General features: G+C 43.9%; 1 long non-coding RNA gene across 1 annotated transcript; it reads right to left on the bottom strand.

Annotated features, from left to right (window-relative positions):
• Positions 1-37,134: 37,134 nt before the first annotated feature.
• Positions 37,135-98,312, bottom strand: LOC119521485. Its single transcript, XR_005214362.1, has 5 exons — positions 98,195-98,312; positions 95,441-95,546; positions 85,598-85,747; positions 42,464-42,554; positions 37,135-37,614 (listed from the first exon to the last, which is right to left on the bottom strand). It is a non-coding gene; the product is annotated as an uncharacterized LOC119521485 (long non-coding RNA).
• Between the last annotated feature and the right edge of the window lie 45,867 nt (positions 98,313-144,179).

The following is a 144,179-nucleotide window of genomic DNA, read 5'->3' as shown; positions in this document are numbered from 1 at the left end:
GGCTTTCTCAAGTCATGGGGATCGGCTTACATATTGAATTGTCAGGAAGAATTTTGCTGTCAGAAACTAATAAATTTGTAAAAAAAAAAAAAAAATAATCTTCCATTCACCCACTTCCCAGAAGGAGTAAGAAGAAGATACCTGGGTGTAAGGAAAGGAAGGGAAGGTAGGTGGAAGGAGGGAGGGTGGAGAGTGTTTACGAGGGAGGTGACTGAGGCTCCTGCTACTCAACCAGGATCCCTCTCTGCTGGGCCAGTCCCTGTTTTTCATTTATTCAGCAAATATATATTGAGTGACAAAAATGTTAGACAATTTGCCAGGTACTAGAAATAGTGCATTAAAAAAGCAGATAAGATGATGTGTGGGAAATGAGGTAATCCTTGCCACCCTCCCCTGGCCAGCAGTGTCCTCCCTTCCCCGGCATTCCTTAGCACCCGGTGCTCTGAGAGCTGCAATGGAGAAATGACAATAGTATTAACTTTTTAAAAATTGCTTTAATAAACTACGAATTAATAAGAGAGAAGAGGAAGCCACAGGAAATTACCTGGCTGTGCTTAAAATAAAATTAAAGGGGGAGGGGAATTTTTTTTTCTCTTTGTTTCTCCAAAAACACAAGGATCATGCTCTCATAGTCCGTGTGATTTTCACATGGTAGTTTTACACGATTTTAGTTGTGATTTCCAGAATCAAATCTTCCCGAGACACAATCTCTACTCCATGCTACCACGTACTCATATGTTATAAAATTAATTCTGCCTAAAAGTGGAGTAGTATCCTAGGTTTAGTAAATGATTGCAATAAACTACAATTAAAAGACAAAGCAAAATAAAAAATCAGCAACTCAAAATACCAGCCAGTGGCGATACCAGTTTTAATTGTGTTACTGATGTTTTTTTGTTTGGTTTTTTTTTTTTTTTAAAGACAACAGTGGTCTTATTAAACTATAGGTTTCCTTTTGTTGAAATAAATTCCTCTTTTTAAAATCTTTCAAATTGGTTGTAACCAAAGCCAACCGATTTTTACAATTCTGCAACAGTGTTCCTTGCTCCCCTCTGGAGGCTGGCACCGTGGCACTGGAGTTGCTCATAGAGCAGTTTTACATGGAGCCATCTCTGAAAATGCGGCTATCACGTCATATATGTGACGGCAGGATATGTGTGTCTGCTCAAGGTAAACATATTTAAGGCATTCTAGAAAATATGTAGAATTTTATATAGTGCTAGTGGCTTTTTATGCATAATTTAGGAAAACCAATGCAGTCTTTTAAAAAAAAATAACATTCCCAGTAAGCATAAAACCTCAGTCAAATGAAACATTATGAAATTAGCAGTGACCATATGAAATTGCAACCAGAAATCCCAGGGCTCCGGCTGCCTTTGGGGATGAGGGTTTCAACAAAGGGAGGGAAAGAGGCAGAGGAGGCGGGGCAGGTGAAGGGGCAGCACACGTCCAGGGGCGAGAACAAATTTGTGGCATGAAATTTCATCTCTTGAGAGCTATACGTCCAGTCGTATTTGTTTAATGAGGTTGGCACCAGAAAGATGTATAGAACATGTCAGACACCCAGTACCAAGGCGCGGTGGGAAAAGATAGCATCTCAGACTCTGACCACTCACTTAGTCTTCCAGAGCCTTCTCTATCTGCTGGTTCTTTGGGGAATAATAAATGAGAGGGCAGAAGGAACAAGGAGCCAAATAATGAAAAAACACACACACAAAAAGAAAAATTATAACATTGGGCAGCAAAGCAGAGCCAGATTTACTGACCTCACAACCACATAATCAAGAGAAAGTTATCACTGAAGAAACTTTTCCTAAGCGGAGCGATCTTAAATAACAAGGAGTCCTGTGGAATTTACAGCACTTTTAAGATATGCAAATTGAATGCAAGGTATAGACATAAGGGTAATTAATTGTAAATCTAAGAATAATGTTTCTTTGTCAGGCTGTCTCCATGTTGTAGAATACATTCTAATGTGCCTTAACTTGGAATATTTTTTAAAGGCTGGTCTAATTATAAGACGTTCAGAATTTCAAAATACTGGTTATTCTTATCATTTAATTTAGCAGCTGTAACATTTAATAACAGGATTTACTGATTGCATGAAAATATTTTAATCTTTCAAGGTTAAAGCACTTGTTCTCAAGTCCAGATAGTCAGGATTTGTGTGCAGAGAGGATGTGATGGGGAGAAATCACTTTCCACAGGACCTGCCTGCAGAGGGGTGGGGGGTGGAGGTTGGCAGGACCCCGGCAGCGGTCTACCGTGGCTTCACTGCTTCTCTTCACCATTTAGCACACACTTCTGGATCTTATTGCGATCTCCTTACGAGGCTGGAAACAATGGAACTGATTTGCATGCTTAATGTTTAGCTCTCTTCTTCTACCTGCTAATGAAAACCTCTCACATCTTGTTAATGAAAGTGGTGGGCAGATTCTGTATATAATGGATTCTTAGAAACTCATAAGTGGGAAGACATGGGGAGAAGTTTTCACATCAAGGAATCTGACACTTTGCTCTCACCAAGAAAGCTCTTAATCAAGAAGGGCTTCGGGAGATGGCCTGTGAAGGGGGGCGGGAGAAGGGAGGTTGGTGAGGGGCTTTAGCAAAGGAAATGAGGAGTGAGGGCCACACTGTCAAGTGTCCATCTCAGCTCAGTGACCACGGAAGGGATGGAATGTGGTTGCCTCTTCCTCTGAGGTTGAAAACAAATGAGCTCTCTGGAGTCCTATCTCGCATTCCTCAGAGAGCACTGGACCGAGAGTGGGCCACATAACTGAGAAGGTCTGGGGCTGGGAACGTGGCGGTGGGACTGGGCCGAAGGAAAGAGCCCTGAAAGTAAGACCCTACTCCTGGGTTCAGCACACATGCACAGGGCACCCAGGCGTACATCTCCTTCTAAAGTGCTGAGTTCGTACCTGGGTGCAACATTTACTACCATGTCAATGATCACACCTGTATTTCCTCCTGCTTCCCTGGCTCCTCTTTTCTACCTCCTTTACTTGCTCCATGTCTGTTCAAGCTCTTTTGAAAAAAAAGGCTGATGTTCTTCAGGGCTCTGTCCACTGTCTTTTACTCCTTTCTTCTGAACACTTTTTGTCTAGGATGGCATCCAGTCCAAGGACACCAAATACAAGCTCTGTGCTGGTGATTCTTAAACTGAAGCCCCCAGTCCAGGCTTCTACCTTCTACCAGACTTAGACATTTAACAGCTTAAATGATGTCTACTCTTGAATGACCGAAGGCTATTTCTACCCCACTGCATCCCTAATGCAGCACCCTCTGCCTGGAAGTCTCTGCTCCCAGCTGAGATCATTCTCAGGCTTTGAATCATGGCTCAGAAGTCAATCTTCCCTGACCACCCTATTTTACGTAGAGTGCCTCTTGTTTCTCTGTATCTCATTCGCCTTACTCATTTCCTTCAGGGATACTTACATGATTTATACTCATTTCAATAAATCATCTATTTTTCCACTGCCTGTGTGATCCGCTAAAGCAGAAGCTGGGTTGAGGGGTGGCAGAGATCCTCATCGCCTCCCTCTGCTTGCTGCCTCTGGGCCTTTGCTTGACATCTGTGAGTGCTCAGTGGATAAATGTCAAGCAAGGGAAGTTGCTGACCTGCTCAGAAATGGAGAGTTATCTGTGCCTCCTCCAAGGGGACTCACAACACCACACAGTGAAGCTCATGGACCCAGGGTATTTTACTCATCTCTGATCACTCTCCCGAGAAAATGGAGCTGGACCAGGAAAGGGCAATGAGAACAGCAAGGGGTCTGAAAGACAGGCCATCCAAGACTGGTTTAAGTGACTAAGAATATTGACCTTGGAGGACAAAGATGACTTAATGGTATCACGGCAATTATTTGTAAGATGGTCTGAAGGGAGAGGGATTTAAATTGCTTTGTGCAGCTGCAGAGAGCACATTTAGGACACAAGGCATGGAAGTGGGGAGGCAGTGCAGCATGGTAGAAACAGCTGGGCCCCAGAGCACAACAGCTGTGGGCTCAACCCCAGCTCCACCATTTGCTACCTTGCGGGATTCTGGGCAACTTACATCGTTTTGCTGTGCCTCCGTTCAGTCTCCTGCTGAGAAGATTTAGTGAAATATTTGCAAAACCCTAGCCTTCAAGCAACAGAAAGAGAGATGCTTATGAAAACAAACATGCCCAATGACTTAAGTTTGTGGGAAGCAGTGAGGTGCCATTGATTTTAATTGCAGAATATCTCAATTGTTAATTCTTCAACTCAGGCAGTAATTCCAGTCTCTTGCAAAGTTGAAACCTCCCTCCTCTACCCTCTCAAATATTTCTGGGATCCACCAAGGATCTATCTTACCTGTCCTGAAGAATCATCAGCCTTCCAACACTGGCTTCAGCCACTTTGAGTCCACTCAGCCCCAGGCCTCAATTCCAATAAAGTGGAAATCCAAGACACTCATCCCAATTACTGAAGTTCTCAATACTGATGCTGCAGGAAAAACTCTTATAAGATAAAGAATCAAAATTTCCCTATCAAAAAGTCAGCATTAATAAAATTAAAACATAAACCATGGCTCAGATGGAAACATGCACAGTGCATATATGTTAAAAGGATTTGATTCCAGAATATGTAAAAAAGACTCCTACAAATCAATGATAATTTAAAAAACCCAAGTTACAAAAATGGGCAAAGAACTGGAATGGACATATCACAGAGAAAATATATGGATAACCAATAAGCACATGAAAAGATGTTCAACATCACTCATCATTAGAGAAATGCAAATTAAAACCACAATGGGATGCTATTTCATACCTAGAAGAATGGCTAAAATCGAAAAAACTGACAATCCCAAATGTAGACAAGGATATGTAGAACACTCATACATTGCCAGCGGGAATGTAAAATGGAACAGCCACTTTGGAACATTTCTTGGCATTTTCTTCTGAAGGCAAACAAACACAACTTGGCCCGGAAAATTGAACTCCAAGCTATTCATCCAAAATAAATGATAACACTCGTCTACAAAAAAAGGCTTGTATACAAACATTCACAGAATCATCATTCCCATAATAGCCAAAATCTGGAAACAACCCAAAGTCCACCAACTGAGGAATGGATAAACAAGTTGTATTGTAGTAACACAAGACACTATTTGGAAATAAAAATGAAAGAAAAAAAACCTACAAATGCATGCAACAATATGGGACAATCTCAAGAATACGTTGAGCCAGACACAAAAGAGTGCATACTACGTGATTCCATTCGTATGCAGGGCTGGAACAGATAAAACTAAGCTATGGTGACAGAAATCAGATCAGTGGTTGCCTTAAGGAGGAGTACAGAGAGGACCATGGTGGAAACTTCAAGTGTGGAAGAAATGGTCCATGTCTAGATTGGGATGTTGGCTACTTGATTAGTACATTTGTCAAAACTCATCAAATCGTACATTTAAATTCTATGTATTTTATTGTGCATAAATTTATTGTAATAAAGTTAATTTTAGAAGTGAGAGAGAAAGAGAAAAAAGAAAAAACAGTAACCAGAAATATCCCTCCTCTTTATATTATGCTCCGTTGGAGAAGGGGTATCCCATGGCAGGCTGGGCCCAGAGTGTGAAAAACTCTTTAAGCTCAAACATGTTGCCCCTTCTGTCCCCTAGGCACAAGGGAGCCAAGACACAACTAGCCACCAAGCAGTCATGTCTACTTCAGCTTTGTTACCTGGGGGCTCCCCAACCCCAGGAAAATTGATCAAAGCAGAGGGGGAGCCCCCTGCAGAGACCCCCCAAAAGGCTATGTCCTGTCTTACCAAGCAGTGATTCCTCCCCTTCATTCTCCCTGCTTGTATTTGGGGGAGATGAGTGAGGTAGCACCTATGACTCTGTTACTTCATCTGGGGACCTGTGCATCCCCAAAATACGCCTTCAGAAAGAAGCAACAGTTACATTCCCTACCGCAAGGGGTGCCTGCCCAGAACAGCAGGGAGCAAGAAGCAGTGAACCTCCAGAGGTACTGTCTAGGGCCCCGACATCTTCCAGTCCGGGGACAGCAGAGGCCACAGAGGTTAAGAGTGTTGCTCAGAGATCAGACAGACCTGGGTTCAAGTCCTGGCTCCACCCCCTTACTAGCTGTGTGGGCCTTGAGCAAGTTCCTTAACTTCTCTGTGCCTCAGTTAACTCATCGGCATCGTGGATATGGTCAGAGTGGCTACCCCACAAGGTTACTGTTAGAAGCAAAATAGGAGGAAAGTGCTTAGAACTCTACTAACTTTACTAAGTGTATTAGTTAGGGTTCTCTAGGGAAACGGAATCAATGAGAGATATCTATGAATATAAGATTTATAAAAGTGTCTCACGCAACTGTGGGTATACATGAGTCCAAATTCCATAGGGCAAGCAGCAAACTGGCAACTCCAATGAAGATGTTTGATGAACTCCTCAGGAAACGAACTGGCAACTTTGACAAACTCCTCAGGAAACACTTCGCTGGGCAGCCGAAGAAGAAGGGAAGGTCCTCTGTCTCGCTTAAACGTCTTCAACTGATTGATTGGATTAAATCCAGCCAATTGCATTCTCTCATTGTGGAAGATACGCCCTTCATTGACATCATCAGTCATAGCTGCAGCCAGTTGACTGATGATTTATTAAACCAGCTTGTTGGTTTATTAACCAGCCACAAACATCCTCACAGCAATGGTTAGGCCAGTGCTTGCTTGACCAGATAGCTGGGTACCATCACCTGGCCAAGTTGACACATGAACCTAATCATCATACTAAGTATTTGGTACAATAACAGTTGAGGGAAGTAAGAGATTCAGAGGAAAATAGAGAGAAAGGGAAGCAAGACAGAGAGAAAAAAGAGAGAGAGAGAGAGAAAAATGAATCAGAGAAAAAGATTAAGGTGAGAGTGAAATAAAGGTATAAGAGGAAAACGTAGAAACAGAAGAAGGATGAACCCAAATTAAACTTTTCTGCCCAGAGCTTACCCAAGCGTTTCCCCACAGCTTGCAGCGCATAATTTGGACTTGGTTATTTAAAGGGCTCTGGGATAATACAGTGGGAAGACAGGTCTGTACTGTAACTCACACAATTTATCACCCAGGGAAGAGCCACTAATCTTTTTAGGATACAAGGTATTCACAGTTATTTAAGGCTAATATTTATGCATCACCACACATTGTGGGCCCAGCCCAATCTCCATCCGCATGCCGCCAAGATCTGGGAAGGTCTTTAGCAGCAATGTTCCATATTTTAAACCCCTTATAGAAGTCTCGCCCAGTAGTCTGAACCGGCTCTGTTATTAACTGCATCCACACACTCGATATATTCATGCACACTGCTAATTAAAAGAGCAGATTTTCTTCTGAGGAGGGTGAATCCTAAGTTAAGTTGGGTGGATACACTCTTGCCTGAATCTTTACCAAAGTGGCACTATTGTTTTGCAAAGCATAATCAATTATTCAAACAGTTTGAATAAATATAATCCCTGCACAGCCAGCTGGTCCACTTCAAAAATTCACATTTTACAAGGTGCTGAGAACAAAAGCTTGAGTGTGGCAATGCTGGTGACCCTGAGCAGTGACTAGAAAGATCCCTGGCCTCTGTCCATCCTACAACAGACCTGATCTTATCAACAATTGACCAGAATATGGCTGCCGTGTACACTTTTCTCCGGGGTCGCCTTCCATCATTGCAGAGGCTGTCTCCATGTCCTCTTTTTTTGGAAGGCCCCTTCCTAGTCTCCTCTCCTTGTCTCTTTTCTATTTCTCTCCCTCAAGGGGCCCAGCTTTGTCCAGCCCCAGCCCTTGCTGGATCATATCATTGCCTCTTGACATTAATTAGTACATCCCAGGTGTCATTTTAGGCCATTGCCACTATAATCTGGTCTACTCGTCTTCCTGAACCCTGAATCCTCAGCATGAAGTCTCTACAGGTTAAAAAAGCTTCTTACTTGTCTGTGTTCATATCCTCTCATTGAACAACCTCAAGGTGTCATTATCTCAAAAGACCCTTATTCTCTCCACCAGGGGTGAGAATACGGCAGGGCAAAAAAATAAAGAAGAAAGGATCTTAGGTTGTGGCAAAATAAAGGAGGTTAAGAGAACAGAAAATCATGACCTACCATGTCTGCCCAAGAATAGAATTTCTGACATAAAATTCCAGTTTCCTGATTCTGTACCAGTGAAGAGAAGCACAGAATATGGACTGCACCTTTGCCAGGTTTCTGGAAAGAAATTATTTCTTTATGGTTCAGGATGCCAGGTGAGATGCCAGCCCTTTCTGGAGTCCACATGGCCACCTGTGTCCCAATGCTCAATGCATCACCCTCTGAAGGCCTCCATCCCTTCCCTTATGCCTCCATGCCCCTAAGTATCCACTGCCTGCTTTTCTGATTCTTTGGTTTATATCCAGAAGCACACGGAGGGCTGTCAATCTCACAGCATCTGCCACATGGAAAGGGGCCTGGGAAAGGACTTGCTGATGTATACCTGTAGGAAGCTGTGGGGGGACTGCACTGATTGTTTCCAAACATGGCTGGATATGGAAATCACCTGCAAAGCTCAAAACAAAAACACAAAGGTGCCTGGACCTCACCTTAAGTGTCTAGGATTGGGACCTGTTGCAGGTCGGGTTCCCCGGGGAGCAGACACTAAGATGGGTTTTAGCGTGGGGAGGTTTATTAGGGGGTTCCCTGAGGCTCAACACCTGGAAAAAGAGGCAGAGGGAGAAGTTGATATGCAATGATGGCCAAGGCTGACTCCACACCGAACTCGGGAGCTAGAGTGGCCCTACAGAGTTGTTCCAAGTTGGCCAGGCCTTTAGAGTCCTGAATGGAGCAGTGGTGGATGTGGGCCACCCTGGGAAAGGGCGTGACATTGGCTGAGGAAGCTGTCTTCAGCAGAAGCAATGGCTGCCTGCCGACTGCACTCCCAGTAGGTGAGGCAATGTGTTCTTAGCCAAAGGGGATCTGGGCAGCACATCACAGTATCCACAACAGTCCATCTATTGCTGTAATGACAACTCTTCTTGCCTGCTAGTCCTTTGGCAAAAGAGCCCAAAGCGTTCGGGAGGCAGTTACAGCTTATTCTTGCCCTGTCCGCTGGCAGAAGTGTTTCCTCTTTGGGAAGCAGTACCTCTAAACCGAAAGAACCCACAGTTATGGGCTCAGAGACAGGAAGCACAAATTCCCCAAGTGGGTCAAGGTGTGTGATGGTTAGTGAAGACGCTCACAAATCCACCCTTTGGTACCCAGGTACATGCATGCATTTTATCTGTGTGGGGACAAAGCATCAAACAGACACATTTAAGTCAAAGTATATTTGCACTGGGGAGGATGATAGGTATCCTGTCCTTCTAAATTATCAACTCTGAGTTTGTGTTTCAGCTCTGCCTTTTGCAGGCTTCAATATTCTATTAGGCAGGCAACTTCCGGAAACTACTGTATGATATGACCGGTAGATCCATGGGCATCGGCCCACTCCCGTACCTCTTTTGCTGTAAAGTGGGTCTCCTGGTCCAATGTGATATTATATGGAATCCTACCCTGGTAGACCAAGCACTTTGGAATCCCTCAGATAGTGGCTGAGGCTGAAGATCTGTGGGAAGTAAATGCAAATTGACACCTGTCATGTGAGTCGGAATTAACCACTGGCCCTTGCAGGGGGGTAAAGGGCCCAATGCAATCCACTTGCCAGCAAGCGTTCACAAGGTTTTCTTGTGGGTAATGCCACTGGTCTCTGGTGCTGACACGTTGGATGTTCAGTGGCAGAAGGAGCTAAATTGGCCATGCTGAGTGGGAGCCCATGCCATTGGGCCCGTGCACGGCTGCCACACCTGTCATCAGAGCCACTCTGTGCATGTTCCCATCACGTTAGCACCGGGTGGGAGATTCAAGACAGTCATTTCTCCCTTACTTTGGATGGAATTTGCAACATGCCTCTGACTGCTGAACCCCTAAAATTTTTACTGACATGGCAGGCCCCCAAATCTTCACAAGTTTAATCTCCCAACCTCTGGCCCACATTTGTCTTAGCAAGGCCTCCAATATGCTGGATTCTTCTTGCTCATCAGGTCTGATTAGCATATACTCGATATAATGGGTCAGAGTGATGTTCTGTGGGATGGATGGTGCAGATTACTTTGTATCATATCATAACATAGGGCAGGAAAGTTATCATAACCCTGGGGCAAAACCGTATACTGTTGTCTGTTCCATGTGAATGAAAACTATTTCTGATCATTTTTGAATAGAAATGGAAGAGAATACATCTTCCAAATCAATGGCTGCGTACCATGTACTTGAGGCCATGTTAATCTGCTCTGGCAGCGATACCGTATCTGGATTGTGGCTTCTACGTGGTTGAGTTCATGGTAGTCTACTGTCATTTTCCAGGATCCATCTGGTTTTAACAGGGGTTTACAACTTATGAACTAAATGAAGATATCCCATAAACCATCACCCTTGCAACATCCTTTAGATCTTTAAGAGCAGAACTAATTTCCACAATCCCCTTCCCCATGGGATATAATATTGTTTTTACGATCTTAAGGTATGGATAGAAAGTCTCCCCCTTGGCTTTCTCCAGTATAATTGCTCTTATCCTCCAGTCCAAGAGCCTAGCATGGACGTTATGCTAAGTACCAAATAGGTCTATTCGGATTTTACAATAAAGGTCACGGAAACAACCACTGGGTCGATGTCTTTGGACTCCATGTAGTACCTAGTTCTATATATTCCCACTCACATAGAAAAGCCATGCTGACACTTAAGACCTGCAAGTAGTAATGCCACCTCAGACCTTGTATGCAAAATTACTTGAGACATTTGGCTATTCCTCTTTTCCCAGGATACAGTTAGCCAAGTAAAGGCAAAAATTCTCTTTGAGGAAGGACTGGGGGACTGATAACGATATACACTTGCCATAGTGCTGCAGGGTCCTTCTTCCTGAGTATCTTCCCTTTTCTTCAGTCCAAGGGTTCCTGGCTCAAAAAAATAGCTCAGGTCCAAAACCTGGACAGAGGATCACGTCATTTTATTGGAGCAGTTTCCTTCAGTCTCCTGATTTTTCTTTTTTTTTTTTTTTTTTTTTTGATGGTACAAACTGAGTAGTACTCTTGTGGACTGCCCTTAGGGACAGCCAAGATCTAGTAACCGCATCCAAATCTCTCCATGAGGCAGGCCAACCTAGCTGCCCCTCCATGATGACTACTCATCACAGTAATTTCATCTACTGGGCTACTGATGGTTAAGCACTTCCATCGGGCCTCTGTTGTTTTGAGGGATCCCATCATCCCCATAGCTGTCAATGCTCCTAGTTTTATAACACCTTCCCTACAGCCATCCCTGGCCTACAGAGGAGAGCTGCCACGGGACATCTCAGTGAGACTGGCAGGCTTCCCACCAGCAGATTCCTAATGGCCTTGGTAAACTGTGTGTCTTCTGGGTTCTCCAATGCAACATAATCTTCTGGAGGGTTTACCAGTCTTACATGGTGTATATACTCAGTGTGCCCGTGTCTTTGAGTTTTTAATCCTTTCTTCCACCATTTTCCATGAAAACTCTAGCATTTCAACATGACAAAGTGAGCAATTGTTTTTTCACCTCCTGGGGGCTTTGTCAGGATGTTAAATTCTGTGTCTTGGAACAATGACCCAAAATTGAAAAACTCCCCTCTCTAACGTTCTACTCTGGCTGCTTGATCAACAACCTTCAGAATCCAAGCCCTCCCATACTCCCTGAGCTCCCATGCAAGCATGCTGGCTAGGCGATGGCAATCTATTCCCTTTCTTCCCTTCATCCGGCATATCCCCTGCTGGGTTATTCACACCAGGGCTCACAGGAGTGAGCAGCAAAGCCCAGCACAGAATCTAGGTGCCTGATTTCCCTGTACTTTCTAATACATCATTGCTGTTCAGAAAAAATTGTGTCCTAATTTACCACTTGTAGGCATCTCATTTGCCTCTGATGGTTTGGAAGGCATTAGTGGGTTAAAAGGGCTATTCACATTTAAAACATCAATTAATTCGTCAACATTTTATCTTCCATATAAGCATAAAGGATGTTCCTGGTATCTCTGAAGACATAGGCTGAACCCATTCAAGAGGTTTTCAAACCAATGTTTTTAAAGCATTATTCTACCTTCTCCTATATTTCTAGTCGAGCCATATTTACTTTAATGGGGATGCTTTTTAACTCCAAAGAGCCACTCTGCAACAAGTCCCTGGGGAGAAGGAAAGGGCATCCCTGCTCAAGCTTCCCTGGGGAAGATACTCTAATACGCATGGAATTTTAGCCTTTAGGTAACAGTCCAGCAGTTCCCAATCCTCAGTGTAAAATGTCTCAGCAATTGGTTTGTGGAAGTCTCCTCATGTACGAAGTGAGCAAAAGTCATAGAAATAAGAATGTGCTGATAGTTCTTTATTGAGCACCTACTATGTACAGGCATCATGCTAGGCACCGGGGAAGCAGACAGGATTGTGCGGCAGAGTGGGAAGAAAACACATGGGTATGTAGGTCATATTCCTGAGTCTGAATCCTTGTTGTAAGGTTCCAGCAAATCATAAATAGAGAGAAACTTTCTAAGTCATAAAGCACCTTCTGTAGAATAAGGGTGGCCCCTGAAGAAAAGTACAGGCTGAGCTTCCAGGGAAATTAATTACAGGGAAAGTAATTGACTATTGAATAATTAAGGAAAATGCAAGGGAAAAGATGAGCTGACACCCAAAAAAGGACAAATAGAAAACATCTACCTTTGCCAGGGACAATGGGGTGGACTCCATAGCAGGATAGCCTTGTGGGATGATCGGTATTTACACATTCTAGCATAGTGGCATAGCAAAGGGGGGTGGGGTGAGAGGTGGAAGAGGACGAGAAAGCTAGGTTGGAGCTGATTCATGGACATGAAGTTTGTATGTTAGTCTACAGAGCAGTATTTCCCAAATTTCAGTCATTTTTACTCTATCCCATTATCTTTGCCAAATCCATATGATATCAACTTAATAGTTTCTTTAAATTTTTATGTGGAGTTGCTTTTTTCTCAAAGCCTTATTGTAAGCAATAATATCAGTCAAGGCACAAATTCAATACACAAGTTAATTATTTTTCTAATGCCCATGAAAATTAATTCATAACTATCAAAAAGTTCATTTGTGTCCTAAAATGAACAACATAATATTCTATTGTGTGCCACCATGTTAAGTGGTCCCCAAGGGGCAAGGGGAATTACTCAGAAGGGTTTCAAGAGGAGGAATGATCTCACTAGAATGTCCTCTTTTGTGGTAGTCAATCTAAGATGTCAGTTAGGAGGCTATTTCAGTTGTTCTGGTGTCCCCCCTAACCCGAGGACAGAGGAGTAGAAATGGAAACAAGAAGGTAGATTCAAAGAACAACTTGGCTATGGAATGAAACACAGGGCAGGGAGTCCAATGGGACGTGTAGAGCCAGGGAGGGGCCCAGGAGGAAACCAAAGACTTGAAGGTCAGTTGCCAAAACCCCTTGAAATTCGGGAAATCCCCTCAGCTTTCATAAATTAAATGAAAAGCTGAATTTAACATAAATAAACTCCTAATCTGAAGTTAGAATTAATTCTGGGCCACTTCCAGGGGAAAATAGAGGTAAATTAATAGGGTAATTTACATATGTAGGTTTAAACATATCTGCAGAAAATTGGCTTTTGAGACACCATGTGTTTTCATTCATCAAAGACCTATTTAGGGATGTCACTACATCAGGAAACCATTTGTGAAACGCATTAAGATATCACAGATAAATGAGCTGAGGACAGAACAAACAAGTTACAAAAGAGTAGGTACAACCGGCCAAGGAAATATGAAGAAATACTTAAACTCCCAGGAAAACTAATGTCAAAAAAAGCAACAATGGGCTAGTATTTTCAGCTCTCAAATTATCAACTTTTATGAGTGTGTTCTAGGTATTTCCAGCTCTCTCTTCTGGAGGAAAACATGAAGGTCTGTACTTCCTGATTCTGCATGGGGGGAGTTGGGGGGGGTGGGCAGGTGGCCAACGTTGGCCAATGAATTACAAGCAGAAGTGACATTTGTCACTCCCGGGCCGACTTAGCTGCCAATGGGAGACACTCAGCCTTCTCTTTCTGATTCCAACAGTGAACCAGCAACATTCCAGATTGTGTCTGCTCAGTCAGTGGGCCCAGAAGGAGGACACCTGGAACAGTGGACACACAAGCAAGAAGTAAATTTGGATGGTCCACAAACATGAAGAATTGGGGTTTTGTCAATAACCCTCCCAACTGATTCAATGATAAGACTCAATGCTGGCAACGGAACGATACAAGAGGAATGGAATATAAATTCCTCTCATTTTAAAAATTGTTACCCCCTTTGACCCAATAATTCCATGTATGGGAGAATATTTTTTAAAAAATACTGCAGGTAATGTTTTATAGTCAAAGTATAGACTAATGGCTAAAAGCATGGCCTTTATCACATTGGTATCAGTTCAAATTCTGGCTTTGCCTCTTGCCAGTGTGTAACCTTGAGTGATTTATTTGTCTAAACCTCAGTTGCTTTGTCTGTAAAATAGAGGAATATTTCCTTACCTCATAGGGTCACCACAAGAATAAATTAGAAACTTTCTGTAAAAACTTTAACATGAGCCTGGGTGTGTAGTTAAGTATCACACACATAGAAATACTCACACACATGCAACACATCATAATATTACTTAATTAGAGTAGGCAAAAATTGGATACAAACCAATGGGCAATAAAAGGGGAATACTAAAATAAAGGATAGTAAACCCACAAAATGGAATATTAAACAATCACGAGAAAATGTTTGTATGATAATATTAATTTTAAAGGAATAATACAGAACCGATTTCACAACATAATCACAATTATGTAACAATAATGACGAGAAAAATAATGAAATATATCAAGAGAGCGATGACTTGCGTTTCAAAAGTAAAGCTGTTGTTAATTATTTTTCCTAGTTTTCTGTTTTCCAAATTTCCTAAAATGAGGCACATGTGTGGGCCGTGGAAGCAGACTTCTCAACTTTTGAATCCCGGCTCCCCACTCGCTAGCCGTGTGACGCTGGACAAGTTTTGCAATCTCTCTGCACAAGTCTTCCTTACCTGCAGGGTGGAGATCAGGATGCCCATCTCCTGATGGGGTCTCGGGAATAAATCAGATGATTCTTTTAACATTATAAGTACAATGCCCGGAATAGAGTAACTAGTCAACGAATGTTATCTATTCTTGTTACAGTTATCCTTTTACATTACTTTTATCATGTAAGAAATAACTTTATTTTAAAATCTGAAGTAAAGCTTTTTTTAGTAGGTTGCCTGTGCCTTCCACACTGCCCCTTCCCTTAGGAAGCTCACGGTCCAGGACAGATTCAGGGCAGTGGACAAGCAGGTCAGGGCCACAGAACAAAGCTCAAAGACAGCACCCCCAGGTTAAGAGAAAAGAGATGGCCCAAATGCCCTCCCAGGAAAGGCACTTGGCTTTCCCCAAGCTCAGGGCCAGTGTGTCAGGTTGCCGCAGAGCCCTCTCCCTGACAGGGCCTCTGCAGCAGCTGGCTGGCTCCCATGATGGATGGGAACTGCAGCCGTTTTCAAGGGACCGGCAGAAGGCAGGCTGTGTCCTGATAAGCTATAACAACAGCAGTAAAGTTCTAAGGGGACCAGAGGGTCTCCACAACCACATCCTTCCCTGGGCCGTGGCTGCGGTGGTTATGACAGTGACAGCTGGGCAGCTGAGGGACATGACTGGAATAAGCTGAGGCATGGACATATGGTGCTGCAGGCAGGCCGGCCCAGCCCACCCCGCCTTCCCCCTGCTGCCCAGCTCCTGATGCCTGACTGTCAGAAGGCCATTCAAGAGGTCACCAGTGCGCCAGGGGTGAGGGCACAGGGAGGGAGGGCTGGCCCCACGAAGGCCTCACGGTGCCACGGTGGGAGCTCCGCAATTGCCAGCTCTGACTGGGTAAACGGCAGCGACACGTTCCAGAACCTACTCCTCCTTGGTGTGTTTTGACTCCAAGGCCTTCCATGCTGGGCCCCTGCTAACCGAACACCCTCTAGTCATCCTTCTGGACCTTCTGGACTTGACTTGTCATGTTTGAAAATGTTCCAGAATCACCTGCGCTCAGTGCAAATCCATCGATCACCCCTCCCCTCTTGTGGCTGTCCCTCGAATGCATGTCTGTTCAAGGCTGTCACTGAATGCTCATTCACAGGTTTGCCTCCCCTATAAGTTTCTTGCAAAGAGAGGCGGTGACTTCCTCATTTTACATTCAGTCATCCATTCAATCATTTGTTCAACAAGTTGACGATATGCCAGAGACCAGATGAGGTACTGGCCAAGACAGCCTTGCCCTCACAGGACTAACAGTCGATTAAGAGAAAGAGACAACTAAATAAGAAATTCCAAAGCAAAATCTTGGGGTTTAGGCTATGAGAAGGCACCATAACACCGGCAAGGAGAGCTAATCAAGTCTGAAGCAATCAAGGAAGCTTTCCTGAAGGAAAAATGAGGGAACGTTAAACAAGCTCATGAAAATGAATTGGGAGCGGGAGACAGTGGGGGCAGAATTAGACCTGCAGGAGAGACAAACCTGAGTGGATTATGAGGAGCTTCCAGAACTTTTATCTCAAAGGCAATAGGAAGTCCCTGGAGGTTTTAAGCCAGAGGGTTGCCACGGTCAGGCCTGCATTTTAAAAAGAAATGGTGTCTTTGGAGGGAAGGGACAGGAGCAGAGTAGGATTGGAATCAGGACTCAAGGGCTGGGTGTGCCCAATTTTATCACAGAACCTGCGATGTCGCCATCGCTCCCTATGTTTGTTGACCTGAACTATTGGTAGATGGAAGCAGAGTGGACGACTGCCAGTGTGGCACATTCCAGCAGTTTACTCACCCTGTCAGCTGAAACCTGCCTGTTCAGCTCTGCAGGCACCTGTCGTGGGTGCTGCCTCCCTGGAGAGTGTTTGAAGGGAATCCTTTCCCTCCACTTTCCTAGCCCTCGGAGGTAGTAACACCCACTGGCAGAAAGGGCTGTGCTGGACACCATGCCTTCTGTCCAGAGCAGATCACCAGGGTACGTGGGCCTGGCTGTCATGGAGGGTGGAGCAAGGGGGTCTCCTGCAGGTGTGGGAGCTGAGCCAGATGTTCCCCAAGGAGCCTTCCAGCTTGGAGTCTGAGGCTCTATATTTAATTCCTGATCTATTGGCTACGCATTAGGGTGCTGCCACTCCAGCCCTGTGTTTATACAGCGAAATGCCCCTGCTCCTATTGACACGATGCTGATGAAGAGGGATGCTTCGGGCTCCCCACCACGAAGCAGTCGTTCCCCGGATCGATTAGGTGTCCTGAGCCTCTGGACAGCTGAATGGCTCCTGCCACTCTGCAAAGCAAGCCACTTTCCATCACCTCTGTTCAACAGGGCTGTCATGGGGGGAGGTTCCACGGCCAGTCCTAACCTGCCCCAAATCTCAACCCTCAAATTCCCAGGACTCTTCTTCTGAAAATTGAAAAGTAATTTTTACCAGGAAGTTTTTATCTTTCTGCCTCAAAATTGCTAGTGCTCATTAGAAAAAGTGTTGAAAATATGCACACCCACACACACAGACACACACAAAATAAAAATAATCCATGATCCCATCATTCAGGGGTAAACTGATGACTTTTAAATGCTTATGTGTGTTTCTTCCATGAACATATATGCTTTATATGCTTGAACCATAATATCCATTTTCACCTAATAGACTGGGACTGAGTTCATGTCAGTAAATTGTTTTCTATATCACTGTTAATTGCCACATAACTTTCTGCCATGGGATGTTCTGCACTTTAACCGATCGCCTGTTGTGCCCAATTTAATGATAACTACTGTAATCAATACTGTAATGAACATCCTGGAAATAAATTATTGAGGAGACTCATAATGATTTTGTTAGAATTAATATCTGAATGAGAACAACCCATCAAAAGGAATTTGCTTTTTTAGTCTTTTGGTCATATATTGCAAAATCATAGTTTTGGAATGTATTGATTTATTCTGCCACCAACAGAATAATCTCCAAGCTATATTTCCCATGCCAATAGTAGGTATTATCATTTGAAAGGAAACACCATCATCATCTCCAGCAGCACTCCCCTCAAGATGATGTTACAAAGAGCTAATATTTATCCAGAAATTTCTATCTTTCAGGCATTGAGCTAAACACATTAAATATTTTTATTATTCATTATTTTTATTCCTTTCAATAGTAACTTCTCAATTTTTTATTAGGTTGAACTTTTTTTCCTACATTCATTGGCCATTTATGATTCATTGTTTATAAAACTGTTCTACTAATTTTCTTGGCCCATTTTCTCCAGGTATATTTGTCATTTAATTACTGATTGGCAAGCACTCATATAATAATAATATTAAACACTTATCTTTTGTTATCTTTTGTTGCAAACCCAATCTGTGATCTAACAAATACTTTTTTGTTTAGGATCATTTTTGATATAGAGTATTTTGTCATTTGGGGTTAGTCAAATCTATTATTTTATTTTATGGATTATCCCTTTCCATATATTCTTAGAAAGTACTCCCACACCATGACATCAGATAAATATTCATGTATTTTTCTTAAAATATTTCTTTGGCTTCAAATTCCACATTTAAATATTTTGTCAATTGGAATTTGTTAGTGCATGTTGTGATGTAAAGCTCTACTTTTTTCAAATGATCAGAAAATTGACCCAATTTGACTAACTGAATTCTTCTTTTCCCAACTGATTTGAAATGCCACATTTATCTTATATGAAATTTATATTTACATGGGCCTGCTTCTGCTCTCTTTGTACTGTTCCATTGATTTACCTGTCTAATCCTGCAATGAAACTAGACTGTTTAAAATATACACAAAGTTCCAAATGCATCACTGTGCATTAATTACCCTGGAGTAAATGCCCCCCTCATGCTCCTATTTTTTAAAAAATTATTCTCAGCAATGCTGGATGAGTTTTAAAATAATTTCACAAATCACTACTTCTTCCAAAATCCTACTGATATTTTGATTTGGTTTGCATTAAACTTCTAGATACATTTAGAGAGATTCACTAATTTTATACAGTTTTTATTTTTTAATTCAAGAACATGGTATAGTTTTCCACTTACTGTCCTTGTACCTTTTACATCACATTCCTACACATTTCTTGTGAACTTCATCCTAGGTATTTTCTGTTTCTGTTGCTACTGTAAATGGGGTTTTTAATGTAATTATATCACTGGGATGTAGAAAAACTACAACTTTTTATTTGTGTGTTTATTTTGACCAAGCTTTGTTTCCGAATTCACTTAACAGTGTAGTAATTTTTTGGTATATACACCTGGATTCTCCAAGTAAACAATCTCGTGACATGTAAATAACAATAAGTTTGCCATCTACTTTCACATAGTCAGAGCTCATATTTTTTATTCTTGTTTTATTCCATTGGCCAGAATTATAGAACCGTGTTATATACGGCAGGGATTGTGAGAATCCTTTCTTATTTAAATAGGAATGACTTTAGTTTTTCATTCTAATATGTGATACAGTTGCTGATTTGGAAGTGCAAGCCTCTTTCTTGATTAGGAGGCTCTTTCTTGATTTCTATCATACTAATTGGTATTAGGTTTTAGATTTGTTTCTTAGGAATGGGTGCTGAATTTTATCAGAAACAATTTCAATAGGAGATGTGTGCAAATTTTTTGCATATTAATATATGTAAATATATTCATAAATATTCTAATATTAAATTATCCTTGAATTCCTAATGGCAAAAATCTTGTGTAGTCAGATAACATTATCCTTTTATTGTGCTGCCAGATTTGGTTTTATCATACTTTATTATTTTCACATTTTCAAAAGTGAGTTTCCTTTTTTTGAACTATCCTTATCTGGTCTTGGTATGAACTGGGTAGTGTTTTGAGGGATTACTCTGCTCTCAAACCATTTATGTAAAAAAAGACAACTTACCCATAAAAATATTTTGTGTTTGCTAATTTGTTGGAAGTAAACTTTGATAATGTTTAAATATTTCTATCATTGCTTTCTATTATGCTACAAGTTCTATAGCCTTGGGTTGTTTTTTGTAATAAAGTTTTTTCTTAAAATCCATCCATTTCATAAATACATTCTCTTGTTGCAAAAATAATATTTAAGAAAGATTTGATTACTCCCAGATTTTTCATAACTTGCTTTATGTTTTTAAGAGCAAATTAATTTTTCCTCATTTTCTTGATAAATATATCAGAAAGTTATCTATAGTTTTACAGAAACATGTCTTACATTTATTTATTAACCCTGCTGTTTATTTATTTTTATCCCAAATGTTATTTATTTCACTTTGGTTAATTCAATATTTAAAAGAGAAGGATTAGTAATGTTGACTGGTGGGTTTTTTGTATCCTTTGCTTAATTCTCTAAATCCATGATAGATAGATAGATAGATGATAGATAGATGATAGATAGATAAAGAGATAGAGAAATATACACATATATATACATACACATACACAGACAAATACATACATATATACCTCTATATATAAAGGTCATAACAGATATTTAGTATATCATATAATGATTAATGTGTTAAATGTTCAATATTTATTCAACCTATTACCTTCATTATTTCCTTTCTTTTGTACTTGTGATTCGTAGGTTCTTCTCTAATATCTTACAGTTAATACTTAGTTCCTTTACATTTACACTTTTAGATTTAATGATTAAAGTATATGAACTACAAATTTCCTAAGTTCAGGCTTTGATCCCATCCCCTGAGTTTTGCCTCTTAGTGGCCTCATTGGCTTGATTTCCTATTCCATTTACTGTCATTGTGATCCATGTCTACTAAAAAATATAGATAAACCAAAAAAGAAATTAAACCATCAGTAATCACATCACCAAATTTAACAGATAATTGATAAAAAAATTTTCCTATTTTAATTATTTTTCTAAATAATAGTAATGAATGGATGTTGTAAGTTCAATTTGTAAAAAATACATAAAATTAAAATTAGCAAATCATTAAATAATGAATAAGTTTTGACCACATAAAAAATCAAAATTTTTCTACATCAAATGATACCATAAATCAAGATTTTAAAATGACAGATTATGAAAAGTTTGCAACATATGCCAAAGAGCTTTCTTATATGATTAATAAGAAAATAATAGACACAGATTTAGAAAAATAAGCACAGAATCTAAGCAGACTACCAGTCAATATGCCTAATCCTATGCTTTTAAACATTGTCTTAATCAAAGCAAATTAAAAAAAAAAAAGCGATTGAAGATAATTCAGTGCAACCTGTTTATGCTCTTGGCCCATTTTTGTGTTAGTGTCATATTTTTGTAACTGATTAAAAATATTTATAGAGTAAGATTATTACTGCTATTGGATATTGTGAAAAAATTTTTCATGATTTGTCACTTACCTTTAAATTTGTTGAAATGCAGTTAATTTTTTAAAACATGATTTTTTTTAAAATACAGGTAGTCAAGTTTTATCAGTCTTAACCATATAAAATATTTATATACTTTTGCCCTATGGTTTAGCTCACTATTGTTTTTCACACAATTATTGGAGTTGAAGAACCCCCATAAGAATCCAGTGATTTCTTGAAAATGCTGTCTGTTCACTAATCCGTGTTGACACTAACATGGCAAGAGATATGGGTAAGTTTTTTACAAGAATTATGACTGTTCCTCAGCAATTATTTACTTAGAATTTTTTAACAAATTCTGCAATTTCTACAGCATGTATGATTAAGCATGCATCACCAATTTTTATCTTAAAACAATACATAATAGTATTCATGAGAATTATATATTCTTCTGGGGACAGTTTCCTTTACAAAATCTATTCACACCTCCCGAAACTCAGAGCTGAAACTCAAATTGCTCCGTGTTGTTCATTCAAGGGTTTGATCGCTGGATTCATTAAGCACAGTACCTGAGAAGTATGCAATTGCCAATTGTACATAAAATGAAACATATTAATACAGAAAATGTGCTAATATTTTATTAATATTTTTAGAAATGCTGCATTGGCACAGAGTATGTTATACCTGTCACAGCTAATACACTGTTTTTTTAATATATGCAGATCATTTTTAAACTGGGATCTTCTATTCAATTTCATTGATTTCACTTTGTGTTTCCGGAGATAACACCACACCATTGTGGTATTTGTCATTTAAGAACACAACATATAATATAATCCATTTACTTCCATCCCTGCCTACCCCTAGTACTCTTTATTCAAAATTTTGATTCTACGTTTCCATATTTATCTTTCCAGATAAACCATAAGGTTATTTTGTACATTTCAAAAAATGAACAAAGGAAAGAAAGGAGGGGAAAGAATAGAATTGTATCAGGGCTTTATTTGGCGATTGTGTTGATGTCGAAAGTAATTCAGAGGAGAGGTGGCCTATTTCCACTACTGGTTCTTGCCTTCCACGATGTTGTAAGGGGAACTGTTTTATCAACTCCCCCAGTAAACTGAAGAATACTTCCTCATAGAGGTCCTGTGTATTTCTTGTTCATTTTAATCCTCGTTTGTTACTTTTTGCTCATAGTGAACACAAAATTCAATTATATTTCCATCAGTTCGGTATACAGGAAATCTATTACTGCCTCTCCTCCAGCAGTGAGAGGTGCCTTTTAAAACATAAAAGAGATCAGGACCTTCCCCTGCTCTCCACCCACAAGTGGTCTCACCCACCTCCCTGAATAAAAACCACAGCCCCCCCACTATGCCCCAGACCTCTCCACTTGACCTCCAAACTAGCAGCACCTGACCTTGATCTCATTTCCGGGGCCCTGCCCCCACCCCTCCTCCATATCCTGGACCCGCTCTGGGCTCCCAGCCTCCTTGTTACTCTGCAAACGCTCCTTGCTACTTTGTAAACTGTCCTTCCACCTGCTATTCCCTCGCTAGCACGCCCGTCCCCCAGGTATTCCCGGGACTACTGGAAGACCCCTCGTCCCTTAGAGAGGGCTCCCCTGCCCTCTTAGCAAGAGCAGTAAACCCCAGCCTCTCGATGATGTTCTTCCCCTCTTGGGTTTTTCTTTGTAGTCTCTGTCAACACCTGGCATGTAACACCAGGAGGTTTATCTGTGGCTGGCTGTCTCCCCAGCTGGCATTTAAGCTCCATGAGGACAGGGACTGTGCCGGCTCATTGCTGTATCTCCAGCGCCAGGCACAAAGGAAGTGCTCAACAAACATGTCTTAATCCAGTGATTAGTGCTCACAGTTTTTGAGTCAAGTCTCTTAGGTTTTCCAGGTAGATAATCATATCCTCTGCAAATTGTGATGTATACCTCTTCCTTTCCAGTATTTATTCTCATGTCATTTCCCCATCTAATTACATGGCCTAACAATTCCAGAATTATATTAGATAATAGCAGTGATTGAGCACATACGTATCTTGTTACCTACTTTAAAGATTTTTTTTAAGTATCTCAGCATGAAGCCTGGTGTTGCCTGACATTTGAGATAGATAGATTTGTTAATCGTGTTAAGGAAGGATACTTCTATATCTAGTTTACTGAGAGAATTTAGGAGTATTTTAAATTTTTTAAATGTTAAATAACAGCAGTGATAGCAGGCTCCCTTGTTCTAGTTACTAGTTTTATTGTAACTGCTTTGATTGCTTTGCCGGTAAGACCACTGCCAACAACTGTTTTTGATACATGTATTTATTTTCCTTGTGTTCTGTGAATACTCATTTCAAAGACATTCCTTGACAGTTTGAAAGAACTGGAGGGGGTTCCCGAGCCTACAATGGTTTGAGAGTGGTCCTTTAACAAATTTTTCCGTTTGTACCACAATTAATTGTCTATTTGGTTTTTCTTTTTTAATCATGATTGATCTTCCCTATAAAATTATCCATTCCATCCATGTTGTCAAAGTTACTATATCAGAATTTTACAAAGTGGCCTTTTATAAGTCTTTCAATTCTCTGTGTTTATGATTCCTTTCCTTTTCCTTATTAAGTTTGTGCTTTAGTAGTTTTTTCCTTATTTAGGCTTTCTAGACATTTATCTTGTTATTTTTTAATCTAGCTCTTAGTTTCATTTTATTCCTCAGTTGTTTTCCTGGCTTTTCCAATTCGAATTATCAAAAGTTTCATCTTCTATCATTATTATGCCCTTTTCCTTTTTCTTTGGGTTTAACTTGTTGCTTTTTTATCAACGTTTATACCTGAATCCTTAACTTATATTGCCTTTTTTTTCATATTTAAAAGGTAAAAGCTGAATTTTCCTCTCAGTATTGTAAAAACTATTTTATAATTGTAGTTTTGATTTTTATCTTCAGCCCAAGGGTCTTTGGTCACTTTCATTTCTCAAAATGGTTAGAATGGAGAGAAGGCAATTTTACCTTGCTCTCTGCTGCTATTCTTAAAACAAAGAATGTGGCCCCATTTGTGTGCCTTGAGAAGAAGGTGCACCCCCCCATGGGGGTCAAGGTGCTGATGTGGGTCCTGGAGCTCAGACTGCCCACTCGTTGGGGCCAAGGTTTGTGAACTGTGCACCAGGTTCCATCACCATGATGTGCTTTTGTTCATTTCTCCGGAATATTCCATTATAGAATTTAGCGCTTTGTAATTCCATGAATAACCATCCAAGGTAGCTACTCGGTTTTTTTTTTGTATTGCTACTTGCATCATTCTGGGACACTACTAAAACCATTTCTTTTAAAAAAACTTATGCAACAACCCTTGTAGAGTGCCAACTATGCCAAGCCCTTTCCAGAAATTGTCATTTAATCACCACTACAACCCTATTAGTTAGGTGTTATTATCTCCATTTTATGGATAAGAAAACAAGGTACAGAGAGGTTCAGTAGCATGCAGTAGGCTATGCAGAAATAAATGGCAGAAGCATTCTTTAGCCCAGGTTCCAGGGTCTGTGTTTTTGTTTTTAATTTTTTATTGAGATATAATTCACATAAACATAAAATTTTACCACTTTAAGTGTATAAAAGCCACTTTTAGCATATTTACTATGTTGTATAGTCATCGCCACTAATTCCAGAACCTTTCCACCACCACTACCCAAGTGCAGTGAGTCCCAATTCTCCCCTCCCCACTCCCTGGCAGACACTAATCGACTTCCTGTCTATAGATTTGCCTATTCTAGACATTTCGCATAAATGTCCTTTATGTGGTAGCACATATCAGAACTTCATTTTGTCTTAGGACTGAGTAATATTCCATTGTATAGACATACCATGTTTTGTTTATCCATCTTCTGATGGTGAACATTTGGGTTGTTTCCACTTTTTGCCTATTATGAAAAATGCTGCTTTGAATGTTCATGTACAATTTTTTTTGTCAGAACATATTTTCAATTCTCCTGGGTCTATGTCTAGGAGAGGAATTTCTGGGTCATATTGAGACTCTATGTTTAATCGTTCTGAGGCTGCACTTCATTGGCTCCCCCATTTTATGTTCCCACCAGCAGTGTATGAGGCAGAATCTATGATTTTAAGCTCTGTACTTTATTGCAACTCAGCATCTCACATGAATTTAGCTCAGATATCATGGCTGAGCCAGATATCATGGCTACTTTATTTCTGCTTGCATGTTTATGGGATCTCTCTACCCAAACTTTTACCTTCCCCCTGGGTCATTCTGAGGTGTGTCTCTTGAACATAGCACATGCAAAACTTGTGGTCTGAGGCCAAACATAGGAGTATTTATCTATTAAATTGCACCCTATATTTATTCCTAGAAGAGATACATTTACTCTTACTTCTGTCATATTTATTTTATGCTTTCTGTTTTAATGTTTTCTATTTTTTTCTCTTTTGCAATATATAAGATGTTATATTTTAATATATTTCTAATGGTGGCAATGTTTTAAATCTAAATAATGCCCTTAAACCTGTATTTCTCAATATATCTACTTCAGATTTTTTAACACTTTCTACTAAAGATAAAAGCTCTGCATTCTTACACCTTTATGTGATGGCTGCACCCTCAACACAACCATTCCCCAAGTGAGATTTTTTTACCCTGTTTATTCAGTTTATTATAGTTAATGTATAATTATATACAGTTTTTTCTTTCTATAATAAGAATATTTTGATATTGTTTTATAATATTAATTATCAGTACTATTTGGTTTGACTCAATGGTCAGTCCTTTTATAAAACAGCTTACTCTTTTGTACATCCTTATTTGATTCCTTTTTTGGTGAGCTAAATGCATTTTTGAGGGCTTTTCTATAAATTTTACAAAAAACAAACAAGTGAACAATTTTAGGGTCACATCTTTTTCCATCAAAATCCTTGACCTGTTTACTCAGGCATTCTGGATCTAATGTTGAAGAAATTCTGATGAAGCCTCAATTTTTAGCTTTCTTTGTGATTTGCTTTTCTGACCTGGATGTTTGCATGATTCATCCTCGAATTTCATTAATTTCACCACAGCATTGTTGCATGTATTCTCTATACAGGTAGCTCAGTCACTTTGCCAATTTACTTCTTCCTTTATTTCAGGATACTGTTGCATAATGCATTTTATTGTAGTTTTTCAGTTTATTTACTTACTTTAGAACCTCAGAACTTAGCTCACATATATATTCTCTTCTTCCTCATTCTCCCCCCTGTATTTTATAATTATATTAATGTTGGTTCTTCTGTTGGTTACCTTTAGAAATTAGAATGTAATAAAACTTCTGCATTCATCAATGTTTGATAGGGTGTCTTGGTTCCCCACTTTGTAATGTCAGGATGTTTGTGTCCTAACTCTTCCTTTTACAACTCTCTCATACATACACACAAGCGAACACACACACACCCCAATACCACCAAATCCTGCATTTGGTAAGCTACATTGTAACTTCTACATTTTTATGGTAGTTGATACTTAGATTTTGATCCTGCAATCAGAGTCTTCCATAATTTATCTTTAGGTTGACTCTAAAACATGAAAACATTATTCAGTCCTATCTCTATGTACCTATTCAGTGCTTGCCAAAGAATATGCTAGAATTCTATTTCCTTCTCCAAACATCCATGGTATGACCCAAACATTCTTAGTATAAAAGCCAAGTGGATTCTCCTTTCTATGCAACAATTGTTTAAAATAATGAAGCATTTTAGATTGTATTTTTGCACATGACAAAGTTTCATTTTGTTGTTTTTCCCCTGGTGTTAATAATTGTTTGGGTTTTTTTTGTTGTTGTTGTTGTTGTTGTTTTGAGGCACTTTCTGCTTTTGTCATATTTTATTTTTAGAAAACTGCAGTGACAGTTTCTATTTGGACATATCCTGATTTTTCACTCCCAGAGCCTTGTGTTCTAGCCAGTTGCTTACCAGGACAGCTGCACAACTGTCTTCCAGGGACTTCAGATCAGTGCCTTCCTAGTGAGACCCACCGATTCCTAGAGCTATGTTTTCCTCTTCGTGCTTTAGTCCCTCATATTCCTAAAGAACAGATCCGAGAACTTTTTATTTTTAATAAAATGAAAGGATACTTAGACATTACGAAAAAAGGAAACAGGCTAATTTTCGTCATAAACGTAGTTTCAAAAATGTGTCAGAAGCTTTAGAAAAATGAATCCAGTGGTAGACAAAAAAATGTAGTACATCATGACTGTGATGGTTAGGTTCATATGTCAACTTGGCCAGGTGATGGTACCCAGCTGTCTGGTCAAGTAAGCACTGGCCTAACCATTGCTGCGAGGACATTTGTGGCTGGTTAATAAACCAACAGGATGGTTTAATAAATCATCAGTCAACTGGCTGCAGCTATGACTGATGATGTCAATGAAGGGCGTGTCTTCCACAATGAGAGAATGCAGTTGGCTGGATTTAATCCAATCAGTCAGTTGAAGACTTTTAAGTGAGACAGATAGAGGACCTTCACTTCTTCTTCGGGCTGCCCAGTGAAGCATTTCCTGAGGAGTTCATCGAAGTTGCCAGTTCGTTTCCTGAGGAGTTCATCGAACACGTTCATCGAAGATCCTAGTTTGTTTCCTGAGGAATTCATCGAACACATTCATCAAAGTTGCCAGTTCATTTCCTGAGTTCATCAGACATCTTCATTGGATTTGCCAGTTTGCTGACTGCCCTACAGAATTTGGACTCATACATACCCACAGTAGCATGAGTCACTTTTATAAATCTTATATTCATAGATATCTCTCATTGCTTCTGTTTCCCTAGAGAACCCTAACTAATACAATGACCAAGTGGGATCATCCCAGAAATGCAAGATTGCTTTAATTTTATAAAATCAATGTCTTTTCAAAATATTAACAAACTAAATAAGAAAAAACATAGAAGATCTCAGTAGATACAAAAAATGATAAGTTTCAATATCCATTTATGATAAAACAACAACAACAACAACAACAATAGCTCAGCAAACTAGGAACAGGAGGGAACATCTTTAACATGATAAAAGGCATGTATGAAAAACCTAAAGCCAACATCATACTTAATGGCCAAAGACTGAATGTTTTCTGCAAGATAAGGTAAAATACAAGGATGTTGTGCCAGTTTGAATGTCTTATGTACACCAAAATGCCATTATCTTTGATACAATTTTGTGTGGGCAGATGTATTAGTGTTGATTAGATTGTAATTCTTTGTTTGTTTCCATGGAGATGTGACCCACCCAACTGTAGGTGACAACTCTGATTAGGTAATTTCCACGGAGGTGTGGCCCTGCCCATTCAGCATGGGCCTTGATTAGTTTACTAGAGCACTATATAAGCTCAGACAGAAGGGGCAAGCTTGCTACAGCCAAGAGGGACACTTTGAAGAACACACAGGAGCTGAGAGAGAGTAGCGGCAGCTGTAGCTAAGACAGGCATTTTGAAGACAGCCGTTGGAAGCTGATGCAGACATTTTGGAGAATGCCGTTTTGAAGCACACCCTGGGAGCAAGCAGACACCAGCCACATGCCTTCCCAACTATCAGAGATTTTCCAGACGCCATTGGCCATCCTCCAGTGAAGGTACCCGATTGTCAATGCATTACCTTGGACACTTGATGGCCTTAAAGACTGTAACTGTGTAACCAAATAAACTCCCTTTTATAAAAGCCAATCCATTTCTGGTGTTTCACATTCTGGCAGCATTAGCAAACTGGAACTGGTGTACACTCTCATATTTATTTACTGTTCAGCCACACCAGTAAGATACAACAGAAAAATGAGAAAAAGTCATGCATGCTGAAAAAGAAGAAACATAACTGTCTTCATTTACAGATGACATGATCATCTATGTAGAAAATTCTATGGAATCTGTAAAAAAGATCCTGGGTCTAATATGTAAGTTTAGCAAAGTTACAATGTAAGTTCAATATATAAAAGTCAATTGAATTTCCATAGTCTTGCAATAAACCATTAGAAACTGAAATTCCAAGGAATATTTTTTATAATAGAACCAAAAATATGAAATACCGAGGGATAAATTGACCAAAATATATGCAAGACCTGTAAACTAAAACCTATAAAACATTATAATAAGAAATTAAATAAAATCTAAAGACATGGAAAGAGATTTCACATTCATGTATCAGAAGACTCAATGGTGTTAGGTGGTCAATTGTCCCCCTGATCAATATATATATAGGTTTAATGCAATGCTAATCAAAAACCCAGCAAGGTTTTTATAGAAATAAATAAAACTTTTCTAAAATGTATAGGAAAATTCAAATTATCTAGAATAGCCAAGACAGTTTTGAAAAAAAGAGTAGCAAAATTTGGCAACTTATATTACCAGATTTCAAGGTTTACTATAAAGCTAGAAGGAAGGGAATAGAGAGTTCAGATATAGATCTACAAAATTATGGTCAATAGATTTTTGATAAAGGTACAAAGGTAATCCAATGAAGAAAGGGTAGTCTGTTCAACATATGTGCTGGAAAAAATTAACGTACATACATACACAAACACACAAATGAAACTTGACCTTTATCTAGCACGATACAAACATTAACTCAGAGTGAATTAAAAACATAAATGTAAGAACTGAATCGGTATACTTCTGGAAGACAACATAGAGGAAAATCATTGTTAGGCAAAGTTTTCTTAAATAAGACACAGAAAGAACAACCTAGCAAAGAAAAAATGATAAATTGGATTTCATCATGATTAAAAATGTTTGTGCTTCAAAAGATAACCATTATAAAAATGAAAAAGAAAGGCAAAAAGGGGAGAAAATTTTTGCAAAACATATACCTGATAAAAGACTTGTATCCAGAATACATTAAAGAACCCACACAACTCAATAATAAAAAACAAACAACCCAACAATAAAAAGACAATAAAAGACTTGAATAGTCATTTGACAAAAGAAAATATACAGATGGCAAATAAACATGTGAACAGATGCTCAACATCATTAGTCACTAGGGAAATGCAAATTAAAACCATAAGGAGATACCATTACACATCTATTAGAATGGCTTTTAAAAACTGACAATACCAAGTGCAAGAAAGAATGTGAAACAACTAGAATTCTCATGCATTGCTGAAAGGGATGCAAAAATGCTGCAGCCACTTTGGAGGACAGTTTGGCAATATTTTTTTAAGTAAGACACACATTTATTACATGACCCAGCCATTCCATTCCCAGATGTTTACCCAAGAGAAATGAAAACATTCATTCACCCAATGACTAGTACACAAATATTCAGAGCAGCTTTATTCATAATATCCAAACACTGGAAACAACCCAAATGCCCCTCACCTGGTGAATGGTTAAACACATGTGGCACATCCATACAATGGAATACTACACAGCTTTAAAAAGGAGTAAATAAGATGGATGAATCTCAAAAGCATTATGCTAAGGGAAAGAAAACACAAAAGACTACATACTGTATGATTCTATTCATATGAAATTCTAGACAAGGAAAAGGAGTGAAGGGAAGAGGAGTGACTGCAAAAATAAAAAGAGCCAACGTTTGGGGGACATGGAAATTTTCTGTATCACGATGAGGTATATGTCAAAACTCATAAAATCATAAGATTAAATCTAGAAAAACTGATTGTATGTAAATTTATCTCAATAAAGCTGATTTTTTAAAAGGTGTGTAACATAAGTTTTCTGGGTTTTTGCCTTATAGTGCCTTCTCTTTGGAGTGATAGCAAACTGATATCAAATTCTAGGTGAAATTGTTTTTTCTCCTCTTTTCCTCAAGCCATTTTACTGAGATATATTCACATACCATACAATGCATCCAAAGTGTACAATCAATGGCTTTTAGTATAATTACAGAGTTGTGCATTCATCGCTACAATTTTAGAACATTTTCATTATTCCAAGAAGAAAAAACCTGTACCCCTTAGCAGTCACCACTCAATCCCTCTATCCTTCCCTAGCCCTGTATAATGACTAATCTACATTGTTTATTTCTATACATTGTCTATATATATTTATTTATACTTATATTTTATATAAATGGAATCATACAATAAGTAGTGCTTTTTGTCTCTTTTCTTTCACTTAGCATAAAGCTGTTTTTAATTATTGTTTTTTTATTAAAGAGGTTGTAGGTTTACAGAAAAGTCATAAAAAATACAATGTTGCCATATAGCCCCCTATTGTTGATACTTTGCGCTAGTGTAGTACTTTTTGTTACAACTGATGGAGATTCTTCTCCTCTAAATGTTGAAAGCTTTGTCTTCTAAACTCTAGAGTTGCTTATGAAAATCCAAATAATGGTCTTTTTTCCTCTTACTTGAATTTTTATGGTAATTATATTAACAAACCTCTATAGAGAATTTACAGTTTTCTACGTTCTTTTCTATATACCCTAACCTTGGTGCTCATCAAAACCGCTCCTGCTAGTGGGATCTACCATCACAGCTCCTGCATTCATCACCATTACTTAGGGGATGAAATATTTTAAATGTTCAATGAGCATTTTAAAGAATGTGCATATTCTTCACAAGTTCTACACATGTGTTAAGTAAATCAAGGATAATTTTTTATTAACAAAGATGAATCATATAATCACTTTTTCTTTATTCTTAAGTATTATGCTTCTTTATTTGTTAAAGACAGTAAATGTTTTATTTAAATCTTTCACTATAATTTTGGGTTTTCAATAACAAGTTCTAAACATCATCTTATCTATTTAGCTATGTTATTTGGGTCATAAAAGTTCATGACTACTCTAGCTTCTCAATAAAGTGGACCTTTCCTTAAGGTGTGATAAGTATGCTCTGTTTAGTTATTTTTTCTTACATTTTACTTTTTCTGATAATAATATTGTCAATGCAGTTTTTTTTGTTTTGTTTCATTTTGTTTTGTTTTTGGTTTATATATACCTACTGTGTGTTAGATCTGACATTCAGAAGTAAACATAACAAACATGGTCTAAACCATTATGTTTTTATTTGTATCTTATTTACTCTAACTATTCAGATCCAAACCTATTTTGTTTTCTTTGTTTCTTTGTTTGTTAATTCCTCCAACCCTTACTTTTGGATTAAAGGGGAAAAATTAAAGATAAGTATCCGATACTCAATCATCATTAAAACAAAAATAACTCTTAGCAAATTAAGAGTTAAAAGGATCTTTCATAACCTGATAAAGAATGTTGTTTTTTAAAAATGGCTGTAGCAAATATATACTCAATGTTAAGACTGAGAACTCTTCCCCTTGAGATCAGGAATGAGACAAGGATGCCCAATTTCAACATTTTATTGGAAGTGCTAGCCAGTGCATTAAAGCAAGAAAAATAAATAAAAGACATGGAAATTAAAAAGAAAAAAGCAATTTTTTGTAGATGACATAGTTGTATACAGAGAAAATTCAAAACAATGTATAATTAGTACCTATAGAGAACTTAGCAAAGTTGTCGGATAGCAGGGAATATACAAAAATCTGTTTTATTTCTATATACCAGAAACCAACAAATAAAGAATAAAATTTTAAAAATTACTAAATTTGCATTAACATAAAAGAGCAAAAAACACCTAGAAATAAATATAAAGGAAAATGTGCAAAACCTCTACATTAAAATCTACAAAATATTGAGAGAAATTAAAACCTAAAAAATGGAAGATGTGATTCTGTAAATCTCCCAAATTACTATATAAATTTATAATCCCAGTCAAAATCCAAGCAAGGATTTGTGTATGTGAATATGCATGTGGGTACATATGCATGGATATTTACAAGCTGATACTAAAATTTTTATGAAAATTCAAGGGACCAATAATAGCCAAGGCAGTTTTAAATAAGGCAAACAAAACTGACAGACTCACACTTCCAAATAGCAAGACATAAAGCTATAATAAAGGGAACAGTGTGTTATTGGTGCAAGGATGGACAAAAAAAAAAACACAGTGCAATAGAATAAAAAGTCCAGAAACAAACCACACAATATTCAGACACCTAATTTATGAAAAGATGACTTTGTAATGTAGTATTTTAAATGGCTAGTACTGGGTCAATTGGGAAAAAATATATCCTGACCCCTATTTCATGTCACACACAAGAATCAATTCCAGATGAATTGTAGCTCTAAATGTAAAAGATTAAACAATAAAACTAAGAAGAAAACAAAAGATAAACATCATTGTACACTTGGAGTACACAAAGATTCTTAATCAGGACATACACATAAAATGAATAACCATAAGGGGAAAATAATTATAAATTGGACCATATTAAGAACTTCTGCTTATCAAATGATGCCATTAAGAGAGGGAAAAGGCTAACCATCAAGTGGTAGAAGGAACATATACAGATACATACAGCAAAGAAAAAGATTTTTAAAGTAGTAAAATGGGCCAAAGATGTGAACAGATACTTCATAAACCATAATTTGTAAATGGCCAACAAACACATGAGAAAGGTGCCTAATCATCAGAGAAATGCGAGTTAAAACCACAGTGCAATGCACTAGCTGCTAGAATGGCTAAAATGGAGGGGAGAAAAGGAAAATAACAATGGGTGTGCAGCAACTGGAACTCTCATGCACTACACTTGGGCTTGTAAATTGGTGCAAACTCTTTGGAAAACTATTTGACAATATCTATCAAACCTAAACATGTGTGTACTTTTGACCCAACAATTTCACTCTTAGGTACATATGCAACTAAAATGTATAAATATTTCTAACAAAAGACACACATTAGAATATCCATGGCAGCACCACTCATAATAGTAAAACATTGGAAACTCCCCAAATGTCATCACAGCAGAATGGATACATAAATTCTGCTATATTCACACAATGGAATACCATACAGTAGTGAAAATGAACCATCTGCAATTGCACTGTCTGGAGGAACCTTAGAAACATAATGTTGAAAATGAATATGTACTATATGATTCAATTTATGTTAAGTAAAAGTCAGGATGGTGATTACCCACAGAGGAATGTTAGAAACTGGAAGAAAGCAGTAAATATCCTCTGGGTGCTAGGCATATATGTGCACTTTTCTGCATGCATGTTATAGTTAAATAAAGTTAAACAAAAAAGAAATGCAAGCAAACTTACCTGCCTTTATTGTTCCACAAATGAACTATTACATTTAGACCCTCTTCATTAGGATAAGAAAATTAATATTGCTTCCCTGTACCCCTTCCAGTTTTATCAATACAATCAGAAATATTTAGGCACAAACTACCACTGTAGTTTTTAACATTTGTTAAATTATTTCATGTTTGGAGCATTATTTTGCATTTTATTCTATAGCCACACTTATCACAATTACATAGACTTAATTAAATTTTTAACTGGATTTCAACTCTTAGCCTAGGCTTTTTGTAGCTTACATTCTCCATTATTGACTTGCTGGTATTGATTCACCTCTGCTTTGACTGGAAAACACCTTTTGAGAGATTCTTACAGAAAGAATAATCCTTTCATGATTTTTCTCATATCTGATGACTGGTCTTTCTTCCATCATTTCATTTAACTCCTTGTTTTTCTGATCACTGTTTGTGATTTTTTGTTTGTAGACCTAATTTTGCTTGCCCTTTTTAAATTTTTAGTGATATGGACTTTAAACATCTTATCTTTATACCCGTGATTGAATTTCAAGAAAACTTATTTGAATTATTTATATATATATCAACATTGAGACTGATACAGTGTCTTTCTATTAGCTTCTTATGTAAAAAGATAAATTCTGTGTACATTTTATTAATGTCTTCTCTGTATATCCCAATTTTAGTTGATATAATATGGAATTTAAGTATTTCCATTAAGTAACTTATTTTCTCCTTTGGCATAAACTCTGAGCCATATTTAAAACAATTATTCTGAATAAATGTTACGTTTCCTTTTTTAGTACTTCTTGCTATTGCATTTACACTACATCATCTTCCCGGTTCTTGGGTTCTTTATTATTTATATAGCCTTCATTCAGCTGAAGCAATTCTTTGAGTATTTTTTTAATGAAGGGCACAAGGGTGGTATACTTTCTAAGTACTTGCATATTTCAAAATGTTCAAGGCTGTCTCAACAATGATACTTTGAGAGAATGTAGAAGTGTGTTTTCAATTAAAAATAACCCTTTATTATTGCAAAGGCAGTATGTATACGTACATTGGAAAAAATTAGAAAATACAGAAGTCAGTAAAAGTAAGAGAGTAAAACCACAACATTCCCACCACTCAGAGATGATCACTCTTAACAACCTAGATTTTATCATTTCAGATCTTTTTCTATGCACATATATGAACACGAGGTTTATCAAAATAAGACCATACTGCAGAAACTGCTTTATTACCTGATTTTTGGCAAATAAATTTCTACCTCTCCATGGTATTAAAATGTAATGTCATCTAGTGCCCAGACTGTACTCAAATTCCCCAGTGGTCATTTCCAGATGGTTTGCCCCAACTAGTTGCAATCCAGGTGGTTCTGTCCCTTAAGTTGCTTCTAATCTAGGGCAGGCCCCTTTTCATGGCAGTGCTGTCTGAGGGACTGGGAAAATGGCCCTCTTCTGGATTTGTCTTCTTTTCTCCTCATGTATCATGATGAGGCCACAGTCATCTTTCTCCAAATCTGTAAACATTTCTGTCCAGTCTCCTGTCATATGGTGTCACAAAGGAAAATTCCTATAGCAACTTGGTCCCAGACACCCCCCACTCCCTAAGATATTTTGGCAACCCTTGAAATTCAAAAATCTCATGAAGTGCTATCTCCATGGGACTCTTTGCATTAATTATGACTGTTACTCGCTGAATGCTTTAATCTGAAAGCTCAAGTTTTATTGAGCTTAAAGGTTTTCCTTTTACATTTTTTTTTCCTTTTGGTCTGCTAGCCTGTTTCCTTCTAGAATTTCTATCATGTGCATTGGAGCCTTACTGTTGTCTCCGTCATTTTCACCCCTTTATTCCTTTCATCTGAGTTACAAGAAATTGTCTTATTATGGATTTAGGAGTAAACCCCAGGATGGGATTCTTATTCTAGGTAGCCTTTGGAGGTCCGAGATGATGAAATTGAGAAACCAAGAAGTTAAGTACTTGTGCAACCACATGAATAATCAGTGGTGGGACCAGGAAACAGACACAGGCTCCTCCTCCTCAGTCTGCACGGCTGGAAAGCCAGGTCGGCCCCAGGCCCACCTCACCTCCTTCCCTACATCGCAGAGCTAGCATGTTAGTGGGGTTCTATTGAGCTCCTTTACACTTACTTCCAGGTAAGTTGCTACTTTGCATGAGGTCAGCTCTAGTCAGGCCCTTCCCTCAGTCCGGTGATTCTTGCTCTACATTTCATAACAATTACTGTAAAAATGATACGAGTGGCTGTCTTCCCTGGTTTCCATTGTGAATACAGATTTCCCCCTATATTTGCACTCCTTTGGATATTTCAGTGGGAAACCCCATGCAAAATGTGCACTTCGTGTGTCTTGCCTCCTCTACCAAAATGTGAACTCTCTATCGTTTCATTTCCTTGCCCAACAACCTTCCATGATGCCTTAACCTGGAGATCAGTCCCTCCAAGAACAAGCCCAACGTGACTTTCCAACCTTATTCCCTGTCACTCCCATTTTCAAAAGACATTGACCCCACACATGCCCTCTTCCTGTCCTTGCCCCGTGCCTGGACACCATATGGAATTATCCATGTGGAATATCCCTTCTCTTGGATAAGAGAAATCCATCCCCATTTACAAATCCTTAGCATCCTGCAATGGGCAGCTCAAATGTCAACCGCCCTTGGAGCCTCCCCTCATTCCACGCCCTCTCCCTCCCCAGCGGTTCTCTAGCTGCTGTCCTTCTATCTCCTCTGTGGCACTCTCTCAGGCAGGGTCCCGGCAGAAAACAGGTGGCACACTCAGGGCACGTTTACTTGCATAGGGACAAATTACAAAGTGATAAGTGTCTATAGTGAAACCTCAAGGGATTGTGCAGGAACCAGTGGCTGGGCACAGAGATGATAAAAAGAGCAGTTCCTGGGGCCGGAAGGAGAGATTCCTGCATTACCTTAAGAATAGCAGAGACCTTCAACCAAAGGAGACAATCAGCTCCAGGCAACCACAGAAGGAGGGATTCAGCAGAGCGAATTGGCCTCCATCCTCCTCTCCTGCCAAAGCTCCCCTTCGTCAGAACCCAGTCAGAGGCCAGATGGCACAAGACCCGTTGATAGAATCCATACATGTCAACTCCTGGGGCTGAGAGTCAGAGAAAGGAAAAAGTGACTCAGGACAGGCCGATGAGGGTATCAGCTGCAGGCCCTATCGCTTCCATTGTTAATAAAGTTATTTTTGTCTTAACTTTCCCACCAATTCATGAGCTTTTTAAGAGTGGGGGCCATAGCCCATATGCCCCAGCGTCTAACACTTCCAGCTGGGAAGAGAAGTTTTGTCTAATGAGGGGGCAATAATGATATAACTCACTCATTGGTTTTGTTCTTGCAGAGGTGGGAATGTTTGGCCCAGGTCACCTTCATTCCCTTCTCAGTGATCAAGAGCACTGATTCTGGCAGGGCCACAGACACTTGCTTTACAATGCACAAGTACTACTCCTTCCAGATTGTAAGCCCTGAGGTGGTGTCCTCTGTAATGCACCCAGAATGGGCCACCCAAGATCAGCCTTCTTACCGAGCACCGGCAACCGGCAACCAACTCGCCTGTCATTCTTGCATTCATTTGTCAGTTCATTTATTTACTCATTTATTGAGCACCTAGTATGTACAGCAAGGATTTCCAATCCATATGTCTCCACAAGCCAGACAATGAAGGTAAATGAAAGAAATAGTCCTGGTATAAGGGAATAAGGAGCAAAGGGACCACAGCACAATGGAGAGTACATTCCCCTTCGAAGAGGGCAGACCCCATTGCAGTGGCTGATTGCTGCCCTTATTGGAATGGGGTCCAGGGTTGCTATTTTTCCCCTTCTTTGTTCTTTTCACAAAGAAGACCTATTTTTATTCTTATGTGAAATCTTTCTCTTTTCCTTAAATGTAGGCAGCTCATTCCAATAAAAAAAAAAGCACGTGAAAAATCCGAATTTGTTTGCTAGCTGAAATTGAACTATGGGGCACCAGTTTGCACCCTCTGATGTCCAGGGAACCATTAGATGTGGTGCTTACATTTGAGGAACCTACTCCTCAGTGGGGGGATAGCAACACATCACAAGTAACTGTAATCCATGTGGGAAAAGAGTGTCTAAAGAGAGGTAGAAGTAACACATTATGGGAAAATATGCCTCGCTCTGCTAGTAGCAAATCTAACCTCTGTTGCACACAGTGCAGCCACACTTGCATTCATCTGAAGGTGTGAAAATGGGAGCAGAGAGGGGAAGTGACTTTTCCAAGGGCACACAGCTGATCAGCAGCAGGTGCAGCATGAGCCCAGGTTTCTGATTTCAGTTCAGCACACTGTCAGCTCTAACCTGCCACCTGGATGGACAACTCAGGGCTCAAGGGATATGATGACTGTTCACACCAGAGTAAACATGGTAAGGGAGGAAAGAAGCACTCCATTAGTGAACCAAGCACCATGCTGGTGTCTGCTGGTTGTGCGTGACCCCTTTGAGATAGATGAGGACACTGGCCCTTCTGACGGACCACTCATGATGCAGCCATGGCAAGTGACTCTGTGAAAGTGCTTGGTCAGCTGATAGGGACATCCAAGCAGATGCAAAGAACAACCTCATGACCAACCCATCATGCAACCTCAGCCCAACTGTGTCCCAACTTGGAAACCTGACTTTGGAAACACAACATGAGACTTCCTGATTTTGATTAGAATGACATCGATATGGAACAATCACATTCTTTCCCAAGACGAAACAAACTTCCAAACAAAGGAAGAATGAAAATCATGGTTTACTTAGGCTCTGTTCATCTTAGTTTCCGATATTCTTTTAGACCACTGCCAAGTCCAAATGAAAACAGTTATTCTGATGTAATAACCATAGACTTTGATCTGACACTCACCAAAGCCATTCTGAAAATTTCAGAGCAGAACCACTCAAGTACCTTGTCATAAAAATGGATGTGAGCCTTGACTTTCTTTAACAACAACAAAAAAAAAACTTTACAGTAAGTTGGTTTCAAGAGTTAAAATGAACTTTTCCTCAGAAGTATGCACTTGTCACACACACTTAAAGTGACATTTTCAATAACATTCCCTTTTGTCCTTACAATAAGCATGGATTTCACACCTGGGAGCCAATCAAGTAGCTGACCATGGCCTTGGCTTGTGCCAAGATAGCCTTGGGACAGCTCACTACCCCAGATGGGTAACTTGAGCAGACCTTCCACGTTACCTGGGGCAATGGCTAAAATGCCTGCTGCCCTAAACACTGGAGTGATCATATAATTTCTCATGCAAACTGGACCACTTTGCAGATTTAAAGGGGCATCGTGAGACCATTAGAAGATATGAACCAGGACTAACTTGGACCAATTGGGGTGCAAGGGTAAAGGCATCAATAATGCAGCATCTCCCTGCCAAGATGGTGGTAATCTCTTTACTCAAGAGTCACCATGCAGGGAAGAGAGGGCCAGCAGTGGCCTTGGGTACCCCTCTCCAGGGAGAGCAGAATCACTGGAGAGTCATGGAGATTGTGCCTTAGAACCCTGTGCTGGAAGGACCTTCTGCTTTCTCTCTAGCATCCCTCTCATGGCAAGTTTCTTCTACACGTGGACCTGAAACTCACTTATGCAGCAATGTTCACGATTCCTCCCTTTCTCTTGCTTTTTGTTACATCAGTTAGATGAAACACCAACCATATCTATTTTTTCCAGGAGTTTCCATGTCAACTAATGATCTGGGGCAAGGAGATGGCTGGGGAACTCTTAACCAGCTAAGAATGGCAGCTCACCATATGGGCCACACTCCTAAGAATGCCTGGCTTCATTTTGCAGCAACTCTTTTGGTTCTCTGTATCTGCAATGCTTATATATGCACAAAAGCACAATATAGTACTGTTATTCACCGCATAATAAATGGCAACGATACCATGAATTAAGCACCCATTCTGTGTCAAACATTGTGCCAGGCACTTACCTAATCCTTAAAATCCTATAAAGAAGATATATTTATCTCCACCCTACAGACCAGGACATAAGGCTCAGAGAGGTTAACTGTCTAACTCAAAGTCACACAGCTGGGCAGTACTAGGATAGACTTAGCCCAGAATCGGCCAAAAAGTGATCAATTCCAGGTCATATCTTTGCCTTGAAAGCTATGTTCATGTCTCAAGCAGTCTTGCAAACCACTGCTACTGATGGTTAAAGTTTATCTAGGAGACTAGTAAAGGAGGTTGTTTTACTCTCCCTGAACATTGCAGATCAAGGTGGCAAAAAAAATGAATGAACCTTAAAGGCAACAGCAATTTGATTCTGCCCAGCACATGATGGGTTCTTTAAAACACCCATGCATTGCCAGATATTATATAAATGCAAAAATGAGAAATATAATACCAGAAGAATATTATTTTAGCTGTGTTAAAATTGAGATAGCAATGAGAATCCTGTCCCTGGCATGTCCCAGCATGTCTTTGAGATGCAGGTGCCCACCCTGCTCAGACCATCTGCTGACACACTATACCTGAGGGCTGGATACACATTTTTGTCACAAACGCTGAGCCCCCAATAAAACAACGGTTCCCATGTTCCAGCAGCTGGAAAGAACCAATGTCTGTGAAAAAAAACCTGGAGAAATGTCCTTAGCTGCATTTTATGGATTTCTTCTTTTTCCTTCTCTCCTGCCCCTCTGAACAAGGTGAGATTTTAAGGTTGATGTTTTCTATCCCATTATGTTCCCAGAGCTTAGAAATGGACACAGCAGCCTAAAAGATCAGGAAAAATCAACATAGGGCCAAACTGAGGGATCCCTGGCGTGAGTCAACATGGATGTACCGTCCTTCCCCTCCAAGCACAAAGGGTGCTTAAAACTTTAATGAATTGAACTCTATGAGTAAGGGCTGTTAATCATTTTAATTACCCAGCAGCTTGAAATCAGATATAACAGTCCAATAATGTATCTTTAAACGAATACAACCCTGCCCTATAAAAAATCCCTTCCAAACCCATTCTAATAATTTCTATTTATCTTTTCTGACGTTAACTGTTATCCAGCCCAGCCGGCCAACAGACAGGCTTCCCCTCGCATTCGCTTTAAATGCGATGCCGTCTAGTTTTTCAATATCATTAGCGTCCCCCTGGTGGGCAGAGAGCAAGGCGGTGGCATCGGTCACACGTCACTGCTTTATCTCACATGACAAAGAGAGATGATGCGCTTGAATTCAGGCCAGCCTGGCAGAGGGGATGGTGGTCACCGAGAACTCCCCCTGCTGCCAAGGAGCACGGAAGGGCGGCTCCATGTGACTCGCCAACAGCATGAAGGGGCAGACAAATAGATTTTCCTCTATATTTATAACCAGCATCATTCTTCCTTTCAGGGCGTTCAGTGCAGGTGGCTGTTTTATATGAAATGAACAATCTTTATAGACGTACCAGAGCCATAACAAGCCTGATTTTCAGCGAAGCTGAGGTATATAACTCTTACCGAATTGTCAGGCTACTTGCTCAACAAATCAAGCCTAACTTATGATGTTTGCAGTGTAATTTTTATTCCTGTTTGACTAGCCAACTACCCGGTGGTAATAGGATGTTAGGAAAGGGCAGTGGCGATGTTTGTGCATGCCGTGATTGATAGGCCAACTCGGCATTTTTCATTTATATCTCCCGATTCCAAATCAGTTAAGTTTAGGAAAAAATGAAACAAAGTGGCAAGAAAAATGTTTGCAGATTGCAGACCGGCGCTCCGGTGGATCTGAGTTCAGCCCACATCTGCCGGGATTGTCTAGAAACATTAAGATATCTAAATGAAAATCAATACTATATGTGCCAGGCATTTACTACCAGGAACAAGCATCAAGAGACCTGAGCTAATCAGACTTCCAGCTTGTGCCTCAGCCATAGCCTGAACCCCAGGGGTGTCCTAATTGCCCAGACTAATCATAGAAGAGTTAAATTTATAACCAAGAAAGACATCTTGTTTTTCTTACCAGTCATCATTTAGGAGCGGAGAGGTTCACCTGTGAGGTGGGTGCCAGATGTACAGTGGGAGCCCCCATTCAGGGGAGGATGGCGTCTCACCTGTCAGAGGAGAGGGAAGACGAATTTACCGTCAGCCATAAAGCCAGTCAGGCTCATTTAAGCTCTGGGTGGGAGAGAGTTCCATCATGCTCACACACGAACTGCAGATTTCCTCACTTCAAGCCTCACCGCTTAACCCCCATGTTCCGGAGCATGAAAGGACACGGCTGACCCCCCTGTATGCTTTGATCTCCAGCCTGGTTTTCATTTGAAGGGAATGTCTCAGAAAAGCAAATCGCACCAATGAAGCTAATATATATATATATATGTATGTCTCTCTCTCTCTCTCTCTGTGTATATATGTTTTTCCCCTAGTTCCACTCTAGGCTTTTGTCCCTTGCAGCAGCTAGAGGAGTTAATATCACTTGGCAACATGTATCTCCCTAATATACTGTACAAACAAGTCACTGATATTATTCACACTCCAACAAACTACAAAGTCACACAATAGCTATTGGACGAGCTCTCACTATAGTGCTGAAAAACCATAATGTATCAGGGGACTGGATTCCTAATATTTGCATTCTAGATGCCAACTGTGAGCATATTTTGTACTATTTTCAACAAATTACACCAAAATATGCAAAATGTTTATAAGGCTCCATCTTCTATTTTTGGCTCCAGTATATTTGCAAGTTAATAGTCCTTCGGAGATTTGTTTGTTTCCTCAGGAGAAAAAGGAAAGTGGAAAATGCAAAAAAGAGGAAGAGAGAGGGAGAAGAGAAAATAAATGAAGATGCTTTGTTCATGCAACAAGTCGAGTTCTGCAAGTTGTTCGTAAAGAGCAGAGCCAGCTGTCCCGCAGGACCTTCTTCAACAAGAAATTTAATAGCATTATTTGGATTCTTTGTGCCCTGGATTTCAGATGTATTTTTAATGCATGTGTCTTAAAACAAAACAACCATTGTCAAATGCTGTATTCTCTTCTCGCCAGTTTAAATGGTTTCCTAGACAGCACAACTCTGGAAACGCCATAAGGGTTGTGATCAGTGAAAGTATGTGCCTGGCATCCTGTGGCTTCCCAAGGATGCTCATCCCTTACCGGGGAAGGTTTGTTATTTCTCTTCCCAGGAAAATTCTCTGTGATGGGAATGATGACAGCCTCTTTTTTTTTTTTGTCCCATCATCATTGCCTCTTTGCTCACACAACTGGGTGAAAAAGGACACGTCTTTCTTGCCTCTGATCCCAGGACACTGCCATCTCTGACCACACTCATTTTGTAACAGTAGGGCCTATATGCAGAGCAGAATTCAGAAGAAAAAAGTTTAAAATGAATCTGAGTTGGGGAGGGCAACCATTTCCAGCTGCTGGTTTATAAGACCAAGTCAAAACCTTTTCCATCCTTCTTCCCCATTAGAAAAAGTGTTGGGCAAAATGAAGTATGTTCTAATATTCTTTCTAATGAACTTAAGCTAGAATTGGGCCTCAGACCCTTGTTCTCTAGTTGAATCAACATTTCCTAACAAGACTGACGCTCCAGCCAAGTTCATAACCTTGTTACTTACCCAGAATGAATAAAAATAGAGGAAGAGATATTTAAATGAACAAATCAGTGCTCTTGACCAATCTCCACCTACCAAAAACAAAAACAAAAACCATAGAAGAAAGTACGTTGACTCCCAAGTGTTTGTGCCTTGCATACGGTAGATCCTCAAAATGTTTCAGTAAGGTGGGTAAGCCAACGACCTGTGGATGAGCAAACTGGAGAGTCAGTTGAGTTGGACATATTCTCAAGAAGAGATGAAGGAATATCATTCAGATGTGGAGATTCTGCAGGAGATGAGCCTCAGAACACAACAGACTCCCCTCCAAGAATGCCGGGCTGCTCCATAAAATGATTATAAGACACAAAGCACAGATTGAGAGGTAGCCAGACCCTAGCCTGCCTCAAGGACAAAGGCCAACAGCTCCAGATCTCCTGGGTGAAATAACCCCAGACTTATTCCTGAGCAAGACAGGGCCTGTGAGGGAAGCAGGCTTGATGGGGCAAGGTCTGACTCCTAAGGCAGGGAAGGCAAAGACTTCCTTTAAGTAATTACTTAAGTGATTAAGTAATTTGGCCACAGTCCCAGAGCTGCTGAGGAGCAGGAGAAGGTCCTCACCTGTGCAATCAGGCGTGGACGCCACGCGGTGACTCTTCTGCTCTGCTACTGCGGGAGGTGACCGGGGGACTCCAGGGGCGAAGACCATCCATGGGGAGGTGAGATGAGAGAGAATGGACCCAAGATGGGCAACAGACCATACTGATATTATACATCAAATAAATAATAATAATAATAAAATAAATCCACTCCAAACAAAACGCTTGACAGCAGATGCCCAGCCAGAGCACTGCCTGATTTAGTGAGCTTCGTGGGAGCTCACAAGGAAACGCGATTAAAATGGTTACAAGACAAACATTTGGGTGCACTCAGCAGCGTGGCTCACCTGGGCTTTCTTCGCCCCTCAGACACCAGCAAAAGCAATTTCATATAATCACCAAAGGCTTTGACTGTGTCTCTCCAGCATTCAAAGCCATGTTGTGTCTCGCTGTCATCCCATGTTTACCAAACCAGAAGGACCGCCACTCCCACAGTCCCCCCGCCCCGGGCCCCGCCCTGCTCAAAGGCCAGCAGTGCCACTAAGCCACCATTGCCCCGCTCCACCTCCGCAGAGCACAACTTCATCAGCACTGTTTCTCACTAGCCTTTTGGTGCTGGAGGAAAGGGGCGAGAGGGCAGAGGGAAAAAAGAGAGAAAGTTCACAATGAGGATTGAGTCAGGGGAGGACATGGCTTGTTTCATCCTCATAAATCAGAATATCTCTGGGAGGTAGACACAACAAAGGGGGATGGTATGTGAGACATGCTGCACATTGACCCAAGCCAGAGCTCCTGGAGAAATGCTGTCCTCTTAAGCAGATTCCCGGAGAGATGGCCTGCATTTCTCCTGACAAATGAGAAGTGCCCTGGATGCAACCATTCCTCAGAAAATAGGCCTGATTTAGCAATGCACAAGCTGCCATTATCTGGCTGCATAAAAAGACCATTTAAACGGGAAGGCTTTAGAACGCTGGCCCACTGGAAGCGGCATTTCTGAAAAATTACCCCCCTGGACTGCCACCTAAGCCAGTCACTACCCAAGGAGAAAGCCTCATTTACAGCCTAGAAGATCAAGAAGACTTTAATCAAAGGAAAGGTGTCCTTTGTCTCTGGTCTCTGCGTGAACTTCTCCTGTGCCTCTGTTCTCCTCCCACGCCACCTCTTCACAGCCACCTACCTCTTCACTGATGGCCCAACCTAGCTAGGAGCTGTCCGGTGGAGCCCACCAGCTCCACCCCATCCAAAGTTTCTTGCTCTGTTCAGGGAAACCAGAACCCAAACGATCCCCAACAAATACCAGAGCAGTTTCAAAGCAGATCTGGTGCCAAAAAGGTCCAAAAGATGCAACAATCCATTTGCACAAAATGTGCACGTTCGAAAACTTTGCATGCAAAATTACAACCTGCCATTATCTTCCCCAGCAATTCACCACCTTTTTAAAAAGTATATCTAATGAGATCTACAAATCTATGCTGAAGACAGCTTACTTTATTGTGTTTGTAAGGATAAAAATGTTTTAAACAGGTTGTGGCGCCTGGGGCTGAAAATCCCACCAGGAGGGTAGGGTCAATTTGAAATGTTAATAAAAGTTTTCATAAAATATGATGGCACTCAAAGAGTAATGTTTGGATGTAAAAATAACTATAAATGTATAATTTCTACCAGGGTACACACACAGTTTGTCCACGTCAAGATATTTGCCCAATTCCTCATTTAACAGGGGTTGCAGCTTTCCCAGCTGTTTTGACGGCCACACTGGGATTCAATCCTTATTAGTCAGGCTACGGCAGCCATCCCAGGCCTCCCCCATCATATTACAAACTTCCCTGGGAAGCAGTCTTGCTCTGCCCTGACTGTTCTGCTAATACAGTATTACTCAACCTAGGCTTGGCTCGGCCTCCTGCAGGAAAATTTATCTTCAAACCCGGGGAATAGAAGAAGCAGAATTGAGAGCGTGAACAAGGAGGGGCAACCTGGAGCTCCCATGTCTTGGAGTTCCTGGGCTCGTCCAGGGGAATTTACCAAATGGGGAACACTTGGTCTTTCCTATTCAATGAATGTCTTCATGTTTGAGTTCAACCAACACAAAGCAAACATCTCTGAAGCATTTTCAAGATGAGATCAAGCCATCCTCTCTTTTTGCCATATCCTATTGGCTCAAAGCAACCCTGATGCTTCTACTGGGGCACTTGGGATGGGTGGAATCCTCAGGATCCAAGGTTGGAGAGAAACCTCTCTCCAGAAACTCAATGAAGAAGTTAATGGAAGCCTAAATAATGCTGAGATTTGGGGCCATGGATTCAGAACAGGGAAGAGATAGCATCAGAGTCCTGCTCACAAAACACGCAGGCTATGTGGCATCCAGCAATAGATTTTCCTACTCAGTATTATCAAAAATTTCAGTTAATAAGACCTACTGCACAGCACTGTCATGAACTCGAGGATCACACACCAGCCCTCCCCTTTCCTTCTTTCTCCTCCCACATGCCCCATGGAACGTTTGTCTCAGGAGACTGGCTGTTCTGTCCTTCCACATTGATTGCTTGTGGCATGAACTTTAGACCCCAAGTTCTTCAAGACTTTGTCCTTCACATTTGCCTGGCTCTAGCAAATGAAAATCCTTGGCCATGCATTTTAGAACCTAGTTTTAAACTTTAGAAAGTATTGCTTTCCAGGTCCTTTGATGATGCTGAGGCTCCTTGAGAAAGGACCAAGGAGGGCATATAAGGAAACAAGGTGGTGGAAAATGACCTTGCTTAATATCTCTGAATTTTATTCCACAATTCTCCATAATTCTGGATGGAATACCCACTGACTCCATTGATAACTCTATTCAGCACCATCTTCCCAGAGAGGGTTTCCTGACTATCCCATATAGAATGGTCGCCATCATTCTCCATCTAGAGCTTTACTTTGATTTATTTTTTCTTCTTAATGCCAGTATCTCCAAAATATTACAATATATATTTATTTGCTTATTATTTCTCTCTCCCCCTCCCATTAGAATGGAATCTCCATGATGGCAAGGACTTGGCCTTGCTCACTGTTGATTGTCAATACTTAGAAAAAAGCCTTGCATGTAGCAGTGGTTCAATAATTACTTGTGAGTAAATAAGGAATGAATAGACCATGTGGAAAGGATGCTACCCAACTCCCAGGCTTGTAAGGGGCTAAGAGGTTACTCAAAGCAGATGTCTAAGTCAATTTATATCTGCTCATCACCGAAAGGATACCTTCTGCATCCTCTCTCTGGAGGCAAAAATCCAAATTCAAACTCAGAACCTATTTGTAAACACAGCATTGTTAATGAACTGACTCCATGGCCAATCAAAAGTTTCTCTGTCAAGACAGCATTTTGCAGTGTGCAACAAAATTCCAGTTTCAAGACTGACTAAAAAAAAATTTTAAGGGATGTTGAAGGGAATAGAGCTTTCTCAGAGCAAGCTTTGAAATGCTGCCTTGTGCAGCAGTTAACCATCATGGGGAGTTCAATCAGAGGCTAAGTGACATCTGTAAGGAATGCCCCAGAAGGAATTCCAAAATACATGGAAATCCAAGATAAGAATCTAAGATTCCTTATAACCTTGAGATGATAACATTTGTGGGGTCCATGATAGGCCCCCAAAGAGTTTCACTCCCTAAGCTCTGGAACCTATGAATATGTTATCTTAGGAGGCAGAAGTGGCTTTGCAGATGTGATTAATGTTACAAACCTTGAGATGGAGAAATTATCATGGATTATCCAGGTGGTCCCAAACTAATCACATGAACTTTTACAAAAAGAGAACCTTTCCCAGCTTTGGTCAGAGAGAAGGATGTGAAGCCTGAAGAATGGTCAAAAAGATGCAATATTGTTGGCTTTGAAGATGCAGGAAGGGGGCCATGAGCCAAGGAACAAGGGCAGCCTCTAGAAGCTTGAAAAGTCAAAGAAATGGACTTCCCTGGAGTCTCTGGAAGGAAAGCAACCCTGCCAACACCCAGATTTTAACCGAGTGAGACCCATGTTGGACTTTTGACCTAGAGAAATACAAGATAATAAATTTGTATTATTTAAGCTACTAAGTGTGTGGCTATTTGTTATAGTATCAGTAGAATTCTAATAGATGGTCTTATGATTCCCTGACCAAAACAAAGAACTAAAAACAATCAATAATCAGAGCCCTGAGGTTGGAGTTTGTTTTTCTGGCCTTCTGCATGAAATAAATGTGTTCCAGTGAGCAGATGTCCTCAACCCTATACTGAGCAAAGTAACCGAAGATATCAGGGGAGAACATGTCACGTTTTAGAAGGGACATTTCAATCCAAGAGAGTTCAATTTAAGTAAATTTAAATTCTAGAAAGTATTTCCTAGTAGACATAAAGTAAAATTTTCAAACTCCAGGAGGTGAAACAGGGTAACATTGTGTGACACCCCTGAGTTCACGACTCACACGATGTCACGTGTTGTTATGACCCAAGAGGTGGAAACTTCACATCCAAGGTAGCGACTAGGCTGGAGAAAGGAGCCTGCTCAGAGGGCAAAGCTCATTAGCTCCTCTGCAGGAAACTGTCCTTCTACTATAAGAATCAGCCAATTGCCAGGCCAAATTTTTATGGGAAATTTATTCTTGTCTTAATTTCCACCTAAGAGGCCTCAATGTGTCCATTTTGTAGTTCAGGCAAATATTCAAACTCATTGAATAGAAAAAGGAATAACTTTCCTACCTCGTGGCTCACTGTAATTTAATACCGTGTCCTTATATGCTATAATACCATCTACATGTCTCACACATTGGGAAACCCTGGACTGCTTCATCAAACTTTGCTGCTGGCTGCCTCATACTGAGACCCAAATCAGACTCAGTCCCTCCTATTCAATATCTCCAACATCTACCCAATACCCACCCTTCTGCTTTCTAGAAAAATGGCCTGAGTGTGAGCACATAAGGACCAAGTCAAAAATGGAATCTTGGCCCAGGACCAGCCCTGAGTAGGTCCACCTGAAGGTGATTTTGCAAGTCTCCAAAATGGAATTCTTGGAAGTTGATACCCCTCCAAATTAGTTCCTTAGACCTTTGGGTTGGAGCTAGCAAAATGCAGAAGGCCAAGTGGAAGCCACCGAAATTGTTCCTGTACCCAGCCAAGAATATATATGATGAAAGGATGGTAATTCCCATCAAATACCATTTAATTCACCAGTCTGATCCTACAAAAACCAGACAGATCCTGGAAGAATGACAGTGATAAGATACACACAATCCAGAGGGTGGAAGATAAACCTTAAGAAAATTCTTAGACCCACCAACTTGATGAAGTTTTTAGGGTCGAAGTTAAACCAGGACGTAATATTCAAAGAAAAGGACACATAATTGCATCTCATATTTCCAACAACTAGAAAGAAAGCAGTATCTGGTAGGCCCCATGGATTCCAGAGGGAACTATTCCACATTTCGAAATATCACCTCAGCCCATTTACTGAGTGACAAGAAAGGCAGCCAGCTTTGAGAGGGGCCCAGAGGAAGCAAGGACTCCACAGCCTGCCCAGGGGGCAGGGGAATCACTAATGACCCAGCAGATGCAGTGTTATTAGATATAATTGAACTTATAAAAGATTCTATGTGGAGTGTGTGCAACAAGGAACTATATCCCACCTGAAAAAAATAACTCATGGTATTCTACTGGGCCCTGGTAGAGACACAGGGTATCAAGTTTCCATGGGGCCAAAGCTATCCATCATGAACTGGGTTTTGTCAGACCCACCAAGTCATAAGGTTAGGTAGATAATCAGCAATCCTTTGTAAGGGAGAAGAATTGCATCCAGGATTGACATGAGCAGGGCCAGGGGACACAAGGGAGTGGTATGAGCTGATAGCCCAGACCCCAGCAGTGTCATCCTCCACTGTTGCACCAGCACCTTTCCTTCAGCCAGCATCTACAGTATCATGTCCCTGATAACATCTGACAGAGAAGGTAAAAGGTTGAGCTTTGTTCTCTTATGGGTCAGCTCAGCATGTGAATGCAAGGCGTGATAGAATTCTGCTGCACTAGAGCCCCACTGAGTCTTCACTGGGAAGACAGTGGTGAGGGAAAACCTTCCCAATAGTCTGAGCTTCAGGTAGTGATCCTGGTAATTCACTCTGTGTGGAAAAGGAGTGGCCTGAGGTAAGATGTAGGATCATGTGCATGGCAAACAGCTAGACTGGTTGGTCAAGAGGACTGGAAGGAGGGTGATTGGACAACTACAAAAATGAAGGTCTGGGAAAGAGGCATATGAATGGATCTATGGGAGTGGGCACAAAGTGTAATGATCTTTGCATTGCATGATAATGCCCACCAGGAAATACATATCATGACAGAAGCACAAAACGGTCAAGTGGTAGGAATGACTCACCCAGTCCCCATCATTGGCCATTCCAGTCCTGCCTAATGGACTCATGAATGGACTAACCATGGCAGCAGAGAGGAAGATTACACATGGAAGTTAGCTTTCTGGGCTCCTATCCTCTAAGACTAATCTAACTGCTGCTTGTCCCAAATGTTCAACTTGCCAACAACAGAGACCAATGTTGACTTCCCGATGTGGCATCATCCCTCAAGAAGACTAACCACCCACTTGTTGGCAAGTTATTGCTTTGAACCCCTTCCACCCTGGGAGAGGCAGTGATTTATCTTGATGGAATTGAAACATATTCTGGATATAGGTTTGCCTTTCCTCCCCATAAGGGACTCTGTCAACACTACTCTCTGGGGGTTTACAGAGTGTCTGACCCACAAAAATTGGATCCCATGTAATCCTGCATTATATTCAGGGTCCACTTTATAACATAGAAGGTGTGGCAGGGAGCATGTGAGCATGAGATCCTCTGGATCTATCACTAACTAACACCACATGGACACTGACAGCTTGAAAGAGCAAGAGTGGCCCTTTGAAGACTCAGACAAGGCTCCAACTTGGAGATTATACTCTGGGAGAATGGATGCCCTTCTCCAGGACTCAGAATATACTCTACTGCAGTGGAAATGAAAAATACGGTTCTGTGTCCCCAATAGGTAGAATATATGGATTCGGGAACCAAAGGGTAGGAAGGAGGAGCCCCTCCACTTACCACCATTCCCGGTGACCTGCTGGGGAATTTGTGCTTGCTGTCCCTGTGGCTCCTGATTCCCAGATGAGGAAGTCTTCCACCAGGGAACATGGCAAGAGTCCCATTACATTTTTAGTTATGGCTATCAACTGGTCATTTGGGGTTCCTAGGCCAAGAGTCTAGCAGGAAAGGAAAGAGTCTGTTGTCATGTGATCCACTAGGGCCTCTCTTGTCATGAATGCTCTAACTTGAGAATAGACGGGTGAGTGCAGCAGCCCCAGCTGGAGTAGGGCATGGTGACCATGGGCCAGGCACCTCAGATATGAGGGTCTGAGTCATTGCACCATGTGAGCCACTCAGACCAACAGAGGTGCTAGGTGAGGATGTGAATAATGGGTAGTAGAGGACAGACATGATTAGTATTTTATGGTCCAAAGACCAGATTCAATAGAAGGGTAATTTGTCACACTAACTCTCCCTGAGAAAAGTGACCCATAAGGATCCAGGAAGAGGTGTTCCCATGTTCCTATACTTATTATAAAAATAAAATAGATCTAGGAGATGCAAGGGGTGGACTGTAGTGGAACTGCAGTATGTTCTCCAGATCCCCCTTCATAACTGAGGAGCTCATTCCACCAGCCATTGAGTATTGGGAGCTTAAAACTCTCAGCTGAGTCTCTCTTTGGGGATTGTTCTAAGCTGAAATGAGCCTTCCCCAAGGTTATGCATCCTCCCCAAAGCAGCCCACTGGTTGATGCAGTTGGGTAGGGGTATCAAGGCCAACTCATTATCTAACACAGAACACTTATGCAGAGCCTCCCAGCTACATAATGTTCTGTCAGATTTGCTGAGATTTCTCTTGCAACTGCAGTAAGGTACAACTTCTCCCCCTGCCCAATCTTACTTTCTTCACACACCACAAGTGTTTTTCCTGCAAACTCTAATGAACATTCCCCACACAAATCTCTGCATCTCAGAATCTGTTTCCTGAGAAGCTCTCCATTGAAAACATGGATCTGCTTTGTTACCACAAATGCACACACACATACCTAAACTCTTCTCGCTTCCTGTTCCTCTGAGGAGCAAGGCCATATGCCTTACCTTGGACCATAGGTTCTGTTGGGTCAGGCACCCACCGGACTGTCTCCACAGTTCTGCTTCACACCTGTCCCCCTCGCTGTCTCTGCTCCAGCCGCACCGGGCATCCTTGAGCTCCTTAAGTATAATGTGTTTCTCCTGCCCCAGGGCCTTTGCACACACTGATTCTTATGCATTGAAAGGTCTTCTCTTCTCCTACTCATCTTCCAACCTTCAGATCATACGTCCCTTCTACTCAGAACACTTGATCTTCCCCATACTTGATCAGATTTCTCTCTTATGTTCGCTTATAGCATTGTGCACTTTTCCTTCACAACACTTATTAGTTCGAATTATATATTTGTGTCATTTGATTAGTGCCTATTTTGTTTACCATTATACCCCCAGCACCTAGCACAATGCCTAACTCATAACAGACAATAAATATCTGTTAAACAAAAAATTAAGATGCTGATTCCTCCTTAAACTAGATCCAAACCCCTTAATACATAAGCACAGCCGTTTTCACTGTAGTCTGCTTTTTGTGGTATTTTCCTTGTCCAATGACCGAAAAAGTGACCACAGGTCCTAGGGCCCCAGAGGTACTCAGTAAATGATATTTGAATTTACATCTTAGGTAACTAAATCTGTTTTCCCTGTTAGATTGTGAGCTCCTTGAGAGAAGGAACTCTCTGTTGTCTGAACTTCAAGTGAGGAACTCAGTGAATATTTACTGAATTAAATCCTCAGGAAGTATGAACGTAAACATCTGGCCATTTTGAAATATGTAGATGTTTCAGTTTTTATTTCTTCCAGACAGCTTGCATCACTGCTAACTTATAGTGCTGGAGGCCACAGGACACTATGTTCACATTTACAAGTCATAGTCTATCCTTAGTAGGACTCTGAAAAGTCTAATATTGAGGAAAAGGTGCCTCCTGGTATTGACCACTCTGCCAAATTAACGAAAGTTTCAGATAGACCTCTGAACAGGAAAACAAGTGCAAGAGTTCAGACATTTCAGTTTACTCTACAGTAGGACCACAGACTCAAATGCGTACTAGGCCGGGCATGAGTGACAGAGGCGGGCTGCAGGGCGAGCGCACGTCCCTTCCAAAGCTGGCAGCTGGGACTCGACTCCAGCCAGATGCTGCTATGCAGGGGCTGGGTCAGAATGTGCTAAATATTCTGGTTTATCCAAAGAATCTAGAACTGGATTTTTATGTGAACTCTTCCAATTTTATATTGGTACTCAATTAAAAGAAAAAAAAAGGAAAGGAATAGAAATGAAAGAGAAGAGCAGGGGAGAGGAAGGGAAGGCAGGGGAGGGGGAGGAAAGGAAAGGGGAGGGGAGAGAAAGGAAGAGAAGGAAAAAAAAAAAAAAGACACCGTGATTGATATCCAAACAAAACATGCTAGCCCCAGAGCCAAGCTCATGGACTTCTGCCTTAGAAGCTCTGGGATGGAAATCCTTATGAACTCACTACAAAACTAGCTGAAGCCTTTTCTTTTCTGTGCCTCAGTCTTCTCATCTGTAAAGTGAGTAGAATGGGCCAGATGTTCCCAGCTATCACAGTCTGGGTGTCCTTCTAAATTCTGCTCTCAACCAGAAGATTTTCTGCCCCCAAACAAACCATTTTTATTTGCAATCTAAAACCAGCCATTAGAAGGGTATTTTCCCGTTATTTCCATTTCTTTCAAGGGCTAATTATAAAAGACAGGGGGGATCGCGGGCACCATGCTCTCTTTCACATCTCATTACATTTATTCAGCTTTATTACTAATTCTTTGTTAATATAATTTTCACCCTGGGATCTACATTTTTGTCTCGTTACCCCAAGTCAGGAAACACGCCTTGATTCCAGAGGCCTTGATCACCTCATCCAGCGTTCACGGGATTTTAAAGTGACAGTCTTTGTGTTCAGACGAGCTTCCTGAGCAGAAGCCTTCTCTCAAGAGCACGCTCTCCAAGGACTTGGACGAGGCTTCCACTTAAGGCTTTCCAAAGGGGATCTCGGAGCTTGCTCCCATGATCACCGAAGTCCTGGGTCCAATGCAGACTCCACAGCAGTTGCCCCACGGGAGGAGCGCCTCCCAGGGCCGTCTTTGCTCCTAAAAATGTGCAGCCCATCCAGAGCTCTTAACACTCCCTCCCCAACACACACACACAGACGCGCCACCCCTGGCCACCTCCACCTGTTAGCAAGCGAAGCTCTTTATAGAAGCTCACCTCCAGTTACTTAGCAGGGATTCAGGAAACAGGTCCCAAAAGGAGCGAGAGAGGAAAACTGCAGGAAATGAGCACACAGCCACCATGAAATACCAACCCAAAGGACAAACTCGGTAATCCCACCAATGATGTTCCAAACCCATGATGGCCAGCAGCCGACAAATACCCGCAGACCTCAATCCATTTTTATTGTATTCAGGCTGCAGTGTTGTATTTCCTGCCTCCCCTTAGCACCACACATACAGTGTACTTGAAAACAAAAATCTATAATATTGATCCCGCAATGTCACCACAATTATTCTTTTGAAACAGCCATTGAAAACAAATTACATCTGCACTGCCTTTTCATCCGGCCGCTGCGCGTGAGCAATGCTCACCGTGGCCTCTAGCAACGTGGGGTAGCACTGTGTCACCGCCGACAGGACAGCCGAGGGACACGCGGGTGGGGGAGGGGGCGGCGAGGACGGGAACCAGATCAAAGGGCCGTTTTAGGAGGGCGCAGGGTCCACCCTGCCAGGCGTCAGGGAGGTGAGTGCAAGCATGGCCCACACCACCGGGGATCCGGGGAAGGCTACTTCTGCATGTCCGGAACTGGGGACTTCTCCCGGCTCAGTCAACCAAATGCAGCTGTCCAGCTGATTCAATTTGCAAAGATTTAACCAAGGTCTCATTTCTGGAGAGTCACTTTAAAATTGGATGACCATATGTATGATTTGAAGCAACGTGGTCTTGACCAGACAGCACGTCATTGTCTCAACTAATTGAAACATCGTTAATAGCAAGCCAGAGATAAAGCCAGAGAGATGCCCACAGCCCCAACTGACCTCCACCCCCAATTCCAGTGGGCACCAAGATGCCCCTCCCGAAGGCCAGGATGCTGCGTTACGGGACCACCCAGAGGGAGCAGAGACCCTCGCCTGCCATCCAGCCGGACAGCTGAGCCCTGGAAGGGACGTGATGCTCTGTCCCCGGCCATATCAGTGATCCCCTCCTCAACCCACCAGCCAGTTGCACAGGGAGCTTCTGCAGTTGGGGGCCTGCTCGTTTGTTTTAGATCATCATACTTGGAAAAATTCTTTTTGCACAGTAAATTCCATGCCACCCAAGTGGTGGGCAAAGGGAAAATTCTTTTGTTAAGCTTTGACCACACAAGTCACAGTGGTGGCTCTTGCAGCCGGGAAGTGATAACTTTGGAGCATTAAAAAAAACCAATAGCCTTGTTGACATGAACATGGGAACCTAACCCCTGAAGCTTCCTGGTATGACGCATTGATTTTCCTGTCCATGTACAGTTCTAAAGCCATCCATTCTCTATGGTCAGGACTCAAAGGGCCAGAGAGAGGGAAAAAATCTGTTCACTCCACTTTTACCTCCAGGCAAAGTTGAGAAATAAATTCTACGTTTTGAGAGATGATTTGTCCAAGCCACGTTTAAGAGAATATGATCGCATTAAAAAAAAATGAAGAAGAAAATTTTGCTTCCTGACCCCCATAACCTGTAGCCACTGATGCTCATGCACAAATCTTGACACCGTAAACATGACTTAGGAGGGCGTGGAGAGCAAAGGCGAAGAAAGGAGGGCCTCAGGAATTGGGAAGCTTATTTACTATTCTCCAAATACTATCACCAAGCTGCCCCGATAATTTCTCAAATAATGCTGCCATGTTCACCTGCCATTCCTCGGATCTTTCTGCCGATGTTATTTTGCAAAAGCTGCCGTTCCTTCTCATTCAAGGGCTCCTTGTAAAATTGCTAGGTTCCCTCCTTGCTTTCTGATCCTCTTGTTGCCACAGCTAAAAGAAGCCAGGCTGATTCACTCTTTGGGGTCTCCCCAAAGGTCATTCTGGAGCAGGGACTTCATTTTGTCCTCAGCCCACTGCCCTTGTATATACCGGTGGTCAGGGCGGAAAGGGCTCCCCAGCACACCGAATGCATCGGCCCCATTCTCCGTGCACCCTGGGGTCCTCATTCAGAAGCCGCTCTGTTTTCCAGGCTGTGACAAGGAGGGATGCCGGGTGAAAGAGAGAGGGCCCAGCCTTTGGGGAAATTTGCTGAGACACCGCAGAGGATTTCGTGTGCAGCTGGTTTCCCATGTTCAGTACTTTTTGAGTGTTAGCTATTTTTGTTCCAAATAAAGAAAGCGTCAGTGCTGGTCAGGAGGCAGAGCTTGTAGAAGTGGAAGACTAGTGTTGGAGCTGCAAATTTGCAGTGCCGTTCTGCAAAGTATTACATATATCATTTCCTGGTGCAGAGGAATATTGAGCTATTTCAGTGAGGCCAAAAAGGAGAGACCAAAATTGTGCAATTTTCCTGACCTAGACAGAACTACAGACTGAATACAGAAATAGAAAATGCTAAAATGAATGGTCTTACAAGATTTCTGTATAAACATATAACCCATGTCTCCCCGGTGTATACAATGTGATCTCAATATCAGAACGCATGCTCACTAGTTAAAGTCATAAACCCAGTCACACAAAACATTCCTACCAGATGATTCCGTCTTGCTAGACCTATAGAAGTATTCTTAAATTAGGTTGGTGTGAACGTGTCCGTATATTTATTATTAAAATACTTACTGTTCTGCCTTTTGAAGTAGATGGACAAATGATTTAGGAGTGGAAATAGACTAGAAACAAAATTAATGCAAATAATGTGTTGATTTTTTTTTAGCTTGATTAGCCAAGCCAATGGAAAATTCTAGAAAACGTATACAATTATTTTAACTGTCACAGGCTGGCAATTGTAATTGACATGATTTGTGTGAGATGCAGTGTAATAACTGAATATATTAAAAAAAAATCTCATGCCTTGATTACCAGGAGAACATTACTAGTGCCACAATATTATTAACAACACAATTATCACGGCATCCCTAGGATACGCTCTTAGCACTTCAATGCATTAGTGAACCTTTGCTAACGAAGAAAAAATTAAAGTACAGCAAATTTCAAAGCACCAGTTGTACCCAATATCATTAAAAATTTATAAAACTTCCCCTGAACATGACAAGTGTTTGGTTTAAATGAAGATCAGCCACAAGGAGAAAGCAGAAATCTTGTTACGCTTTGTCTCCTTCCTTACCCTGGCTCTCTCCCTCTCTCTTTCTCCCAGACCTCCCCCAACCGCCACCACCTCAATCCAGCTGAAATATGTAACCATTACAGAGTGACAGCTTGACACACAGTGACCCGTCAGAACATTCATCTCGCAATGTTTTATTTTAGTGAGGAGCCAAACTGCAGAAAAAATAAGCAAGTTGTTTCAAGGCTTGGAAGGAGATCAAACATTTCTGGCATCCCCACTTACCAGACCTTTGATTTACAATGGACTTGTCAGAGCCCGATTAGACAGTGTGGGCTTAAAAACCTAGAGTCTCCTCAACTGCCCCAGCCCCCCACCATTTCCCCCACAGAGAGCACCCCGCTCTTTGTTCCCTGGAAAAACCAGCTGGGCTTAAGCACAGGACTTTGCACCCTTGCAAGAGGACCTGGTAACATGTAAGACACAAGAACGCCACAATTAAATCCACTTTGCCAAGGAAAAAAAAAGAGAGAGAGAGAGAGGGAAGTGGGGAATGGAGAGAGGGGGTACAAGCTGAGTTCTTTCTGCCAATCTCTTTACCACTTGCTTCCAAGTCAAAGTTATAATCTTCCCCAGAAAAAAAGCATCCCCAGCGATTGCTACTACTAGTGAGCTTTCTGAACCTTATTCAAACGGAAACACTCAGCCGAAAAAAAATGAGCTGGCCCAAAAGTGCAGGTGTTTAAAATATGTTCACGGTATTACGATTTTTGCTAGTAATTACAACTATGAAAATGGCTGGAAATATATTGTTTCCATTTGTATGGAGAACAATTGCAGAGGGAGAGCAGCCCGGGCTGTGTCTGGCACTGGAATGTGTAATTCCTTAACCCTATATGGCGGCACAGGGCTCGCTGGAGCAAATTACGAATACATGCGTTTGGAGAGCCTGAATAGTAAATTTGGGTTTTGTGCATCTGTAACAATGCAATCTGACGTGTGTGATTTATGTAATATTAAGTCAATACAGTATTATGAAATTAGCTTAATGTACTAAAGCTGTAATTTCAAAGTAAAAAACAATGCAACGAGACATAAACAATATCAACATTAGCATTTTGAGAAAGTTGAAACCAGTTCACTCAAAATGTGTCTGTAGAGTCACAGATTTGCCTTTTCTAGATAGGCTCAAGTCTCAGGAAAGTTTCAGACCATGGGGCAAAAACCCCTGCTCAATCAGCCAAGCTTCCCCACTCCCCACCCATCAACCAAGAACCCACTCTGCAGGGAAGTCACCAGAATTAACCCAAGTTTTTGAGAGTAGAGGAACCGGGTGGCAGCTCTGCAGGCTGAGATCGAAGGAGCTTGCAATGAGCTCTAGAGGAGGCTGGAGAGCACTGGCTGGGGTGCTGAGAGGCAATCCTGGGACATGGCGGGGGTTCGGAGCCGGGAATGAATGGGACTCTGCGGCCAAGCAAATCTTTTTGATTTGGAGGAGCAAATCCAGCAGTGCAGTCCCGGGGCCCCTCCGAGGGGAAGCCTCCCAAAGCAGCAGGGAACCGGAAGCCATACCTCTGTCTTCCCAGGGCTGGGGAACTCCCGGGTCAGGGACACAGTGAACGCAAATCAGACGGATGCCTGAAATGCTTCAAGAGGCCCAAAGCCCTTTAGAAAACAACAGCATCTTTCTTTGCTTTCAACTGAGATTACCGAAAACATTATAAGCATGAATGAATCGAAATGTGTGGGCCTAAATGTGGATCTTTGTGCCATTTTGCCTCCCGGGACAAAGCATGGTACCCTTTCATGAGCCTCAGAGTGGTAAGACAAGCACAAATTTATACCAACCCTGGAGGAAACAGAATTAAAGCACCGTACCTGGGTAAATTTGGGCAGAAAGGAACTGGTCATCATGGTTTAGTAAGAGTCTCAAGATTTGGGATTAAGTCTGGTCCTAAACATTCTCCAAATGTGGAAAGAAGCAACCACAGAGGCCCTCTCAGTCGTGGTGGTTCCTGCCATGCTGACGAAGATTATTTGAAACAGCACAGGATTCCAAGGGGACCACATGTACATCCATGTACTATAGGAAGCCACCTCCTGGCAAGTGCCCCACGGACTTCAAATTCCACACTATCATGAGCTCCGCTGGATAGAAGGCCCGGGGTCTGTACATTGATATGATAGTAAATGATATGTGTTAGACTTTATATGGCACTTTCTTTATAAGATCCCCTATATATGGTGCAATGTGGTATTCAGGATTATTTCATTTATCTAACACGCCACAGTATCTACATAAACCCATAGTAAAAATAAAAGCATTCTACTTAAAATAAATTAAAAGTACATGCCAACGTCAGAGATGAAACATTTGCTCGAGTCCACACCGGAGAAAATCAATTTGCAAATCTTGCAGCCAGGTTTTGTGTCTCATCTGCCTTTCAAAGGCCCCTGGCTGTTTTCTGTTGGTTTGTTGGTTTTTGTTTTTAAGATGCCCTGCATTTATTACAGAAGCTAGAGAACCAAAAGCTAGGAAGCCAATACTAATGTTTCAATTCCATCAGATAGGTTTCAATTCCCATTTTGCATTTGGCGACAGGAACCCAGACTCAGTCAATACTTCATAGCACCGTTGCTTGCACAGGGGCGTCACCCAGGCTGGAAAATGATGATGCTTCACAACACAAGAATAAACAGGACTCTGACTCAAAAACTTGCTCATTGCTCCTTCCTGCTGCAAACAGCAAATATGTTGTCTAGTCATAATATGTTTACATAAAGAGACCACCATCTATGTTGCTCCTTCCTTTTGAGGAAGACACCTTGTTTTTCTCCAAAATCATTAATTTCTGGAAATAGCACAGCCGCCCACAGGAGAGCAAGATGTTCTCTCCCAGTGTTACAGCTGAGCAAACTAAGGCAAACCAAGACAAACCAAGCACCCACAGCCTGGTGCTTACTCCACACCACCCAGTCAGGCGTCTCTCACCCCTCAGAGGACAGGAATGACAAAAGGGGGCAGTGTCCTTGATTCGGAAAGACAAACATGTTACAAAGAATTTTTTTTATAAAAAGTGCATGTCTGCTTCAAGCTCAAAATGCTATTTTTGGTCTCCTCCTTAAACCAGGAAATGTCCATTATTATAACCTCTCTTTTTTCCCTGCATTATAAATCAAAACATTTTAGCTAGAAAAAAGAAGGGAGTAGTAACAAACCTTGACACAAAGGGTCACTGCTAGAGGTTTTTAAATTCAAGGTCATGCGGCAAAAAAAAAAAAAATTACACAAGTAAACTGAAGTGTAAGTGCTCATGTGTGGATGTGTGTGTAAAACAGATGGGCTTCCTGAATTCTATCATAAAACTTTCAAAATAAAATCAGAATACATGCCTCAATCTATAAAAAGCAGCTTCTTTTTATTTTTTTTTTTTCATAAACTTGTTTTTCAAAACCATTCCTCACCTCCCCTCTTCGGCCAGGTAGTCTCTAAATGACCCTCACTAATCCCACCACTGCAATAGTTAATAATTCAACTCCAGAGCCGATCGTCGCAGAGAAGTGGATTCATTCTAAAACGCGTTCCTTCCGTCCCTCCATTGCCTTAACAGGAGTGTACAGTTTCACCTGTTCTAACACTAGTGTGTCAACATCAGTGACTCAGAGGGGAGAAGCAGTGAAAAGGAAAGCACCCTAAGAATAGGCTAAATGTCCCCAGACCCAAACCGTCAGCCCTTCCTACCCTAGCAGGTGCACGGCTCCCATCCTCGCCCCACTTAGCAAATTATGTATAAACAAATGAACTCCCCGGCCTGGTTGCCTCTGCTTCACTCCTTGGTCTCCGAGTGGTTTTCCATCAGGAAGAACCTTTTTCCTTTCCCTTATGCACCAGCAAACATACTGATACAATTTAAAGGTCATGTTCTTTTCAAACTGACAGAGCCCTCCAAAGTTTTGACGAGAGGCCCTCCAAGCCCCGCACCCTACAGGCGGAAAGGAATTAAGTAAAGCCTCACTCGCTGTAAGCTCAATCATGTGAACTGATTAGAAAACGCATCCGTGGAGAGGGGGCCTCCGCGAGGTGACGGCAGCTCATCCCGAAAGGAGATGTCACGTCGTGAATCAGAGATCCCCCGGCGTTGGGGGTGGGAGAAGCACGTGAGGGTCAATGAAGATATAATTACCTTCCCACAAGAAGCCTCTTCTTTTCCAAATCCCCAATGAACACCATTTAATTAGTCTCACCTTTTTATTCACAGACAGTCAAACGGTACCCCCAAACCTCCAGACTGAATTAATAGCATTTTCTTAGGCTCAAAAGGACATATGCTTGATAACTAAAGAATAGCTGAGTATGGATTCTGCATAAATCTGCATTACACATAGACATTGATATGTTTATTTACAGTTAAATTTGTGTTACCAGGGGATAGGCAGTTTATGATATCTTTTCCTTTTTTATTTGTCTCTGGAACAAAAAGGAAAAGATTGAAATGGCACCATCTTGTTGATGGGGTCGACAGATGTTGCTCTCTGGAAATCCAATCACGGAATGGGGCATTTTTCTGTTATTCTTGTTATTTTGACGTTTTCGCTTTGATTACTTTGTTCGTCAACCAAGAACTGCTAAGGTGCACTTGCGACGGGACGCTGTGGATAAGCGAGAGCTGACGCTGCGGATAAGCCGGCGTTCCTGCTGCTGACTTGATGGCCAGGCCACAGCGAGGACCCCCACTCCCTCGTTGCATGTGCCCTCACTTGCGTCCACGGGATGACATCTCCCACCACAGAGAAGGGACCTCAAGGAAAACCCCAGAGAGAGAGGGATGCATTGGGCAGCTTGCCCGCCTCTAATCACCGGCTGAGTCCATCCAAGCCCCTTCCCTCCTGCTCTTTGCCTCCTGCACCCCTCCCCCTCACAACTGCCTGGTCCCCTGATTCATCAGTGTCTCTCTATCTTCAAGAGGAAGCCTTCCAATCAAAGAAAACAAAATTGCACTGCCTCCCAACACGTATGCACCGAGAACCAAAATACTTTAGCCCACCAAAAATAAATAATGCGTTTTGTTGCAATTTCACATAGATCCTCAAAGTCAGCTCGTTAAATTTTTACTGGAATGACTTTCCTTTGAAGCTTCCCTCCCAGTTTAATTGGCTGATGCACGTAAGTCCACGGCCTTGCTTGCCCCTGTCGTGGGAGGCTGGGGCTGCAATCTGAAAGTCAGTGATTAGGTCGGTTCCCCTCATCACTGTTCCCCCTGACTTCCCCTCACCCTGCCTCACATTGCACGGCTTTCCAAAATGGACTGTCCCCTTCACTCCCTCTGCCACAGCAAGAAGCTGCTCCAGCTGCAGGTGCCTCTCCGCTTAGACTGGCGGACATAGGTGCATGGAGGTTCCAGCGAGTCCCTTCTCCCAGTCTCTGATGCTCCCCCACGGCTGCCCTGTCCCAAGACCCTTGTGTACTGTGTGTGCTTGTTAGTCTTGCAGGAACCAGAGAGGACTTCTGAGAGCAGGTGGTTCTTAAATTCAAAATCTGGATGAAGGCACATCACCGTGAGAAGCTTGCACAGGAAGCATACAGGAAAAGCTGGTGTTTTCATGAAGACTACACTTCATGTCCCTAACATTTCCTATCATACCTTCACATGGTCTTATTGGGGATTGGGTTGGCCAATTGCATTTGAATCCATCAATGAATCAATAAATGAATTAAGCACCTTTGGTCACGTCCTGTGCCAGTAGACCAGAGATGCAAAAATGAGAGACCATGTCTGCTCTCAAGGAGCTCCCCAATCTGGTCCAGAGACGGTGCTTAAACATACCTTTAGTTGCGTGATGATTCCCAAAGTACTTTAGGCTAATCGAAGCTGGAATAGAACACGTGAGGCTCAAGAGCAAAGGTAGCAAAACTTCAGGCCCCATATTTTAATTTGAGCTCTCTCCTAAATGACCCATGTCTGATTGCCACTCTAATAAGTAATTCAGAAGAGCACTGGCAAACGTGCAGTCTGCCACGGCCGTCACAATCAAGCACCGCACCCTAGCTACCCTCCTCCTACAAAGGGGGGCTTTACCTTGAAGCAGGACTGAAGGTGTTTAACACAAGTGGGCTCTTTGCAAACTTGCTAAATCAGTCTTCCTCCGTTTCTGGAGGCAGCTTCAAAATCTGCAGGGCTGCTCACAAATGCCAGAAAGGGAATGAATCCAAAACCTTGAAATAGCTGAGACTCCTTCCCTCATTTAAAACTTTTGTTCCTGGAAGAAGTTTAGGGATGTTTTATAAATGTTTTAAAGATTGACGTTCAAAGGCAAAGGCTCCTCCTTCTTCTGGGGGGTTGATCTTTCTGTTTCCTCTGAGGACTTTAGGCCAGTTCTTAGGCCTGAAGTGAAGCGGGGCTGTTTGCAATCCCCTCACCCACTCCCAGGAAAGGGGTCTCTGTCAGCTCAGGGGAGGGAGGGGGACAGGATTGAACTGATGCATTTTGCTCTGAAAGGCCCTTACAGAAGACAAACCCAGGCTGAAGGATTTCTGTTTTAAACCTTTTGCTACACGTTTATATTTTGTCAACAACTGACTTTTAAGATACTGTCTATGGAACTGTTAATTCGCTGTTTTCATGGCAGACAAACCCCCTGCTAAAGGCTGAGCCTGAACTAAGGATTTCAGGAAAAACCTTCTTTGTTGTGCCTACATATAGAAGCAATGAAATGAACAACAGATCATTTTACTTAAGCCAGTTTGACGGACACTGACAGTCAAGAGCACTCCATCACCCCAGCCCTTGAATTCCTAAGATGTATGAGGCCCATTTAAGGTACAGGGAAGGAAATCACAGGCACACACCTGGCACTGAGGGTGGCTTTACTGAGTGAGCTATACTGGGGATGTGTTTGCACTTTGAATGACACTCGCACCGGGATCCAAAATATGGCACCTTTCCCACATCTAAGAAAAGGATGTGGGGTGTCTCTTTCATCAGCAGGTAGAGACTCCACTACCCAGACCCCACCCCAGGAGTCTGAGCATGCTCCCCAACAATCCGTGTCTACACCACCCTGAGAGTCTGAGAATGCTCCCCAAACCTCCATCTCTGGAGGTCGACAGGAGTAGCGTGTTAGAAAGCCATCATTCTGGTGCTTGGGTTCAATCCTGCCTATTTTATCAAGGATATACAGCATCACCAAACTGGATGATATTTTCTTCTCCTGTGCAAAAGCAATAAAAGCCACCAGCCTGGGCTGTGTATCCTGCCTTTGCTGCTAACAAGACACATTCCTTTTTGTTCAAGGCAAGTAACGTTAAGTTTCTGTCTTATGTCACAGTTTCTGACAAGTGCTCAAGCACAAAAACAGTATCTTGGCACCAAGAAAACGACCATCACTTAAAAAGATGAAACTCCCAAGGACACCAAAAGGGTAAGATTTCATGTGAGATATGCAGTAGAAAAGCCGGCCCCTCCCAAATCCCGAAGACATCCCTACAAATCATGTCCCAACTGTTCTACTCTTGTCAAACCTCAAGGCAGACCCTGTGAAACTACTTTCCCCAGTTCAAACCAACAACTCTGTCCAGTGTTGATGTTTAACAATTCTACACACCTCATGTCTTAAGGCCACGCTTAGCTGATTGGCAAAGTCCTTGTTCCTTTTACTGCCTCTTATAATTTTTTTTTTAATTCCCTGTTTTTCTTTTGGATCCCTAAGAAGATTGATCTATGTGTTTCCTCTATCAGTTTATAACACAAAAGCCTTATGTCTTCTGGAGTACCTATTAGAGAGAGCATTTTGATGGGGAAATTGCAGTGGTTTTTTAAATTTCATTACATTACCAACTTGCTTTTAAAAATAATAACAGGCTAGTTTAATAAAACATGGCATCCGTGAACATCAATAGCTTTAAGAAGCATAATAAGAAAAAGTTCCCTCATTTTAACTGAAAACTATGACTTCTTTTTGTATTCAGGCCCTTGCATTGGAGAGGTGACTTACTAGTATTAAATCTACCTGTGACTGTTTTACCCGAGTTGCCACAGGGAGACACAAAAGCTGAACCCATAAGTAGAGCACCAGCAATTCCTCCAACTCTTTACCCAGCAAGCCCTTGAATTTTGGTGGGTGCACATCAGATGGTCTCTGGGTTCACCCACGTCTCTCATGCTGGGTTCACCTACAGGTCTCCCCCCGTCCCCCTGTTGGAGCTCAGCCTCCCAGCTTTACAAGGTTTGCATTAATTTGGAAGTCAAACGCCTTCTTGCAAAAAAGCTGACATTCTATCAAGTTCAGACTTAATATACTGAGTCTTGGCGATATTGTGTGTTGACAGGATAAGCTGTCTCTAATATTTCTGCTTTAAAAATTACCAACAACTGTTCAAGTTCAGATCAGAGCATGTTATGCTCTGGCTGAGCAGTGCTGAGCTAGACAAAGTTCAAGCCTTCCTAATGCGGCCAGCTTTGTTGAGAGGTAGGAGCATGCCAACCAGACCCCACCCAGCCCGCCTGCCTTTCCACGGTGACACCCAACTCTGGACCCAGGTGCACTCCATTGCTGGGTTCCCCGTATGCACAATCAAGTGAAAACGGGGCATTCGGGGCTCCACCTCCAACCCCACCTTCTGCAGCACTGCATCCCCGGGGAGGTTTGTTCCTGCCTTCCCCTTCTGGTTCCGGGCTCCAGCCAGTTCACACGCACCCTCCTGGGCTCTGAAGGACGTCTTGAGATCCAGGCTGGGGTGCGGTGGGAGCCCTGCCCACTCCCTTCCTGCAGGAAGCACAGCACAGCCCCCTCGACCAGCGGAGCTAACTTCCAGCTCAGCACAGACTCCGAGCCTTTTATAGAATGAAAATGAGGTTCCCTTAAATAAGGAAAGCAGGGGAGGGAATTCCAGATGTCCCTTCCCTGAGCAGCTTTCGCTGGTGGACTCGGTGGTAGTCTGGGCATTCTGCTAGCTTCCCACAGGGAATAGGGAGAGAGAACCCTTCTCCCTCCCAGGACTGCCAGTAAAGGGACCGAGGAGGACAAACTTGGGTAGAGAACATTCCTGCCAGGCTGCAGGCGTGAGGACGGGAACGGGAGCTGGGCACGGAGATGGGCGTATGTATGTCTGTGTCTTTCACCCAGGCAGTTCAATCTCAGGTTATTTTATTTGACAAATAAAACTAAACTGCATATTTATGGACTAATGATGTGAGATATTGCTCTTTTATTCGTATCCACTGCTGTTTAAAGACCAACTGTAAATATTCCCGGGATTTTTTGCAAGTTGGTGTGGCATTCGTAGGCAACCCCGACCAGCGGCTTCGCGGCTCTGTTGACAGGGGCACTGCCTCAAGGTCAAGGTCACAACTCGTCTCTTAGCCAAGTCAGTCCTCTCAAAAGCCACAGAAGGAAATGTGTCCTTTCAGCAGGGGCAGGCTGGGGCTTGGGATCTGGCAGGGGCAGGGCTGGCCCCTGACCCTAATAACAGCCCTTACGAGTAGACTGTCACTGGGACGGAGAGAATGAGGCAGGACCAACCCACTCCTGGAACTGAGACCCCGTCTGACCCCGCTGTGCTTGCTGTGGGCTGACCAACACCCGTGCCACTTAAGGGCAGTTTGTTACCTGTTGGTTAAAGATGAGTCATGAGCATCATATATATCCTGGCATTTGATTTAAGCACATCTGCCACCAAAAATGGCAGAGGAAGAAGGAGATTGGGTGAGCCACAGGGAAGAAGGCAGTTCTCCTTGCCTCTCGAAGGAGGAAAAGAGCTCTGATCAGTAGTAGGACAGGGGGAGAGAGGGCTCGCTTGGGTCCTGCATCCTGCCAAGAGCACATTGAGCCATGGGTGAGAGTGGGTGGAGGGGAAGGGGACCTCCGAACCGAGCAGAGGCGGCAGGCCCTGTGCTAGACGACATGGTGCTTTCAGAGTTCAGGCCTCCCAGTTCTCATCAGGACTGGCGGTCAGAGGAGGCCGAGTGTGCAAGGCACTCTAGCAGAATAAACAATGCATCAGGAGTCCACGTGCCACCTCTCTCTGGGGCTGGAGCTGAGCTTGTCCTCAGCTAGGGCCTAGGGGAGCATGCAGGAGAAATCCCAGCCAGACTTCATTTCTTAAGGACCGCCTGGTTAGTGGAGCAGCTCCCATAGAATCAGTGCAATGTGCAGCCCCACTATGGGACATCTCCTGACTGGCCATCTCCCAAACAGAGCCTCCTCCCTGCACGAGGCCCACTAAGGCCAAGGGCCTGCTCAAGGACCCAGGCACGTGTCAGTGAGGACAGAGGCCTCCAAGCAGCAGTAAGCTGCACCAGCTCCTCTTGCCCAAGGACTAGTGAATTTTTATTGGCCACAATGAGAAATATGCAGCTCATCACAGACTCTTCTAACGATGGCCCTGGTTCCCGGAGCCCTGCAGCAGTGGTCCTCAACGATACAACGTCCACAGCCTGGGATGTTGATGCTGTCTCTAGCTTCGCCCCGCATTCACCAATCTGAGTCATCCCTTACCCAGCAGCTCGCCCAAAGCTAAAAACAACTGGCACAGACGCTTAACTGCCCCCACTGGCTGCCCTGCCCAGGGCTCCAGAGAAGGCCTGGGAGGGATGTGGGAAACCTAGTTCTGGCCTCCATCCTGCAGGGCAGTGGCCCGACGATGTCCCACGGCCTCTCTCCTGAGCAGGGCACCTGCTGGCTCGGAGGCCCTGAGCATGTGTCATGTGCCACACGCTGTGGGGCTACTAAGATCAGGGCTCAGAAACACATCGGAAAGCCATGGGGCACTGTATGCAGTTGCTGTGTGCACCAGGGCCTCTGGGGAGAGAGAATGGGTCCTTCAGGGAAACTGAGACAACTTCACGGAAAAGTGGCCATTTCAGATGAGTAAACATTTCAGTAGGCAAAGAAGAGCAGTTTCCCAGGGAAGGGAACTTCACAAGCAAAGTAGCCAGAGAAGCAGGAAACACCTCCCCGCCCCACATTCAGACCCTTCCTGAGAGACTCTGCTGAGAATAAAATCCAACTCGTTACCTCTGGTCAGGACCTGCCCAGCCCCAGCTCTGTCCACTTCTCCGATTCGTCTCTAACCACAGAGCCCCACGTTCCCTTCACTTCACTCAACCAGCTCTTTCCACCGCAGGAACTTTGCGTGTGACTTACCCTCTGTCCAGGATGCTTGATCTCTAGGCCTTCCCTGGGTTGCCTCCCTCAGACTCCCAGATCTCGACTCAAAAGCCTAAATAAAATTGCCCATCACATTCACCTGTGGTACTTTCTTCTTAGCACCTACTGCTCTCTGAAATTGTCATAGATAATTGTTCACTTATTCATCACCTGCTCCCCTAAAGTATACAACTTCCACACATGCAGGCATCTTGTCTGTTTTGTTCACTCTCTTCAGAGGCTGGAACAATGTCTGCTAACAGTAAACAGGCCTCAGTAACTAAATAACTATCTGGGGAATGAGAGGGAGGGAGGGAAGGAAGGAATGGCTCAAGCAAGCTCTGTCACGGGGAAACAAACTAAAAGACACAATTTGGCCTCTCTGTGGACTGTGGCACCAATCACACGGGAATTTTGTGGCTGTATGTCCTTTCTAAGAGTTTGTGATGCAGCATGTGAAATATAGCTCAGGTAGCTGGAGCCAGGCAGGGAAGATGGGCTCTGTGTGGAAATCACTGGTCATTTTCCACACTGGGATGGTCAGCAGCAGTTGAGGCCTCCAGGCCTTCTCGGGTGGGGTCCCTGAGATCCGGGGACTGGGCAGCTGATGGAGGGGAAGAGAGGAAATTTGCTCTCCATTGCAAGTGCTGCGGGATGCTTGGCACAGCCATTGATGATGTGGTCTTTCCTCCAAGGCTCCAGACCTGGGAACATTTTGTAAAAGAGGCTTTGGAATGAAGCTGTGTGCTGGCTTTACAGAGCAGGCTGCAGCACGACCCAGCCGGGGTCTAGACAGGACCCCAGCCCACCGCATCAACCGTATCGTGCATGGGAGGTGGCAGCTCTTGGCATAACCCAGCTCAGACTCAAAACCTCATCAGAGATGGCACACACCCCAGATCAGTGCAGGCCCAAGGACAGATTTCCCACCTGCACAGGAGAGCTCTCAACGAGATTCCTTCAAGGAGGAATGTGTTCATGATGAAGAGAAGGATGTGAAGAGAGGAGCCAAAGCAGCACATTTAAGTCACCGAGGACCCGGGAGGCCAAAAGAGGGTTTACTTTGTGCATCAGAAGCAGCAGGGGGTCTGGGTCACCTGTAGATGACTTCACAGCTCACAGGGACACCTGTTGGATAAAAGGGTCTGCAAATATTTGCACTAAGAAAGCCTCAAGCACAAGATCTTTCAGCTCAAGGTCAACTACCTACTAACTTTTGTTGAGTTTGGGCAAATGAAACCAGCCCTCAATGACCTGATGTCCTCATCTGAAATACCATGTCTGCCACTCCCCCTGCCTTTGGATCACTGAGAGAATTACACAAGGTCAACGTGCTCCTATGACAGGTGCTCAGCACATACCTGACCCTCAGGTTATGTTGAAGAACTATTCATGTCCCATCTTCCTGATACCCCTTCTACCTGTCTTTCAACGTCACATCCAACAAAAACCCCATGAGTTCTTGGGTCTGACATTGCACCCGCATGTCCCACCTTGGCCGAAGGTCAAGTGTCCTTGGGTCACCCACCCTGCCCACCCCTCACCCTCTGTTCTCTTTCCCTGGTCCCTCCACCCACCCATCCATCCCACATGATCCTCCTTCTCTCTGTGTATCATTACCTATTTGGGATTCTTTGCTGTTTTTTCCTCATTCCAGAAGAGTAGATGTTGGCACCCCCAAAGTCTGCATTTGAGAAGCTGATATTCGGGATGACAGAACACCAGATTTGGGCCACACAACAACACAGAAAGTCCCCATCCCCCAGGCTTTATGTAGTTGCCCCTCTCCAAAAAGGAATTCCAAAAGGGAAGCTGGCTGTAGAAAGAACATTCCAGAAGCACAAGCATCAAAGTCTCGTTTGATCAAAGGGAGCAGGGTGGAGAGGGAAGAGAGCACCGTCTGCAGAACCCTTTGTATTTACAGTCTGGGCAGGGAGAAGTCGGGGCTTGGGGAAGTTGGGTGTTTCCCTGAGGAAGCAAAAGATGAAGCGTCAGTGTTTTGTTTGGAATTGATAATGATGTCAGTTTCAGTTATGGGCTCACTACAACAGACCTGGGACATATTAACAGCTCTTTAATTGAATTTGGAAATAAGGAGGGTTTTAAATGGTCTTGTAACTAGTAGATGCACCAGTCCCCTCAGTATTAAATGGAAAGAGCCGGAACACAGCATTCCCCCAACTGGCTCACACACCCTCCACAGGCCCCCAAATGCACTTTGCGGGGAAATCATTATCGTTTCTGATCCCATGGGAGCTGATGAGAAAGTTTAGACCTGGTTGGTTTCTTCGTTCTGAATGAGATGCCTGTTACATTTTATTACAGGAGGAACACCTGACTGTCCCACCCAGAGAGGGGACCCCATCCCATGAGTCCGCAGGGCTCTGCTCCAGGCCCGTGGCAGCCACACCGGCACCTGCCATCTGATGGGCTGCCAGCTTTTCCTGCTGGAAGGTGCATGTCCCAGGGCTTGGACCCCGGCCGGATCCTGTCAGAAGCCTGGGCACTGGACCCAGCTCCCAAAACAGGACAACTCGGCAAGCAATCATTTGTGGAATACCCAAGGAAATGAATGGCTCACCTGTGGGCTTTTCCTTTTGCCTTTTTATTTCCCTCACCGTCCCCTCTCCCTTCCACCTATTTCCTCCGCCATACACTCTCGTATCAACCCTTAGGCAGTCTCCCCCAGAAAATCCTTAACTATCTAGGATGCCTCCTTCTTTATCTATCCCATGCCCAAATAGCCACATACAAATACACATATTTAGGCACACATACCTGCATAGAGGTAGACATACACACATCACATACACATATGTTACACATCTGGGGGAAGGAGAAGGTTGCAAGATTTAGCAAATAACAACACAGGACGTCCAGTTAAATTTGAATTTCAGATAAACCACCTGTCATTCTAAAAGTTATTTTTAAATAATTCATTGTTTATCTTAAATTCAAAATCCAAGTTCAACTGGGCGTCCTGTATTTTAACTGGGAACTCTGGGCAGAGGGCAGTTTTCTTCTTCCAAAAAATCTGATCATAGTATTCGCACACTTTTCTCACATAGCGTCCTGGGGAGATCTTGCCAAGTCTGCAGGTACAGCCCCAGGGCAGTCTTTTTAGTGGATGCGTAATATTCTGTGGTGTGGCTGCTCCACACGTGCTGGGCAATCACCCACGTTTGGTAAACCGCCACGGCAGTGTTGCTTAGTAAGCTCCTGCCTTCAGCAAAAGGAAGAGAGGACAATAGGATTGGTTCTGCCTCGCCCCGCTGCCTTATATTAGCTGTCATGACAAAGTCAGACCCAAGGTCCACAGAGAAGAACCCTTCACTCTATACAGCCAGTCCCATGAGGCCCCATGGCTACCCAGGGGACCTGGGTGGAGAGCAGGAGGACAACAAGATCTGTGAACTGCCCCCTTCCATGAAGGAGCATGACGATGGAAACACTGAAATGTCTCCAGCTCGAGTTTGAAATATGCTCAGATGTAGAAATTCAGACCAACCTGTTTGCCAAAACCCACCCCAACATAATTATTGGGCACAAAGGCCCCCTCCCCCTTTTATCAGTCATATCTTTAACTTCATCCTCTCTGCTGAAAACACAAAAATAAAAAAAAAAAGAAATACATAGCAGCTCTGTTGACATTACAGCTACAGCCTAAGCCTCATTTTACCAGCCATTTAACTCCCTCTAAGGACCCGTTCAGAGACACCGGCATGCTGATGGGAGCTGTACAAAGGTCAGTGATTTGGAGGCTCTTTCCGACAATTTGCCAGGATTTTGGCATTTGTAAGCATCCATAGGACAGCTCTCTAGCAAGCTGACCTTGACAGCGAATGGGATAAATAAACCTTCAATTTACCCCCTCCAGCTCTCTGCGAGCCGGGCCGGTCCCCGCGGAGCCTTCACCTGTCCATATCGTTCAACTGCCTGCAACTTCCAACTGACGAACCTCCAAGCTCTGCGGCCCAGTGACAAACACCATCTCACAGATAAGGCTTCCGAAAAGTCAAAGCCAATACTGCTTCCATTGAAAATTTAATGCCAGCTCCATCTTTGCCCATCATTCTTCCGACTGTTGCACGTGTCCCAAGAGGCCCTTGAAGCTAAAGCACTGCTCTATAACAGGTAATGACGTGGCATTTAATGATACTGTCCAAAGTGATCCCGGTCTTTGGGAAGTAATGTGCACTCATGTACCAGATAAGCACCGCCAAACGTACTGAGCCGCCATATCTTTCACGGCCCTGTCACCAGATACAATGTGACACATCCTCGGCCATTGTACCTGCTCCTCCTCCGACCCAGCCATCAGGCAAAAGGCACGCACTTCCAGAGCGGAGCTCCAAAGCGTTGAGGGGATGCAGACAAAGGTAGGAAGGTAACGCATCCGTAATTAAGTATTCACAGCCTCTTTAATACTTCAGTGCTCTTGGATTTGCTACTGAAATCTGTGAATTATACCTCATTGAAAAATGCCCTTAATCGACTCTGACATGTTTTATTGGAGGCAGAAAAAATGTTTCAGTATGATAGATAAGGTTAAAAATGTTACTACTCTGATCATTTACTCCAGTGCCTGGCGAAAAAACTCCAAAGCCAAAAACCATTTACATCATTCATCGGATGCGATGGAAGGGAAAAAAAAGAAGCCTTATCTGACAGCCCATTTTAGCTGATGGGACAAAGTGCACATTTTCAATTTTCTGACAAAGTTATGTTGTTTATGCAGATAAGGAGAAAAACAACTATAACATTTCTACAGTGTGCCACGAGGACCGGAGCTGTGACTTACAGTGGAAAGTGTCTCCGAGCCACGCGGCACAGCGGACAAGCCGTCACCCCCGCGGCGTCGGAACAAATCGCGCAGTGCGTGTCTTCCTCCTCAAAGGCAGCTGAGGGTTTTCAAACAGCCCCAGAGCCCCGCTAGGATGTGTCACTGACAACTCTACAGGTACAAAAAGTCTTTCTCTCCTCAGCATCAGCCCCGAGAAGTTGCAAGGAGGACCATGGAGACTACCAATAGAGAGTTCCCGTAGAAGCTGGTTTTTCACAGAAACATGGAGTCTTGCTGTTTCCTCTGCAATGTGGCTCCAAACTTCCAGAGCTCTGTCTTCACCTCCGTGAGATGGGCTTCACGCAATCGCAATAACCTGCACCCTGGGCAATAACCTGCCAATCCTGCTGGCCCTCCATAGGCATTCACCCAGGGGCTGCCTTGTCCCAGGCTGCACCCACGGGTGGTCGTGGACAACCTCACCTTGCTCCTGTTGCAGCGGTTAAGATCGCTGCATGACGTGGTGGATACGTGCCCAAGTCCTCGCTAGACTTGTTGGGGGAAATCTCAGGTCCATCGCCAGGCAGCTTTAGGAGCTGGTGATTAACTCACTGTGCATCTACATCCTGATCTACGAAAGGGAGAGGATGACAATGGTCACCTTCCCAATGCCTTAGGAGCAGGTGCTGGCACACGACGGGTGCTGAGGGAATTTCCATGGCAGACTGGGGGTTCCAGAACATGTCACCCACATTCCATCAGTATTTTCTCAAGGTAAGTCTCTCCTGCAGGCCAGCTAAAGACAGGATTGTGTTACAAGTGGACTCCTGCCCACTCGGATGGAAGTTCCTTGTAAACCTGCAGATACTCCCCTGCTTTGTCCATGTCTGGGGGGAAGAATTTCAGCAGATGGCTTTCTTGTCGAGGTCACCGGGGGTCAGATAAAGCCAGAAAGTCCACGGGAAAATGGTTACAGATCAGACAATGCGATTAAACAGTGAACAGTAGGGAGACTGAGAGGCGAACTACCAAAAACTTAATTTTTACTTCCTCCAAGTCCATCATCCTGGGTGTCCCATAAATTCCTCCATGCCTGGACCACATGGGGCCAGGTCACACGGGCTGGCTGGGGCTTGCAAAGTGCATATGGTTTTTAAACTTCTAGTTAGTTGTCACTGCTGAGCTCCAATGACAACTGTGCACGACTTTAGGAGACAACATTCCCACAGACTTGCAGATGGCACGCCCTAGAGCTGGGCAGTGCTCACTAGTCAGCAAACGACACTGAACACTAGCAACCAGTATTTTAAAAGTAGGAAATTTTTCACATGAAAATACAGATTTCCACTGCCTTTGGGAAAAAACAGCAGATTATTCTAGGCCTACCTACTGTTTCTACCAAAAGTGAGAAGAACATTCTGCAAACTACCTAGTTAGTACTCACTGAGACGGTCAAGGCCATGGGGAACAAGGAAACACTGAGGGACTACCACGGCCCAGCAGACTCAGGTGACGTGAGGGCTCAGCATAATTAACATGGAATTTTGAACTGGGTCCCAGAACAGAAAAAGGACATTTGTGGAAAACTGTGGAACTCCAAATGAAGCCTGGATTTGAGTTAGTTGCAACACAGCGACATTGGTTTCTCAGTTCTGACACATGTGCCTCGGTAATGTAAGATGCTAACGTTAGGGGAAGCTGGGTGCGGGGTACACGGGGATCTTCTGTCTTAGTTTGCAACTTTTCTGTAAATCTAAAATTGTTCCAAAATAAAAAGTTCATTAAAATTAAAAACAAAACTGGGAAGAAGACCTAAACAAAAGTGACTGTGTATTTCTTACACAAGTCCCACCTCATTCATTGGTGAATCATGCCTAGAGCCTGGAACCTTTGGAATTTGGGACCCCCACCCCCACCCCAAGATGATAAGAAGCAGCAACACCCCAAGTGATGCTGTGTATACTCTGGCTGGAGATCCCTGAGCATCACAATCAGGGCTGCCCCTTGCCTTGGTCTGGGGTCTGTGTGATGGGAGGGAGGGAGGAATGTCAAGGAAAGCCCTTTGTTTTCTGGAATTATCTCCCACGTCCACCACTGCCCAAAGGCAAGGCTTGGCTCTCACGCTGACCATTGTCACTTGCCAGAGCTTTCTTCAAACACTGACCACTCTCCGTCCTGGCTGCCCTGCTGCAGAACCCCACGAGCCAGGCTCCCGTGGGTGCCCCTGCCCCAGAGCAGGACCATGGGCTGGAGAGCCACCAGGAGGGGTGAAGGAGAGGTGCAGGCATCCAGGTTTGAATTCTAACCCGCCAGTGGTCTCAAATTTTAGCATGCATCAGAATCACCTGGAGGGCTTTTAAAAACCCTACCCCCAGACTTTCTCATTCGGCAAGTTTGAGGTGAGGTTTAAGGATTTGCATTATCTCTCATATTCTCACTGAGGCCGACGCTGCTGGTGCCACACTTTGGGAACCACTGCTCTAGCCAACAAAAGCCTTATCCAACATGTTTATAGCTTGTCCTTATTGTTTCTGCGGAGCCCCTCAGTAAACCAAAGAATAGTAAGCAAATGCTGAGGCCTCAGGGAGGGGAGTGGTTTGACATCTTACTAACGGGCAGCACTGTTTTATGTTAACATCCCAGAAGCCCAATGGTGGAGCGCACCAGTTTAGGAGTCACTCTGAACCGTATTCGAGTCCTGACATTGTCGTCCACCAACTTTAAGACCCTTTGCAAATTTCTTAACCTCTCTGGGGCCTGAAGTCCTCATTTGCAGAATGCAAATCATAAACCTTTCTTTGTAGGGTATATTCAACCTACGTGTGGGTGATCCCTGAGCTTGATCTTCACCCCAGAATATACCCACGGGACCCCAGACTCTGCTGTCACCCCTTGCAGATATTGTGGGCATTTAACACGTGAATCTCTATAAGTTAATTCCCAGCACCCCTCTTCCCACACCTGCTTCTCCCACAGTCCTCGTCATCTCAGCTCTGCAGGCCAAATCCTGCTACCCAATCTGAGCCCAGTGGCCTCAGTGCTCCTTGCCATCACCATCGCTCTACCCAACAAGCCTCTCATGCTTCTGGGCCCACTTGCAACTCCATGCCCTCAGGGGCTCTCTGCAGAGCCAGGAATGTCCACACCCACAAAACCCAACCAGGCCTGGACAGCAAAGTCAGCCACACCTGGTGCTGGGAGAGGATGCAGACAAATTCCCTACTGCACCTTCCCCCAGAGGAGTTGCCACAGCAGCCTCACATTTGCAGACTTCACCAGCTGACCACAATGGGCCCAGGAAGACACAGAGGACTGTCCTCCAAGGCCCAGCTCTGAGGCTTTTGTGTCCTGCCAGATGGGACCTCCCTGCTCTGAAGGGCTGCAGTTTGGGTGTCTCTTCAAAAACATTTATGATGTCCTTCTTCTATCAGAGATATCTTATCCAGTCCCCAAGGGTGAGACTGGGAACTCTGAGGCCTGGGGCCTTGACCATTTACTCCGCCCCACAGCCCCTCACCCAGGGCCGTGCAGAGCGTCCCAACTCTGAGGACTTTAACCTATGCCAGCTGGACTCTCTTGATGCAGTCAAACATCATTTAGTCAGCACCTGCTGTATGCAGAACGCTTTGCCGAGCACTGCAGGGAACATGGAAGCATTAGACAAATGTCCTGCAGGTGACAGGACTGGTCACTGAAGAGAAACATCGTCTGGGAAGGCCCCCAGGATGGGGGTGGGTAAGAGGACTTGGGGATGGTAAGATTTCATCAGACACGGTGGGAATTGGGGCAGAAAGAGAAGGGGTGAAGGGGGAAGGAGAGAGCTCCACAGCAGGGCAGGGCAGGTGTGGGGAAATGTCCTTGGTTTCTGGAGCTTAGGCCGCGAGCAGGGACAGCCACAAGTCAGAAGTCTCCCCCGACCTCCCAGTGAGGGTGCACGGTTCAGAAGCACGCAGACGGCACGCGAGCCAAAGGCGTCCATCAAGCCACTGCAAACCCAGGTGCATCCCCGACCCGGCCCCCTGGGAAGTGACACCACGGAGTCGCTTCTCCACAAATCCTGTCACCATCCTGTGATTGGCAGTTACCGGGCATTGCAATTTTTGCTCATTTAAATTGTTGGTTTTTTAAAAGCAGCCACCTCAGTGTTTTTAACCCCATCTTGAGACTTCCTCAGTTTGAAGTTTGTGTTATTACTGCGTAAATTCACGTGGAGCCTCTGACCTGCCTCCGTGGCTGGCCTCCTCCAGCCGGAGCCTGAATGCTTGCGTTTGGAGCTCAGCGCCACCATTACCTGTGGGTGCTGGGCAAGCTTCGTGCCTTGTCGTCCTCATCTGTTAAATGGAGATAACAATAGCATCCACCTCACAGGGCTGTTGTGAGGTTTGAATGAGTAACACATGTGAACAGCTGTACACAGACCCTAATACATCCTAAACACTCATATTAAACTCATGAAGGCTGTCAGGAAATGGCCCTAACAAACAAGGCTAGAAACAGGCCATGGAGAGCTTTAGGAACCTTCCGAGCAAAAGCAACATCCTTCATGCTGCAATTCAGGAGAAAACAATCCCCACAGGTGGCATAAGTTCACAGTGGACCCAAAGGCTGGCTCTGTAGGGAAAGCCTGGTGCAGGCCGTTTCAAAGAACTGAGGAAGGGTGAAGGGTGAAGGGGCCTCTGTGATTGGAAAGTGACGCATCCCACAGCCGCTTCCCCAATCAGCTAACCACTAGTGTCACCACGGCCTTGAGTCATTGCAGGAAAGGCTTGACAAGTCAGTGTTGTTTGCTAATATTTTCTCTACCCTTAACCTGACCAAGGAGCCAGCAGGTAGAGGATCAGCTCCCCAATCCCACCCCTCACCTCCTAGCAGTCAGACCATCCTCCATCCTCCGCCACACTTGGCTCCAGGACCCTCCCAGCTCCCCTAACAAGTCTTCCTCGCATTTCTGCCAAATAGGCCTAGCTTTTATAGAGTCCGTGTTTTGTTTTGGTTCAGAAATATTGTAATGAAATGAGTATATCTTTCTGGTTATTAATTTTCTGGCTTTCTTTTCTTTTTTTTTTTTTTTTTTTTTTTTTGCTTATTTATCTAAATGGAAGATGTTTTATTTCCTAAGCAGCTGCTATATGAAGTGTGAGGAGCAATCAAAAACCCAGCTCTGTGCGTGGCTGAAACCCTATCAGCTGAGGTTGAAAGAAACATCTTTCCTCTTGCTAGAAAGAAAAGGAAAAAAAGTAAACAAGAAAACATTTGATTATGTTTCAGTTATTGCCACATTGCTCAGGTGGTTGCTTACTTGAGTCGGACGGTCAGGCTGGGCCCCCGAACCCAGTTCTTTCCCTGTGTCTGTCGGGCCCTGCCTTCCAAGAATGGCTTGGCTCCCAAAGCTGCTGCAGAGTTGGCTGCACACTAACGCTGGAGACTGGACTGTGAGTGGGTGGGTGGCAAATCCCCAGAGCCAGCAGGAGCTAAGGGGATGGAAGAGGATGGGGCGCAGGACTCAGTCAGGGACAGGTCAGGGTGGCTTGCTGTAGGAGCCGAGGGCCAAACTTCCTCAGAGTTTACAGAGGAGCTGCCTTCAGGCCCTGTCCTGGTCACCAGTTTGTGACTCTTGTCTCAGATCAAGACAGGGGCCAGGCTTGATTCACTTGGACAGAGAAGAAGCCCGTGAGCGCTTCCCCTATATCCTTAAGCATCTAAACTGTCTTACACACCAGGGCAGGTGGGTGCTTTAGAAACACACCTCACCACCCTCATTGACAGGTGAGAGGGCTGGGGCTCTGGTGCCCAGGAAAGGGGAAGCACAGAGGCCCTCCAGACCAAACTCTTGATGTCTCTAATCCCTGCTCTACACAGTTCCTCTAAAAAACCAATGCCAGAGACTGGCGGTTTGATGTGCTGAGCCCTCGAGCATGGGACTTGCCCTTATGAAGCTCATTACCACAAAGGAGAGTCTAAAGTTGTATGTAATAGTGCCTAGGAGTCTCCCCCTGAGTACCTCTTTGTTGCTCAGATGTGGCCCTCTCTCTCTCTAACTGAGCCATCTCGACAGGTGAACTCGCTGCCCTCCCCACTACGTGGGACCCGACTCCCAGGGGTGTAAATCTCCCTGGCAACGCAGAGTATGACTCCCGGGGATGAATGTGGACCCGGCATCGTGGGACTGAGAGTATCTTCCTGACCAAAAGGGGGATGCAAAATGAGACAAAATAGTTTCAGTGGCTGAGAGATTTCAAATGGAGTCAAGAGGTCACTCTGGTGGACATCCTTATGCACTATATAGATAACACCTCTTAGGTTTTAATGTATTGGAATAGCTAGAAGTAAATACCTGAAACTACCAAACTCCAACCCAGCAGTCTGGACTCCTGAAGACAATTATATAATAATGTAGATTACAAGGGGTGACAGTGTGATTGTGAAGACCTTGTGGATCACACCCCCTTTAGTGTATGGATGAGTAGAAAAATGGGGATAAAAACTAAAGGACAAATGGGGTGGGATGGGGGGATGATTTGGGTGTTCTTTTTTCACTTTTATTTTTTATTCTTGTTCTGGTTCTTTCTGATGTAAGGAAAATGTTCAGAGATAGATTGTGGTGATGAACGCATAACTATGTTATCATACTGTGGACAGTGGATTGTATACCATGGATGATTGTATGGTGTGTGAATGTATTTCAATAAAACTGAATTTAATAAAAAAAAAAAAAAGAATCAACAAATAATTATGATTGAGACATTAAAAAAAAAAAAAGAAAAAAACCAACGCCAGAACATTTGCACATTAGACTGATGCAAACCTCTGCCATGGAGAGGGGAGGAGGCAGGAGAAGCTCAGGTCTAGTCACTTCCAAGACATCCTTCCTCATCTCAGCAGATTTTCTTGAACCCAAAAACTCACACCCTTAGAGGTGGGTGTGCTGGAACCGGGGGTATAAGTTCCATGAGCCCCAGGGCAAAGGAGACATGTCTTCCTGGAGTTAATTTTATATGATGTAATGAGGCTCAAACATTAAGCTTTACATTAAGGCAGACACCAATACATTAATAAATAGAATTCCAACTCTGCCCGACATCTTTATTTTTAAATAACTCACAAAATGTTAGCGAAACTGTACAATTGCAGTAGATGCTATGGATGGTGCCTCCAAGATTCCTTCTTCCCAGCAATGATTGGGGTAAGCTGGGTGTCATTTCCTACCCCACGGGAAAATATCTGACCACAAGTGGAGAACCACAAGGCAACAAGAGCATGTCAGATTGGTTGACACACCTGACCGCCTTAACATCCTGAAGTCAAGTTTGCAGGTGGGGGCCCCAAAACCTGGGCATGGGCTTGACCTCCAAGCTTGGAGGTCCTCCTGTTTTTCCTGCTTGTCATGAACATCCTCTGTTTCACCCTCCCTGTGCTCAGTAACCACAACTTGACTCTCTCAGAGAAGAATCTGCTCAGTGGAACAGATCCTGGAAGCCCTTCTTGGTCTCCAAGGGGTGGGGGGGTTGGTCTTCAGGGTTTGCCCTGCTCTCCACTTCACCCTTTTCCTGTGGAACCTCCCCATGGTTCTGGGCAGCACACAAAGTATCCTCACCCTCCTCGAGGCCCAGCCCCTGGATCCTGAAGCAGCAAGTCCAGCTTGAGAGTCTGGGCAAATGGCCAAGGCAGCTCCCATACTCCATCCAGGGTGGTGTTCAATGCTAAGTACTTCAAACCCTTCTTGGGGGCTCAGTTAGGTCAGGGCCTGTGCTTGGCTCTGTGCTGCATGGACCTGATCGGGGCACAGATGTCCTCCCTACTTCCAACACAGCCACCTCGCAGGTTTTGGGGAGGCAAGAAGGATGGAAATCGGGAGTAAATAAGCATCAGGGGCTGACTCATAGGGATGAGTCTCCTGTCATTGGTTGACGGATGGGAGTTGGCCACCATGAATTTTAGATTCCCCTTTATTCTGCCTTTCTTGTTACTTTACTCAGAACACACGCATGCACGCATTCATGTATGCACACACACACATAAGCGAGCAAAACTCAAGAACACTCTTCTCAAGCTTCACATGGTTCCCAAAGTCTGCTTCACTTGAGTCACTTTCTCAGGACTCTCCAGTTGCCACACAGACCACTGTTTCTGCCACTTTCACATGTGCCCGCAGCCTGGCCCCCACCATCTCGTCTTCCTTTCGGTGGCTACTGCCTTTCTTCCTATTGTTGTGACAGGAAGGCAGCTCTATGGGGCCAAGGGAAGTGGGGAAGGTGAAACCAGGGGGCCTGGCCTCTGGTTCCAGCTCTAGTACTTAGGAGGAATCACATGCCTTCCACGAACCCCTCTTTCTCCTGGATTGACACTGGTTTGGCTGGCATCTGTTTCCCACTGCTACGAGATCACAGGATTAAGTCTATGAACTTAAAGATTACTGGAGTTAACTCTTTCACCTTGACAAAAACACACTGCAATCATTACGGAGTTCCTGCAACTTTCTGAACTTCATGCTGTCTGCTGGCAACTCAGCACCATTACCCCCTTCTATGTATCAAAGGGGCTAGAAACCTAGAAACTCACCTCCTGAAATCTTGGATGTGGCCAACGAGAGACATTTGTATTTAAAAGACAGAAGCTATATCTTTGCTCCTTTACTAGAAATGGACAGATGCCTGGGCTTTTCAGAAACAAAATTTTGTAGCAGCCAAGTGCAGCTAAGTGCTGGAGGCAAATGTAATCATTGGTGGGGGTTTCTATCAAGGTATTTTCCCTGAAAGCCAGTGGCACACCTGAGAGCCAGCAGCAATCCCCCTGACCTTCTCTCCTCCAGCTCTTCCAATGGTTTTGGAAGCACCACATCCCCTGGATTAAATCTCTTCCAACCTGAAATACCCAGAATGATCTCTGAACTATCTGATCATGAAAAATGCCAACCACCGCTTGCGTATTTATTCCAGTGTATACTGCAATGATCAATCTGTTTTGATATAAAACAGGGTAAGGCTGCCCTTGGAGGCCTGCCTTGGCTCTTGGCTGCGTAAATGAACGACGTGGCAGCAGCAGCTCAATCACAAGCTTCTGAAACATACTTCATCTTTTGTCCTGTTTCACCCATTGTATCACAAGAGTCTTGAGAGCAAGAAAAATATCTTTTTCTTTTTTTGTACAAATTAAGTTCCTATATAATGAGTCTCAAAGAACTATCCAAATCATTGTTTTGTATTGTTAAACACCGCAGGCAAACATGCGTCACCCTCTGAGAATCTGAGACCTATGTTAGAGAGATAATTTAGCATGAAAGCGGCCACAATGAAGGAATTGAGCTGGTTTCCCTGAGAACGCTAGCGGAGTTACTCCAAGTCGGGGCGCACAGGAGCGGGTGAAGATTCAACTCTACCCTCATCTGGCTCTGCTGCTCAGTGTGCCATTTTCCACGTGCATCGGACTTCATTCATTCTCCTTCTCCTTCCCCTCTTAAAGGATGGATAAGTAAAGGGTTGAAGATGTGTCTGCAGAAGGGTTCTCTCCCTGAGCTCATCCAGAACAAGCAGAGCTGACCAGATGCAGAGAAAGGAGGACAAAAGGAAGAACAACTTCATCCCACAAGCACTGATTTGCGCCTCTCCTGTGTGCCAAGAGCGCTGTGCTAAGGCACTGGGGATACAGGAACGGGCGAGACAGGTGGGCCCACAGGCCTCCCCGTGCTCACAGCTGAGACAGACGATAAACAAGTATGTTTATCACTTCAGTTGGCAACACCTGCTGTGAAGGAACCAACCAGGTGATGTGACAGAGTTGGCCGGGGTGGGGGGGTTGAGGGGGATGGTCCTTAGACATGGAGGTGAGGGAAGGCCTCTCCGAGGAGGCAGTGGTATGAGGGAGCCATTGGCAAGGAGAGCTGGAGGGGGAGCAACCCAGGAACGAGGGACTGGCGGGCAGGGTGAGCTTGGCGCGGTGGGAGGACAAAGAGAAGGCCCGTGTGGTAGACCATCATGAGAGAAGGGGCAAGTAGCTGAAAATGAGGCCAGAACCAAAGACCAGGTTAGAGCCTGCTGGCCTGACACATACGTGGACGGAGTTCAGATTTTATTCCAAAGGCTTGGGAATTGGAGGGTTTGAAGCAGCTCCCAGCAAAATCAGGATTGGTATTCTCTCCCCATACACAATAATCCTCCTACCAGAAAACCAAAGTCTTCCCATCAACCGCAGTACCACTTTGTGCTTCCCAACCCCCACGTCTTCCATTCTCCGGTCCACATATCCCCTTCACCACACCTTGAGACCATGGCTCCAAGCCTTAAACCAGCATACTGAACCTCTCACAGAACTCTCAGGTTTGCCAGGGCCTCTTTGATTCATAGCACCCAGAATTCAAAGCATCGTTGCAGAAGCGCTCTCTCCAGCCCCAACAGAAGTTTCCACTTCCTCATCCTGGACTTAAGTTAAGGCAACCTCTGGGCAGATCAGTGTTTGTCAGTAATCCCATCACAGTGAGCCATCCAATTACAGCAAATAGCACCTCGTGTTTTGTTAGACCGCACATACAAAGGCTACAGCCTTTCCCACCTGTCCATCGTCCATTCATTCATTGGTTCATTAAAAGAAAATTTGCTGAATACCTGCTATGGGTCAGGCCCCGTGTTGCAGTGAACAAGGGAGCCATCCGTTTTCTGTTGTATTGGAACAAATTACTGCAAACTTAGTGGCTGAAACATCACAGATTTATGACCTCATAGTTTCTGCGGGTCAGGAATCTGGACACGGTTGAGCTGGGTGCTCTGTTCAGGGTCTCACCAGGCTGCAGTCAGGTGTCAGCTTTCCAGGGCCACGGGATCATTTGAGGCCCAGGTCCTCAACCAAGCTCGCAGGCCATTTGCAGAATTCACATCCTTGAAGTTGCAGGACTGAGACTATCAACTCTTAGAGGCCACCTGTTTGTTCCCTGACATGTGACCCTCTTCGCTACACAGCAGAGTCCTTCAAAGCCAACAGGAGAGTGTCTCTGCTTCTTCAATTCCCTGACTCCTGGACCCTCTTTTAATGGAGACATCTGATTAGGTCAGGCCCACCCAGGGTCATCGCCCTTTTGATTAACTCAAACTCAACAGATTTGGGACCTTCATAATATCTGCAAACTCCCTTTACCTTTGCCATATACTGCAACCTATTCACAGCAATGACAGCCCATCATATTCACAGGCCCACCTTCACTCAAGAGGGGTGATTATATAGGGCATGTCAAGCATGGAATCTCAAGGTCTCCTTGCACATCACCCTAATGGAAATTTCATTCCAGCCAGGGAGACCAACCACATCCTGTGATTGAAAAGATGGTAAGCACCACCCACGGTGGGTGGCTGGGGGCAGGGGGAACATCTCTGCTCCCTCCCTGGCTGCAGGAGAGTCTGGGCGAGTGCCATGTCTACCACTGCCAGCCCCCCACCAGCACAACCACTCAGCCTCCTCTCTGCTCACACATGCTCCTCACAAAGTGGGTGACAATGGGCAGTGGCTTATTCATCATTTAAGATTGCAACTTTCTGTTTTCCCAAACACCCATTTTAATGCCCTGACATTTCTGTTCAGCTCATAATGTTCTTTCAGTTGTTCACCTGTCCCCCCGATCCTGATCGCCTTTTCTGCTGAATTATTGGCCCTACCTGATCCCGATGTGCATTGCGTACGGAAAGGCTTGGCCACATTCTGCTCACCCTCCGCTCAGCCAGATTTCCAGTGACGTGTGCTGTGTCCACGTCAGTCACCTGCCACGGCACCTGAGGCTTCTGCTCCACTCTCAGGGTAGAAGCTGCCTGAAAAAAAAAAAAAAAACAAGCCGGGTTAGGTTTTGTTCATCCATGCAAACATAAGCCAGGATTCCTTCTCTGCCTTTCCCGGTTCACAATCAAAGGCCAACTTCCAGAATCCGTAGGTGGATGGAATCACCTCATCCCTGATGCCTGGCTTCCCATCTGCCCCCTGTCTGGTACATCACCAGGTGCTGCCACCAGCCCCTCACCACCCACGCTGCCTTCCCTCCAGGCGGGACTGCTCAAGCGCTCTCCGACTGGTCTTCCTGCTCCCCTCCCTCAGTCCTTTATCATATCAGAACAGGATGGGCTCTTAAAATACAACTGGCGTCTCAGCACTGCCCTGTCAGCCTCCCCTATGGGGCTTCCAATTGCACAAAGAACACAAGCTCACCTTGTCTCCAGGGCTACACAGCCTGGAACGATCTGACACTGGCCACTGCCCCACCCTTCTCAAGCCCTCCCACCCCAGGTGCAAGACATGCAGGTTTTCTTTCAGGTCCTCATGTTCTTTTCCATGGCAGGGCATGGGCATGTGCTAGGACTGCTCCCTCTCACCCATGTGGGAAAAGGATCAATTTTCAATAAAGGATGTTGGGACAAATGGCAAGTGGACATGTTTGAAAAAGTAACAACAACAAAGTTTAGCTCTTGCATGGATCCTCCCAAGCCTATAGACTTTGACTTACATGTCAGTTTTCCAAGTAGAACTCCCTAACCACACCAGCTAAAACAGGCCCCTTCTAATCTCCATCTTCCTCATTTGCTTCTTATTAATTGTCATAGTTTTCAGTTATTTTATTAATTTGCCTATTTATGGTTTTTCTTTCCTCCTTACTAGAATACAAATTCCAGAAAGATAGGGACCACAGCAAGGTGGCTCGCCACTGAAACCCCAGTCACTATTGAGTGTGAACTCAATAACCATCTGTGATATGTAAGAATGAATGAATGAATGAACATCAAATATGCATCTGTGAAAAATGTAAATCCATTGTATGATTCCAAATCTAAAAGGTTAGGAAGGAGAGTCTTATCACACCCTGTATTAGAAGGCATTCCAAAGGTATAATAATTAAAACAGTGTGTCATTGTTACAGGAATAGCAAAACAAATCCATGGAATAAAATACAAAGGCAAGTAAGCAAACATATCACACTCCGTATTCAAAAAGTTCCATTTGAAATCAGCAGGAAAAGAAAATATTACTCAATAATCAGTTATGGGACACTGTCTCTGTTTGCCAGGGCTGCTGGAACAAATACCACAGATTTGTTGGTGTAACAACAGGAATGTATTATCTCACACTTTTCAGGGCCAGAGGCCCAAGATCAAGGTGTCGGCAGGGCCATGCTTTCCCTGAGGTCTGTAGTGTTCTGGTGGTGGCTCATCTGCAATCCACAGCTCAGTGTCTGCCCACTCACATGGCCCTCACTCTCCTGTCTGTCTCCTTCTGACTGTGTAAATTTCCTCTGTTTACAGGGACTCCAGCAATATTGGATTAAGGCCCATCCTGATTTAGTTTGGCCTCACCTTAACTAATAACATCTTCAAAGATCCTATTTACCAATTGGTTCACAGTCACAGGACTGGAGGTTAGGATTTAAATAGGTCTCTGTGGGGGCATAATTCAATCCATAACAGACCAGTAGATACCATGGAGAAGAATAGGCTAGAGTCCCTACCGTGTACAATGAAATAAATTTGAAATGACTAAAAATTTGACTGTAAACATTAAACCATAATATTGTAGAATGAAATTTCTGTTAATGCTAATGTAATCCTGGAATGAAAAAGCCCTAAGCATGATATTATTGGCAGAAGCCATATAGATAATATTGATATATTTGACCAATGTAAAAATGAGAATGTCAACATTAAAACAAACTTCACCAGCTATGGTGGAGTATAGAGATTCACAGCCTGTGTCCCTATAAAACACGTATAAAACTGGACACAGTTGTCAGAAACAAACATCTCAGGACTATGAAAATCATCCACAGCAAAGAACAAGCTGAAAGTGTTTATTCGTGAAAAACTGATAGAACGTTTAGAAACATCAGTGAGAATCTGTGGTCTTCTTGGCTAGAGCTGTCCCTGTCCCCTTCCCCAGCTCATTTGGTACAGGAGCTGGCCATAAAAAACAGCATCTTCACTTCCAGAGGGGACTGACCTGTTTGGAATATAGGATAAGCCACACCTGGTGGGACTGTCAGTAAAAGTAACAAACTCATGAGAAAATGAATGGGGGGAAACCCACCACTCTGCTAAAGTAAAGTTGCATTCCTAGTTGGGGTGAAGGGTGGACTAGCCAGAAATGTAATGGCGAGATCTGGGAAGAGCTAGATAAGCCATTCATACATCCTTGACTGCCTGGAGAACCTCTAAAATGTGCAAGGAAGAAATGAAGAGCACCAGAAATGGTAAAATGTGGGTAAGTACAAAGGACGAGGTAATTATATTTTTCTTCTCTTAATTTCCTCAAAAAACATAAGATTTTAAAGACTAATTATAACATTTTCTCATTGGGCTTATAACATTTATAGATATAAAACATATGGCAATAATACCATAGAAGAGGGGAAAGGGAATAGAGCTATATGGGATCAAACTGGCTATTTTTTTTACTGGAATTAGGTCAATATTAACTTGAAGTATATATATTACCATGCATATTTTAAACCTCCTAGAGCAAACACTAAGTAAAAACAAAACTAAAAAATATATTGTTTAAGAAAACATAGGAATTAAACTGACACACTAAAAATGTTTATTTAACACAAAAGAATTCAGGAAAGGAGGGACAGAGAACCAAAAAGACATGAGACATTGAAAACAAATAGTAAAATGGAAGGCATAAATATATCAATATCAATAACTGTATTAAATATAAAAGAACTAAATACTCCAAACAAAAGGCAGAGACTATCTGACTGAATAAATAAAGCAAGATAAAATTATACTGTATTTGCAAGAAACACACTCTAGACTCAGAGATACAAATAAATCAAAGGTAAAAGGATGAAAAAAGTTATAACAAGAAACATTTACAATAAGATAGGTGGAATGACTACATGAATACCAGGCAAAATAGATTTTAGCCAAGAAATTTTTCTGAGGGTTATTTCATAATGATAAAAAGATTAGCACATCAGGAAAGTATAAACAGTGTAAATGTATCTGCATCTACCAATGGAGCCCCAAGACACAAGAAGAGAAACTGACAGCATTGAAAGGAGAAATAGATAATTCAACAATTATATTTGTAGAATTTGATAACCTCCTCTAAATAACAGACAGGATAGCTGGACAGGAAATCAATAAAGGTATAATTGACCTGAAGAGCACTATCAACCACATTGACCTAGCTGACAATTGTAGTACACTGCACTCAACAACCTAAGAATACTCATTCTTTTCAAATGCAGGCAGAACATTACCCAGGGCAGACCATACTTAGGCCATAAAACAAGTCTCAGTGAATTTTAAATGATCAGAATCATTTAAAGTATAATAACTGGCCACAATGGCACTAAATTAGAAATAAAAATAGAAAAGAATTTTGGAAATTTGGAAATTAAATAGCACACTTCTAAATAACTAATGGCTCGAGGAAGAAATCACAAGAATAAATAGAAAATATTTTTAACAGAATGAGAATGAAAATGCAACATGAAAATCTTGGGCAGGAAGGAAGAGTGGGTGGCAGGATTGCAAAGGGACAGTCCAGTTTATTATCTTGACTCTGATGATTTCTTTGGCGTACACACTGTTAGAACTTATCAAATTGTACATTTTAAATGTGTGAAGTTTATTATATGCCAATTTTACTTAAATAAAGCTATTAAAATTTGTGGGATGCCAGTAATGAGGTACTTAGCAGTAAATTTATAGCATTAAAAGCTTATATTAGAAAGGTAGAAAGGTCTCATCAATACTCTAAGCTTCCACCTTAAAAAACTAGAAGAGAAGAGCAAATTAAACCCAATGCAAGCAGAAAAAAGAAAATAATATCAGAGCAGAAATCAATGAAAATGGAAACAAGAAGACAATAGAGAAAATCAATGAAACAAAAAGCCAGTTCTTTGAAAATGTTAACAAAATTGATAAAATTTTGACTAGACAGACCACCCAAAATAGAGAGAAGACACAAATTACCAAAATCAGGAATGAAAGATGTGTAATCACTGCCAACTCTGCAAAAACTATAAGGATTACACAGAGATATTATAAACAACTTGATGCTAACCAATTAGGCAACTTAGATAAAATGAACCAATTCCTAAGAGACACAAATTACCAAAATGATTCTAAGAAAAAGAGAAAATCTGAATAGAACTATAACAAGTAAAGTAATTGAATTGATAATTAAAAATCTTCTCATAAGAAGTCCAGGCCCAGATGGCAGAACTGATGAATTCTATAAAATATTAAAGAAACTAAACCAATTCTATGCTAACTCAGAAAAAAAGAGGAAAAGGAAACATTTCCCAACTCATTCTATGAGACCAGCATTGCCCTGATACCAAAGCCACACAAAGAATTAAAAGAAAAGAAAATGACAGAACAATATTCCTCAAAAAGATAGGGAAAAAAAAAAAGTCCTTAACAAAATATTAGAAAACTGAACAGAGCAACATACAAAGAAAGGATTAAACAACGTGACTAGTTCAGCATGAACAAGTGAGATTTATCCCAGAAGCACAAAGTTGATTTAATATCTGAAAATCAATCAAAATAATACATGATATTGCTAGAATAAAGTATAAAAAACTTCTGATTCTCTCAATAAATACAGAAAAATATTTGACAAAATCCATACTCATTTATAATGAAAAAAAAAAAAAAACCTCTCAGCAAACTAGGAATATAAGAGAACTTTCTCAACCTGATAAAGGATATCTATGAAAAACCTACAGCTAACATCATAATGACTCGTGAAGAACTAATTTCTCCCAAAGAGCAGGAATAAGGCAAAGATGTCCACTCTACTCTCACCTCTTCTATTCAACATTGCAGTGGAGGACCTAGCCAATGCAATAAAGCAATAAAAAGAAATTAAAAGCATATAGATTGGAAAGGAAGGATTAAATCTCTATTTGCAGATAACATGAAGAGCTATCAAAACTAACAAGGTCACAAGATACAAGATCAATACTCAAAAATCAATGCCCACTTACAGCAGTTAACTCTATCCCTGAATTGTAAGGCCTATCTCTAAACTTTGAGATGCTGATCCCCTACCATATGTTGTCACAAACATTGGGACTGGCAGTTTGATGTGCTGAGCCCTCGAGCATGGGACTTGCCCTTATGAAGCTCATTACCACAAAGGAGAGTCCAAAGTTGTATGTAATGGTGCCTAAGAGCCTCCCCCTGAGTACCTCTTTGTTGCTCAGATGTGGCCCTCTCTCTCTCTAACTGAGCCATCTCGACAGGTGAACTCGCTGCCCTCCCCTCTACGTGGGACCCAACTCCCAGGGGTGTAAATCTCCCTGTCAATGCAGAGTATGACTTCCGGGAATGAATGTGGACCCGGCATCATGGGACTGAGAGTATCTTCTTGACCAAAAGGGGGATGCAAAATGAGACGAAATGGTTTCAGTGGCTGAGAGATTCCAAATGGAGTCGAAAGGTCACTCTGGTGGATATTCTTATGCACTATATAGATAACATCTCTTAGGCTTTAATGTATTGGAATAGCTAGAAGTAAATAGCTGAAACTACCAAACTCCAACCTAGCAGTCTGGACTCCTGAAGACAATTATACAATAATGTAGATTACAAGGGGTGACAGTGTGATTGTGAAGACCCTGTGGATCACACCCCCTTTATCTAGTGTATGGATGAGTGGATGAATGGGGATAAAAACTAAAGGACAAATGGGGTGGGATGGGGGGATGATTTGGGTGTTTTTTTTCACTTTAATTTTTTATTCTTGTTCTGGTTCTTTCTGATGTAAGGAAAATGTTCAGAGATAGATTGTGGTGACGAACGCATAACTATGTTATCATACTGTGGACAGTGGATTGTATATCATGGATGATTGTATGGTGTGTGAATGTATTTCAATAAAACTGAATTTAATTAAAAAAAAAAAAAAATCAATGCCCAGAGGATTGCAGATCTGAATGTAAAAGTGAAACTAACAAAGCTGCTGGAGAATAATATAGGAGAGTATCTTCATGATCTTTTTTTACATATTTTACTGCATTAAAACTAAGAACTTCTGTTCACCAAAGGACACTAACTAAAAAGAGAAAATGCAATGGAGTATTGGAAGATATCTGCAACACATGAAATTAACAAAAGACTCTTAATCAAAACCACAAAGCTGTAAGAAAAAGACTGGTGTCTTAGTTTTCCAGGGCTGTTGTGCAAAGTACCCAGACAGGAGTGCTTAAGCCACAGGAATTTATTATCTCGCAGTTTTGGAGGCACAGAGTCCAAAATCAAGGTGTCTCAGAGCCATGCTTTCTCTGAAGTCTGTAGCATCCTGGTGGTGGCTGGCCCGGAATCCATAACTCCAACTCTGCCTCCACCACGGCCGTCTCTCTCTCCATTTATCTCCTCCTGACTCTTTCAAAATTTCCTCTGCTTAGAAGGACTCCAATCAAATTGTATTGAGGCCCATCCTGATTCAGTTTGGCCTCATATTAGCTAATAACATCTTCAAAGATCCTATTTACAAATGGGTTCACACCTACAGGATCGAAAGTCAGGACTTGAACATGTCTGTGGGAGACATGATTCAATCCGTAGCAACAGGCAAACCGGAATAGACAAATGGGCAAAGCACATGGCCAGGCACAAAAGAGGATATCCAAATGACCAATGAACACGTGAAAAGGTGTTCAACCTCATTAGTCATGCAGGATATGCTAATTAAAATGACAATGAGATACCACTAGGCACACATCTGAATAGCTGGGGGAAAAAACTCACAATACTACTTGCTGGTGAGGTTGTGGAGAAAGAGGAGTAAGGTGTAATATCCATAGTACAACCACTTTTGAAAAATGCTTGGCAGTGTATACTGAAGCTGAACTTACACAAACCCTAATCCAGAATTACCAATTTTAGGCATATACCCAAAAGAAATGCATGTGTATGTGCAAAAAGGACACATACAAAAATATTCAGAGCCACACTATTTATTGCACTAAAAACTAGAAAAAAATGTAAGTGTCTATCAACAGAATAATGGATAAACTAATTGTGGTATTGTTCTAAAAAGGAAAACCTAAAGAGCAATGATGCAGAATGAACCACAGCTACAGACAACAAATACAAAAGAACACAATGTATGATCTCCTTACATTAAGTTCAAAAAACTAAGAAAACTAAACTATAAAGTTTAGGGATGCCTGTTTAAGAGATAAACTATGAAGCAAAGTAAATAATTAAATATTATTAAAGTTGGCATAGTGGTTACTTATTTTTTGCTGGGGGAAAGAGAGGGTGGTGATTGGGAAGGGAGTGTAAGGAGTTTCCAGAGTGCTGCATTGGATAGTAGTTCACAGTTGTTCACCATGTAATTATTATCAAGCTATATGTTTTTGTTTTGTGTAGTTTTCTATACAGGCACTATATTTCATAATAAAAAATTTTAATAATGTTATATTATAAAGCATTGCAACATATATGATAAAAATTAATTTGTAATCAGCATTTGCAAATCAAATAAACAATCGTAAAATAGAGAAACAGGAATTCAAACACTAGAAATACAAGTGTCCAATAAACATTTTTAAATAGTCAATCTCAGCAGAAATAAAAGAAAATGAGTTAATTATGCAACAGATATGCTCAACACTAAGGGAATTTCCATATCACAGCCAGTAAAAAGGATACTAAAAATATTGTTTGTGATATGGAATCAGAGCCATGACATAGTAGGTGAATAATACAGATTATAAAACGATTTGAATATTGGGGGGAAAGCCACTGATATATTAAATGAAAAGCCCACATTATAAAACTGAAAATATATATATATATATCCATTGTTAAAAAGAAATCTACAGGTACACATTATAAAACTGAAATATATATATAATATATATATGTAGATATATATATGTCCATTATTAAAAAGAAATCTACAGGATATTATTTACGTATCTGCAGAAGAACCAATGGGACAGTGTATTTCAAAAGGCTGAGTTACCATCTCTGAGTGGTAAGACTACGGATAATTTTAGTTTTATAATTTTCTTTATCTGTAGTTTCTACATTTTTCACAATGAACATGTATTAGTTACGAATAAGGAAAAAATAAAACTCTTTTTAATGAGACCCAGAACGGTGGAGCGTCAGCATCCGGAAGCTGTGAGGACATTGTGGGGGTGGGGCAGCGTGTTCTTCTGCCCCCTCACCCCCCACCTACTTACCTGGTATGTCAGTGGGAATGGTTTTTTTTAATAAATAAAATAAATGAACACCTAACCCAACTGGCAGCAAAGACAGGATTCTTTGTCCAAATCTCAGTAATCAGGCCAATAGTAAACATGAAGACGTCAGGTGGAATCCACCAGTCAACACAGCAGAAAGCTTCTCAGGAGTAAGGAGGATATTTCCACGTGAAAATGCACAGATTCCTGTGTGCAAAAACATCTACTAGCTATTCTGGCCCTCCTGGGCCTTCGTGGGGTCAAAAACATGGCAGCTAAAAATCAGAAACAGAGTTGGCTGTGGAGGCGCTCCATACAAAGTGATAAGTAAAATCTCCGAGTGTATCGTATAATGCCTTTTTTGCCACCTATCATATCATTTATTACTTTAATTCTCTGTCACTATTAACAGCAGGGTGAGCAAAGACTGCTCTCTAGGCCACTTGGAAAGTGGAAGTACACAGCTAAAGCCCCCAACAAATTAGCATACTTCCCAGGCATGGATAAAGATAGCTCTACATACCCATGGGACCCTCGCTTGCAGGGTGAATAAAGACCCTGGCTTAAATCCTTCCCAGAGCCAAGGCACTCCACTGTTTGGTAATTATTACACCCAGACGTGGTTCACGATTACAGCTTTTCTGCATCTAATAACCACCGATCGGCAACTTTTACACTCTCTCCCTCTCAGTCTCTCTTTCCTCGTGAGCAGGAAGAATTGCCCACCTGCCCCCTGGGACTCCTAGACAAACAATGCGGAGAAGAGGAGAGAAGCCCGGAGGAGACAGGGAGGGAGTGGCTGGACCCACAGGCCCTCTTCCAGGGTCAGAGTCAAACCTGGAAAACTCGAGCCCAGGAGCCCCAGAAAGATTACCAGAAAGATGTCAGGGCTCCCTGGCTCCCCTCTCCCCATCATACATAACTAAAATCCAAAATAATAAACCTGAATTAAGTTCAAGGAAGCCCAACAAAGTTCTGATGTATTCCCATGATAGTCACTCTGATTTTTGAAGTATCAAATTATTTGAAATTTGGTTTTCCTCTTTGGTTACCCGCATTGCGGTGTCTTGGGCACTTTGCCCATTAGGGACACTGGGATGTTTCTGTCTCCCACAGCCCCTTGGAGACAACCTCGAAGTTATGTTTGTTTTCAAAATGCAATGACTTGTATCATGCTGGAAACTGCTTTTGAACAGCAGGCTGATTCCTAAAACTTTCTAAGCCGGGGAGGCCAGGCGCTGACTTTGTCTTGCCCAGAGCATTCACGTTTTAAGGAAATTGACCGACACAAGCCACAGCTTACCTGATGGGGAAGCCAAAGACCAGAAATCAAGTTGCTTCTTTACAGAGACAGTTAAGCAGCGCACTTATAAGCAAAAGGAAGCTTGGGACTCCAGCAGCTCTGCCACCTGTAGAAGGAGAATTCTCCAGACAATCACCCGGCCACTAATGAAGCATCTGACCAAGATAACTGCATCAGCAAAGGCCCCTTCCCTTCCCAAGCTCGTCCCAACCTGAGTCGTGGAGATGCCTTCCCTACAGCCCACTTCATCCAGTCGGTGTAGACACAGCCCTAGGTCTGACAGCCATCCTTTTAATTCAACTGCAGTGAAGTGCTCTTGCAGCCCTGATGATATTCTCTCTCATGAGCCAAAGGAAGTGAATAATAATTAAAGGGCCCTTTGGACAATATCCTTCTATCTGAGGAATCATATACTCAAATAATCTAATTTGTAAAACCTCTTCACTACCTTCCCGCCCGGGTTCCATTTTCTTTTGCATATATTTTCAGCACTCAACTAATGATGGATAGGGGGAATTAGTGCATGCTTGATTGCATCTCCTAAAGGCACTTGGATGCATTGACGATCACCGGCATCTTTTTTCTTTCCAGCACCTTATAATGTAATGTGTTCTCTGAACACATGTGTGAGACATACATTGATATTAAAGCTTTACTCTGTACAGCCCAACAAAAAGGATGCCACATCAAAAGCCAAAGTTAACATATAGTACAATCATTTCAAAGATTAAAGTAAAGGAACTGGTGTCAAGCTGATGCCACCTGACTGCCTTCGCTCACTACCCCAATCCACAAGGCAAGGCTGAAGAGCCACGGGAAGATGGGGGGATGGCAGAGCCCACATAATGCAAAGCCCATATGCCTGCATGCTTTTTGCCACAGACTGCTCCTAGCTATTTCCAAAACTAAGAACAAATGCATGCAATGATGACAGACACCCGATATATTTCTTATGGTGTCTGGAAGCAGAGGAGGCAGTGATCCTGCCGGGGACATGTTTGCAATATATTTTGCAAGTAGTTTGTATTTCCTAAATCAGCCGCTCAACCTTGTGCCCTGAGCTAGTTAAAAAGACCTTGGGGTTGCATGCCCATGTGAAAACAGGCAATGACTGCCGTTTGGGAGGCAGAGACGTGCAGTAGCTACGAGATGAGATCTGCAGCGGACCTCCCAGGATCAAAGCTTGGCTCTACCATGCCCTCACTGCAACCCTGGGCAAGTGACTCAACCTCTCCAAGCCCCATTTTCCTCATTGTGAAATGGGAATTCAGCAGCAGCACCCTGCCTCCCAGGTGCTGACACATTGTCTCCAGAAAGTAAGTGCTCAACAGATATTAACCATTATCATTAGGGCAACGAATAAAGCATATGTGAGCTCAAATTAGCATTTCCCAAACTGTGTTCCATAGAACATTTGGGATGCAAATATACTCCAGGGGAGGAATGACAAAAGACGTGGTCAGCTCAAGGAGGGAAGTCATGGAATAAACAAAATTTGGGATCTCTACTATTCCTTGATATTATCACGTTAAGGAGTGTGTGAATGTCTCATGAATCACCAGGATTCTATGGATGCTATTTTGGAAATACTGAGCTAAACAAATCTGCAAATGAAATGTCCAGCACATTCAAGAAGCTTCCACGAGTGGACTTCTGTCAAGAGCCTGAACATGAGGCCAAGAGAGAAGCAGGCCAAGAAGATGCCCAGGAGAGCAACGAAGTCACCTCCAAACTCTAAAGGAATGGCAGGATAGTCAAGGGTTCTTCTAAGGTGAAGAAACAGACCCAAAAAGAGAGCTGGAGCACAAGGAAAATATCTTCCAAGACTGCTAAGGATGTCAAGTATTGAACTGAAATGGTGGCAACTCGACATTTGTGTTGATCTCTCGAAGAGAAGAACATCAAAATAGCATGATTTTTAAGAAAATAGTAGCCAGTGATGATTTGGGGGGTGGGGGTGGGGAGGTGTGGATTTCCCAGTATGACTCTAAAACTAAGCTCCACCTCATATGTGGAATCCTCGAGCTCACACCTAAGAACTCCAGAAAGCTCCCACAAGATCCTAAATGTGTTAGCAGTGACTTGAGTCTTTGGTCAATGATTAAGCCATTTTGCTCCACCCTCAGGGATTAAATGTCAGCCAATTTGCAGCGTGAAAATCCCAGAGCACTTGAAAAACTCCATACCAAACAAAAGAACAGAATTTTAGCCCACAGACCATCCACTTCACTTCCCTGGGAAACAGTTTCTTACCAAAAGTGGCCACACCCAGCTTTGTCATCACAGAAGACTCCAGATGACTTCCAGCCATTCCAAAACCCACTTACATTTTTAAGGAACGAGATTTTAACGTGGTCCACTTAAAAGCATACATATTCCTAAAGAATCTAAAAGTGTTTATGGCAATAAATGCTTCATTTTAATAATATGCAGATAAGATGACTATTTTACAGGGGCTGGGGGGGGTGCAAATCAAAGGAGGGCTGCATTCTCACAAGCTGGTTTTAAAATATCGGTCTTTTCAGTTAACAGTCCTGCACTGGACACTAAATATGATGCACAATGCCATCTCACTAATTTTAATCAAACAGCTTCTATTTCTTTCCACATTATATTGGAAAGTAAAAATAGAGGTAGGAAAACATCTTCTCCTGTCTGAGCGATCCTGCTGCATTCTCTATGAGATGCCCCAAATCCACCCAAGGCAAAGTTTTGAAGACTCATCTGGAATGAGCTCAGAAGGAGGCCACTTACCCTTCATCTCCAAGCTAAGACAGTTGTTCAACACCGTTTTAAATCATGAGAAGGGCAAATCCTCGTGAGCAGAAAAGATCACACCCCAAACATCCAATGTTTCCCCGATGAAGCCAGTAGGATTCTAAGGAGCCGTTTCTTTACAAAGAAGCGTGTCTTCCTGAAGAAGGAACCGGGCAGCCGATTAAGACATATCCCAAGCCTTTGCTAACCTACTTACAGGTATCATTGCTCCCTTGGGCCTGGGGACCCCTCCACCTCCCTGCACGGAGTAGCTGAATAGGTAAATGGGTTATATCAGGCCAGGAAATCAATGTGTATACTGTGTTCTCAGCCACAGATGAGCATGTCGAAGCCATTTTATTATAGCTCCAGGAGCCATATTGATCCAGCTGTAACTACTTGCAGGGAGCCAGCAATCCAATGAGGACGCATCCTTCTGTCCATCCAGCTGCCTCTTTCCCCCAGTAGTGCTTAGAGAGCAAGTGTTTGCAGATTGGATTAATTTAATGTTTGCTTAATCAAAACCGACTATCCTGGAACTTCAATGCTATTAATTACTAAGAGAATTCAGAACTAATCCTCAAACACCTTAGGCCAGAGAGGAACAGCAGTTATGCGGGGAAAGGGGGCACTCGTAAGGAAATTCTGCTTGCCTTTCCTTCCAGATGTCCATTGTGTTTCCTTCTCCACTTCCGCCACGCCGCTTTCTGCAAAGTGCTTGCTGCCTGTGTTTCCCTCTTTGTGGCACAATTGCTGCTTGCATCTGAATGTGCTGGCTGAATAAACAGAGCCCCAGCCCCTGCCGTCCTGGCAACATTTGTCACTTCCCTCTGCAGACACCCATTTCACCCATAGATGCTTGTAGAGGTAGAAGGCTCTTTCCAAGAGCACCGAGAGCTCCTCCAAGACACAATTTTTGCCTTATCAAGCTGTGACACCTGGCACCACACCAGGCACGTAGTGGGCATTGAGAGGGTTTTGCAGAATGAATACTGGGAGGAGATAAGGGCTCTATTTTTGTAAAGACTGAGGCAAAGCCCTCTGCTGTGGTGAAACCCCTCAAGCCCTCCACCTGCCCTACCCTTGGGAAGTCAGAAGACTGTCCTTGGAACCAGGACCCAATGCCCATCCTGCTTACAGATTGGACACCAACCCAACAGAAACATGGGAGGGCGTGTCTGCCTTGAAATCTCTTCCATGGCTTTGCAAAAGGGTATCCATGCACCACAGAACACCAAGCAGCTGTGCCAGGAGGCTAGCGTGAACCAGGAGGGAGCTGCTAAAGCCCAAAATGTGTGTTTTCCCCAGCAATACCAGAAGCTTCTATTAGCCAATAGTATTGTACCAATATCAATTTCACCTTCGGTTTGGCCGTGTCTCTCCAACACCTCACTGTTAGCACTGAATGTGCCATCACGCATCCCATCTGTGTATCATGGAGAGGAAGCCTGTTCCTCTCCTAAGAGAATTCCTCTCCCAGGCAGCAGGCCTCAGTAGTATTTCATCTCAGCCTCCAGCACATCATGGGGGGCTGGTTGCAATTCTGCCATGAGTGTTTATGGCAGGGATCATAAACTCAAAGGCCCACAATGACACAGCAGGTAAAGTAAATGAGCAAATTAAGTAGGGAGTAGGCATTAGGGAGTGGGGGGGACTGCAGCAACTTACGGAGCAAATGGCCAGCCCAGAGGGGCCACTGTTACTCCATTCAAACCACAGGGTAAATACATCATCTTATTTCTGCCTGATGTCTACTCTAATGTGAGAGGATGGCAACCAATTCAATTTTTAAAAACATACACACATCATTGAAATAAGGTCTATATTTTAATTAACAGTATTGTACCAATTTCAATTTCTTCGTTTTGTTAAGGGTGTCAGGGGGCGAAGCTAGGAGAAGGGCATGCAGGATGTCTCTGTATGATTTTTTGCAACTTTCTGTGAGTCTGAAATTGTTTCAGAATAAAAAGTTAAACAAACACACATGCACACACATGCTTGCAGCATACACACAGTTCAGGCCAAACTACCTACCACTACAAACCACAGGTTTTTCCCTTTAAACTTGTTGACATTCCTTGGTCACTTCCAAATGGGCTAGTGGCAGCTGTGCCTCGCAGGCCGAGAGGGACAAGAATCCAAAGCCCTGACCTGCAAATGCCCAAAAGCATGGCAACCTCACCTGTTGACCCTTTTCATGGCATCTGTCACCTGGAGGTGGCACCAGCCACGGAGTTAGCTCATCGCACTTCCTCCAATGAAGATTTTTCAAGATTTCTGAAATCAAGTCACCACAGCACCATGCAACACCTATTAATTCAGATGCATTTTGCACAAATAGTTCTTGTATGATGAATGGAGCCCCGGACTTACAATTCAGCCACCGTGTGGTAATTTACACTGGTCAGATTAAGTATATAAGGAACACGTCTCAAAACAATGATTTCACTTCCAGCTAAGGAGGAACTAGTGCCCTTTCCTTCATTTCTAAATTACATTTTCAATCATAAATATTGAAAATTATGTTTCCGATCACCACTGTCACCGTGTGAGTAGTGGCACATGAGCCCCATGGACACACGGGTATTCGCAAAAAGAAAGCAAGGGCTGTTAGAACGCCCAAAACACTTTGAGTTTTAAAGGGCTTGTTCCCCCAGCCCACAAGATTCTAAAAAGATGGTGCCGTTTGGAGCTTGCAGAGGCAGAGAATAGCAGTCCCATTTGCACGTCAGTTATTAAACATATGAAATTACTGCTCTGGGTGCATTTTACCACCTATTATGTTTGAGCTGTTTCAAATGTTCACAGGTAGCCACGGCAGACGAAATGAGCTCCTGCTGTCCGATAGACCCTGAAACAATTGGGTTTCTGGCTGTAAGCAAATGTACAGTCTCACCAGTTTGAAGGATAAAGCTTTGTGTTTGTTTTTTTAGCATAAAGTTTTACAGACCCTAACTTTGTAGTGCTTTATGTAGCCTCGTGTCAGCCCCTCACCCATATCCCTCTGACACTGACCCTTCTACCACAAGCAGCAAGGGCTTCCTGTGACAAACGACTCTTTGCCCAAGGGCACATGTCGGGGAATCAGTGCCCGGGACAGCCAGTAGCTGAGAGCAGTTGGTGGATGAGTGCCAAGCCATCGCCCCCTTCATTTGGAATAACTCTGAGGCTTGGTTTACAGTCTCCCAGGGTCCCAGCTGCCCAGAACAGTAACCTGTTCACTAATGTGCTCTGAACCCATTCCCTTCCCTTCCCTTTCCTTTCCCAGGCCCGATGGGATAAGGACCTGAGGATCTCATTTTCCCCACTCCCCTACCAGTGTGTCCTGGGATCACCTCTTAAATAAACAACTCGCACTAAAACTCTTGTAACAGGATCTGCTTAAAGACATTGCATTTATTATATTTTTTGATATACCAGAGATTTGGAAAATAAATGCAAGCATATAAATTTCCAATCCTCTTTCAAAAGCCCAGCAGCCCATGAAGGTGCTGGACCCCCTGTTTTGGGGGACCACTGCGCCCACAGGTGCTGGGGTGGACTTGCCAAGGAGGGTTCCCATGCAGTCTCAGAGGCCATGTAAACACAAGCGTTCCCAAAGTCATCGATCATGACTTTAGAAGGCACCCAGCAGTCCGAAAAATGACGCACATATTAGGGCCGTGCTATTAAAGAAATCCTTCTCCAGCCCTTCACGTGCCCTGCTTCCCAGAAACTTAGCAACCTTCTGAGCAGATCAAGACCCGTTTCCAAAACACGTCACGGTGGCAAAGGAAGCAGAAATTCCATTTAAAAATAACACCTTTCTCCAAGGGCTTGGAATACAGTCACAAAAGAAAATACATTTTTTTGACATTCCTAAAAATACATGATCATATCCTATGTAGCAAGATGAGACCAAGTGACTCATTGAAGTCATAATCACTGCAAATTGCAGTATTGTTGTCGTTGAATGAAAATTGCCAAAGGACTCATAATTTCAGTTGTTTCGAGAACCCTAGGCAGTCATTTGCCGCACCACGAGACCCAAATCATCTGAAGTTGAAGCTCTTCTCCTCCTCTTTGTATTTCATTAGCAGAGATCAGGTTAATAAAAAGTTTAAAAGTTGACTGCCTTCCCCCTGAGATTTATTCAGACCTCCCCTGTGGGGATGAGCTGGGAATGGCAGCCGACACTCTCATTTCTCCAGAGCTCGCTCTGTCATCTCCCCCTGTGGTCCCTGAAGTCTGCCAATTAAAGACCTCCTAGATGACATTCCGCTGCTAAAGTTATGCACACGTAAATCATTGTAATAAGAGAAGACTGTTATGTTAACCTTCATCATGCAGCCCTTTTCCCTTTGTGAGAAATATGAAAAACACTCATTTGTCTGGCACAAAAGAAGCTACTTCCCAGCAAACGCCTGGAAAACTTGCCTTGATGTTGCCCCTTCTTTGTGGTTCCATTAGGCGTTGCCTCGTGCACCAGCAGGCATTACTCAACTCGAAACACAGAGCAAGGAGGCCGTAAACCGGGCAGCATCACGTCAGAGGCAGGAGGCTCGGAAATAAATGGGGAGCTGGTTCTATCCAGAGGAACATTTTTCCATGTTTAACCAAGCAAAACTCAAGACACCACTGAGCACACAGTCTCAAAGGTCAAATTCTTAAGGAGACCAGTTCTGGGGTGGGAGGCAGGCACGATCTGCAGCTGCGCAAGAAACCCAAAGCTGGCTCGAGTTTTCACAGTCAGACAAGAAGCTGGTGCATGACAACTGTCGATCCTACATTGCCATGAAAGATTACCTCTTTGGGGTGAGCCCCTGGAAGCAGACAGCTGCAGGAGCCATGGACCTGAGCTCAAGCTGTCCACCCCAGCAGGGGCCCACTGGCATTTTAAGCCTTTCACGGGCTAGACTCAGAAGTCCCCGGAGATTCAGCATTTATTTTTTCAATAAAAAAGAGAATTCTTTATCAACAATGGAATAAATATTAATGATGCATTAATTACTTATATCTAGATGTTAACTTTAGGAGAAGATACTAATTGAAAGATTTGAAAAAGAAAAGCCAAGGCATGGGCCTCTTATCTCTGTACTCAGTCACCCTTCTCATTAGCTCACTCAAGGCTGGGGGTGCCCTGCCTCCAGTATGCTGTCCCCCTCCAGCTCACCTTGGGTATCCGGGCAGGGCACGTCCCTGGGTCGGACACGTCCTCTGCCCATCATCCCTGAAGGCTTTAATTTCACCTGCCACCCAAGCATGCCCAGCTTTGTGGGGCAGATCCATGGCCCAAAGAATCCTCATTATTTCCTCTAAATCATTTTTCTCTGAAGCAAGGACATTTTTCAAGAAATGAAATAAAAATTTTGTGGGTTACAGGGGTTGATGGGGTGAGGATAGAACACAATTTCTCTTAACACTTATTTTCCAATCAGCATGAAATTTTATTCTAGTTCACTCCAGAGCAATCTGCATGCTCTTGAAATATTGATACATCCTATAAAGTGTGTCCTGAAACAACCAATCACACATGATTTTATTTAACTATCTGCCTCTGGCCATGTTTTTACCTCATTCCCTCATTTCCTGTTTATTTTTCCATTCACAGTTTAAAGGAGTGAGACTCTTGGCTCTTTAAGCCAGGGTGGCCTGCAATCTTAGTCTGCCTGGGACTGAGAGGGGTTTCCCAGGATCTGAGACTTTCAGGGTGAAAACCTGGAAACACCCCGGCAAACCAGAGAACTGGTCACCTCCTTTAAGTAAACATTTAAATCTTAGTTCAAGTCTACCAAAACATGACAAATTCAACACAGTTGCACAGTTCTGTAGTGGCAGATCTAAGTGTGTTCAGCGGCTGTGGGAAGTAAGTCCTACTGGGTTTAGAGCGGAGGCCCAGGGCAATCACTGCTGAGAAAGATTCCAACCCGGGCAATTGCCTCACCAACTGAAGGAAGAAGACTGAAGGCTTTCAGAACCTGTTGCACAGTTCCAAAGCATGAAATGGTAAAACCTCGAGCCAAGAGAATAGAGAAAGAAAAAGCAGAGTAGACAGACCCCTCTTCACAGAGGTCTCACAAATTCTTCCAAAATATCAATTTATACAATTTTCAGCAGCCACCCCTGGGTCCCCATCAGAAACAATGCTTCACCTGAGTATCTAACATGGAATGCCGCCCTTCTCCCAAGCACCTGCTGTCAGAGCACTCTAAATGCAATCCTTTTCATTTTAATTAAGATATACAGGAACAATTAAGAGTACAGAACCAAACCTCTACATACTCTACAGGCAAAACCCAAAGGTGAGGTTTTTGGTAAACTTGATGGCACTAATCGTCAGCCTTATGATCTTTTAAATACCCAGATTTTCACGGGCATCTGCATACTAATCCAGTGGATGGCCCATGAGGAAACTGGCCATGGGGTTGGCCCGCATCCCCCATGGTTCTGGGCTGTCAAGGGGAGCCCTGCAATGCCTCCACAGGGCTCCACGCAAGTGAGCTGGACTTGGACGTTCTTGGTTAAATCACTGTTGGGTTTTTTTTTTTATGCTTGATGTTTCTATTAGCTGAATACCTGAGTTCTTTCACTAATCCCACTCCAAATTAGATTTTGCATGTCTTGGAAGGGTTGGGCTGGAAGATGGAGAAAATAACAAGGAGGAGGAGGGGAAACTGCTACCCCTGAGTGCTTACTATGAGCCCAGCATTTTGCCAAGAGTGTCTCATATAGGGCATATTCTTTGTGCCCTAGGAAACTGCTGCTTTTGTGGGGCAAATTTTTATGAGGTTCAACCAAATACATCATCTCCCACACTCGTCCTGACAAATGGACTGGTTCTGTCATTGCCCTCTTCTTCCACACTGCAAACTGAGGCTTGAGAAGGGCACATTTCTAGCAGGTGGTAGAGCCCAGCTTGTCCAAGCTCAATTCCAGAGACTGTGCTTTTAACTACTGCCCTTTTGTGCCCCGCTAGGACCCAATTCCCTTGGTCTCATCCCTATGCCTCCCCAAGCTGCGTGCTGCTGATGACAGGATGAGCAAATGCAATTGACAAATGACACCAAATAGTCAAAATACTGGGAGGCCATCAGACAAGGGGACACTGTGGAACTATGGACAGACTGCCCAGGGGAGTGGCATCCTCCCCTCCTGGGAAGGAAAGTGAGAGCTTGTTGCCATGGGTGCCCGCGGGCCCCTCGGCAGGGCACAGAACTCCTAGGAGAGCTCACTTGTCCCACAATCACACTCCCTGGAGAAGACATGGATGCTGAGGGCCGGGATGAAGCCCGGGAACCACCTGATGTGTCTTCTCCCCCTCTCTTTACACCAGGCCCCCGTGGAGGAGGCCAGGGCAGCCAGAGAGTGTGTCTGGAGCTCCTCTCCCAGAGGAAGGCCCAGGAACCGTCTAACCTCACCCCAGCCGAGTGGGGCATCACAGACATTATCTTCTCCTTCCACTTGTTTACATTTATTTGACAGTTTGGACCCGCCTGTTCAATCTCTAAAATATCTCAAATATGTATACACGGTGTCCTGGAGAGCTCTCAAGGACAGTCTTTATTAGTCACTTTGATCTAATCCATCACACACTAAAACCTCAAACGGGCACTGAGTGTCCTTTCTGGCGGGGGGGGGGGGGGGAGGGGCACGTTGAGGCAGAAAAAGTACACACAAGCCCCCATTTCCCACGGCTTGGGCCGTTGGCGCCACGGGTTCAAAAATGTAATTAAAAGAAGACTGTCGATTTAACTGTTGTCAAAACGCATGTCACCGCCTGTAGGAGAGGCAGGCATGCTCTAGTCAATTTCCCCCATCCGTGCCAAAATTTCGGAGAGACCCTTCACTTTATAAATCAACTCACAGCTTAGAACATCCTGGCAGCCCCTTCAAGGAACCGATCGGAATGACAGGGAAAGAGTGGATAGCCATCATGGCTTGACTGGATACAGGTGTTTGCGTTTACAGACGAACCACAAACGCCTGGGTCTTTGACAGGCGTTGATGCTATCAGTGAATCGGAGCTATTACTGGCTCCGGTCGCCAAGGGCTGGGGGGCCTTTCCCTTAGCAACATCTCTGAGGCTGATAACATTTGGCTGAACATTTTCAGATCTTTAACCTCCCTTCTGACTTTCTGCAGTCAAACCCGCCTAAACTGATCAGAAGAAGAGACACGCAGTGGGGAAGACAAGTAAAATATTATTGACTGGACTGTTTCATGTCTATTAGGAAGAAAGAGCAAAGAGGGGAGAGAGAGCCTTACAGCTTGACAGGCTTCAAGATAATCAGGGGAGGAATCAGGGCTGCAAAGTAACCCTCCGTGAAGTTGGAAAGCACTGGCTCAGGAGGGGTCATTGTTCTGAGCAGGAAACAAACAGCGCGCCTTGCAAACCGGGGTGAGACTGAATTCCTCCATCAGACCCTGCTCCCCTCCAGCAGCCCCCCGCTCCTACCACAAGGCAACCAAAGCAGAGAGTCATGTGGCATGAGGAGAAGGAGCCTACTGGTCCCGAAGGCTTTGGTTTATGGGGGCGGCTGCGTGCCTTGGCCCTCCCTGTGTACATCCAAGACAGGGGCGGGACCCACATGGGTGCAACAGGTGACTCTGCTCTGGGAATTCAGCTTTGGCGACTGACATTTCCAGTTTGCATTTCACTTCCTTGCTCCTTGCCCCATGGAGCCAGGCCTGATGTTCTCAGCTCCCCAAGTTCATGTCCTCGGAGTTTCTCCTGTGTGTGCATGTGCTGTGTAGTGTGTGTGTTTTGAGGGGATGTGACTGGAAGGGCTGCACTTGCTGTGAATCACCCTGAGGCCAGTCAACAAGACCTGCTGGGACTTGCGCTAACACAGAGGAAGTAAATCGCCCCCATCTGTGCTCCAGACACCAGGGGAGGGAGGTTCTGGGCCCACCCCTCCAGAGCAGTGGTCCCACTCAGCAGGAGCAACTCACTAGCTCTCTAAGATCCAGTCAGGCTCTGTGCTGGAGACCCTCAGCTGAGCCGAGACCAGAAACCCTGCGCCAAAGCTTTCCCATTTCTGTAACGCAGTCAGAGGGACCTGCGATTCCCCTCTCCCCCACCTCCACTCCGTACCTACCCCCTTACTGCTTTGCACTTCCTCACTTCTAATTTTCCCCCCATTGATCACCCTCCACAGCCCATGGCCGCAGAGCCTTCCAGAACCCCTGGTTCCATGATATAGTGATGATGATGATGAAGATGATGAAGAAGAGGAGGAAGAGGAGGAGGAAAAGGAAAACAGCCGCAATCATTTATTAAGCAAAATGCCAGGCCCTGGCCCAAGGGTTTTCACATGGATCATCTCCTTCAACCCCCATGCTATGGACTGAATCATGTCCCCACAAAGACATGTTCAAGTTCTAATTCCCAGTCCTGTGGATGTGAACTCGTTTGTAAACAGGATCTTTGAAGATGTTACAGGTTAAGCTGAGGCCAAACTGAAGCAGGGTGGGCCATAAGCCAATACGACTGGAGTCCTTACAAGCAGAGGAAATTTGGACACAGTGAGTAGGAGACAGAAGGCGAGAGGTGGCCATGTGACAGAGGTAGAGATTGAGATAAGAAAACTGTGAGGCCATGAATGCCTGTGGGCAAGCCAGCCAGTCTGCAGGATTTGGTATAGCAGCCCTGGCAGACTAAGACACCTCTACACAACCAACACGTATAAGCTCCATCCTAACTCCCATTTGCCAAGGAAACCTAGAGAGGTTAAGCATCTTGCTCAAGCTCAGAGAGCCAGGACTCCTGACGGGGGCCGTGGCCTCTACACCCACCTTCACTCAGAGTTGCCCCAAGATAGTATTGTCAGCCCAATGGCAGGCTGGTCCTCAGAACCCATAAATCCCCATGTCCACCTCTCTGCCCATATCACAGTGGACTTTAGGTGCAGGGATCTGTCTCCCATGAGACTGCAAACACATTTGATCAGAAAACAATGTAGCAACTTCTGCAGGGTCTCACAACCTCCTGGGCCCTCTGTCCACCCTGCCCCCCATCCATCCTCCTCACTACCACAGATAGAGTCACTTCACTACCTTGCTCAAAGCCTTTCGTGCCATCCCACTGTTTATAGAGAATAAAGCCAAATTTATAAGCAAACAGACCAAAAAAAAATCTCCTGGAGATCTCCAGGGAAGTGATTCCAACCACCACCTCCACCACCACCACCACCCGTAGAAGCCCTTCCTGGCTGCTCCTCTTCCCCACCCAGCCCAGAATCCAAAGTGGTTCACCAGAACTCATGACTCTCAGCTGGACATTCAGTTCTCTCACCTCCCCCATATTTTCGGTGTCATTAACCAACAGTGACTCAATCCTCCTTCTCCTAAACCCAGGAGACAGAGAACTAATGCTAAAAATCTGGAGCCCCATCTCGGCTGTGCCTTTCTTTTCCCATCAGAGATTCCTTCCTCTGTTCTCAGCTCCATCTTTCACTCCTCCCAATGGCTTTTCTGACCCTAGACCCTCATCCTCAAGCCCACTCCTCCATCCCAAGCCCTCATCACTCCCTACTAGTTACTCAAGGTAGCCAGGATCTCCTGGGCTCCCTCACTCCACCCACCCACTGACAGCCTTAGAAACCATCACAGTGACACCTCCTTCCCACCAGCCTCCTGCCCTGCTCTTTCCTGCCTCTCATGGTCCTCTCTCTCCTCTACACCAGTGCCTCCATCACCACTGGCTCAAGTCTCTCCCACCCTAAACAGACGAACAAATCACCCTTGACCCCTTGTTCCCCTCATGTGCTTGAGTCATCACTGACACCCATCTCCAGAGCGAAGGGGCACTTTCCAGCCCTCATGCTCCTGGACATCTCTGCTGCATTTACCACTGTTGACTCTCCTGCCATCTTTGAAACTGTCTACCTTACCCTTGGCCTCTGCTTTTCCTCCTCCCTTCCTGACCACTCGCTTGCCCCTGAATGTTGATCTTTCCTAGGCTTCCACCAACAAGCCATAGTGCAGCCTTCATACATTATGCCCTCATATAGATTTAACTGCCACCTAAGGCTCCTGCCCAAACTTTCCCACAGACTCCAAGTTTATGTGCTAACCAGCTGGCCATCTCCAGCTGCCTTCGTGCTAGTGATAAGGATCACCTGTCTGTGATTTTTTTTCCATGATGATTTGATAACATGGTTTTGGATTATGTTCTGCTTTCTTGGGGTGACTGACCATGGGGATGAAGTATGCTGGTGATGCCAATGGGTGCCTTTCCAGGTCAGGGTCATTATGGTTCTTATGGCAAATTAATGATTAGTTGCCCTAGGACTTGTAGGTGGTAAAAGTTGGCCTCAGCTCTGATAACCCAAGTGAGACCTTAGGCTCTGGAGGGAGGGTCAGAGTCAGCCACGTCCATCTGTCCTTGCTCTGAGCCGACATCCACTGGAGCCCATTCTGAATCTGAGCCCTTGATTCACAGCCGAGTCGTGTATTGATGAATGGGTAGAGCTGGACTTCAGCGCTCAGGGTTTCCAGAGCACACACGAGTGCACGTGAGCCATAGGGTGGCACCACCCAGGGTGCACGGAGCAGGGCCCCCATTCCAATACACAGCACTAGTAAGGGGGCAGCCCCTGGAGCTGTACAAAATCACAGCCCTGAGAGAGTGCCAATAAGGTAGCCATGGCAAAGGAGCAGCCTCCTTAAACAGGTATGATAACACCCCACCCTCAAAATTGCTGCCCCTGGTTTACAATATCATGGACATGGAGGTGATGTGCAGCCACTGCTTCCTAATGCCATGCCCCTCGGAAGCTCAATTGGGGCCTAAAAACACAGAATGGGCAGTGAGAGGTGCTCTGAACCATGAAGCCCCATCTGTCATTCACTAAGCTTGTCTCAATCTAAAGATCTTTATCTACAGAACTTTTGTCACCATCCCACCCTCCTTCCTTATCAGGGTAAAGTAAGGCTTTAATACAGTTACCATTAGATTTATGAACAAGCCAGGGCACTGGAGGGCACAGCCAGAGGGGTGTTATCATCACAATCCCTGGTTCCCCCTCCCTGAGGTCGTCTCTCTGCTGGTCATGCATCCATGGCTGGCTCCGTCTCATCTTTCAGGCTTCGGCTCACAAGTCACCTTCAGGGAGAACTCTCCTGCCACCCACTCCATTGGAGCTGCCCTTCCCAGTCACACTGTTTTATTTTCTGAAGAAAATATGAATAGCAGTTATCAACAACTGGATTTTTTTTTAATTCCATTTCTTACTTGTTTATTATCTGTCATCTCACCTAGATGAGGTCTAGTTCTAGACCTAGGTGAGGTCTAGACCAAGGGCTGCGTGGTCACTGATGTAGGACCTCAATAAGTGGTCACTGAATAGGGAATGATGGAATGATTGAGTTGACATCCTCTGTAGAAGTTAGAGCCTCAGGGTTTCTGAGAGCCTGCTTGCCAGATTTCAACAGGCTCTGCTTCGTGCCACTTTCTCCCCAACCACTTCCTCACTGATCTAAAGAGCTGGGCTTCCTCTGCTGGACACATGCCCAAGACAATGTTGGACCCAACAGGGATCTTAAGTCCTTGCAGAAGAACCCAGGATGGATACAGTCTCTCAGAACACCCATGAGTTTAGAAAATTAGAAATCCTCCTGTGATGGTTGGGTTTATGTGTCAACTTGACCAGGTAATTGTGCCCAGGTGTCTGGTCAAGCAAGCGCTGGCCTAACCATCACTGCAAGGACTTTTGTGGCTGGTTAATAAACCAGAAGGCTGGTTTATTAAATCATTAGTCAACTGACTGCATCTGTGGCTGATTGCATCAATGAAGGGCATGTCTTCCACAATGAGAGAATGCAATCAGCTAGATTTAATCCAATCAGTTGAAGACTTTTAAGGGACAAAAGAGAGAACCTTCACTTCTTCTTCGGTAAGCCAGAGTCTCGTGAGGAGTTCATTGAACACCTTCATCAGAGTAGCTAGTTTGCTGCCTGCCCTACAGACTATGGACTCATGCATCCTGCCCTACAGAATGTGGACTCATGATTCCTGCCCTACAGAATTTGCACTTGTGCATCCCCACAGTTGTGTGAGACACTTTTATAAAATCTCATATTTACAGATACCTCTTGTTGGTTCTGTTTCCCTAAAGAACCGTTACTAATACACCTCCCTTCTAGACCTGGATTAGAACTTACCCCTGAAAGGTGTTTCTATTGGCACCTTCTTGAATCCGTGTGCTTAACAAGAAACAAAGCCTGAGCCTTTTGTCCTCCCAAAGCCACCTCAACAGAACAGAGCCCGGCATCGGTTCTGTCACAGAACCCATCTTTCCCTTTGATCTCATTTGATTCTCCCAAAACTCCAGAGAAAACAGGGGCCTAACACGTTACTTGACACTTACAACAAATCCTGTTCATGTCCAATGTCACCGCTCCTGTCTCCCAAGGTTCTATTTCAGTTCTGCCCAAATCTCCAGCTTAACAGGAGCCCCTCGCCAGCCATTCTCTGTGCCCCCGTTGATCCCTTCTCTCCACCGGGGCTGCAGATCCTTGAGCTCTTAAGTTTGGGTCATCTCCCTCAGCACCTTGAGCTGAGCTTGCTGGTGGCTACCTTGTTTGGCTGAAATGTACATTCACTCTGCATTGTGACCAACTAGGGGAAGGTGAGAAAGAAAAAAGAGCAAGAAAGAGACAGTGAGACAGACAGAAACAAGAGATACACAGTGAAGAAAAGAGAAAAGAGAGGGAAAAGAAAAATGAAAACCTTGTTTAAGAGAGAGAAAAAAAGGAGTCTTATATAGAGGTAAAGAAAGATTACCGGAGAAATTCATTAAGGTCTTTCAAAAGTCATTTGTTGTGTGTGAAGGAGAGAGGGGACATGAGCCAAAGTTTGAGGAGCTGAAGTTTGCTTCCCACAAAGGGTTTAACGTCTTAACATCACCCCTTCTCTGCCGTCACTCTAGGATGCAAATCATTTCAGATAACCCAGCAGCCCAAAACTGGAAAAATCATCATGTCAGATGCAATGACAGTTGTCAGAGCCACGTCACCCCGAATCTTGAGGAAACCCAGGCTGCGGCTGTCCCACCCCCTGGCTGGAGTTTTGCCAAGCACCCTCAGAAGACTTGCCAGTGTCAGGGTGATGAAGAGAATTACCTTGTTTCTCTGCTCCATCCTCATTGCTTCTGAGCCAAGCATCATCCCCCTCACCCCACCACTGCATCCTGAGATGTCAGTGACTTAAAGCCATAAGAAGAAGCCCCATGCCTTGTCCCCAGTGGGTGGATATGAGAGCTATCTGACATCCCCACTTGAATCCATTCAAAAATCTAAGACAGACAGTGCTTGGGTGACAGTAGAATGGGTCTCCAGGGGTCCATTGCCATCTCCACGGACCACACTGGAGTTCAAGTGCAGACCTTGGCTCCAACAGCCCATGCACGTCTGGCACAGAGAGCCTGCCCGGTTTCACATATTTTAAAGAGGGCTTTCATAAACACGGATGCCTTCATCAGCGAGTCTGCATTTACAAACAGTTACTGTTATCCACAAAAGCAGCGATGAGCAGTTTCACATAAGTTACATTTCCATTTAAGAAAGAATATATAATTCCACATTCCACTGTCCCTCGAACTTTATTCCCGTTTATGTAGATCTTAATACAGTTATATAGTTGCGGGGCTAGCGTCCCCTCCGGATGGTAATGAGGTCTCCTCGAACCCTTTAGCTGCTATAAAGCATGCAGAAGTTAAATGCACAGATGGAAAAAAATTTGTCTCAATTTTATACTTCTGCAAAATGGTAATTTTGTACTTAAAATGTACAAGATGGATGTTCAGAAATATAGGCTGATAGCCTAAATTATATTTGGTCATAATTTATGTAGTACAGTCCCAAAGAGATACAGAAAGGCAGAGCATAATTTATCTGCTGGAATCAGCGATAGCTTTGCTAAAACTCCCATTTATTCCATCCCCCATAGTTTTAAGCAGCCTCCGTCCTCAGGGCTCACTCTATTTAAGTTCCCCGTACTGCTGTTTGATCACATATTGTAGTCTATAATTTGCCTATCATCTGAAGCAAATTTAGGTCCCAGAAGTTATGATCTCTACATAGCAACCACTTTATTTGGTAAATGCAAAATATTTATAGCAATATAAAGACCAGATGAAAATAAAATTCCTATAATCATTGGAACATACACACTTTATCATTGGGGCCCATGAAGACCGCTAGAGGAGAACTAGCACGTTGCCTAATACAATCACCTTTGGACACACACTCAAATTTGCTGACGCTGGGGAACAGAGACACTTTTTCACCAGCATTCTTCCCATCTTTCCGAGGGAAGGAAACATCTGGGCTTCGGCGCCATATAGAGTTGCCCCAAAGGAATTTAGATGAGAGGCAATGGCCAGATGAGTCATCACTGGGGTCTCAAATGTGGAGTAGAAACAAACTGGTAGGCGAAGACACTGCACTGGACAGGTTCACCCCTAAACTCCCAGGAACATTGAACCATTCAAGGAACATTGACCATGACCCCATCTTTGGGTCAAGATCAATGAATTTCTACATTAACCAGATGACGTGGCTCCTTCTTTGAGCTTTCCTCCTCTAATTCCTTGTTATGTTTCCAAAACGTTCACCCGGAACCTCCAGTATAACTGAGGCACTGTCCATTTACAGCTCCTTGAAAACCAACTACCTCTTCCAAGAAGTGTGGGGAGAGGCAGAGGATGCAAGGAAAGGACCAACCCCCAACTGGAAACCAGAGGGGATGACACTAATTTGAGTAATAACAATGCGGTCATTCAACGCCTGCTCCACGGAAACACTGAACAAGTATCCCTATATTATCTCTATTCCTCGTAACAACCCTGCAAAGTAGACCTCGTCATTCCCACATTATCGGTATGCAAATGAGGAAACTGAGGCCCAGAGAGGTCAAGCAGCCAAGTCAGAGGTGGAAGTGAGACTCCCATCCAGGACTGATGTCATTTCAAGCCCACTGTTTCCTGATGGCATTTTTCCATAAGCCAATGCAACACGCCAAGTTTTCTAAGTTACCTCTGCAGGGATATTGCTTCTCTGTCCTCCAACCTCTCTCCGCCTACCTCAGCCCTTTCCATCCAGCCCTCAAGGTTGCCTTCAGCGGAGTGAAGATGAAATAGAGCCCCAGATGCATCTCTCCGATAAAAACTTCAACTGAAGCCTCATATATTTTGCAGATACTAAAGATCTCATGGCTCTTTGAAGACGAGTGTTAGCATTAATCATTATGGTTGTTCAGATTATTTCCTCGTTTTTAACATCGCCCCAGCCCTCCCACCAAAGGGCCGCCTTTTCTGTATCTTAGGCAGCCAGACCCAAAGTGATGCCCTGGATTCCTCTGGACATTTCCTTCCTTCTTTTTGGCAACTCATCCCCAGCTCTGGCCACCCCAAGTCTAAGGGTATCTCCCCATGCAAACTTGTCTTCTCTTTTGATACAATACTGTTCAAATCCAAATATTTCCCACAAGATACATTTTAAACACTGTTTTTATTTTTAATACATCACAGTGAAGAGAGAGGAAAAAAGTAGAGAAAGAGATGACCCAGTATAAATTGGGAAAAAAAGCAAAATAAAAATTTTAAAAAAAGAGGACATAAGAGGACAAAAGAAGAGTCTTGGTTTCATTTATCCCCTGGTTCAGTAATGATTTTGAGACCAAAGATAGGTTCAGAAAGAAGCAGCAGGAGAAGGAACCCTAAAGCACAAAAACTGCTCATTTTACATTTGGGGAAACTGAGGTTCAGAACAGAGAAGTAAGGAGACCATCCTGAAACATTGTTTGGTTCTTCCTTAGTAGAATGTGAACAATGTGTGTGTTCTAAGAAGGCAAGAATGACTTTGTATTAGTTAGGGTTCTCCTTGGAAACAGAATCAATGAGAGATGTCTCTTATTATCAAATTGTAAAAGTGACTCACGCAACTGCGGGAGCGCACGAGTCCAAATTCTGCAGAGCCGTCAACAAGCTGTCAACTCCAAGGAAGACGTCCGACGAACTCCTCGGGAAACGAACCGACAACTTTGACGAACTCCTCAGGAAACGAACTGGCAGCTTCGACGAGCTCCCCAGGAAAAGCTTCACTGAGCAGCTGAAGAAGAAGTGAAGGTTCTCTAACCGTCCGGCTTATAAGCCTCCAACTGATCACCCGGACCAAATCCAGCCAATTGCATTCTCTCACTGTGGAAGCACGCCCCTTGATGAGTCATCAGTCAGCTGCAGTCAATTGACTGATGATCCGACAAACCAACCAGCCTCAAATAGCCTCACAGGAATCGTCAGGCCAGTGCCCGCTTGACCAGACAGCTAGGCCACCTAGCCAAGTTGACACATGAACCCAACCATCACAGACTTCAATCAGATATGATTTCAAAAATGCCTGGCAGGTAGAATCAGCCCTGACTAGTCACTAAGTCATCCTGGGGCCCGGGTGACAAGGACATTAAGGCAAGCCTGCGAGGAGCAACATGGATTTTATTTGTCTGTTGTCTGCCATTCAGCTCTGCCCCCCATGCAGGGAGGGAAGGAGCAAGGAAGGATGCAGAATTTGGGCTCTCTCTTTTCCTTCCAGAGATCCTATGCAGGCTAAGGTGCAGGCTCCAGAAGAGGCTGCACAGAAGAGACCATCCAGAAGAGGCTCAGTAGGGGCAGCCTACTTTCCCAAGGACTTACACAAGCAGGTCATGATAAAACATAGAGTTATTTCAGCAAGAGGAACGACTCATACCTAAGGGAGTAGGAGTCAGTTTCAAGTTGAATCTTGCAGGGTAAGGTGATATTTGTGGGCAAAGGACAGAGCCTAGCTCTGAAGATCCCCAAGAAATATTTGCTCAATGAGCACGTGAATGAATGAAGGGGGAGGACAGTCCAAGGAGGGGACAGATGTGCAAAGGGGCAGAAGAGAGAGGCTTTGGAACTCCAGGAGAAGCTCTTCTCCAAAGGTTAAACAAAGAGTCTGGTTGTTCATCACCTTATCAGGAAGCATTCAAACCAGCCTGCCTCACAGCCATCCTGCAGCCAGGAGCTCTTGATATGCAATATTATAGAGTGCTGGAATATGAAAGGCACCACATAAAATCAAATTCTCTTCTATTTTAAGTTGAGTGGTGCACCGGCTCAGCTTTAAAACCTAATTTCTTAAAAGTTTCAGAGGGAAAAAAAATGTCCCTTTGCAATTGGAATCAAGTCCACATAAATTAACAGGACAGCTATACGTATCCATCTTTCAGAACTTTCTTTGATTGTTCATTTTAATCAAGCGGCCCACATTTTTTGACTTTTCATCCTTCACTGCCCAGGATGATGCACTGCAGCTACTGATGACATGCAAATGTTAATTTTGTTCACGTTCAAACATCATCCAAAAGGACCTATTTTAAAGACGCCTTTGCAAACACCAGCTGAAAATGAGGATGAACTGGATCAAACACTGCCAAGAAATTCAGAGAGGGGAAAGCTCTGGTCTTATGGAAACTCACAAATTTCTCTAAATCCTCAATCTCTTCAAGGTCAAGAGTAGAATCATTGGATTCTAGAGCCAGAAGGAACCCCAAGACCTCATGCCAGCCCTGGCCAAGGTTCTTCAGCCTTGTAGTGAGGGGACAGGGCTAGTTAACCCAAGTAAAGGAGCCTTTTGTAAATTGTGAAATCATACAACTTGTTGGGGACAATTAAGGTAGCATATATAATATTCACCTTCAGCGATACCGGTAACATGCAACATGGCCGCCAGGGCTGATGCAAGAACAGCCTAAGCTATAATTAGCCTTCTTCTAGGAAGTAACAGTAGTTCCCGCCTAAGCAGTCGCTATTTCGCGCCTAAACAGTAGCCGCCCATTGGCCATCCACCCCAGCAACAGCTACCACCAATCCCAGACCCCCAGCAACAGCAACCGCCAATCCCCCTACATCTGCCTTCCGCCCTAGCAACAGCAGCAGCCAATCCTAGATCGCCACCCGTCCTTACTAGCCACTCCCTCCACCCTTAGAGTATATATACCCTGCCTCTTCAATAAAATTTTGCAGCTTGATCAGAAACCTGTCTTGCTGTCGTTCTTCGTGTCTCTTGTCCCGTACCATTCCTCCCTCGCAGGAGTCAGAGCCTCGGTTGATCGTCCCGCGGGCCGGGACAGCAACTCAAGTCATTCTGTCATTTAACAGGCTTCAGGAATAGCAGGAAACATCAAACACACATTGCATGGAACAGAGAGGCTTCTGTTAGAACCCAGGCCCACCCCCTCCAGCAACCCCCCATGACCTCTAGCCTGCCTCCTCCAGCATAGGGAGTCACCAGGGGCATGAGTTCAGAGGGGCTGTGATAGGGACCACACACCTAAATGGGAAGCCATCCATCAGCCAGGTTCTTCTCCAGAACTTGTCAAAAACATAACAACATGCATATCCGTCTGATCACCCAAGATTCAGAATCATATTTGGCAGTCATTTATTGAGCACCTACTATTTGCCAAGAGGTTCCATGCTAGGAGTTTGTGCAGATATTGTATCATGTTATACACCCACACACAAATAAATTACCCTGTATTACGATCATAGGGGCTTCAGGCTGAAATAGAAGGGAGCAAACCTGGAAGGCAAGCAGGACCCCCCCCCCCTTGGAATTCCTGAATCTGATGAAAACTTAGTCTTGTGTCTTCTCTCTACCAGTCATTCTCCATCAGATTACTGTACTTTACTTTCTTCATAGCTGAAATTATCTGAAACTTATCATCTGTCTATTTGTTTGTCTCCCCCTTCCACCCCCAATCCTCATAAATGAAGCTCTATCAGAAAAGGACCTCATCATGTTTATCACAACTGCTCCTCCACAGCCTACACTGGGCCTTGGTCCCTAGTAGGCACACAAAGAATATTTTTGAATGAATGAATGAATGAATGAATGAATTTTGGCTCAGGATTCTCCAAAGAGTCCTCCAAAAGCAGGATTCTCCAAAGCAGGATCGTACTATGTAAAGCCCCTGATCAGAGAGGTCAGGGGTCTTAGAATCCCAAAACCTCGGAGAACCATCTCACAGCACCATGGCTCAAGAGACTAAATCTGGCTCAACACTGTGGTCCTGGGAATTCTGGAGTCCCTGACTCTAGGACACCAGCATCAGGTGAAGACGCGGTCAGCAGTGGCAATTACCAGTTTCTATGGTCCATCAGACGAAACAGTTCCCAAGGGCGGCCCACCTTCTGAAAGAACGAGCAACGTCAAAAACGTGGCTGCAGCCATCCCCTGACCGGTAACAGCCAATCTTGAAATGCAGAACATGTTTCATTTGGCTTCTGATAATTGTGTTCCATCTTTTAACCCTGAAAGTGTTAAGTATCGTCTTTTCCTCTGGGGATGAAAAGATCTGGGGTTAACAACTTTCTCTTTTAAAAATTCATAAAGGTGCAGACAAACAGTATTGCATCCGGAGGCTACACACCAGCAGAAGCCAAGAGAGAAAGAGGCGGGGAAAAGCCACCCCCGGCACATTACCCCCGACAGGAGACTTGGCAATTAACTCCAGCTACGTCAGCAATTTTTTGAAAAATTTCCTAAACATGGAGAAGGCTCATCCTCACCATATGAAAGACAAAGCTACTGCAGTGACTCTCCCATGCATTACAATGTGTGTGTCTTACTTCTTAACCAAGCCACTAATCACGCAAATTATTGCAACTAATTACATCTGAAGGTCTAATTAATTCTTTCAGTACCACATCATTTAGTACGCATTCACAACACAGCACCTGTTTTGAAAATCCTTGCAGTTAATTTGTTTATAAACAAACACTATTTGCATAAAATGTTTAATGAATGGTTTAACAGTTAGTACAATACTCCAGTTTTGTCTTAGTAGATGTGGGGTCATCAAAGGCCACGATAAATTAATTTTAAGCTATACAAATTAATTTAAATAGAATGTGTGAATTTCTCATTAATAAAGAAAACATTTCCAACATGTTAATTAATATCACTGTAACAGGCTAATTACTGCCTTCACAACAAATACATCTTGCAAGCAAACCTTAAAGATTTGGGGGACAAGGGTGTGGGGACTATCTTCAAGCTGAATAAAAAAAAAGTGCAATTCAGGGGGAAAAAAACACGCAAAGCCCAATTGTACTGGGGAATTCACTGTTTAGGGCAGGCAAATCGAAAAAAGAAGCCATACCCTTATTTTGTGGATACAACACATTTTAGTCATCAAGAACAAGACCACTGAAAAATGTTTCTATCACTGTTGCACTTACTCTGCAAAGAGAATGCCTGCTTTCTGGGAGAAACATGCAATTAATGAAAATATTAGTTCTTCTGAAAATAAAGATCTCTCTCCTGAATTTAGGGCACATTAGCTGTGTTTGTGCCCCAATGGTAAATATGGATTTCATTAAACAAATCTGCATCTTAATGCCAGAATCTCAGGCTCAACCATCATAATTCTCCCTGTGGCAAAGCATGGAAAGACACTTCATGTAGAAACTAGAGAGGAACCACGTTATTGTTTTGCACCGAGCACAGCCCTTCCAAAAGCCATCACTGAAATATGTTAGCAGCCCTAAAGTTTGTTTCTGATTTGCAAGCATTTTCACATTTGATAAGCACCTGTTGTAAATTTACATCCACTCAGGAAGTATTCTTATGCTAGGAAGCTGAGAATTGTAAAATATATTTATATTCTTACCCTTGTGTGGTGTTGCCCCTTAATGCACAGGCTGATGAAATCACTGGCTACAGGACCCAGAGGGGTGGGTGGAACCACCTGGTTCTTGCCGATACGCCACTGCGGAGCCGCTAGTTCCTCCCTAGCGCCAAGAGGTTTATCAGTGCTGATCCACAAGCACGTGGCTTTGTTTTAAGCCCATTAACATGAACAGTGCGTGCGTGCATGCGTGTGTATGTATGCAGAGTGTGGGGGTAAAACAACAGAGGGGCAAATACAAAGACGTGCACAACCCTTCCCTGCTATCTGCCAACATCCCTTGAAGAAAACAAAGAGGAAATAAGTAAGACAGCGCCAGGAACAGACAGGTGCTTGCCCGGCTTCTGATTGGACCGGATCTCCAGTTTGGTGCCCGTGCCTGGAAGGGAGGACACTGGCCGCCTTGCCCCTTGGCCCCGAAGGTGTGTGAAGAAGGAAACCGTGCCAGGCAAACCTCCACCAAGCAGCCCTGGTGAGCCCAGTGGCGACTGGAAACCTCCTGGCTTTGCGTTTTTGCCGGCTAAATGCCAGCCAGCATCATTACCCCCGGGAAACTGCAGAGACCTTCGGCAGACCTGGAACTCATGGCCCGTTGGCTCCACCAAAGAGGCTGAGCGTTTCCTATAAACACCAAGCATCAGAGGGCGAAGTAGTGGAATGACAGATTTCAGAGAGGGCAGCCACTTCCCACTGTTTTAAAATTCCTTTTATTCATTCCAAGTTTCCCATCAACAGTCCTGCAGTAAAATTCAGTGCTTGAGAGACAAACATTTCATGAGTACAGGCTGTGAAGAGGAGAAACAAACCATTCCCCCTCTACCCATCAGGACACAGATGGAAGCTACTTTACCCCTAAAATAAAATAAAATAAAAGTAATGACTCTTGACACAGCTCTCAGGACTACAGGTCCATTTCCGTGCCGACTTCCCTTTGTGAAAAGGATACTTAGGAAAGCCACGTGAGGAATCGCTCAAAGTTCCAGCCCCAGAGCCAGGAGGAGGATGGAGGCGCCTGGTGCAGAGTGTGCCCTGGTCCCCGAGCTTGCGCTGGGAGCTGTCAGAGACAGTGTGTCATTCCGGAACAAGCAGATCCTCCCGCACCCCCAAGCTTCTGTTAAAAAGTCAAACCCTTGCAGCCCAGCTGGAACTCGGGGAACCCCGCAGGCCGGTTGCTGAGGCGGCCTCCGGGCACAGCGGGGCCGTCTTTAAGCCAACTTCCTTCTTAACTTTTCTCCTAAGTCATCTATAGGAACCCCACCCAAAGGGCCCTGCTCATGCCCTCCTGCTGCCAATCTCGCACAAAACCGCTCCAGGATCCGGAGCCCAGGCCTGTCCTCCCCACTAAAAATCACCGGCATTTCGCAAATAAAGGCGATCGCCATGTGAAAAATTATCTTTTAAAATGGAGTTTAATTTGCATATAAGGAATGAGAGATTTATGACAAGCCACATCGCCCAGTACTGCATCTGCCTAGTATCAGTCGTAATTTAGATTGTTTGTGACTGATCTTAAATTCTAAAGCTTGGAGAAGATGAAGTACTCTGTTGCTGTATTATTGTCAGGAGTCTAAGACTTACCAGAGATTTATTAGTAATCTTATCACAAACATGTCTCAAGTTTTTGCTTTTAATATGTGCCAAGCTCCTCTGAGGAATTTTCCTTACTGCAATTAGATTCCTCAATGCACGCATTCTGAAGCTGAGTTGATTTCCTTCCCAAAATAAAGCGACCTATCATTACACCATAGCAGCTCGGGTACATTTTTCCTCTGCTACTTAATAATCAATGTATTCATCATTAAAATCTGAGCCCTGAAGCAATGGTTTTTAGCATATTCTAATGACTAGCGACTTGCAAATTACACTGACCTTTCATGTACATTCTGTAAGCACCTTGTTCTAATGTGTACTGTATTTATAGTTTGCCAATACAAACTAGCCAAAGATTGGATAATTACTGTAATCTATTAGCTCGATTGCTTTCCTTGCTCATTTATAGCATGTGCCACGCAGGCCATTTTCAAAAGCTGGCCTATCTTTCATCTCCCGCAAGCTCAGAAAGTAAGGGATACTTCATCTTTACAATATACACACTCACTAATGTCTGAAGAGCAGCCCATCTCAGCTCAAGGAGGCTTCAAAAATGAAGACCCTTCCTTCCTATTCTTGTCATCATGCTATTTGTGACTGACAAAAAACACCGCTCCAAGAGTGTAAACTTTCGTTGGAGAATGTCAAGGCCAGTTCCATTTTCTGCCCATTCCTCTGACCTCCAAAAAGCATTTAATGAGATCTGCTTGTGTCTTGGCTTTGAAAGAAAAAGATAAAGGCTCTTCTCTTAAACAAGAAACAACTTATTTTGCTATAAGTAAGTGTTTCAAATGAAGCATTAAACTTCTTTCATTCTTCTTCTTTCTTTCTTTCTTCCTTTTTTATTTTTTTTTTTTTAGGTACCCTGCTGCGACTTGCGAGCCGGTAAGAGAGATGCGAAGAAGGCAGTATTAGCTCGGGTCGCCTTCTGACCCTGTGGCGGTCTCTCTCAGGCAGTTATGGATAGATAACATTACAGACACTGGTAATTAAAACAACACTAATTTTGTCTCCGTGGCCACGCTTTGTTGTGAGAAGCCATCTATCACGGCCTTCACGCATCACACAATGAGAAGACATTTGTCTACGTACAATGTGCTTTCGTCAACGGTTTTACGAAGCTCCCCGTGTACCTGGACGCAGAGGCACTTTTAAAGACGTAGTGCTTTCATTTCTACTCTATTGCTCTGATTAATAAAACATTTTGCATGCTTAGTCAAAACACACTGCAATCTTTTCACCACATATATTCATGGGGGAAAAACCATGTTAATTTCCTTCCTTTTAGAAAGAAAATAACAAGAAGAAGAAGGAAATTCTCTTTTGGATTGGAAGAGAAAGAAAAAATCAAATATGGAAATATTCCCCTTCTCTGTAAAACAGAGAACAGCCTAGTGGAAAGCATGCTATTAGAACACACGCACAACACAAAGTGTCTCCTTTAAGATGATTTTTGACTTAGAGGTGTTGTAGATTCTTTTCTGTGCATCTGTTTGTTTGATATATGGACACTCAATTTCTCCTCACCTTTTATTACAAGATCTACAGTTACATTAAGAGTGACAGCACACAAATGTTTTTATATATATTTTTTGGAACAAAAAAAAAAGATCTCCACCACAGGCCCTTATAAGAAATTAGGGGTCACCGAAATGCACACCGAAGAGTTTAGTTCTATCATAACAAACTAAAACGAAACTGAAATGGTGCATTTCAAGGGATCTTTAACAAGTGACACAAACAAGAGAAGAAACAGACAAGACCATTTAACTTCAAACTCCACCAGACAGCTGAAATGTAGACTTCCTACAAGCCCAGCCACTGCTGCGTGCCAGTCTTCATTTCTCAGAGGAAAAGCCAGCCCCTGGAGATTCTCCAGGCACCCCAACTGCATTTTTATCAAGTGTTTAAAAGGTGGGAGCTGTTAGAATTCTATTCTCTATTCACAGATGATCACAGCCCTTTTCCCCCCTTCAGCTGCAGATGTACATGTAGTTTCAAATATTAGCTAGAACTCCAGCCGCCACCAGCCCTAATTGCTCTCTAAGGGAAGGTGTCATAAATGCAGGTATGGATGACACAGATGTAGCTTCAATTTTATGCAGGCAGAAATCCTACATCAAAGCTATTTGCAAAGTGACAGAACTAGTTATTAAAAAGTACATTTTTATTATATTCTTCCTAATTTGCATTCTTCAGAAACCAGGTGTGTGTGTGTGTGTGTGTGTGTCTGTGTGTGTCTGTGTGTGTGTGTGTGTTTTAACGTGGCCACAAAACGTTGAAGTCATTGACCGTTAACGACGTCTGCCAGGGAAAGACATCTAAATATTTTTCAAATCAGTTTAACAAATTTGAGCGTTTCTGCCACTAAAAGTAACCTGATAATTTAAATAAGTTAATATTAGCAGACTCTTCTAGAGGCTGCTACCAGCTGTCACTAAACAAAAGACCAAGAAAATGTGAGTTTATCTGGTCCTACCTGCATTTCTACTCCCGATTCTACTGAAACAAATGGGAAAGAAAAACGTACTGACTTTTGGCAAACTACAAAGGTTAACTCTATTCATCATGGAGGAACCGATGCTAAGTGCTTTCTGTCTGTCCATATATTTTAAAGATTTAGAAGGCACCTGGTAATGTGCTGAGGAGAGGAGAGGAGTGTTCGACTGACACACGCCGAATCTCTCTTGCAGTTTTCTCTTTTCATTGCTGGTACCACTGAAATCCTTTTTTGGGTTATGGAGTTTGGGAAGCAAGTTTATTTTCCTATGCTATAAAAAGCCAAAACTTTTCTTTCGTGGGTCCTTTGACTAGTCTTTTAAGGTAAACGGCAGGGTTTGAAGGTGCTGTTAACTCTTTGAGAAGTCACACAATAGTTGCAATGAAAGGACTGTAACAGGTCATGACCCACGTTGTATTGTAAAACATGTCTCTCCTGATACTAAGAAAACCAAACCTGGAACAGAGTTCTAGAGACTGTAGGAAGCAAGTGTAAGGTAAACCCAGAGGAAACACAGGTAGAAGGAATCAAGTGACCTGACATGCCAAGTGGTCCATATTCCTCCCTGACGGATCTTAAAACAGCAGCTCCAAAGCTGAGATCCCAGACTGCGATGCAAGGGCATGGCCTGACGGGGGAAGGGGCGAGGAAGTTCAGAGCCGGGCACTGCCATGGCAGTCAGGCGTTCCCCGCATCAGAGTCCACCGTGCACCGCACAGAACAACACATCTTTTCACTTTCTATAACTCATTTGCATGAATTTACTTTTTTGCCTTAAGAGGTTGTTGTAATGTGTGTTAAAACACACAGTGCAATTTTATCTCTATAATATCACAAAAGAAATATTATGTTAGTATAAAGTTTTTTAAAAAAAAAAAAAGGATAAGAAGGGGAAAAAAAGAACACTGCGAAATTACAGCAGGGCTCCTACGGCACAGAGTTGCTCAAAAGCACCACCCAAAGGCGGGAGGGGTGTAAAAGCATTCAGGAAATGATCTTTTTTTGTTGTTGTTAATTTCAGCAATCCAAATGTAAAAAATGACAGCGCCACGCAAGTTGACAGAGCCTTTTGATTGAAGTGACTGATTGCTCAGCTGCACCTGCGGAAAATTGATGGCAATGCTGTCTAAACCATTCATTAGGACTTGGAACTCCACGCAGATGAATGCCGGATTCATAAATTTGCTAGACATGTGTTGTAGATAATATGACAAAGCACTGTTTTCAAATGAACATTTCTTTGACCTAATTTTATCAAAATCATGCAAAGAAATGAAAGAACATTTGTGCCTGAACTCTTCTGATCTTTTGAAACAGCTGCAACTGGGGTCACTATCTCTCTCTCTCTCTCTCTCTCTCTCTCTCTCCTTTCAAATGAATTTAAGTGAAATATATTATTTGGAAGAGAGCTGCCTAGTTTGGTTTAAAATATCTGTTGGAACGGCAAAGCATTTATTTTACCTATTATGGACAATGTTACTCTCTGGTAGATGAAGGAAAATTATTTGGGGGGTTTTCAAGCCCCAGAGATTTGCTTGACTGAATACAAGTGGAAAACATATTTTAAAAATAATAATAATGTCATCTTCACAAACATCCGGGAGGAACCATTTCAGTACCAACTGGACATGCATTCTGTGAGAACTAGACTGCCTGCAGGCTTTGAAGGGAGATGAGATCCCTTTAAAACATTAACTCATGTAGGCAAAAAGGTGAGAACAGAAAAAAACAATGCCGTCTGTACACATTTTTTTTTTATCAAATGCCTGACTTGCTCTTGGTTTTAATGTATTGAAACACTATTAATATTGAATGAAGCTTTTTCTGTGTGTCCAAAAAGAAGGTGGCTGCAAAGGGGAGAATGCACAGCTTTCATATGTGCCCTGGCTTAGCTGCACACGGAAAGAAAAAAGCCGTAGCTGAATCCATCTCCAGGAGCAGATATCCCAGTAGAGGTTTGAATTGTTAGGAAAGAGTTACATTTTTAGAAAAGAATACCTGGTACTTAAGAATCCAAAACTCGTGCTATAGAAACAGATCTTACTTCTACAACAAGGACCCTCTGCCTCCTACTTGGAATACCCCCAAAAAAAACAAGATGAATATTTATTAACATAAGAAGAACCTGGCGCAGGTTGGTCCCGCGCATCCCAATCTGCTAAAATGCTTCCAAATCTCTTCCTTAGCATTTAAAAGAAATCTATTTTTATAAATTCTCATGAATTTAGGTTTTACTACCAGTAAGGTAATTTCTGATTAGGCATCTTGGTTTTCTTCTTTTCTTTTTTTTTTTTTTTTCCCTTGAAGAATCTCTGCAAATACCTGAGATGCTTCTGTTAACCCCACACCTGGATGAAAAGAAAGTGCAGGTGTGAACAAGGCTAACAGATCCACATTTTTGCCAACCATTTTCTTAGTGTTCTGGCAGTTACTCTGAACTGGAAAACATTATCCAGACAAATCTACACAGGTTCTTTCAGGATGCTGTGCTATGGATATGAAATTACCGAGCAGATATGTGAAAACCCCTAAATGCAGAGCAAGCCGGGTCATCTTCTAATCGCCCTGTTTCATTTTCTAATGGGGGAAAAATGTGTAAAATAAATAACTAGGTACTGGGGGCTCTGAGCAGTAAAAGCAGGAAATTCTTGCGTTGCAGAGAATCCTTTATCTCTGAAGCAGGATTTGGAAAGCCTGAAACTCCAACCACCTCTAGATTATTTGGATCCAGCTTTTGCTTCAAATTCTGGGCAACATGTTTAAAACAAGTTCCCAGTTCTGCTCAGATAGCCATTGCAATGTGAACCCCAGACATGCAAAAACTCTGTGGTCAAATACACAATGAGCCAGCTCGTTGGACTGCCCAGCCCTAGGGTGAGACCTCAGCCTCACATGGAAGATGTTACAGTCTGGCTGCTGTCCTGGGAGAAGGGGACAGGGAGTGTGGTGCAGGGGGGTAAAATATACATAAAATCCTGAGCACATGAGGCAGGAAAACATAGGTGCCCAGAGTGACACCAACTTTAGGTTAACTAGTAACTCTTGAAACAAGGGAGCAGGGGGATTTAGGAACAATTAAGTGGTGAAGACTTTGGGGAGTGGCAGGGGGCAGGTATAGCAGAGAGGTATGAGTCTCTAAGGATATGTACGGACTGCACCTGTTTCTTGTCCTCCTTCCTTTAACTGTCGCCTTTCTGACTGATACAGGAGGGCCAGCCAGGAGAGCATCCACGGAACTTCCAGCATGCAGTCCCCATCCATGTCCCCCGCCTTGCCCACAGAGGCACCAAATGTATAATGCCTAAGTTATGCCCGCAGCCTTCTATTCTTCTCTGACTCGTTTTCAGGAAGTTTTAGAGTCTACAACCAACAAGAGGATTTCCTTCCTCCAAGACTTTTAGCTAAGAATCATTTTACCCATCCCACACCTAATGGAAATGTCCTTTTCCCCATTCTCTGTTCTCAGAAGCCCTGCATTCTAGACTTAGTTAAGAAATCTACGCATCTGCACTGGAAAGCTCCATTGCACATGCCCTCAAAACCCACTCCAAATCCTCCTCCTTTGTAGCCTGAGTGGGGCCTCTTTGGAGACTGTTATGAGACAGGCTCTGTCCTTATTGGGGTCCGAAGTGCTAAATTAGTTTCCATTTCTCCTTAGACACAATGAACAGAAATCAAAGTTTTTGAATTCAAATTTCCAGGAAAACCTGGCTCAGCTTGGGCTCAAAGCTACTCTCAAATGACTGCCGTCCTAGCAAAAAAAAAAAAAAAAAAAAAAAATTGCTAGCTGTGGACTTCACAAGGGTGCCTTAAAGTCCAACTCAAGGAGGTTCAGCCCCCTTGACCAGGAAGCAGGGTCCTAGCAGCAAGTAACACCAGCGGCAGGGTTCAGGTAGAGTTGCTACATGGAAAATGCAGGGGAAAAAAGATTGTATTCAGTGTCAGGATAGCAAGTCATCATTGCTAATGAAGGCTTTGCAGCATTCCTCCCAAACTACTAGGTATGGAGTGATACCTCCAGCTCTGGAGAGGGTGAAATCTTGGAAGCCCTTAATAAAACTGTGGTGCAGGGTCAGCCCTGGCAGGTGTGTTGGGCAGACAACACAGCAAAGAGAAGAGGGAAGGTGAGGTCCAAGAAGTGAGGTAACCCTAAAAGTCTAACCAGCCCCTCCTCTTTTTAGATAAGGAAATTGCCAAAATGTGGAAGGGTTGAGGCAAGGACCCAGGCCCTGCAGGCCTACCAGGGCCCCTCCACCAGCCCACACTGCTTCTCCAACAACCTCACTGACTTGCAGTAGCACAACAGACAAGGTAATTCAGCAACTCCCCGTCCCAGATGGCTGGAGAAGACAGAACCAAGTCACTGTTAATCTATCCACCCAGGTAATTTTATATAGTCAACACTAGGGCTCTGGGTACCTGTGGAAATATAAAGATGGGAACAACATGGACTCCATCCTCATCCATGCTCCCTGTCCAGCAGGGCAGAGTGACAGTAAACAGGATCTTCAGTTGTGTCCCAGCAGTAAGGATGGGTCTGCACAGAGCCATCCACACTCTCACAATGCCTCCGTTTGGGCCAGGTAAGGACAAAGCTAACTGGGCCTTCTGGCCCTGAGACCCCCACCTGGGTTTTCTTGGCCTAGGGCTCCACCCTGTTGTTCAAGAACACACAGACATACTTGCAGACACGCACACTCACAGACACATGTGCACACAATTATAGATATACATGTCTGTCTTACCACTACTGGGAGGGAAAGAAAGAATAAATCACTGGGTGCAACAGTTTTGCAGGACCCCAGATCTCACCAAGTCCCAATTTCAGAGGGTTGCAGCATCTTTAAATGCCACAGGAATGCACTGCCGAGCTGAGGCAGGTGCAGGGATCTAACCCTCCACCCCAGCTGCCATGGCCTGTGAGGGAGCTGAGAGTCAGCCTCTGAGGACCAAGTTCCCGCACATGGAGGTCCATCCGGAAGCCTGGGAGGCTGGTGTTTTCAGAAGCCTGGTGGTGTCAGGCTGAAGGAACCAAGTCCCAGCGGATAATATGGAAGATTCCACCTCTGAGTAACGTGGCTGACACTCTTTAGCCCAGATGTCACTGTAACAAATCCCCAGGGCCACACAGTGAGGTGAGAACAGGCTGTCCAAGGCAGTGGCTGAGCTGTCCCAGAGAGCAGGGATCACCGTTCCCAGACATGAGTGTTTCATAATTGCCTCCAGCCGCAGGAGGCATTTAAAAAGTCAGGTGTCTACCAGGGCCAGACAGGTAAGCCAGGTGAGGAAGCCTGAGACCACCGGGAGCAGGGGCCGGGGAGGCCCGGGCAAGGCCGCTCCATCTAAGGGGCAGGGGCGTGGGGCATGGACGCCGCCTGGGTGGGTGCGCTCTAGCTGAAGCACATTTGGTTTGACTAATTGTTCCACGTGGACGCAAGGGCCCCATGTTCCCAGCTCTTCCAAAAATCCAACAGAATCCAGAAATCCAGGTCATTATGTAAAATCTCCAATCATTAAATGTTGGCAACCAATTCTTGTTCTTAAAAATAATCTGAGAACCCAATATAACACATCTGTGGATAGAACAGGCCCCCAGACTGCCACTTTGTGACTTTGTTGTAAGTCCTTGTCCCAAGGATCCTGGAGGCTCAAGCAAACCCTTTCATCCCTGCTCTACCTCCCCCCCCATGCCCTGCAAGATGTCACCCTTTCATTGAACAGACAACAGATGGAACTAGCCATGCAGGTGGGGTCAACGTGGTCCTGAGGGGCCCAGGCTGGGGGACATTCTGAAGGATGCCTGTCTGTGGGGGCTGCGGGACTGATCTGCAAGACCAGGTCTGCAGGCCGAGTTCAGAGGTTTTCCCTGACATTGGGCTTGTGACATCGGGCACCCTGCTTCCGGTTGCCAGAGAAGGTGCAGGGATTGGGCCCCCTAGCTGGGCACGGCATTCCAAAACCTCTTGGAGAAGTATTTGCTGGAGAGTCACTTAAAGGCAAACGATCTCTGCTTGCTGTTTCTCAGTGGAGAAAAGGAAGAAATATCCCCTGGTCTTAAGGGAATCACATTTCCACAGCAGGAACGTTAGTATGGGAGCTGGGTGATTTAAATTTTAGTTTTTGTCAAGATTTGTTGCCATCAGATTGTCCTTTTATTTTAATACTTTCTCTTTTTTCCCTTGCTAACAGATTGAGCCCGATACAACGGTTAAAATATCACATTTCTCCAAATGGACTTCTATCCATTGCAAGATGATAGCTGAGGCTCAGAGGGAAGCAGTTGGCTCTCAAGTTCCCCAATTCCAGGCCCTCCGATTTCAAAGAGGAAGGTTGTCCAGAGGCAGCCAGCAAAGCACCGATCAGTCCTTCACAGAAGGGGGAACACTGACCAGATTCATTTTATTCTCTGGCAAGTATCTGTTTGTGAGTGCATCCATGAGTGTTTGCATCTTGTGTATTTAAAAATCCTATTTAAGAATGCAAAGGTCCATATAGTGTCATTAAAACAAATGAGTATAACCCTTTGGTCATCTAGGTGAAAACATTTTGTTGTTTTTTTTTTTTAAATTGCTATTGCTATATATAAATGTAACATATAGCAATAACCATAGAGAGATACTGTGCCCTTGTGTATGGATAATTAAAATAGGAACATCTCTGGACTAAATTAAAATGTGTAAAAACCAAATCCTTATAGCATCCATGAAATTACAGAAGCTACAAGTGAATCACTAGCCCAGGGACGAAGCATTTTTCTCATTACTTCAGGAACCCCTGCCATGATCACGGTCTTACATGTTCACAAATCTACATGGCTCTTTTTATGTCACTAAATATCTCAGCTCGCTTTTACTGCCCTCCTTTTATATATGCCAGTTGGTAACAGCGTGCAAACAGTCTCCAATCATTTAAGAGGAACCAACACTTTTAGTGCTTTCAATGACACTTATTACTACAAATTATGAATGAAAAATCTGAACAGGATATATGAAGATAAATTATAATCTTTATGAACATAAAGGAAAAAAAGGTCATGTTTTTCAGTATCGGAAAAATCAAAACCCACAGGTCATAATCTATGAATTAAGATACGCAAAACCTGAGATACGTAGATTTCTGCCTTAAACCATGACCCTTACAATCTGTGCCATTCCTGTCGACAGAAAGCTTCTGATATGCCCTTTTCTCCTCTGTACTTTGAGCATAAGAGGTGTTATTACCCATAACTTTTTATTTAAAGGAATTGTGCAGCTGGGAAAATGAATGAATTTAATTATCAATGCAGTGTGAAAAAAATCATTAGAGCAAGGGCCTGGAACGCCACATATTAAAAATAAACAAAGGCTATTAAAAAACAGTTCCAAAAAAGAATGTCAGTTTTTCTTCAATTCTTAAAATGTAAATACCAAAAAGAAAACCATATGTAAACATCCATAGTTACAGAAGAAATTACTCTTTAAGAAAATGTTAAATGACTGACCGGATCATTTAACTTTAAATCTATACTTTATGTGGCAGTATGGGAAGGTCATTTGATTGCTATGCATAGAAAAATGAGAATTCTAATATGTTCTCAAAGTTTCACCTTCATAAGACAAAATTTTCATTACAAAATTTTATTTAATGGTGAGCACCCAGAACTTCCTCCTCGGTTGTGCAAGACGACACGTCGATAACCAGAGAGGAAGCTCATCTTTGCCTTTTTAAAAGACAGTAGAACTATATCTTTTAACTAAATTTTAAAAAGCAACTCTATATTAATATTTCCTTCATGGCTGAATAGTGAAAGCATTTATTTAGACAGAGCACTGGGGATAAACACTCAGAAAGACCAGTCTGGTTGACAAGGGTTGTGGAAAAGCATCTTTTCTAGGCAAGGAGGGATGTTGAACTGTTCATGTGAGGTTCAAGAGTTCCCGATCAGGACCAAATTTGACCCGAAGCACCCATGGGGGATTTACCGCAGGGTCACTCACAGATTCCTGTCTGGAGGAGCCCAGACAAGATGGACAGGGCTCAGTTGTTTAACCCCGAGAAGCCATAGGGTGACTTGTCTGCTCCAGGACAGAGAAGGTGACCCAGCAGCCAGAGCCCAATGAAACAGAGAGCAGAGGCACATCGCCAGCTTTGTAAGAGCAGAATCAAATGTCATGGGATGCAGCTGACAGAAGACAAGACGATTCAGCCTGGGAGGGGAGGAGCAGGGTACTTACTGGCCCACTTATTGGCCATGGCCACAAGAGCCGGGACATTGAAGGGCTCAAGGAAGATGCCTATTGCCATGGAAACGAGTTTGTTTCTGTACAGCCAGGAGAGTGGTCCAGGGGTCGCCGTGTGTCCTTGGCTGTGTTCTAGCCACCTGGTGGACCAAAGCCACCATTTTGCAGCTGGCAGGCAGATGTGAAGGCTGAAACCCACACCAGACAATGGTCACTAACTAACCAACACCACGTTTCTGGTTACATTTGCCAGCAGCTTTGGTCTGTTTGTGGTTCCCACTGTCAATTGTTTTTCACATCTCGCCTTTGCCCTGAGCTTCACAATGCCCCTGTGGCAGATCGGGCTCTAGGAGAGAGTCCAGCCAGGCTTAGCTGGTGCTCCCAGCCTCTCTCCACCTGAATCCCTGCCCAGATCCATCTTTCCAATGATCACCACCACAACGCTGCCCAGCATCCCTGCTCATCCTCTCTCTGGGCCTCAGTGGTCCCAACTTTAAGCCAGGGTCTTGGATAAATGCATCTGAAGGCTCATGGAACCCTGGATACTGGGTGAGAGCCCCTCCACCCCCACCCCCACCCTGTACCCAGGTCAAGAGCCTCCTGTGCCAATGAAGCGATTGAGGTTTTCCAGAAGGAAGCATAAAAGGAGGAATAACAAGTACAGCAACATGAGAAGAGTGGAAGGCCATGGCGAGATGAGGGACAAGGCAGAACCTTCAGAAACACCTAGAACTGTGGCTCAAGGACCTTTTGTACAGCCAATGAAAAATATGGACTTCCTCCCCCAGAAAAACATGCAATGCCACTTACAATTTCAGGAGATTTGTGAGACTGCCCCTCAAAGCTCATGCATGGACCCCAGGCTAAGAGCCCCTAAACTGGTTCAAAACACCACCGCCACCATCATGAGTTTTAATATCAAGGAAATTGGGGCCCAGGGAAGAAGACAGACTGTTCCAAAGTCACCCAGAAAGTTAGTGTCCAAACTGGGGTGATAGCTGGTTTCTCATGTCCCAGGCACGTTCCCCTTTTTTTTTTTTTTAATTAAATTCAGTTTTATTGAAATACATTCACATACCATACAATCATCCATGATATACAATCCACTGTCCACAGTATGATAACATAGTTATGCGTTCATCACCACAATCTATCTCTGAACATTTTCCTTACATCAGAAAGAACCAGAACAAGAATAAAAAATAAAAGTGAAAAAAGAACACCCAAATCATCCCCCCATCCCACCCCATTTGTCCTTTAGTTTTTATCCCCATTCTTCCACTCATCCATACACTAGATAAAGGGGGTGTGATCCACAAGGTCTTCACAATCACACTGTCACCCCTTGTAATCTACATTATTATATAATTGTCTTCAGGAGTCCAGACTGCTGGGTTGGAGTTTGGTAGTTTCAGGTATTTACTTCTAGCTATTCCAATACATTAAAGCCTAAGAGGTGTTATCTACATAGTGCATAAGAATGTCCACCAGAGTGACCTCTCGACTCCATTTGGAATCTCTCAGCCACTGAAACTATTTCGTCTCGTTTTGCATCCCCCTTTTGGTCAAGAAGATACTCTCAGTCCCACGATTCCAGGTCCACATTCATCCCTGGGAGTCATACTCTGCGTTGCCAGGGAGATTTACACCCCTGGGAGTCGGGTCCCACGTAGTGGGGAGGGCAGCGAGTTCACCTGTCGAGATGGCTCAGTTAGAGAGAGAGAGGGCCACATCTGAGCAACAAAGAGGTACTCAGGGGGAGACTCTTAGGCACCATTACATACAATTTTAGACTCTCCTTTGTGGTAATGAGCTTCATAAGGGCAAGTCCCATGCTCGAGGGCTCAGCACATCAAACTGCCAGTCCCAATGTTTGTGACAACATCAACACCAGTCCAGGTGAGGATGTCCAACACATCTGCACCTTCCCCCAGATCCTCGGGGCTGGGGAGGGGGAGGCTGTAAATATATCCAAACATGTTCCTCTTTTGCGTTCTGTGTTCCATTCCCTCTCATGAGCAGTTTTCTAATACCCTGGTGTTGCTTTTTTTTTTTTTAACTTCCCAGGAAGGCTAACCAGAGGCCCTTGGCCTGTCAAGTCTAGCCCATGACTGGGAGTTTGATATCACAGCTCCTCAGATCACTCCAAGTCCAGAGTTCACTTCCCAGCAAAGGAGTTTGGCAAGGATGTGGGGGAGGAGTGAGGAAGGTGGAACATGGAGCCAGGAAAGGCACAAAGCACCCCAAGATACCTGCCTGGTGACCACTTCTGGGAAAGGGAAGCAGGTAGAGACAATGGGCAGAAACAGGTCACCTACTCAGAATCGGTGGCCCTAGGCTTTGGTTTCAAAAAGCACATTTACTATCTTAAAAAAAAAAAAAAAAAAAAGCTGTGGAGGAGGAGGAGGAGTAAAAAAGGATGCTCAGGCTAGATAAATTCAGAATGATTTGAATACATTACTGTAGTTAACTTTAGGACATAAAGTACTGGGGATGGTTCTGCCATGCATTTCAATGAAGCCCAAAATAATGAGGCTCTGGCTGGGCTGTTCCTACTTTGTCAAAGCGATTCTGCCCTAATGAGTGGGAAGGAGACGTCCACGGCCCCCTGACTATGAATTGTCCTCGTGGGATCTGACCTAGCCTCTGAGGGGAAGGCAGAGTGCGATGAGAAGGAAAGCCTGAAATTTGCATTTGGGATGAGCCACTGAGCACCTGGAGTGAAGTGAAGCGAAGGGCTGTGTAGGTCATTTCTAGGTCTGAACCAGCCAATGAGTCCTTCCAGTTACAGTCAAAATCCATCCTTAGAACTTTCCGGTGTCCCCAAGGTGGGCCATGATGGAGCTGTGGATTCCACGTACCAGGAGGTGGCCTCTGATGTGGTTCTCCCAGCTCTCCCCTCTCCAGCTCCCGCCCCAGCCTAAGGCCACCTAGAGAAAACGGAACAAGGACATTAACAACGGGACAAAGATGGCACCCAGAATTCCTTCCAGGACATATCAGAGGTAGGATTTGAAGGAGAGAAGGAGGGAAGGATCGAGATAGAAGGGAATGAAGGAAGGAGAAAGAGCTGGGGATGGGGGGAGAAGAATGGAGAGGGAGTGAAAGAAAGACAGCCTCCCAGCTGTAGTATCTTCAGCTCCTGAACAGAGAGATGTGTTGTGTGGCTTTCTCCAGCATTTCCAGGACCCAAATGGCTAAATCCGCAAGAGTTAAGGAAGAAAAGACTGAAGGCAATAGCCACCCAGTGTGTCATATGTGCCAGGATACCTCCCAAGAGCCAACATTCCAGGACATGAGGACGGGGGAGTGCAGCCATATCACAGAAAAAGAATGCTTGAAAAATGGTGGCCATCTGGGAGGACTCGTCATAAAACCCAGTCTCTGACTCCAAGAGCAATCATTTGACACTCAGAAAGCTGGAGCAGAAAGAGCCCATTGAAGGCATCAGACTTAGCTCCCGCCAGTGGCAGGGCAAGGCTTTGTGTGCAGCCCATCACCAGCCAGAGGAGCTTGAAGATGGTCAGGTGAGCCCAGCAGATGCTGTGAGCTTGCAAATAAGGGGTGAAAGTTACTAGCCTCCTTATGGAAGGAAACCCACAGGCTGTGGGGCAGCCTCTCACCAAGAAAATATAAATAGTTAAATCAGTAGAATCAACCCCCTTTTCTGTTCTCTGGCTATAACTTGCTCCTGGACTTCCGTGAATAGCTAACTGAAAAGCTGTTGGGGTGGACATCTGTTGTTTTTGCCTGCCCAGCCGCTTCCCTCCTTTTACTGGAAATAGCATCCTGATTTTCCTTGAGGAATCACTCCTCCCCCAGGCTCCATCCATGTGGGCTTGGGTGGAGCTGAGCCTGCTCTCAGCTCCACAGGTGGGCAAGTGACCCAGGCCAGGCCAACAAGGGTGTCACGACACAATGGCCACCGTGATTGACTCAGGCTGGGTGAAGACCTAATCAGAGCCAGCCTGACTCAATAGCAGGTCATCTGTGGAGGGAGAGAATCTTTCCACTGGAGTTCCTGAGAGACAGATGAAGGCTTGAAACTGCTGGCAGCCATCTTCCCACCACAAGGGGAGAGGCCAGCTGCCTGAAAATGGAGTTAAGGCAGAGAAAGTCACACTGTCCAGCTGATAATGTTCTTGCCCCTGGATCAAGCCACACCTGAAGCTCTACCCCGGGGATTTTAAGTAACATGACCAAGATGATCTGTGGTTGATAAGCCCATGTGTGGTGGGCCACTCTGAAGGAGGCTTGACTAAACTAATTGTTTGCAGGTGGAGTCATTCAATGATTCCTGTAAAGTCACAGGACAAATGAGAGGCAGAAAGGTTTCTTCTCCCAGTTTAACTGATGTTCACCAGATTCCCAGGGTCTCCCAATAGAAACCACCTACTGGCCCAGTTGCATTTGGGGATGCACTGAGACTGAAGGACTCCTTCCTCAGGAATATATCAAGCTGTGAAGTATTCAGTTTTAAAATTACTCATCAAGAGCTGGGTTTTTTTTCCCCTCTGCTACCTTAGTTACTGATTATTTCCAAGATCCATCTGATACACAAACTCTTGTTTTTAAAATGCAATCAGCACGCCCACACACCCATCTATAGATAGTAAAGAATAGGTAGCTGAAGCCCCTGGAATGTAATTCTATCACACAGGATGAAATAGATAGCATTGCAAATGTACACTCAGCAGGACAATACTATTTAGCTGGTAATTCAAGCTGGGGCTGAATAATCAGTTCATTTTGAATAATGAACCAAGAAAGCACTGCCATTTGGAAAACTTGGGGTCCGATCTTGTCTTCGAAAGCCTGGTGTGGCCGCATCTCCCTGAAACAGGTCACCACTCCTTCCAGAGAACCCAGGCCATGGTCTCCCGTCCGCCGGGCGGCCGGGTTGGAGACCACCCAAGGCAGACTCGCCAGGCTCCAGTTTCATGTCTGGCTCCAGTGGTCCTGGAGCCCACCCCAAGGCCTCTCATTTCTGCAGAAGGGCAGACAGGGCACAACTCTGTCTGTGGTCTCTGAACAGGTTTAAAAGCCTCATTTGTTGATTTCCTCTCTTCTGTGCACTAGGTCCCATCGCCGGACAGCTCGCAGTGGAGAGGTCCTCGTCGGGAGGGATCCTTCCATTTATCCTGACGTGGCACCAGTAAATGATCTGATGAATTATGGACAGTGCACTCTAAAGGCTTGGGTACAGCTTCTTGAAGTCTGTGCCTAGGCACAGCAATCCAGGAAGATATTTTAGAAAGGGAAAATTCCTGGAGAGCCCTATCACAGCTATGTCCAGCTATTTTGAAGAAAGCTGCTAGCCCCCTTTGGAGATGGGGCCTGTGGTGCATGCTTCGAACTCTTGCCTCCATGTGGAGAACATACTTGGCATCATCCTCACTCCTGCCCTACTAGCTTGGCCACTGGCCTCTTCAGCCAGGGGTCCTGCCGCCTCCCTCATGATGGTTCAATCTTTTGATCCAGGAGCCACAGACCCCATCATGGACCCAAGGCCTGCCTGGCCAGGGAGCCTGGAGAGTCCACACGCTCTGGGCTTTTGCCCTGGGCTTAAGCCATGCCCATCCATAAGCCAGATTCTCAGCCTCCACTGGAAGAATTGGAACTTTATTCCCATGAAACACTGACCTATTCCTTATATTGAGTCTGCTATTTACATTAAAATTGGTCACAGAATGAAAAAAAAAAAAGTAGTTCATTAATATGCTAAGTGCTAATTTGAACATTGCTGAAAAGCAATTGCAAATTCCATTTTGCAACTTGCAAATGTGATGCAGTGCAAATTAGGGCTGATGGACCCATCTTTCGACACTCCAACTTTATCGAGATGCTCCTGAGCTTCCCAAGCCCCAGTTGCAGGCTTTGGCTTCAAGACCCGAGGTGATGACTCCTTCCTCGTTTGGAGAATAACGGGAGGGTCACTGCAGACTGACATCAACTGTGCCAGAGGAAGCACCATGAGGGGTGCCGCTGAAATGACCCAAAACATAAGGATAGATATGACTCCAAATTTTCACCACCACCTGTCTTCACTCAGAGGGAGCTGTACCAGATCCACACCTTTCAGCCAAGACAACCCATCCCCAGCTGCCAGCCTCAGCCTCTCTCTTCCAATGGGTGCCCTGAGATGCTCTGTTGATCCAACTTGGCTCGAGAAGCACCCCGAGGGGCCCTCTCAGCCGGGGAAACCCGTGGGAGCCAGAGCCAGCTTTGGCCAAGGGCTGGCCAACATCCTCCCGGGGGCACAGTGGGGGCAGCTCTGTCTATGGAATACAAAGCCCTGGGGACCATGGCATGCCCAGCAGTCCCTTCATCTTTCTGCCATCCTCCCACTGCCTTCAGTCAGTGGAGTTGAACCTTATGTGCAGTTAGGTTCGAAAGTCAGCACTTAAGGGGAAACTTGCATGCGGGTCAGCCCTGCGTTGGGGAGCAATGTACCTTCTCCTGATGAAGGGCAGCAGAGTCAGCTTTTCTGCCAGCTTTGGATAGGTCACTCTCTCTCTTCAGTTGCATTCTAGATGAAGTGGCTGGTTTGCCTTTGAGGTCATACTGTATTTTTTTAAGTGTATATCTTTAAACATGAAACAATCCACTATGCACAGCAAGATGCTCCAGCTCCAAGAAGCACCTGGCCAGACCTAGCAGGGCCCATGCCCAGGGGTGCCAGCTGCAGAGCTGGCACGGAGCAGCAGCTCGCCCCACCTTTCACTCCACTGCAGTCTGTGTACCAGTGCCCCCACCTGGCTTCCACCTGCAGGACAGGAACATCTTACATCTGATCCTCAGCTATTTGGTCCTCCCTCCCTCCCTTTCTCACCCTATTCTCCAAAGGATACCTACAGAACAAATGAAGAAGTAAATCAATGAAGGAATTTGGCTAATAAGAAAGCAAGTCAGTAGTAAAGACAGAACTAAGGTGAATGCATCGTCATGCAGACCTGTGGTGCCAAAGACACTGGAAACATGTCTCTGAGCTTCCCAGAGGGCTAAGCAAAGAGCAAAACAGGTCCATTAAGGAGTTCTTTGTCCCTAAAACTAAAAAGCAATACATCTGCCTTTTCTGCTCCTGAGGCCTAAGAGAAACTTCTCAGGTGGGTCCCCTCAAAGGGACCACCGTTGGGGGTGGGGGGGGTGGGGGGTGACAGTGTCCTCACCACAGAATTACACTAGATCTAAAATAATACATTCAGCAGGTCGGTTTCCTGGGACATCACTCAGTAGAATCTCCCAGCTATTGGAAAGATGATTTCGTGAGTGGCTGCTGGTCCTGAGTCAGAGACTGACATGCTCTTAACTCTCAAAACCCATTTGCTTGTTGGGGGGGTTTTCTACTCAGAGATGAAACAGAAAGAGGGAAATGCAGGAGCATCCCCATGCATGCCTCACACGTGGCCCTGGGCCCTGGGGATTCTCCAACATGGTACACAAGGCTCACACGCTCACACACACACACACACACACACACACACACACACACACCACCCTTCCAAGACCCCCGGACACACTCATCACCCATGGGGCTTTGGCACATGGTTCCTCTCCCTAATCTTCACAGATCTGATTCCTTCCAATGACCCAGGCTTCCCCACAAATATCACCTCCCAGAGAGGCTGGCATGACCTCCCTGTCTAAAGTTGATAGTTTTTTCATGGTGCTGCTTATAATCTGAAATCACCTCTTTCTTATTCCCACTGGAATGAGGACCCCATATGGGCAAGAACTTTGTCTTATTCCTGCAAAATCCCAAGCACTAAAAATTTTACCTGGCACATGGTAGATATTAAATAAATATTTATGGAACAAATGAATTTGCATAACAAACTCTTTTATAGCACATTCTATGTGCCAAGCACTTGTAAGTATGAAAATGTTAACTCATTTAACCCTCCTAGGAGCTCTTATTTGTAGTTTCAATCACAACCCCACTTTGGAGATGAGGAAACTGAGGCACAGAGAGGCTAAGTAACTTGCCTGGAGTCACACAGCTAGTGAATGGTCTATCAGGAGATCTGGCTACGGAGTCAGAGCCCTTGACTCCCACAGCCGATGACTGACTGGGGCAGGGTACCTCATGCCTGGCAGGCAAAATTTTCATCTCCTCCCAGAGCCCAGAAATCTCCACCTGTTGTGGGTCGCCTGTTGTTTCTGAGAGCACATGGTCTGATGCCGGAGACAAGCAGCCTAATCTGTTTAAATTCCTCTCTCTTTAACATTGTTGATTTTAGCTGAAATGCAAAGTGCAGGGTGGAGGAGCCCAGACCGCACCCACTGGAGAGTCTGGGACTAGTTCATTGATGGGTTTGGCTGCTGCCCACGCGGTGGCATAACATTAGGAGCAAACTGCTCCCACCACGCACCGCTTAAAACCGCGCATTTGCAAATCAGCTCAAGATGCATGCCACTGTGAGCAATGACAGTGTTAAAGAAATGCATTTTTCGTTTATTCTATTATTACTGAAAACGATTGGTGTAGACAATGGAAAAGGTAGTTTTTCTCATTAGTTTTCTAAACCAGCCAACATGCCCCATTCATACCATCCTAGCTCTGAGACCAGCTGCTGGCTGTGGGCACCTCAAATGGGGACTGACTAGGAAGGGGTTTAGACCCAATGATCCCAGACATCCCCGGCCTGGCCTCGTCTCTTTCAGACGTGCCCAGAGCCCACACACATGCCCAAGTCCTAGGGATTGATGAAAACGTTTACAGTTCACGTGAAACACCTCAAAACCAAATGCAGATTTCAGGACAAGGGGTTGGCACCCTGGGTCAAGTTCTCCCAAGCAGCCCTCTTGTTCCTGAGATGTAGGCTCTGATGTGGTTTTGTCATGTTTGTCATCGAACAAACACCGAGAGTGAAGTCCAAAATGCAGTGACACATTGGCAAGTGGACCCTGGAGGGGAGCGGGGGGGCACGGAGGCCCCAGCCATCGGAGGCCAGTGTGAGTGCTCTATGACACGCCTGCCACTCTGCACGTCAGCCCTGTCCCCACAAAAGCCTCCCTCTGCCTTCACTGCTGTCCTCTGGCCATTTGCGTTGCCCCATTGCTTCTGCTTCTCCTAGGCTTCTGCTTCCTTGTGACTTCACTTGCCGTGACTGCCCACGGCCCCTTGCACCTTTCAGCTTCTTTGCTTTTGGCTTTAAATTTAAGGGTGGTTTCCCACGCTGTGAAAGGCAAGGCCTGGGGAAATAGCCACAAAAGCCAAGGCTCTGCTCTGCTCCCTGCTCTGTGTCCCCCTCTCCTTTCTCTGCTGCTTGTTCGGTCAGCAAGGCATCAAGTCTCCCAGGATCCAGGAAGGCCAAAGAAGCCAGCATGGCCAGTTTTCCCTGAGAAAATGTTAGTTTACCAGGCTTGCAGGAAGTCAGAACCAAAAAATCAAACTGCTTTAGAGAAGCCTTGTCTAAATGGATCTGTCCTTTGGAAGAATGAGCTGGCCCATTTCACCGACTTGTGCAACTATTTGCCTAGAAGGTGGGTAGAAAAATGCTGTTGCAATAAAGTAGCTTGGTCCTGGGAGATGCCAGCTCATGTCGAGGCCAGAAGCCCAGTTTTTATACCATTTTATTTCCCACTGTCAGGTAAGGCATTGGGTTTCAGCGTTTATATATCAGTCTCATGAGCTTGCCTAATGTGAGTCCACACCTAAAAGACAGATCCACTCTCAGAATCAGGACGAAATCCAGTGTCTGTTAAAAGTCAAACCTCAAGCTGTGATAAGTGTACCAATTTATACATGCCCTCCTCCTCGAGAGGTGGCCACTGGTAAGGCACCCAAGGCACATCCTTGAGGGAGAAATCAGGTAAGAGTATGTATCAGCCACAACCTGAGGCAGTGATTCTCAACCCTGGCTGCCCAGTGGAATCATCTTGGTCTCATTCCAAAGATTTTTATTTAATTGCTGCATGGGCATTGGGCTTACCTAAGCTCTCCGGATGGTTCTAATGTGCCACAAAGGTTGAGAACCATTGACTAGAGATTAGACACCATAAAGCTAATTCTGCAGCTGTATTAGATCTGAATAAGGACCGGGGGTAAAGGAGAGAAGCAACCCTCTGGAGGCCTGAGTGGAAGCATCTAGAGACAGCGAAATGACTTCTACTAAGGGTATGATTCCTGGTCTTTCCCCACCACTTCCTCACCGAGTTTTGCCATGATGTTGCCTCCACATACATAAGGCATCGTGTCAGCAGCCAAGAGTGCTTGCCCTTGCCCAAGTTCCTAACTGCCTGTGGATGCCCATTCGGGCTGATAATTAGAATTCACTACAACTCCAGTAACACATGGCCCCATCCACAGCCCAGCATCAGCCTTTGCCCAGTGATTTAAAACCTCAGTGGACAGATTCACCACACCTAACGTGCCTCTCTTGGTGGGCTGCCCCCTCTGATGTCCACTGAGGAGGGATTGAATTATGGCCTCAGATGCAAGACTGAGAAGTTGCAGAAGGAACTCGCAATAATGCACGGACCTGGATGGGCAATTTGAGGAAAAGACGGCAAGGAAAACTAAATGTGTCTCCCCTTTGTCCTTCAAGTCTCCTTCCAGAAGCTCAGCCTAGCACCCAGCCCAGCACAGACGCAGCCTTCAGTGCTTGAAGCCAATGCAAGGGGGGGTGAGCTCGCTCACGAACCCCTCTCATAATGCCAGAATCGAGACAGCATAATTAGTCTTCACTTTCACAAGTAATAAATACCCTCAAATTAAAAATACATTTGTACCACTCATTTTACCCCTGCATATATCATAACATGTAAATACACATTCCACTTGCCTTTTGCTAATCAGCTGGTCAGCAGGGTAAAATAACCATCTTCTATATCTCAATATCATTAATATTCTTTAAAATGTATAGGTTCTTGTTTAAGGCTGAATGAGAGCCGTTGCCTATGGCAGTGGAAACAATTGGAAAATTTGTGAATTACATGCCTGGTTGGCTTCTATTTACCAAGCTAAATACGTGAGTGAGTCCTCCTTGCTGTGAATACCCAAAAGTTTAGTCAGCTTAATATTGAGTGAGAAGAATTGTGGAAATAGTACTAACTTTGGAATTAGAAGACTTTGATTTGAATCCCTTGGGCACAAAAGTGTTCTGTTACTTTGGCCTTCATCACTCTTACCTGCCCTGCCAATTTCACAGCAGGCTCAGGAGGACCAGGCCCCCCTAGGTGAGAGGGGCCACCTGAGGCAGGAGCAGCAGGGCACGGGAGTCACCATCAAGGAGAGAGAGAGGCACAGGAGCCATCGTAAGGGAGGAAGTGAGGGACAAGAAGGCACCCAGAGGAACCAGTGAGCCTGGAAAGAGCAGAGGAAGGACCCCTGGCAGGAGGGATGCAGGCACTGCCAAGGACATGGCCCCGAAGCAGGGAGGGAGCTGAGTAAAACATGCCTGCCTCTTTCTCCTGCCTTCCGATTTCCTTTTGGTGCCTCCCAGTGGACACTGGGAACCAGCCAGCAAGGGCTCAGCCTACCGGACCTGGGCAAGGACAGCAGAGGCTGGAACATCGTGGCAGGGAGGGGTCAACAACCAGCACATTCAGCCCCGGGGAGGAACAACCTGCTGCTTCTCTGCAAGGACTTTTCAAAAAGTCTGAGAATTCAGCTCCTCTCAATTAACAAAGCCCTGATGCAGAGTGGAATAGGGCACACAGCTGTAGTCAGAGTGTTGATTAATAAGCCCCACTTTGAGAAACTTCAATGCCCAAGAAAGCCAAAAGAGAAGGATGGTTTGCCTTTGGAGGGTTCTCCAAGCACTTTGCACAAGGCTCCCTCCTGCCCTCCATGGGTTATTAAGCAGCCCCATCCCCCAAGATGGGTGAGAGGCTGGCATGGGCTGGGGGACAGAAAGGCCAGCAGAACAGGTGAGGGAAGGCACTTGATAGGCTGCTCACCCGTCACAGTCGGCATCCTCAGTAATCACTCACTACTCACCTGCACTCAGTACTTACTACTCACCTATACTCAGT

This window comes from Choloepus didactylus, chromosome 27, assembly GCF_015220235.1.
Source record: "Choloepus didactylus isolate mChoDid1 chromosome 27, mChoDid1.pri, whole genome shotgun sequence".
Lineage (NCBI taxonomy): Eukaryota > Metazoa > Chordata > Mammalia > Pilosa > Megalonychidae > Choloepus > Choloepus didactylus.
The sequence above is the reverse complement of the archived record's forward strand: the minus strand, read 5'-3'. Positions and strand labels throughout refer to the sequence as shown.